The sequence below is a fragment of the Lontra canadensis genome, unplaced genomic scaffold (assembly GCF_010015895.1).
Source record: "Lontra canadensis isolate GAN:19392208 unplaced genomic scaffold, GSC_riverotter_1.0 scaffold2, whole genome shotgun sequence".
Taxonomy (NCBI): domain Eukaryota; kingdom Metazoa; phylum Chordata; class Mammalia; order Carnivora; family Mustelidae; genus Lontra; species Lontra canadensis.
This window is the reverse complement of record NW_022630996.1, coordinates 47,468,400-47,612,578: the sequence shown is the minus strand read 5'-3', so window position 1 is coordinate 47,612,578 and position 144,179 is coordinate 47,468,400. Positions and strand designations below refer to the sequence as shown.

General features: G+C 37.8%; 2 protein-coding genes and 2 long non-coding RNA genes across 7 annotated transcripts; 2 read left to right on the top strand and 2 right to left on the bottom strand.

Annotated features, from left to right (window-relative positions):
- Positions 1-50,143: 50,143 nt before the first annotated feature.
- TWISTNB (TWIST neighbor) lies at positions 50,144-68,124 on the bottom strand. Its single transcript, XM_032873645.1, has 4 exons — positions 67,827-68,124; positions 55,853-55,994; positions 51,969-52,177; positions 50,144-50,889 (listed from the first exon to the last, which is right to left on the bottom strand). The coding sequence occupies exons 1-4, from the start codon at positions 68,078-68,080 to the stop codon at positions 50,493-50,495; spliced, it is 1,002 nt and encodes a 333-aa protein (XP_032729536.1). The 5' UTR covers positions 68,081-68,124; the 3' UTR covers positions 50,144-50,492.
- Positions 68,125-74,263: 6,139 nt separating this feature from the next.
- On the top strand, positions 74,264-75,104 carry LOC116877132. Its single transcript, XR_004384552.1, has 3 exons — positions 74,264-74,287; positions 74,884-74,983; positions 75,085-75,104. It is a non-coding gene; the product is annotated as an uncharacterized LOC116877132 (long non-coding RNA).
- Positions 75,105-81,759: 6,655 nt separating this feature from the next.
- Positions 81,760-83,043, top strand: LOC116877129. Its single transcript, XR_004384551.1, has 2 exons — positions 81,760-81,817; positions 82,961-83,043. It is a non-coding gene; the product is annotated as an uncharacterized LOC116877129 (long non-coding RNA).
- A 14-nt stretch (positions 83,044-83,057) lies between these two features.
- Positions 83,058-131,587, bottom strand: TMEM196 (transmembrane protein 196). 4 transcript variants are annotated; one of them, XM_032873600.1, is made up of 5 exons: positions 130,899-131,587; positions 91,498-91,554; positions 87,172-87,426; positions 85,947-86,020; positions 83,058-83,266 (listed from the first exon to the last, which is right to left on the bottom strand). In XM_032873600.1, exons 1-5 carry the CDS (start codon positions 131,061-131,063, stop codon positions 83,260-83,262), a joined length of 558 nt encoding a protein of 185 aa, XP_032729491.1. In that variant the 5' UTR covers positions 131,064-131,587; the 3' UTR covers positions 83,058-83,259. The 4 variants fall into 4 exon arrangements, with proteins under 4 accessions (XP_032729491.1, XP_032729495.1, XP_032729502.1 ...); XM_032873604.1 differs by having other exon boundaries at positions 130,917-131,587; XM_032873611.1 differs by lacking the exon at positions 85,947-86,020.
- Positions 131,588-144,179: the final 12,592 nt, after the last annotated feature.

The window sequence follows — 144,179 nt, the reverse complement described above, 5'->3', positions numbered from 1 at the left end:
TCTTGAGCTCCCTCCTCTTTGTACACTCCCAATTGTTTGTGATTCTCATGGGTCCCCTGAGTGGTCCTTTTTATTTAAAAAAAAATGCAGCTTTAGTTTCCCTACTTGGCCAAGCATTCCTGAAAGTGTCTTCCTCCAAAGCCAAGTGATGAGAGGGTAGAGAGTGAAAATAAAACAATGGGCATCCTCTCCATGCTCTTGAGACCACAATTCTGGTCAAAGGAAAAAAAATCCCTTGCCACCATCAGCTTGCTTGGAAGTCAGCCAGAAGAAATTAAAAACAAAACAAAGCGAGACAAAACTATCTCACAGGGTACTCCTTTCCTACTCTTTGGACGAACCAGAAATAGAAATTTTCTCTTGAAACTCTCTGTTTGCCTGTAATACACAGTTCTTGCTTTCAGGACTCTTTTAAGTGTGGATCAGGAGATACCCAGGGAAAAAGAATGACCAAACTCACTACTGGTTCCACGGTACTTTACTTTCTGCATTCCTTCCCCAACACACCTGCTGCCACTACTCTCCAGAGTCCTCAAATAGTGCCCTATGTATTCCTTTCAGGGTTTTTTAATTAAATTTTAAATTCTAATTTAATTAAGTTAATTAATAGTTAATAATTAATTTACTTAAATTTGATTTAAATTAATTTTAATTAAATTCAGATAAGGTGGATCTTGCATATTCAATCTTTTTAAAATTAACATATAATGCGTTGTTTCAGGGGCATAGGTCTGTGATTTATCAGTCTTAGACAATTCACAGCACTCACCATAGCACATACTCTCCCCAAGGTCCATCACTGAGCCACCCTACCCCTTCCTACCCCTCTCCCCTCCAGCAACCCTCAGTTTATTTCCTGAGATTAAGAGTCTCTTATGGGAGTGCCTGGGTGGCTCAGTGGGTTAAGTCTGCCTTTGGCTGGGGTCATGGTCTCGGGGTCCTGGGATCGAGCCCCACATTGGACTCTGCGTGGTGGGGAGCCTGCTTTCCCCTCTCTCTCTGCCTGCTGCTCTGCCTACTTGTGATCTCTCTCTGTCAAATAAATAAATGAAATCTTAAAAAAAAAATGTATCTTATGGTTTGTCTCCTTCTCTTATTTCATCTTGTTTTATTTTTCCCTCCCTTCCCCTGTGATCCTCTGTCTTTTTCTCAAATTTCTCATATCAGTAAGATCATATGATAATTGTCTTTCTCTGATTGACTTATTTCGCTTAGCATAATACCCTCTCGTTCCATCCACTTTGTTGCAAATGGCAAGATTTCGGGGGTTTTGATGGCTGCATAGTATTCCATTGTATATATATATACCACATCTTCTTTATCCATTCCTCTGTTGATGGACATCTAGGCTCTTTCCATAATTTGGCTACTGTGGACATTGCTTGCATATTCAATCTTGACCGTAAGCAGAACCACCTCTAAATATTTAAAAATATAATTATTTTTAATTTAACAGCATTTTAGTTAGGATATATTCCTGAAGGCTTGAGGTACATTTCATGAGGAAGTTTCCTGCCTCACCCACATCCTTTCTGATAATTCTAAGGATAGAAGAGAATGAAGTGGACAAAGTGCAGGTGATAATTTCTCAGAATATATATATAAGAATATAAGAATATATTAAACTTTCTCATGTATTGAAGACTTAGTAATGAAACATGAGTAAATAAAATAGTGATAAGTTTATTGAGCTATGATTTGTGGTAGAAAGACTAATTCAAACAAAATAACATCAAATAAATGAAGAAACTAAGAAATAATTAGTACTTCAAGTCTCCAGGTGAGAAAAAGAGAGAAGGGGTAGAGAACTCTGATCAGATATATTTGCATTTGTGTTTCTTTTTTCCTCAGTAAGTATTTTTATTTTTAACTTTTTACTTAACTTTATTTTCCTAGATCAGTTTTAGGTTCATAGCAAAATTGAGGGGAAGGTATCGACATTTCCCATTTACTGCCTGCTTCCACATATGCATAGCCTCCCCCATTATCAGCATCCCCACTAAAGCGGTACACTTATTAAAAATTGATGAACACACATTAACACATCATTATCATCCAAAGTCCATGTTTACCTTAAGGAATAGTCTTGGTATTGTACATTCTGTGGGTTGAGACAAATGCATAATAACATGTATTCATCATTACAGTATCATACCAAGTATTTCCACTGGCCTAAAATTCCCTCATGCTCTGCCTAGTCATCCCTCTTTGTCTGCTCCTACCTTCGCAACCACTGATCTTATTACTATCTCCATAGTTTTAACTTTTCCAAAATGTCATATAGTTAGAAGCACACAATATGTAGCCTTTACATATTGGATTCTTTCATTTGGTAATATGCACTTAAATTTCTTCCATGTCTTTTCATGTCTTGATAACTCATTTCCTTTTAGCACTGGAAGTAAAGACATCTTGGTTTCTTCCAATTTTTGGCAATTATGAATAAGGCTACTATAAATATCCATGTGCAGGTTTTTGTGTGGATATAATTTTCAGTTCCTTTGGGTAAATACCAAAGAGCATGATTACTATACCATATTGTAGAAGTATGCTTGGTTTAATAAGAAATTTGCTTTTCTAATATATGTATTCCATGCTTTAAATTTCCCTTTAATTCCTTTTACTGCAGCCAACAAATTTTAGCAAGTTGTGTTTTTGTTTTCATTGAGTTCAGAATATTTTCCAGTGTTTCCTGAAATTTCTTCTGTGACCCTTGTGCTATTTAGAAGTGTTTATAATTTTATAAATTTATTTATAATTTTATAAATTTATTTATAATTTCCATATATTTGAGGATTTTCCAGTTATCTTTCTGTTACTGATTTATAGCTTAATTCTGTTGTGGTCTGAGAGCTGGCATTTTATGATTTCTATTCTTTTAAATTGTTAAGATGTATTTTATGACCCAAATTGAGGTCTGTCTTGGTGAATATTCTCATGTGATCCTGATAAAAATGTGTTCTTTGATGTTGTTGGATGAAGAAGTTTTATATATATATATATATATATATATATACACACATACACACACACACACACACACACATATAGTTGATTAATGACGTTGTTGAATTCGACTATGCCCTTGTTGATTTTCTGACTGCTGACTCTGTCCCTTTCTAATGAGGTATTTTGAAGTCTTCAACCATGATAGTGAATTCATCCATTTCTCCTTGGAGTTCTATCAGTTTTTGCTTCATGTATTTTATGTTCTGTTGTTAGGTACACACAAGTTGAGTTTTATCTTCTTGGAGGATTGACCCTTTTGTCTTGTAATGTCCTTTTTTATCCCTGATAACTTTCCTTGTTTGAAGTCTCCTGTGCCTGAAATTGATTTAGCCACTCCTGCTTTTTTTTCTTCTTCTTTTTTAAACTGAAGTGTAGCTGATGGACAGTGTTACACTGGTTTCAGGTATCTGACATACTGACTCAACAAGTCTGTGCATTATGCCCTGCTCACCACAAGTGTAGCTATTATCTGTCACTATACAAGGCTATTACAATACCATTAACTATATTCCCTATGGTGTGCCTTTTATTCCCGTGATTTATTCATTGCATAACTGGAAGCCTGTGTCTCCCACTTCCTTTCACCCATTTTGCCCGTCCCCTTACCACCCCAGCCATCCGTTTACATTTAATTAATATGTGTCTTTTTTAGCTAAAGTGGGTTTCTTATAGACAGTATATAGTTGGGTCTTGCCTTTTCATCCTCTCTGATAATCTTTCTCTCTTTTTTAAGATCTAGTTATTTATTTGAGAGAGAAAGAGAGAGAGCCCAGGGGCAGAAGGGCAGAAGGAGAAGGAAAGAGAAACCCGAGCATATCCTGTGCTGAGCACAGAGCCCAACTCAGGGCTTGATCTCATGACCCTGAGAAAATTACCTGAGCCAAAACTAAGAGTCAGATACTTAACCAACTGTACCAGCCAGGTGCCCCACTACTGAATTTTTTCATTAGTACATTTAGACTGTTGATGTTCAAAGTGATTAATGATATAGTTGGATTCATATTAACCATTTTGTTACTGGTTTCTTGTTCTTTGTCACTATTTTTGTCTTCTCTTCTTTTTCTGACTTTTGTGCTTATAACTGAGATTTTATGATTCCATTTTCTTTCCTTTCTGAGCCTATTAAACTTTTCTTGCCTTTTTTAGTGGTTACTCTAGAGTTTGCCATATACATTTACAACTAAACACAGTCTGCTTTCAAGTAACAGTTTATCATTGCATGAGTAGTATGAGTACCTTATAATATCAAAATAATTTTAAATTCCACTTTTTATTCTTTATACCACTGCTTTTATTCATTTTACCTATATATAAGGCGTACTTAAGTATATATGTATACATGAACAATAACAAAATAATAGCAACAATGTATTTGGTTAGGTATGCTTATGTATTATATATGGATAAAATACTTAAACATATGCTTGTAAGTAATATATATAAAACATAAGTATAGTTAATCAAATGCATTATTGCCATTATTACTTTGTAGGTTTTTTTTTTTTAAGTTTTTGTTTAAATTCCAGTTAACAAACAGTAAACTGTTGAGGCTGTCTGGTAATTCAACCTAAGTATTCCCTGGATGTAGCAGTATCCTCAATGCTCAAGGCTACTCCTTTTTAATATTCTAGGACCTAGGAATGTTCTAGGACCATTCCATAACATTCTTTTCACCCAGCGCTTGTCTTCCTCATATTTTCCTCACAAAGAATAAAACAGAAATACAAATAAACATGTGGTACAGTGTTATAAACAATAAATTATTAAAATATAAAATAAGCAAATAAATTCTAGTTAACATACAGCATACTATTAGTTTCAAGTGTAAAATATAATGATCCAACACTTCCTTACCTCACCCAGTGCTCATCACAAGTGCACTCCTTAATCCCTGTCATCTATTTCACCCATTCCCCTGCCCACCTCCCCCCATAACCATCATTTGTTCCTTATAGTTAAGAGTCTATTTCTTGGTTTTCCTTTCTCTCTCTCCTTTTGCCCATTGCTTGCTTGTTTTGTTTCTTAAATTCCACATATGAGTGAAAGCATATAGTATTTGTCTTTCTCTGACTGACTTATTTTGCTTAGTATAATAACTAAATACACTGTTGCTGTTGTTTTTTGAACTGTTGTCTGTTAGATCAATTAAGAATGAGTAGAATGAAAGTTTTCATTCTACTTTTCACTTATTTTCTTTTTTAAAAAATATTTTATTTATTTATTTGAAAGAGAGATCACAAGTAGGGAAACAGGCAAGCAGAGAGAGAGGGGGAACCAGGCTCCCTGCTGAGCAGAGAGCCCAATGCGGGACTCCATCCCAGGACCCTGAGATCATAACCTGAGCTGAAGGCAGTGACTTAAACCACTGAGCCACCCAGGGTCCCCACCAGTTGGGTATTTTTAACATCCTGGCTATGTCTGGTCCTTAATGCTTGCTTTGTTTCTTAAAACAGTTTTTTTTTTACCTTTTAGTATTCCTCCTTATTTGTTCTTGCTCTCTAGACATGATGTACCAAGTCAAAGAAGCTACTATTAATAGGTCTATAATGATGTGGTGATACAATACAGGGACAAGGGGAAGCATCTATAGTCTTATTGTTAGATCTCAGTTTTGATGAGCCTGTGCTACTGAACTGTGAATGCGCAAGTTTTGTAGGGAATTTTTCTTTTCTTCCTTTAGGTGAGACAGGATGGCTGGAGTGACCTGGAGTTAGGTTATTCCCTTCTTCTCCATGGAAGCCTAGAGCTGACAAGTGTTGGTTATTTTCCTTCCCACAAGTCAATTAGGCTCTGATTATATCCCAGCAGGTTGAGGTCTTGTTAACTAGTTTCCCCTGAGGGCAGGCCTTATTAAAAACAACGTGCTCTGGCCTCTTTCAAAATGGTTCCTTTCCCGTCCTAATGCCAGAAGCCCAGGAGGTCTTTTCCTGGATGTTTACTGTGGGAACGCTGTCAAGCTCTTAGAGGTAAGTCTTACAATATTGTGGAAACCTCCGTATGAGTACCTCCCACTGGAGTTTTTAATTTTCAGATTTGTCTACCCTGAGCCTCCAGAAATTTGTCAATTACAGTTTCTGTTTTCCCCCCTGAGCACTGGTTCTCCAGGGCGGTTTCCCTTATGAGTCTGCTCCCATAAGCTGTGACTCACTGATTTCTCTTGTCTGTCTTTATAATTTTGGGCCAGGAGTTTGCCCTGTATCCTCTCCTCTCCTACGGAGCCAAAGGTTTGTTAATGTTTTAGTTTTTTCAGCTTTTTACTTGTTGTTAGGATAGAGTGGTGACTTCTAAGCCCAATTTACTTAGACCCAGAAACTGGAAGTCTTCCTTTATTGATTTTTAAGATTCTATTGATTAAATTTCACATAACTTAAGTACACTTATGTATGAGGAGTAAATTGATTAGAAGGATATTATAAAAAATAATTATATTGTAGAACTATTAACTAGGATGGATTTCAAGGGGTCATCTGCCATAGGAATGATTATTCCTAATATATAAAAGACTCAAACATGGGTAGAGAAGAAGTTAATATGATGAAAGAGAGTATCAGTAGAAAGATATGAGAGAGTGAGAGGAGTTCAGAGACAAGAAGAAAGAAAGTTGTTATTTTTGTACCCTTGGAATGGTGAATTCAGAATGTTAATTTAAATTCTCTACAGAAGCACAAAATTAAAACAAAAATAATAGAATGCATTCTTTCAAATGTAAATATAATAAAGATCCCTATTAATGTTATCTCATCGTCACTGACTCATCGTTGGAGGGGCTTACACATGCTTCTCTTTCCTTGGCCCCATCCTATTCACGAAACTCTTGAGCTCTTAGGACTTGTTACCTCATTACCTTCAAGAAAAATTATATGATGTCTTACTAATTGTTATTTGCTTATTGTTTCAGATCTCAATAATAAAAACACAGTTGACTTTGCATGAATAAAATCACTTCTTCTAGATAATTATCAATCCAGTTAAATTTATCATTATTTTTACCTGATGTTTCACATAAGTTTGTTTTTATTAACATATAATGTATTATTTGCCCCAGGGGCACAGGTCTTTGAATCATCAGGTTAACATATTTAGTACATTATAAAACTTACTGAATCTTTTATAAAATGTTATAAAAATGTTACAGTAACTTTAGGATTTACCCTATAACTCTTGTGCATTTTGTGAGAAAGTTACTAAGATTTCTAAAGATGGGTCTCCACCATATGAAAATGTTAACTGATCTGCATTATTTGGCCATCATAGTGAACAAAATTTGACTTGTAGTCACACAATCCAGAACATGAGCCATTGCTTTTCAAAAGATTTTCTTTAACTCACAAGTTCCTCTGTAGGGAATGGAACAATGTGGATACCACCTGTTAATCACATTTGTAACCCTCTGTATACTTAACATAAAACCTGCAATTAGTAAGTTTTTAATACACTATTTTAAAAACAAAATATACAAAACCTTTTCTCTCATTGATTTTTTTCCATGTATTTCAGTTACTTTGTTGTAAAATGGGGGAATAAGGAGAAAAATTATATTTAGGAGTTGTATTTTCAAATCACTGAAGAAATAAGACCCATTCACATCGAGATGAAAGTATTTATAAGCCTAGATATTTCCCCCAATAATGCTACACTCTCATAAAAGTAACTAAGGTGCTCAACTGTTGTAGGTACTCACTAACCTCAACTTGTTTCAAATGAAGTAGGAGAAGGAAAAACTGATGGTCATATCAGTTGTGGATATCTATTAGAAATCTGAGCAACTTTTCGCCACACTTAAACATTATTTTCAAGGTTGCTTAAACAATGCAACAAGTTTGCTTAATTAACATAAGTCAAATCCTTATAATAGCCAGTCCCTAACAATAGTAAAGGGCTCTTTGGTTGCAGGAAACAGAACTGCCTCAAAAGGGTTCAAATGAAAAGGATGTTTATCATAAAGAGAAGAATTCTCTCATGGAAGCCAACAGCAGGAAATAAAGCCAGGCTTTACATGAAGTAGAAAATTGGCTGGCAGCCAGTCTCTCACATTCTGTCCTTCTGGGGATAATCCATCTTCTCCCAGAAAACCAGCTCTCTTTGTAAAGTCGTGATTTTTGTTTTTCAGTAATTGTAACTTGTACCAGAATCTACCTGATTATTTTTCTGACATTATTTCTAGTCTCCATGAATTTACAGCTCCAGTCCCCACTAAATATGCTGATTCAGTCTCTATTTCTATATTCCACATTATTCAGAAAGAGACATAGTTATTTCAGATTGGATCATTGTCCATCCCGATCAAATCAATATGGCTAGAAAACTGTAGTGGTATGATACCAAGGCTTACCCTTACTGCTCCTGTTGGCCAGACCTGACTGGGTTAAAAAGGGTGCATGTGGGAAGAGAAGAACTTTATTTCTAGTTATGCTTAAAGTACATTTCTTTTTTACTTATTTGTGATAGAATATTAAATTACATTCACACCTCATTCTATTTTCATATTGTTTCATTGCAAACTATCAGAGTAGGTATTTTTACTTTCTTTTTTTTTTTTTAAATATTTTATTCATTTATTTGACAGAGATCGCAAGTAGGCAGAGAGGCAGGCGGGGGGCGGGGGGAGCAGACTCCCTGCTGAGCAGAGAGCCCGATGCAGGGCTCGATACCAGGACTCTGGGATCATGACCTGAGCTGAAGACAGAGCCTTTATCCCACTGAGCCATTCAGGTGCCTCTATTTTTACTTACTTTTAAGTATTATAAATATCTGTGCATATAAAGGAAGCATACCTGAGTCAATCATTTAAACTCCCTCAAGGATACAGTACTGGAAATTGACACCTAGAAGCCACTACATCAATGTTAAACAGAAGAAATGCTATTTGATACACTTATGATATACAAGTTTAAAACCTATGAATATACTATTTTTTAATAATTTGAAACCAAAACAGATAAGGCATATTTCGTGTGACACTTAAGATTTTAAATATATTTTTCCAATTACAGGTCCTCTTTATCCTTGATATAATTGATACTCAAGTAATGATTAAACAAACACCATTAACTGCTTCAGAGTAAGTGCTTTAGGTTATTGGCCAAGGTTAGGTGATGTCAAAGATACAAAGATGTAAAAGGAAAAATTAACTCTCTCTGAACTCATCATGTCTCCCCTTGACCTTGCTGACTCTGCTGTAGCCACATAGGTATCCTGGCTCTGGAAATCTTTCAGAAATTGGAAACCCAGGACACTCTTCCCATGTTTAGACCTCTCATTGTCTATGCCCTAACTGTGACATTCTCTCCCTCTAGATTCCATCATCTTTGGTATTTGTTCTAATTTTACCTTCTAATGACACCTCACTGTCCTATTTAAAATTGTGACTGTAACCCTTACTACTCTGAAATGTCTTCTGCATTATTTTTCTTTTTATCATTTATTATTATTTCATCTACTACCTACTTAAATTTTTGTCTGTCTCCTACAACTAAATTACGCCCTTCATTGGCAGGCAGTTTTATCTGTTTTTTTCCTCTGATAAAATCCTACCTAAATCAGAGCGTGACCCATAGTAGGTATTCACTAAATATTTGTTGCATGAATGAATGGCTCAGAGGAAAAAGAAAAACCAAAAACTGTCTAAATATAATACAACAAATGACCTTTTAAGTTGAAGGTATGTTCACATTCAGACTCACGAACTTGGGGCCACTAGAGACTGAGTCTGGGCCTTATAATATAACATCATGTGATATCAAATAGGAAATGTAGCCTGAAGCCAAAATTAAAAGAAAATATGATTTTTAGTTTCAAATACATATATCTGTACATGATAAATGCAAAGCTCTTCAGTTTTATTGCGATTATAAATATGCTTCAAAAAATTGATGTAAACTCCATAGTTATGATTGGCAGAACCCCACTGATACCCATTAGTGATTGAAACTGTCACTTTTATGATTTGAGTTTTCTTGGTCTATAAACTTCCTTTGGAAAAAATTCTAAGTCCACTTTAGAATGCAAGTGGAGGGGTCTTAATACTCTAGTCTTCATGCTTCACTTTAAATCCGAGGTGTTCTTACAGCTAATAGAATTAACTGTAAAAGAAAATATCCATAGAAAATAGATTTTAAAATTTTAAGTCTTGCTGGTATATATAGTAATCACAGTATCTGTGATACATATCACATATGGTTATGTATAGAAACCCAGCAGAGGGTTATGTATAGAATTCAAATCACTATACATCTAAAATAATATAACTAAAATAGTAGGTCAGCTATACATCAGTTTAAAAAAATGGTTTTGCTACATAACCCCTCTCAAGACATTAAAAATAGTGTCTCAAAGCAAAATTGGTCAGTCTTTTTTTTTTTTTTTTTTTTACTTTCTTTGTGAGCTTTTCTCAAGTTTAATTCAAGTGTGTCTCTGAAATATTCATGTGGACATTTTGGATACCAAGGAGTTTCTCCATTTTTAATTTGTTTCTTACTTTATTTTTAATTCCAGTGTAGTTAACATACAGCGAATCTGTCTAGTCTTAGACTTTTTTTCATTGGGAGACTTTCATTACTAATTCAATTCCTTGCTGGTAATCCATATGTTCACATGTTCTATTTCTTCCTGCTTCAGTTTTGTAGATTGCCATTTGTTGGTAGATAAATTTTCATAATATTCTGTTATGATTATTTGCATTTCTATGGTGGTTGTTATTTCTCCTCTTATATTTGTGATTGTTTATTTGATTACTTTCTCTTTCTTTTGATGAGTCTGGCTAGAGTTTATATCAATTTTGTTGATCTTTTCAAAGAACTAGTTCCTGCTGTCATGGATCTGTTCTATTGATTTTTAGCATCTACATTTTTTACTTCTGCTCTAATTTTATTTTCTTCCTTCTGCTTGTTTTGGTTTTTGTTAGTTATTCTTTTTCTAGCACCTTTTAGGTGTAAAATTAGATAGAGATTTTTCTTGTTTTTTGAGGTAGGCCTGTGTTGCTGTAAACTTCACTCTTAGAACCATTCCTGCTGCATCCCAAAGGTTTTGGACCATTGTGTTTTCATTTTCGTTTGTTTCCACGTGTTGATTTCTTCCTTAATTTCTTGGTTGACCCATTCATTGTTCAGTAGCATGTTACTTAACTTCCACGTACTTGTGGTCTTTCCTGACTTTTTCTTGTGTTTGACTTCTAGTTTCTTAGTGTTGTGGTCAGAAAAGATGCATGGTATGGCTCTGATCTTTTTGAATTTGTTGAGACTTTTGTGGCCTAACATGGGGCTCATACTGGACAGTTTTCAATGTGCATTCATGAAGAATGTATATTCCTGGTTTCAGTATGGAATGTTCTGAATGTATCTGTTAAATCCATCATATCCAAAATGTCATTCAAAGTCATTGTTTCCTTGATTTTGTTTGAACTGTCCATTGATGTAGGTTGGGTGTTAAAGTCCCCTACTATTATTGTATTATTATCAGTTACTTCCTTTATGGTAGTTACTAGCTGCTTTATGCATTTGGGTTCTCCCATGTTGGGTGCATAAATATTTGCCGTTATTATGTCTTCTTGTTGGACTGTCCCCTTAGTGATTATATAGTGTTCTTTGTCTCATTACAGTCTCTGTTTTAAAGTCTTTTGTGTCCCATGGAAGTATTTCCACACCCACTTACTTTTCATAGCCATTTGCATGATAAATGCTTTTCCATCCCCTCTCTTTGAATCTGCATGTTTCTTTAGGTCTAATATTAGTTTCTTATATTCAGCATATAGAAGGGTCTTGCTTTTTTATCCATTCTGACACCCAATGTCTTTTGATTGGAGCATTTATTTCATTTACATTTAAAGTAATTATTGTAAGTATGTATTATTATCATTTTGTTTAATGGTTATTTTGTTTTATGGTTGTTTTTGTAGTTTTTCTCTGTTATTTGTTTTATGGTTGTTTTTATAGTTTTTCTCTGTTCCATTCTTCCCTTGCTCTCTTCTCTTAAAATAAGTTGGCTTTTTTTACATGCTTAGATTCCTTTCTCTTTATTTTTTGCATATCTATTAGTGGTTTTTGATTTGAGGTTACCATTTATTTTTATAGAACAACTTCTGCACTTAGCAGTCTATATTAATTTGGCCACTTAAGTTTGACCCCACTCTTTTACTCTATACTTTAAATTACTTTTATGAGTAGCTTAACTAATTTTTACAGATATACTTATTTTTACTGCTCTTTTGTGCTTTTTACTTAGTCCTGATTGTGATCTTTCTTTTCTGCTCACAGAGTCTCCTTTACAGTTTCTTGGGGCTGCATTAGCGGTCATAAATCCCTTTAACTTTTGTTTGACTGGGAAACTATCTCTCTTCCAATTCTGAATGATAGTCTTGATGGATATTCTTGGCTGCAGATATTCCTTTAAGTATTTCAAATATACCCTCCCTCTCCCTTCTAGCCTGCAAAGTTTCTGCTGAAAAATACACTGACAGTCTTATAGAATTGCCGTTGTATGTAACTCTTTTCTTGTCTCACTGCTTTTAACATTCTATTACTACTTTTTACCATTTGAATTACTATGTGTCTTGGCATGGACATCCTTGGTTAATTTGGGGGGAGGATTTCTGTGCGTTTTGGATCGAAATTCTATTTCCTTCACCAGATTCAGAAAGTTTTCAGTTATTATTTCTTCAGATACATTTTCATCCTCCTTTTCTCTTATCTTTCTGGAATCCCCATAATGTGAATGTTACTGCATTTTATGGAGTCACTGAGTTCCCTAAGTCTCTTCTCATTTTATATATATATTTTTTTTTCTCTCATCTGCTTGACTTGATTACTTTCCATTGCTCTGTCTTCCAGGTTGCTGATTAGTTCTTATCCTTTCTCTAGTCTATTTAATTCCATCCAGTGTTTAAGTTTCATTTATTGTGTTCCTTATTTCTGGTTCTTTCTTAACTCTTTGTTAAGGGATCTTACTAACTCATCTCACTAATACCCTCCACTCTTGGCTCAAGTCCAGTCAGTATATTTATGACCATTTCTTTAAATTTTCTATCAGGCATATTACCTATCTCCATTTCACTTGGGTCTCTTGATGTGGTTTTGTCCTATTCTTTCATTTGAGATGTATTCAACTGTCTCATTTTGTCTCATTCTCTGTTTCTCAGTGTTAGGAAAGTCTGCTCTATCTCCTGCTCTTGAAAGTAGTGACCTGGGGCACCTGGATGGTTCAGTGGGTTAAGCCTCTTGCCTTCAGCTCCGGTCATGATTTCAGGGTCCTGGGATCGAGTCCCACATTGGGCTCTCTGCCAGCAGGAAGTGTGCTTCCCCCCTCTCTCTCTGCCTGCCTCTCTGCCTACTTGTGATCTCTCTCTCTCTGTCAAATAAATAAAATCTTAAAAAAAAAATTAAGAAAATAGTGACCTTATGAAGAGGAGGTCTTACATTACCCTGCAATTCAATGTCCCCTGTTTACTGGAAACTGGTTCTTCAGAAGTGCCTCTTACATGTGTTGTGTGTGCCCTCATGTGGCTGAGCCATGTTTTCTTTCAGTCCAGTTATCTGCAGTGGCTCTCTTTTCCTGTCTTGGGCAGGATTTGGTCCCTGTTGTGTTAGTGGGCCAGTCTGGGGCTGCATTGGGCTTGAGGGAAGTCAGACCAAATATTTTCCAGAGAAGCAGTAGCACCAAACTGCATGGTACTTTACCTGTGTTGTCCCTTGAGAAGCTTCATCGGTGGGAGAGGCCTGCAATTACACCAGTTGTTTGTCCCCAGCCTACAGCTGGAGACAGTCTGACTGGTTTGTGTGATTATTTTTCCCTCTCCCCAGGTCAGGAGTCACTTTGGAGTAGTGACTCCATGCTGGTCCTCAGTGAGAAGAGACTTACTGCTGCCAGGACCCAGGCCCCATAAATCACAGGAAGGAGGGAGGGTAGGGTTGTGGTAAGGTTTGAGCTGTTCTCAAACAGCTAGAGGAGGGGGCCCATGGTGCTGAGACACACAGGCCTGGCTGAAGGGGGTGGATCCCCAAACCCCATGGGGCAGGGCACCATATAAGCAAGTGAATGTCCACAATGCTGGTTTCTGCAGGTGGCCATGTGTTTATGATAGGGAAGAGGGAAGAAAACATTGCCTTTTTGCTCCTTTATTTTTGGAGGAGTCTCCCAGAATCTCTGTCCTTCCAGAGCACACTCTGAGAGCAGTGATTCTCCCTCCAGTATGCCCCACATGTTTTTCAAACTGCTGTTTCTATGCTGTATGTCCCTAGGCCGTTTGTTCTGCTGTCTCTTTAAGGTCAGGGATTCCGCTTCCTCTAGCCTTCCAGGCTTTCCCAGAACGAAGCCCACTGATTTTTAAAATTCCAGGCTGTAAGTCCTGCCACTAGTAAAAACTCAAGAAATCTGTCCCCTGGTTTTCACAGTCAAATACTATGGGGATTCATCTTCCCTTTATAGGCTTCCTTGTGTGATAGTCTGTTTCTTTCCCTTCTTCATGCCTGTGGGTCCTTCCCTCCTATGGGCAGTTCTGTGGTCCTTTTTGCGCCCCCCCCCACTGTGTCTCCACCCTCCCTACCCTCTTCCTTGTGGCTTTTTGTCTGCATTTACTTGGGGAGTTCATTCTGCCAGACTTTGGGTCATTTTCTGCATTATTTATATGGATATGAATGTTACCTAGTTGTATCCCTGGGACAAGGTAAGTTTAGGGTCCTCTTACTTCGTCTTCCCAGCAATGACCTCATTTGTGTTTTTAATATGTCAGCATTACAGGTTTGCCATATTTTAAAGTAATTTGAACTCAAATGTGGAGACAGTTAACAAAGGAACCCAGATCTAGGCTGTGTGTTCTCATTACTTCTTCCTGTCACATGTGGGTTGGTAAAATATACAGAATCTCCAACATTTAGCTGGATGAAAACAATACCTCTCTTGGCTCATCTTTAATCTGGTGACTAGACCCACAAAGGCACTTTGGCAGCCCTCTTCATGTTTTCATTTGTTTTTCTTGCAAAAAGCAATAAACATTATGCCAGCCAGCACCACAAGCCACAGCCTAAAGGGCAATAAATAGAGAATCAAACAAATAAATGAGAAGAATAGAATAAACTGTGTTGCGCCAGAGATGGCTATAATTAATGAGTGATTTTTAAAAATAGGTGGATTCTTTCCCTTTTTTTAAAAAAAAAGTGATTTTTGAAAGGAGGAAATGGATGAACCATGTATTTCATAGATAAAATGGAAACTTGAAGTACTATAGCACCACTACTATGACCCTTGAGATGACACAGGCATATTACTTCTGAGTTATAAAAGTAGAACGTACCTATTCTTAAAGCTGTATGTTCCTACCTTGACTGATTGATTTAAAAGTAGCCTGAGTGGGGTGCCTGGGTGGTTCAGTGGGTTAAGCCTCTGCCTTCAGCTCAGGTCATGATCTCAGGGTCCTGGGATGGAGCCCCGCATAGGGCTCTTTGCTCAGCAGGGAGCCTGCTTCCCCCTCTCTCTGCCTGCCTCTCTGCCTACTTGTGATCTCTCTCTCTCTCTCTGTCAAATAAATAAATAAAATCTTTTAAAAATAAAAATAAAAAAAAAATAAAAGTAGCCTGAGTAATCTGCTAGTAGATTCAGATAATACTAACACATTGACTAGGATCATTATCCATGACACTCTAATATTGCTATTTCAATCTCATGCTTTTTTAACTGAATCGAAGATGCCATTTAGTCACAAATTCTATGGGGATAGAAACAATACAAAAGAAAATTTTGCCATTTCAAAATGCTTATTAAGACAAAAACATTATGGTTATTAGGTACCAGGTATAGAAGTGACCTTTTGGAATATCTGCCAGATAATAGTGATTCCCTGTTTTTGGGTGACTTGTTTATACAAGTCTTCACGAGTTCTAGTAAGTTCTCACAAGTTAGAGTGCCAGACAACCATGTCATTACTATCAGATGTGGACACCATCACCAAACTGGGCTGGATTCTTTCTCCTGAGAATTTGTTATTGGGACTGAGGGCCAAGGAATTACTCTCTGTATGGTTGGGACTGCAATGTTTGAAGGGAATGTCCATGAGTGATCAAGAGAAACTCAGTAGTTTGCAGTAACTTCTATTCTTTCTGGAGGTCCAATTTCATTCTTGTTTTCAAGTGCCTATGGCAATGCTGAATTTGTGTAACAACTCTCATTCCCACCTTTTAAGTTTAAGTAAATTCTAGCAAGCTTCATTTACTTGGGAAAAAATGAATTCTAAACTACGGGATTATGGGGAGAGAAATCAATATACTGCTTATGAAATTCTTGTGAGTTCTTTGCTCCAACAGAGCCTGTCAGAGTGGAAAATGTTAATTTGATGGGACAAGACAACGTGGCTCTGAAAAACAAAGCAAAAGAAAAAATGTTGTTAATGGCATTGAGCTCTACAGGGAGTAAAGGCTGAATTACATCATATTAAGGTAGGCTTAAGTACTTTTCTCTCCTAAGGGTAGATTTACTCAGACCTTTTGCCTGCATTAAAAAAACAGAACAAAGATTCTGCCCATTGGGTCTTCTGCACTAAAAGAGTACCCTTGGCTCCATGGCTATCTTTTATAATTCCGTAATCTAGCCTTAAAGTAGTTAGAGGTTACAAGGAGAAGAATTAAGTGTGTAATTTATTCATTCATTCAACAAATCTGTATTTACTGCCTACTATGTGACCAGCAATGTACTAAGTACTTAGGATTTAGAGGCAATCTGGATCAACCGTGTTTTTGTAAATTGGAAGGAGATAGGCAATATTCCTGCTCTCCTGGAAGAGGAGAGGATTTCTTGGTTCATAGGCTACAGTTGTTCAAGAAGATGGTTCTGACTTCAGTTTGACTGATTGTAAGAATTGGATTATTATCAGTTCTCTCCATCTCTATGGCTCTATTGTCCTGTGTGTTTTCCTGATGATAGGCTCATTCCATATGACAGTAAAAATAGTTACCATCACCTTTGATCACAGTTAGTGATCTGTATTAGATCTTTCAGGGCACCTAAGCACAATTGAATATGCAAGAATTTTGTTAGAGAAAGTGCCTGAGAGAGAATTGGGAGGGAACTGGGGAAGACAGGGTAAGCTATAAGACCACAATGTAAGTCTGACGTGGAAGGAAAGTTAAGTAGAAGTGTTCTAGGTTACTGTGTATTCTAAAAAATGTTCATAGAAGGGCCATCAGGGAGTCCTCAAGTCAAAGCTGGTTGTTAGAGAACACTGTGCTGCCCAGGCATGAGTCTGCTTTACATTCATGCTGCATGCCATCACAGCATGCCAGTAGTAGAGAGTATGGCCTTGATGGAGATGTAGTTAGAGATTTCAGAGGGCCACAGCTAGGGCAGTTAGCTAATTAAGTTCTTTGTTTGGGAGGTTTGTGAGGCTTATTCCCAAGGAGGTTTAATGATCTCTAAGATAATAAAAACACAAGCTTCTCTAGTACAGTATAAAAATTGGTACTCCAAAACTCCCCCTGCCATTTGCTTAATCATAATTAACTTAATTTTCTTAAAACATAATTAGCATAATTAACATTAATCAAAATAACTAATCACTTAGTTATTTTAGAAATCATAATTCCTGAGATGGGGTCACATGGGGCCCCCATATTAGGTACCATGATTTCATAACCACATGTTAATCCATGGAATAGAGGAGAGGTGGTTTCTAAAAGGAATATTACACAGAAAACTTAGTAGATATGCACTAATACGTATGAGTTTATATATGTATTAATGTATGCGTGTGTACCTGTGATGCACCAAGACGTTAGTGCTTTATTTGACCTTTAGTTTTAAAATAAGACAAATGAAATAAATAGTAAACAACTTGAAGATAAGTTTTCTAAAGATAAATCCATAAAATAAAAAGTGTTAGTTAAATTTAATATTGAAGTTCAGATAATGGATTCTCTAATATGATTATATTAGTATACATTTGCATATATTGTATCAATCTGTAGTTACATATAGTATATGTATAAATTATATAGAGATTATAAATTGACCTTATCTTTTGAGAAGAGGTGATTTCATGAGACAGTTTTCCGCAAGTCTCTTTCATTTTTGCACATCTTGTGGATAAGAGGCATTCAGAGCTTTTGCTCCAGCCTAACTTTTCAAGGATGTTTATATAGCTAACGTCATAGAAAATAAAAATCATGTCTTCCTCCATAATGGAGGGCATGTTGGTTTGCTTTGTTGTGTAATAATGATAACATCCTCCTCTGGAGCAAAGGTTGGGCAGTTTGCTTACAGCCATTATAAATGAATAGACTCCCTAAGCATAGGGTTTCTTAGCTGTACCGCAAGCGCTCTTCATGCACAGTGTCTACCTGGGACCCACAGCATTATCCTCAGGGAACTTGCGGGGGAAAAGGAACTGACACAGCAAGAAGCTCGAGCTGCCTGGTGTGCCATGAATAATTACAGTGCTGTGTTCCTCACCCAGGAGTCTCACGTTACACAAGCATTCCATGAAACTGTGAGAGACTAACTCATTAGCTTGCAAGTAGGTTGAAATGTCATTCTTTACAATTTTTTTATTAATATATAATGTATTATTTGCTTCAAGGGTACAGGTCTGTGAATCATCAGTCTTACACAATGCACAGCACTCTCCATAGCACATATCCTCCCCAATGTCCATAACCCAGCCACCCTATCCCTACCCCGCCGCCCAGCAGCCCTCAGTTTGTTTCCTGAGATTAAGAGTCTCTTATGGTTTGTCTCCCTCCCAATCCCATCTTGTGTCATTTTTTCCCCTCCCTTCCCTCCCTTTCCTCCTTCCCTACCCACCATAACCCCTGGCCCTTCCTCTCAAATTCCTCCTATCAAAGAGATCATATGATAATTGTCTTTCTCCGATTGACTTATTTCCCTTAGCACAACACCCTCTTGTTCCATCCACATTGTTGCAAATGCTAAGATTTCATTTCTTTTGATGGCTGCATAGTATTCCATTGTATATATGTACCACATCTTCTTTATCCTTTCATCTGTTGATGGACATCTAGGCTCTTTCCATACTTTGACTATTGTGGACATTGCTGCACCCAAATGTTTATAGCAAGTGCCCTTTTGGATCACTACATTTGTATCTTTAGGGTATATACCCAGTAGTGCAATTGCTGGGTTGTAGGGTAGCTCTATTTTCAACTTTCTGAGGAACCTCCATGCTGTTTTCCAGAGTAGCTGTACCAGCTTGCATTCCCACCAACAGTGTAGGAGGGTTCCCCTTTCCTGCATCCTCACCAACATCTGTCGTTTCCTGACTTGTTAATTTTAGCCATTCTGACTGGTGAGGTGGTATCTCATTGTGCTTTTGATTTGTATTTCCCTGACGCCAAGTGATGTGGAGCACTTTTGCATGTGTCTGTTAGCCATCTGGATGTCTTCTTTGCAGAAACGTCTGTTCACGCCTTCTGCCCATTTCTTGATTGGATTATTTTTTCTTTGGGTATTGAGTTGGATACGTTCTTTATAGATTTTGGATACTAGCCCTTTATCTGATAGATCATTTGCAAATATCTTCTCCCATTTTGTCGGTTGACTTTTGGTTTTGTTTATGTTTCCTTTGTTGTGCAAAAGCTTTTGATCTTGATGAAGTCCCAGTATTTTATTTTTGCCCTTGCTTCCCTTGCCTTTGGTGATGTTTCTCTGAAGAAGTTGCTGCAGCTGAGGTCGAGGAGGTTCCTGCCTGTGTTTTCCTCAAGGGTTTTATTGGATTGCTATCTCACATTGAGGTCTTTCATCCATTTTTTGTGTGTGGTGTAAGGAAATGGTCGTTTCATTCTTCTGCCTGTGGCTATTCAGTGTTCCCAACACCATTTGTTGAGGAATCTGTTTTTTTTCCATTGGACATTCTTTCCTGCTTTGTCAAAGATTAGTTGACCATAGAGTTGAGGGTCCATTTCTGGGCTCTCTATTCTGTTCCATTGATCCATGTGTCTGTTTTCGTGCCAGTACCATACTGTCTTGATGATTACAGCTTTGTAATAGAGCTTGAAGTCTGGAATTGTGATGCCACCAGCTTTGGTTTTCTTTTTCAACATTCCTCTGGCTATTTGGGGTCTTTTCTTGTTCTATATAAATTTTAGGATTATTTGTTCCATTTCTTTGCAAAAAACTGATGGTATTTTGATAAGGATTGCATTAAATGTATAGATTGCTTTAGGTAGAACAGACATTTCACAATATTTGTTCTTCCAATCCACAAGCATGGAACGTTTTCCTATTTGTGTCTTCCTCAATTTCCTTCATGACTACTTCATAGTTTTCTGAGTACAGATTCCTTTCCTCTTTTGTTAGGTTTATTCCTCGGTATCTTATGGTTTTGGGTGCAATTGTAAATGGGAACGACTCCTTAATTTCCCTTTCTTCTCTCTTGCTGTTGGTGTATAGAAATGCAGCTGATTTCTATGCACTGATTTTATATCCTGCTACTTTAATGAATTCCTGTATGAGTTCTAGCAGTTTTGGAGTAGAGTCTTCTGGGTTTTCCTCTTAAAGTATCATATCATCTCCAAAGATTGAAAGTTTGACTTCTTTGCCAATTCAGATGCCTTTTATTTCTTTTTGTTTGATTGTTCTTTTTGTTGTCTGATTGCTGAGGCTAGGACTTCTAGTATCATGCTGAATAGCAGTGGTGATAGTAGACAGCCCTGATATGTTCCTGACCTAGGGGAAAAGCTCTCAGTTTTTCCCCACTGAAAATGATATTTGCTGTGGGTTTTTCATAGTTGGCTTTGATGATATTATGGTATGTATCCTCTATGCCTACACTGTGAAGAGTTTTGATCAAGAAAGGATGCTGTACTTTGTGAAATGCTTTTTCAGCATCTATCAAGAGTATCATATGGTTGTTGTTCTTTCTTTTATTAATGTATTGTATCACATTGATTGATTTGCAAATGTTGAACCAACCTTGCAGTCCTGGAATATATCTATGCAGATAGGTCATGTGAATAATCCTTTTAATGTACTGTTGGATCCTATTGGCTAGCATTTTGGTGAGAATTTTTGTATCCATGTTCATCAAGGACATTGGTCTGTAATTCTCCTTTTTGATGGGTCTTCGTCTGGTTTCAGAATCAAGGTAATGCTGTTCTCATAAAACGAGTTTGGAAGTTTTCCTTCCATTTCTATTTTTTGGAACAGTTTCAGGAGAATTAGTATTAATTCTTCTTTATTATTTTTTTAAAGATTTTATTTACTTGATAGACAGAGATCACAAGTAGACAGAGAGGCAGGCAGAGAGAGAGGAAAGGAAGAGGCTTCCCCGCTGAGTGGAGATCCCAATGCGGGGCTCAATCCCAGGAACCTGGGATCATGACCTGAGCCGAAGGCAGTGGATTTAACCCACTGAGCCACCCAGGTGCCCCTTAATTCATCTTTAAATGATTGGTAGAATTCCCCTGGAAACTGTCTGGCCCTGGGCTCTGGTTTTTTGGGAGATTTTTGTTGACTGCTTCATTCTCCTTGCTAGTTATGGGTCTGTTCAGGTTTTCTATTTCTTCCTGGTTCAGTTTTGGTAGTATATATGCCTCTAGGAATGCATCCATTTCTTCCAGATTGTCAAATTTGCTGGCATATAGTTGCTCATAATATGTTCTTATAATTGTTTGTATTTCTTTGGTGTTGGTTGTGATCTCTCCTATTTCATTCATGATTTAATTAATATGGGTCCTTTGTCCTTTCTTTTTGATAAGTCTGGCCAGGGGTTTATCAATATTATTAATTCTTTCAAAGAACCATCTCCTAGATTCGTTGATTTGTTCTACTGTTCTTTTGGTTTCTATTTCATTGTTTTCTGCTTTGATCTTTATTATTTCTCTTTTCCTGCTGGGTTTAGGCTTTCTTTGCTGTACTTTCTCCAGCTCCTTTAGGTGTAGGTTTAGATTGTCTACTTGAGACCATTCTTGTATCTTGAGAAAAGCTTATATTGCTATATACTTTCAGGACCGCCTTTGCTGTGTCCCAAGGATTTTGAACAGTTGTGCTTTCATTTTCATTTGTTTCCATGAATTTTTAAAATTATTCTTTAATTTCCTTGTTGGCCCATTCATTCTTTAGTAGGATGTTCTTTAGCCTCCATGTATTTGAGTTCTTTGCAACTTTCCTCTTGTGGTTGACTTCTAGTTTCAAAGCATTGTGGTCTGAAAATATGCAGGGAATGATCCCAGTCTTTTGGTGCTGGGTGAGACCTGATTTGTGGTCCATGATGTGATCTATCTTGGAGAATGTTCCATGTGCACTAGAATGTGTATTCTGTTGTTTTGGGATGGAATGTTCTGAATGTATCTATGATATCCATCTGGTCCAGTGTGTCATTTAAGGCCTTTATTTCCTTGTTGATCCATTGCTACAGTGATCTGTCCATTTCAGTGAGGGGGATCTTATTGTATTATTGTTGATGTGTTTCTTTGATTTTTGTTATTGTTTTATATAATTGGCTGCTCCCATATTAGGAACATATATATTTAAAATTGTTAGATCTTCTTGTTGGACAGACCCTTTAAATAGGATATAGTGTCCTTCCTCATCTCTTAGTATAGTCTTTGGCTTAAAATCTAATTTATCTGATATAAGGATTGCCATCCCAGGTTTTTTTAAATTTCCATTAGCATGGTTAATTGTTTTGCACCCCCTCACTTTAAATGAGGTGTCTGGAGGTGTCTTTGGGTCTAAAATGAGTTTGTTGTAGACAGCATATCAATGGGTCTTGGCTTTTTTTTCTTCTTCTTCTTCTTTTTTTTAAATCCATTCTGATATCCTCTTTTGATTGCAGCATTTAGCCCATTTACGTTCAGAGTAACTATTGAAAGATATGAATTTAGTGCCATTGTATTGCCTGTAAGCTGACTGTTACTGTATATTGTCTCTGTTCCTTTCTGGTCCGTTACTTTTAAGCTCTCTCTGCTTAGAGGACCCCTTTCAATATTTCAGTATGGGTGGTTTGGTGCTTGCAAATTCTTTTAGTTTTTGTTTGTCCTGGAAGCTATTTATCTCTCCTGTTTCAATGAGAGCCTAGCTGGATATAGTATTCTGGGCTGCATATTTTTCTCATTTAGTGCTGTGAATACATCATGCTAGTCCTTCCTGGCCTGCCAGGTCTCTGTGGATAGGTCTGCTGCCAATCTAATATTTCTACCATTGTATGTTATACACTTCTTTCTCGAGCTGCTTTCAAGTTATTCTCTTTGTCACTGAGACTTGCAAGGTTTACAGTTTGATGAAGGGGTGTGGACCTATTTCTATTGATTTTGAGGGAGGGTTCTCTGTGCCTCCTGGATTTGGATGCTTGTTCCAGTCACCAAATTAGGGAAATTCTTTGCTGTAATTTGCTCCAATATACTTTCTGCCCCTCTCTCTTTCTTCTTCTTCTGGGATCCCAATTATCCTAATATTGTTTCATTTTATGGTATCACTTATCTCTCAAATTCTCCTCTTGTGGTACAGTAGTTGTTTTTCTCTCTTTTTCCCAGCTTCCTTATTCTCCATCATTTGGTGTTCTATATCACTAATTCTCTCTTCTGCCTCATTTATCCTAGCAGTGAGAGCCTCCATTTTTTATTGTACCTCACTAATAGCTTTTTTGTTTTCAGCTTGGTTAGATTTAAGTTCTTTTATTTCCCAGGAAGGTATTTTATTTCTCCAGAAAGGGATTCTCTATTATCTTCCATGTTTTTTTTGAGCCCAACTAGCGTGTTGATAATCGTCATTCTGAACTCTAGTTCTGACATATTACTAATGTCCATTTTGATTAGGTCCCTAGCCATTGGTACTGCCTCTTATTTTTTTTTTTTGTGAGTTTTTCCACCTTGTCATTTTATCCAGACAAGAATAGATGAATGAAAGAACAAAATACTAAAAAGGTAGCAACGACCCCAGAAAAATATCCACTAACCAAATAAGAAGGGACCCAAAACTTGGGGGAGAAGAAAGGGGGAAAAAAGAAAAAAGAAAAAATACACACACACACACACACACACACACACACACACACATATATATATTAGACTGGTGAATAGAACAGAGCCACACATTTGATTTTGGGTGTATTTTGGTCTGTTAGAAGAAACTACCTCCAAAAATTTTAAAGAAAGAAAAACTTATATATAAGCAAAAATAAGGGTAAACACGATGAAGGGATGGAATATTACTATAAAGATAAAAACTTAAAAAGAGTCTAAAAAAGGAATTGATAAGATAAAAAGTTGGTTGAAAAAATAAAAAGGAAAAAATGTGATCAGGCTGAGATTGGAACAAAGCCATGTGCTAAATTTAGGGTATGTTTTGATTAGAAGATACTGTATTCCCAAATTTTAAAGAATGAAAAACCTATATGTATACAAAAAATAAGGCTAAATACAAAGAAGGGATAGACTATGACTATAACAATGAAAATTTAAAAAAAATTTAAAGACATTGATGAGATAAAATAGTTAAAAATGTTAAAATAGGGGCTCCTGGGTGGCTCAGTTGGTTAAGCAACAGTCTTCTGCTCAGGTCATGAAACCAGAGTCCTGGGATCAAGTCCCACATTGGGCTCCCAGCTCCATGGGGAGTCTGCTTCTCCCTCTGACCTCTCTCATGCTCTCTCAAATAAATAAAATCTTTAAAAAATGTTAAAATAGGAAAGAGGAAATTTTTTTAAAAAATAAAAAAGTAAAGAAATTTAAAAATTTTAACTTTGAAAGACTAAGAAATCATGGGGGAAAAGCCATGATTTCTATGTGTAGCTTTCCCCTAGCTCTGGATTTCTGCAGTTCTCATTGATAGTGAACTTGGTCTTGGCTGGATGTTCTTGCTGATCTAGGGTAAGGTCCTGTTGCCATGATTCTCAAATGTCTTTGCCCAAGGCAGAATTGCACCACCATTGCAGGGGCCAAGCTAAGTAATCTGCTCAATTTTGGTCTCAGGAGCTTTTGTTCCCTGAGTGCTTTTCATACAGCTTTGGAGGACGAGAGTGAAAATGGCAGCGTCCCAATATCTGGCCCTGTAGGAGTCAAGAGCTCAGGGCCCCCCTCCTCCGTGCACCCACAGAGAAAAGCAGTCAGTCACTTCAATCTCCGTGGTCTTTGGCCACACTCCACGCTCATCCAGCCTGTGACTGAACATTTTTATCTCTGGTTCATGACTCCTTTTGGAGTCTCCAAACCCAGCTGATTCCTACAGTGTGATCCCATGTCACTTCTCTGTGAGGAGGAGGGATGGGGTCTCCCTGTATCTGCCACTTATGGGGTTCCTGCTCAAAGAGCAGCAGCCCAACTGTGCCTTGGATCATGGTTTAAGGTAACCCCGAGCTGGGAGCCCACTCCTTGGCTCTGTCTCTGCAGCCGGCTTTCCCACTCTGATACCTGGGAACTCTGCCACACTCAGGCACCCCTGATCTTTTTGTGACCCCGCAGGTCCTGAGACCACACTGTCCCCGTGAGGGCTCCCCCACCCCCACCCTGCGCTTAGCCTCTGGAGCAACGTTCCTTAGTGGAGTAGACTTATAAAAGTTCCAATTTTGTGCTCTGTTCTTCTACCACTTGCCGGGAGCTGGCCCCTCCCCCCACAGTCTCTCTTCCTGTTTATCACCTCAGATTCATTTCTCCACACGTCCTACTTGCCAGAAAGTTGTCGATTTTCTGTTTCTAGAATTGCTGATCATCTTCTCTTCAATCTCCTGTTGAGTTTGTAGGTGTTCAGAATGCTTTGGTAACTACTTAGTTGAACTCTTGGGACCTGATGATATTTAGGTCTCCTATTCCTCTGCCATCTTGCTTCTCCCCCACTCATTCTTCACAGTTCTTAATAGATGCAAGTAAATGAATGAGATTCTAAATATATAATATACTATTTGTGATAGACAGCAGTATGCATGACATTCAGGATTTTATAACTGAAGGAAACCTTTAGATCATCTAGTTCCCAACTGAATGTTCTCCTTTTACAGTTAAAAGAACACACACTAGAGAGATTAACAAAATTGTTCAAAGTAACAAATTGATAAGAATCCGTTAAATTCACTGTCAAGTTTGCTTTATTCTACCTGCATTGAGTTAACCCCTGTCATTTAATATGTCAAAGTTAAAAGCAATGAATAAAAAATTTGGTACCAATGTTGGAGAACACTGAGCACTGAGGACTAGTATTCTTTCAGGATTCATATGAATGAGAGCAAATAATTACACAAAGTATGTTTTTTGATGCCTATAAGAATCTTCTTTAACTGGTTATCTGTTCTATAGGCACCCAAATTAGAAAGATATTAAACTGTAACAAAATATGGTAGGATGCAGAATTTCTTTCATGTATTAGACACACTGTGTTTATATTTCTTTCCTATCTTGTTCATAATCTCATAAATCTCTAGGTCATTTTATTTACTAACACACTAATTTTAAATTCTATATCATGGTCCTTTTTCATGGATCTACTACCTTATATTTTCAACTGTTTACTAAGACAAGAGTTGGCAATGTATTTGATTTGTCCTGGTTTTCCCTTGGTCATTATGTACCAGATCACTTTCTATTTATGTCCAATGAATGTGGAACTGGTTACCTACAACTACACAGACTGCAGCTTGTTTGCTGTTGAAATCTTATTTGCAAACTTCTATTTGGTGATTCAGCTTCTATTCTTAATTACTCCAATTTTACAACTTACTAAATATTTGCCTTACTAAAAACTTTCAAATTCAAGACAAGTGACCAAAATCATGTAATTAGCAAGTGGAAACAGGTTTATCAGCCTAATGTCAGACAAAAGGGATCTGGACTTTAAGATAACCCAATGTACTAAATATTTATGTGAAGGAAGACAAAACAATAACCTGAAGTTATTTACTGCTGCCAGGTCAGAGGTTTGAGAGAGAAAACAGTTTAGACTAAATAGTTGAACATCTTTGTTTTTAGTAGGGAGAAGCAGTGACATACTGAGTCCAACGTTTATTACATTTTCCATGAATTACCCAAAGGAAATGCAAAAAAAAAGTCTGATCCCATTCAGAGTTCTCCATTATATTTCAATTTCGTTCCTACTGGACTGTACATTAAAACTATTTTTAAAGTGATTTGTATTACTTTTAAAAAGATAAATTTTCCTTGCAAGTGCCTAAAGAATATTTCTAAAAACTGATCATGAACTGGGATCCAAAGAAAATCTCAATTTCCAAAAGTAGAAATCAACAGCTTACCTTTGAAAACCACAATGCAAAAAAAAAAAAAAAAAAAAAGCTAAAACATTTTTAAAAGCTAGCAGTAAACATCGTCAACAACAGAAACTTATAAATTTTAACAATACCCTTCTAAATAAATTTTAGATCAAGTAGCTCAGAAATATCTAGATGTTAAGAACAGTAAGAATAATACATAGGCATCCTCTTGGATACAAATAAGAGTAAAAATCATAAGAAGATTTTAGGTTCAGATGCTTCCATTAAGACATGAGAAAGCTTGAAATTAAGTGGGAACTAAGAGTCTAAGAATTTAAGACAACAAAGTAGACCAAAATACAGACTTAGTGAAGACAAAACAGAAATTGGCAAACCTGGTAAATAAAACTAGTAATAATTTAAGAAGGCAAATATCATACATAATACTGGGGCACTTGAGGGTGGCTCAGTCGGTTAATGTCTGCCTTCAGCTCAGGTCATGATCCTGGAGTCCTGGGATCAAGTCCCCAGATCGGGTTCCCTGCTCAGTGGGGAGAACCTGCTTTTCCCTCTTCCCTGCCACTCCCCCTGCTTGTGCTCACTCGCTCACTCAATTTCTGACAAATAAGTAAATTCTTTAAAAAAAAATACACACAATTTTGGCCCATCTGGTCTCACTGAAGGTTAGCATGTACAATTATTTTGTATTTTAAATCTTCCGCCAACGTTTTATTTTCCTCAATGTCTGGTGAAGTTTTGGTATCATTAGGATTTTTTAAATTGAAGTATGAATAACATACAGTGTTATACTAGAATGTATTGCTTTAACAATTCTATACATTACTCAGTGCTCATCATGCTAGGTGTATTCTTAATCCCCTTTATCTATTTTACCCATCCTCTCAACTACCTCCTCTCTGACAAACACCAGTGTGTTCCCTGTATTAAAGAGTCTTTTTTTTTCCTGTTTGTCTTTTTGTTTGCTAAATTCTACATGTGAGCAAAATCATACACCTTTTTTCTTACTCTTATTTCTTTCACTTAGCATCACACCCTCTAGGTCCAACCATGTTGTTGGAAATGGCAAGATTTCATTGTTTTTTTATGGGTGAGTAATAATCTGTTGCATGTACATACTACTTCTTTATCCATTCATCTATTAGTGGGTACTTGGGTTGCTTCTGTATCTTGGCTACTGTAAATAATACTGCAGTAAACACAGGGGTACGTATATCTTTTCAAATTAGTGTTTTCTTTGGTTAAATACATAGTAATAGAATTACTGGATCATATGATAATTGTGTTTTTAATTTTAGAAATTTCCATACTGTTTCCACAGTGGATGAGCTAGTTTGCATTCCCACAGCAGTGCACCAGGGTTCTTTTTTTTCTCCACATCCTCACCAACATTTGTTTCTTCTGTTTTTGACTGTAACCATTATGACCAGCATGTTACCTCATTGTGATTTGGATTTGCAATACCCTGATGACTAGTGATGTTGAGCATCTTTTCATGTGCCTCTTGCCCAGCCATCTTTATATCTTCTTTGGAAAAATGTTTCTTTATGTCCTCTGCCCAATTTTTAAAATTAAAATTCAGTTTAGTTAACAAATAGTGTATTAGCAGTTTCAGGGGTAGAGTTTAGTTATTCATCAGTTGCATATAATATCCAGTGCTCATTACATCAGGTGCCCTCCTTAATGCCCATCACCCAATTAACCCAATCACCTCGCCCTCCCCTCCAGCAACCTTCAGTTTGTTCCATATAGTTAAGATCCTCTTAATGTTTGCCTGCCTGTTTTTATCTTATTTTATCTTTTCCTTCCCTTCCCTTTGTTCATCTGTTCTGTTTCTTAAATTCCACTTATGAGTGAAATCATATATTTGTCTTTGACTGACTTACTTTGCTTAGCATAATACCCTCTAGATTGCATCCACATTGTTGTAAATGGCTAGAGTTCATTCTTTTGGATGATTGAGTAATATTCCATTATATATACACACATTCCATTTTATGCACACACACATACTACTTTATCCAGTCATCTGTTGATGGACATCTGGGCTCTTTCCATATTTTGACTATTGCTGTTATAAACACTGGGATACATACACCCCTTTGAATCCCTGGCTTTTGTATCCTTTGGGTAAATACCTAGTATTGCAATCCCTGGGTCATAGGGTAGCTCTATTTTTAACTTTTTGAAGAAATGCCATACTGTTTTCCGGAGTGGCTGTACCACCTTGCATTCCCACCAACAGTGTAAGAGGGTTCCCATTCTCCCTGTCCTCACCAACATCTGCTATTTCTTGATTTGTTAATTTTAGCCATTCTGACTTGTGTGAGGTGGTATCTCATTGTGGTTTTGATTGGTATTTCTGTGATGCCGAGTGATGTGGAGCATTTTTTCATGTGTCTGTTGGCCATTTGTATGTCTCCTTTGGAGAAATGTCTATTTGTGTCTTCTGCCCATTTCTTGACTGGATTATTTGGGGGTTTTGGGGGGTGTTGATTCTGGTAAGTTCTTTATAGATTTTGGATATGAGCCCTTTACCTGATATGTTATTTGCAAATATCTGTTCCCATTCTGTAGATTGCCTTTTTGTTTTTTTGTGAATGTTTCCTTCACTGTGTAGAAGTTGTTTTTATTTGTTTGTTTTATCTTATTGTAATGCCAGCGGTTCATTTTTGCTCTTGTTTCCCTTGCTATTGAAGGCCTGTCTAGCGAGAAGTTGCTGTGGCTGGGGTCAAAGAGGTTGCTGCCTATGTTCTCCTCTAGGATTTTGATGGATTCCTGTCTCACATTTAAGTCTTTCATCCATTTTGAGTTTATTTTTCTGTATGGTGTAAGAAAGTGGTCCAGTTTCATTCTTCTTTGTGTGGCAGTCCAATTTTTCCAACACCATTTGAAGAAACTGTCTTTTTTCCATTGGATATTATTCTCTGCTTTGTCAAAGATTAGTTGACCATAGAGTTGAGGGTCCATTTCTGAGTTCTCTGTTGTGTTCCATTGATCTGTGTGTCTGTTTTTGTGCCAGTGCCATATTGTGTTGGTGATTATAGCTTTTTAATAGAGCTTAAAGTCTGGAATTGTGATGCCACCAGCTTTGGTTTTCTTTTTCAACATTTCTTTCACTATTTGGGGTCTTTTATAGTTCAATACAAAGTTTAGGATTATTTGTTCCAGTTCTGTGGGAAAAAAAGTTGATGGTATTTTAATAGGGACTGAACTGAATGTGTAGATTGCTCCAGGTATCATAGACATTTTCACAACTTTTGTCCTTCCGATCCATGAGCATGGGACATTTTTACATTTCTTCGTGTCTTCCTCAATTTCTTTCATGAGTATTCTATACTTTTCTGAGTAGAGATCCTTTCCCTCTTTGGTTAGATTTATTCCGTGGTATTTTATGCTCTTGGGTACAATTGTAAATGGGATCAGCTCCTTAATTTCTCTTTCTACTGCTTCATTGTTAGTGAATAGAAATGCAACAGACCTCTGTGCATTGATTTTATGTCCTGCAACTTTGATGAGCTCCTGTATCTGTTCTAGCAATTTCTGGGTGGAGTTTTTCAGGTATTATATATAGAATATCATGTCTATGAAGAGTGAAGTTTGACTTCTTCTTTGGTGATTTTGTTACCTTTTATTTCTGTTGTTTAGTTGCTGATGCTAGGACTTCTAGTACTATGTTGAATAACAGTTGTGATAGTGAACATTCCTGCTGTGTTCCTGATGTTGGGGGACGGGAACTCTCCATTGGGGTTGATACTTGCTCTTCCCCGTTGAGGATGATATTTGCTGTGTCTTTCATATATAGCTTTTATGATGTTGAGGTGTGTTCCCTCTATCCCTATATCATGGAGAGTTTTTATCAAGACAGCCTGCTGTATTTTGTCAGATGCTTCTGCATCTATTGAGAAAATCATACAGTTCTTACTTTCTTTTATTAGTATGATATATCAAGTTGATGGATTTGTGATGTTGAACCAGCCCTGCAGCCCAGGAATACATCCCAATTGGTCATGGTGAATAATCCTTTCAATGTACTGTTGGATCCTATCAACTAGTATCTTGTCGAGGATTTTTGTATCCAAAAATCAGAGATACTGGTCTGTAATTCTCCCTTTCAGTGGGGTCTTTGTCTCATTTTAGGATCAAGGTAATGCTGGGTTCATAGAATGAGTTTGTAGGTTTTCCTTCCATTTTTATTTTTTGGAACAGTTTCAGAACAACAGGTGTTAATTCTTCTTCAGATGTTTGGTAGAATTCCCCCTGGGAAGCCATTTGGCCCTAGATTTCTGTTTGTTGGGAGATTTTTGATTAATGATTCAATTTATTTGCAGATTATGGGTCTGTTCAGATTTTCTATTTTTGTTTCAGTTTTGGTACTTTACATGTTTCTAGGAATTTATCCATTTCTTCTAGATTACCTAATTTGTTGGCATATAATTGCTCATAATATGGTCTTATAATTGTATGTATTTCTACGGTTTGGGTTGTGATCTCTCCTCTTTCATCCATGATCTTATTTATTTGGGTCCTTTATCTTTTCTTTTTGATAAGTCTGGGCTATGAGTTTATCAATCTTGCTAATTCAAAGAACTAACAGCTAGTTTCATTGATCTGTTTTTTTAAATTTCTATATCATTGATTTGTGCTGTGATCTTTATTACTTCCTTTCTCCTGCTGGATATATAAAGCCTCTAGGCTTTATTTGCTGTTCTTTTCCCAGTTTCTTTAGGTATAAGTTTAGGTTGTGTATTTGAGACTTGCTTCTTGATGAAGGCCTGTACTGCAAAATACGTCTCTCTTAGGACCACCTTTGCTGTAACCCAAAGATTTTGAACTGTCATATTTTCATTTTCCTTTGTTTCCATGTATTTTTAAAATTCTTCTTTAATTTCCTGGTTGATCCATTTATTCTTTAGTAGAATACTCTTTAACCTCCATGTATTTGTGGTCATCCCAATTTTTTTCTTATGGTTGACTTCAAGTTTCACAACACTGTGGTCTGAAAATATGCAAGATATGATCTCAGCCTTGGATTGTTTGAGTTCTGTTTTGTGACCCAGTATATTATCTATTCTGGAGAATATTCCATGTGCACCCAAAAAGTATGTGTATTCTGCTGCATTAGGATGAAATGTTCTCAATATATTTGTTAAGTCCATCTGGTAAAGTGTGTAATTCAAAGCCCTTCTTTCCTTGTTGATCTGCTTAGATGATGTATCCATTGCTGTGAGTTGGGGGGTTAAAGTCCCCTACTGTTATTTTATTATTAGCAATGAGTTTCTTTACTCTTGTTATTGATTTATATATTTGACTGCTCACAGGTTAGGAGCATAAGTATTTACAGTTTTTAGATCTTGTTGGATAGACCATTTTATTATGCTATAGTGTCCTTCTTCATCTTTTATCACAGTCTTTCATTTAAAATCTAGTTTGTTTGATAAAAGGATGGCTATGTAGCTTTCTTTCAATGTCCATTATTAGCATGATAAGTGGTTCTCCATCCCCACACTTTAAGGCTGGAGGTATCTTTGGATCTAAAGTGAATCTCTTATAACCTGGGTCTTTGTTTGTTTGTTTGTTTTTTATCCATTCTGATACCCTTTGTCTTTTGATTTAAGCATTGAATCCATTTACATTCAGAGTAATTATTGAAAGATATGAATTTAGTGCCACTGTGTTACCTGTAAAGTCACTATTCCTGTAGATGGTCTCTGTTCCTTTCTGGTATTAATTACTTTTGGTCTCCTTTTTAATGTTTCTTGCAGAGCTGGCTTAGTGTTCATTAATTCCTTTATTTTTTGTTTGTCTTGGAAACTCTTTATCTCTCTTGCTATTCTGAATGACAGCCTTGGTGGATAAAGTATTCCTGGCTGCATAGTTTTCCCATTTAGCATGTTGAATATATCATGCCAGTCCTTTCTGGCCTGCCAGATCTCTGTGAACAGTTCTGCTGCTAGCCTTATGTGCCTACCCTTGTTAAGGACCTCTTGTCCCAAGCTGCTCTCAGGATTTTCTCTTAATTTTTGTAATTTGCAGGTTACACTATAATATGTCATGGTGTTGACCTATTTTTGTCGATTTTTGAGGGGAGTTCTCTGTGCCTCTTGGACTTAAGTGCCTCTTTCCTTCCCCAGATTAAGGAAGTTCTCAGCTATAATTTATTCAAATAAACTTTTTGCCCTCCTCCCACTCTTCTGGGATTCCTGTAATACAGATATTATTTCTCTTTATGGAATCAGAGAGCTCCTTAAGTCTACCTTCATGATCTAATAGTTTTCTTTCCCTATTCTTTTCAGCTTCAGTATTTTCCATAATTTTCTCTTGTGTATCAATTGATTCACTCTTCTTCATTCATCCTTATTTTTATGGCCTCCATTTAAGACTGCATCTTGATTATAGCATTTTTAATTCCAGCCCGATGAGGTTTTTAGTTCTTTTGTCTCTATAGTAAGAGATTCACTAGTGTCTTCTATGCTTTTTTTCAAGCCCAGCTAATATCTTTATTACTGTTGTTTTAAATTCTAGTTAAGCATCTTATATCCATTTTGATTAAGTCCCTGGCTATGAGTACTACCTCCTCTTCTTTTCAGGTGACTTTTTCCTTCTTGCCATTTTGTCTAGAAAAGAAAGGAAGAAAAAGAAAACAACAACAAAACTTAAGTGTTTCTGGTATATGCTAGAACCCTCTGCTCTTGGGTTTTGCTGCTCTTTCCCATGGGTCCATCCTGTACAGAGTTGGTTCCTCCTTGCTTATAGTGGGGAGTCCTTAGACCTTTAACTAGGTCTGTTTTGTTTTGTTTGTTAAGGTAAGCCTGATCCAACACAAGAAAAAAGGAAAAGGAACAAAAATGCAAACAAATAGGCAAATAAAAAACTATAAGCCTAATTCCAAAGAACAAGAAAGAAGGAAAAAAGTAAAGAAGGAGGAGAAGAAAAAAAAAATAAGCCTGATATGAAAAATAAGAGAAGGAAACAAACAAATCAATACATGGACAAAAAATTAAAAGCCTGATACCAAAAAAAGATGAAGAAAAAAATATATATAAAATACTAAAAAAAAATTTTTAATTAAAAAAAAAAAAGTAAACCTGGTCCTCTTTCCCCCAGAAGCTGCCATTTTGGAGCATTGTTTAACCAGTAGACTTGTTACATGCAGGGGGCCTGTGTTGGTCTTCTGAAGGAGAGACCTGCTGGGCTGGCTTACAGGCTGACTTGCCCTTGTAAAGATGCCCCTGCCAGGCACAGGGGGATGGGCTTTAGTATAAGGGACTGCGGCCTCAACTGGAGGCATTGTGTTTCTGAAATCCAGCTGTGCTGGTGGGCAGGGTGTGGAGGGCTGGTGGAGGAGGAAGACAACATCACCTGTTCTCTCTTCCCGGGCTTTCATCAATTCCCTACCCTTAACCTGTCTGTGTCTGGGCTTCTGGCATGCCAAGAGCCACAGATCTCCTGTATTTTATCTCTGGCCAGTGGCTGCGATTCAAAACTCCGAGTTTTAAAGGGCCTGACAAGATGCAGACCCACTCCTCTCCCCTGAAGGAGAGACTCACAGTGCGCCCACCACCGTCTTGTCCCCACAAAGCAGTCACACAGTACGCACATAGAGGCTAGAACTTAACGCGATGCACAGTAAAAACCTGGAACCAGGTTATCTGCTCTGCATGCAACTCCGCTCTGTCCCAGAAAAGCAGTCGCACAGAGGCTTGAGTCAATTAATGAAGACCGTGAAAAGCAGCAACCAGGTTATCTACAGTCTGCCCATGTCTCTCCCCTCTCCTCAGTTCTGTCCTAGAAAAGCAGTTGCTTTGTGTGCATGTGGTGGTTTAAATCTATTGTGGCTCACAGCAAATTGCTACAAGGTTATCTGCCCTCTTTGCCCACCTCTGTCCCTGCCGTTGAGTGCTGCTCAATGGCTCCCAGCTGGCCTTTTGTCCTTAGAGAGGCAAAATATGCTCTTCCAAATATACTCCAGGTAGGAGAGCAGTTTCTCCTAGTGCTACCCAGAGATCTCCTCACCTCGGCTGATTGTGCAATCCCTACCCACTGCTCTCTTTGCCACTCTCCCTCTCTCTCTCCCTCTCCCTAACTTTGTTCTGCAGCTTTTCTCTCCCCCAGTTCATGGCTCCAAACCTCGCATCTGCCACATTCTCTCCCTCCAGCTGTGCAGATTGTTTTCTTAAGCCATATTGTATTCCTAGTCGTTCAAATAGATGTTGATCTAACTGTATTAGAGGAATGAGGCAAGCTCAGGGTTACCTGCTTCCCCCTGCTACTCCACCATCTTCCTCTGTTCGTTTTTAAACCAGATTATTTGGTGGGTTTTCTTTGTATTGAGTTGTGGAAGTTCTTTATATATTTTGGATATTACCCCTTATTGGATATATCATTTGCAAATATCTTTTTCCATACAGTAGCTTGCCTTTTTGTTTTGTTGGCTTCCTTTGCTGTGTGAAAGCCTTTCATTTTCATGTAGTCCCACTAGTTTAATTTTGCTTTTGTTTCCCTTGCTTTAGGAGACATCCCTAGAAAAATATTGCTACGGTCAATGTCAAAAATTAATGATTATGTTTTCTTCCAGAAGTTTCCTGGTTTTAGCTCTTCTATTTAGGTCTTTAATCCATCTTGAGTTCATTCTTGTGTATGGTGTAGGAAAGTGGTCTGGTTTCATTCTTTTGTATGTAGTTCTCCAGTTTTCCCAGCACTATTTGTTGAAGAGACTGTTTCCCCCCCCCCCCCCGCATTATACACTCTGGTCTCCTTGAACATAGATTATTGACTCATGTAAGCATGAGGTTACTTCTGGGCTCCCTGCTCTGTTCCGTTGGTATATATATCTAGTTTTATGCCAGTATTATACTGTTGTGATTACTACAGCTTTGTGTATCTTGAAATATGGAATTTTGAGAACTCCAAGTTCTTTCCCGGGATTTCTTTGGCTATACAGAGTCTTCTGTTGTTTGATAGAAGGTTGAGGATTATTTTTTTCTAACTATGGAAAAATGTTGGTGTTTTGGTAGGGAGTGCAATTTGTGGATTACTTTGGGTCGGATGGACATTCTAACCATGCTGGTTCTTCCAATCAGTCCATGAGCATGGAAAATCTTATGTCATTTCCATTTCTTTTAGCAAAATTTTAGTTTTTGAAGTAAGCTCTTTTGCCTCCTTGGTTAAGTTTATTTCTAGGTATTAGATTATTTTTGGTGCAACTATAAATGGGATTTTCTTAATTTCTCATGATGCTACTTCATTATTGGTGTATAGATCTGCAAATGATTTCTGTATATTAATTTCATATCCTGTGAGTTTACTGAATTCATTTATCAATTCTGGTAGCTTTTTGTTGGAGTATTTATATCATTTTCTATATAAAGTATCATGTGACTTGCAAGTAGTCAAAGTTTTACTTCTTCCTTACCAACCTGGATGTGTTTTCTTCTTACCAGAAGCTATGGCTAGGACTTGCAGTACTGTGTTGTACAGAAGTGGTGAAAGTGGACCTTCTTGCCTTGTTCCTGATCTTAGAGAAAAAGCTATCAGTTTTTCACCATTGTATGTGATGTTAGCTGTAGGGTTGTTTTTTTTTTTTAAGATTTTTTTTTTTTTAATTTATTTGACAGACCACAAGGAGGCAGAGAGGCAGGCAGAGAGAGAGAGAGGAGGAAGCAGGCTCCCCGCTGAGCAGAGAGCCCTATGCGGGGCTCGATCCCAGGACCCTGGGATCATGACCCGAGCCGAAGGCAGAGGCTTTAACCCACTGAGCCACCCAGGCGCCCCAGCTATAGGGTTTTCATATGTGAGCTTTATTACACTTAGTTCATAATGATCATAATGGTTTTTATCCTTTCTCTTCATAATGTGACTTATACATTAACCAATTTGCATTTCTCAAATAAATCCCTCTTGATTGTGGTGAATGATTTTTTTTTTTTTTTTTGGTAAATGTACTGTTGGATTTGGTTTGATAATATTTTGTTGAGTACTTTTGCATTTATGTTTATCAAAGATAATAGCCTGTATTTGTTTTGAGGTGTCTTTATCCAGTTTTGGTATCAAGGGATTGTTGGCTTCATAGAATGAATTTGGATGCTTTCCTTACTCCTTTATTTTTTGGTAGAGTTTGAGAATAAGTATTAACTGTTTGGTACATTTCACCTGAGAAGCCATCTGGTCCTAGACTTTGTTTTTTGGGGAGTTTTTAGATTACTGATTCAATTCCATTCGGTGGTAATCAGTCTGTTTACATTTTCTATCTCTCATAGTTTCTTAGATATTTCTAAGAATGTACCCATTTCTTCTAGGTTATCCAGTTTGTTGGCATGTAATTTTTCATAATAATCTATTGCAATCTGTTGTATTTCTTTGCTGTCAGTTATTATTTCTTCTCCTTCATTTCTGAATTTGTGTCCTCTCTCCTTTTTCTTGGAGTCTGGCTACAGTGTAACTAATTTTATCTTTTCAAAAACTTTGCTTTCTTTTGGCATCCATGTGTATGACAGAACAGTCTATATTAAGTTAATGGGCATTTAAGTTTAAACTCATTCTTTACTCCTCTCCTCCCCACATTTTAGGTATATGCTCTATTTTGTATCCTTTTATTTTGTGAGCTCCTTTACTGATTAAAGAAATACTCATTTTTACTGCTCTTGTGTTTCCTACCTTCATACTATCACTTTTGAACTTTCCTTTCCACTCACAGTACTCTTTATTATTTCTTGCAGGGCTGGTTTAGTGGTCATGAACTCCTTTAGTTTTTGTTTGTCTGGAAAAGTCTGTCTCTCCTATTCTGAATGATAACCCTGCTGGTTAGAGAGTATTCTTGTCTTCAGATTTTTTTGCTTTCAGCCCTTGAATATATCCTGTCAGTCCTTCCTGGATTGAAACTTCTGCTAAAAAAAAAAAAAAAAAAAAAATCTGCTGAAAGCCTTATGGGGGTTTAAAAATTTTTTATCATTTGATTTTGTTATTTTAAGTATGGGTTGGTATAGGTCTCCTTTTATTGATTTTGCTGGGGGTTCTCTGTGCCTCCTGCATCTGGATATTTGTTTTCTTCCCCCATTATAGCAATTTTCAGCTATTATCTCTTCAAAAAAATTTCTCTCTTCTTCTGGGACTCCTATAATGCAGATGTGACTATGTTTGATGGAGTCACTGAGTTCCCTAAGTCTACTTACATTTAGCCTTTCTTTTCTCTCTTTTGGTCAGCTTAATTACTTTATATTACTGTCTTCTAGGCCATTAACTCATTTATCTGCCTCTTTGATCTTGCTGTTTATTGCATCAAGCATGTTTCTGATTTCCTTTATTGCTCTTTGTTTCTGATTGGTCCTTTTTTTATCTTTATGCTAAGGGTTTCACTGATGTCTTACATTCTTTCCTCCAGTCCAGTGAGTATCCTTATGATCCTTGCTTAAGTACACCCTCATGCATATTACTTACCTGTGTTTCACTTAGGTCTCTGGCTGTGGCCTTGTCCTATTCTTTAATTTGGGACAAATTTCTCTATCTTAACATTTTGTCCAAGTCTCTATGTCTGTTTGTGTTAGGAAAGTCAACTATGTCTCCTGTTCTTGAAGATAATGGCCTTCTGAAGAAGAGGTCCTATAGGGTCCTGCTATGCAGGGACTCCTGTTCTCTTGGGCCTGGTGCTTCTGGCATCATCTCAAATATCTGTGGCATGTGCTCTGCTGTTTTGTCTTGGCTGGCTTATCCCTTAAGCCTGTCCTCTGCAGAGGCTGTGCTGTCTTCTTGTGGGTTGTGTTTGGTCCCTGGCCTAATTTGGCACATTGTAACTAGGTATTCTCTGGTCTTTGTATGAAGTAAGACCTCTAACCACTGCCCAGATCCAAGGCCCTGCAGAGCTCACAGCTGGGAAATGTGGTGTTAGCAGAGATTTACATTCATCCTCTGGTGGGGGCAGGGGACCCCCCCCACACCCAACTGGGACTGAGGCATGTATGACCGAGAAGGCCAGTTTCACTAAAGAATGGGAGACTGGGACTTGGTGTAACCAAGTTTGGTAGCAAGGGATGCAACGGGCCCCGAGAGGCCTATACTGCTGCTAAGTGGCAGGAAGGGAAAATGGCACTGACCAGTCCCTTTTTCCCTAGAAGATTCTCTCCATGAACATGGGGATGGCATCAGGTGGGCATGGGCGATTTCAAATGCTCTGCATCCTTTGCAGAGTTCCAAGTGGCATCGTTTCCATCTGGGTGGCCAGCGGAGTCCTCTGGTATGTCTCAGGTGTCCATAATCTATAGAACTTGGGTACCAAGCCTTCGGGGACAGAAGTCTGAAAACCCAGCCTAGGGTTAGAGTTGGGACCTAGGGGCACGACATGCCCAATCTGCTGTCACTGAGGTGAGCTGCTCTCGGGGCAGAGTTGAGGGTCAGAGGGACAGGATCTGGGTTTGTGTCTAGGGGGCTGCTTAACTTGGGGATTTCTTCAGGGGGGACAGAGCCGATTTGCCATGCTCTGAATCAGTTGTGGACTTCCAAATGGCACGGTTTCTTTCTGGGTGGCAGGGGGAGTCCTCTGGTGTGGCTCAGGTGTCCACAATCTGTAAAACTTAGGGGCTAAGCCTCTGGATACAAAAGCCTGAAAACCCAGCCTAGGATTAGGGTCAGAGTTTAGGGTCATGGCAAGCCCAATCTTCTGTTGCTGGGGTGAGATCCATGGGGAGCGTGGCAGACTTGAGGGCGTGGGTCAGGGTGAGTGTCAGTCTCTGGGTTTGGGTCCAGGGGCCACTGAACATGGGGGTGGCCTCAGGTGGGCTTTGCAGATTTCTTGGCTCTAAATCCTTTCTGGACTTGCAAGTGGTACAGTTTACTTTGGAGTGGGAGGCTGAATCCCTGGTACAGCTCAGGTATCCCAAATCTGTAGGACTTTGGTGCCAGGCCCCTGGAGACAGAATCCTGAAAACCCAACCTAGGGTTAAGGATAGGGTCTTAGGGGCACAACAGGCCCAATCTGCCAGGATGAGATGAGCTACCCAGTGGGGCTGAGTTGAGGGCATGGGTCAGGGTGCATGTCAGGCTTCCAGTTTGTGTCTCTGGGGCCACTGAAGATGGTAGTGGCCTCAGTTGGGCACTACAGTTTTTCCTGTTATGAATCATTTGCGGACTTCCAAATGGCATGGTTTCTTTCTGGGTGGCAGGCAGAATGCACTAGTATAGCTTAAGGGTCCCCAGTCTGTGGCACTTGGGTGCTGGGGCTCTGGGGACAGAGGCCGGTAAACCCAATCTGGTCAGGGTTAAGGTTTAAGAGCATGGCATGCCCGATCTGCAGACACTGAAGGCAGTTACCCTGGGTGCTGCATTGAGGGGGTGGTTCAGAGTGTGTATTTCTTTCCCTGGGACCTCTGAACGTGGGGGTGGCCTTAGGTGGGCATAGCAGATTTCTCCTGTTATGAATCATTTGTGTACTTCCAAATGGCATGGGTGTTGGGGCTCTGGGGAGAGAAGCCTGAAAACCCAACCTAGGGTTATGGTTAGGGCTTAGGTACATGGCAGGCCCAATCTGTGGGCTGAGGTGAGCTCTCCTGGAGCCTGAGTTGAAGGGGTAGGTCAAGGGTGAGTGTCAAGCTCTGGGTTTGTGTCCAGGGTGCCACTAAACATGGGGGCATAGCCGATCTCTTCTGCTCTGAATCTATTGCAGAGTTCCAATGGGAAAGGTCTTTTGGTATGGCTCAAGTGTCCCTAGTCTATAGGGCTTGGGTACTAGGCCTGTGGGGACAGAAGCCTGAATATCCAACCTAGGGTTACAGTTAGGGCCTAGGGGCATGGCAGGTCCAATCTGCGGATGCTGAAGTGAGCTCCCCTGGGGCCTGCGTTAAGGGGATAGGTCAGGGTGGGTGTAAGACTGGGGGTTTGTGTTCCTGGGGCCACTGAACATGGGGGTGGCCTTAGGTGGGCATAGCAAATTTCTCCTGCTCTGAATCCTATCCAGAGTTTCAAGTGGCACAGTTTCCTTCTGGATGGCAGTCAGAGTCCTTTGCTATGGCTCTGGTGTCCCATCCGTGGGGCTTGGGTGCCAGGCCTCTGGGGACAGAACCCTGTATCCCCAACCTAGGGTTAGGGTTAGGGCTTAGGGGCACGGCATTCCGGAACTGCTGGTGTGGAGGCCAAGTCCCCTGGCAGGTGAGCTGAGGGCATGAATCACTGTGTCAGGTTCCAGTTTCTTGTCCAGGGGTCCGCTGAATGGGGTGTGGCCTCCGGTGGGCATCACAGATTGCTCCTGGTCTCATTCCTTTGTGGAGATCCCAGTGGCACAGTTTCATTCTAGGTGGCAGACAGTGTCCCCTGGTATGGCGCAGGTGTCCCCAATCTATAGGGCTTGGGGGGACAGAAACCTCAATGCCGATCCTAGGATTAGGGCCTAGGGGAATGGCAGGCCCGATCTGGTGTCATTGAAGCAAGGTCCCCTGGGACCTGAGTTGAGGACGTGGGTCAGGGTGAGCGTCAAGCTCTGGATTTGTGTCCAGGGGACCGCTAAACATGGAGGTGGCCTCGGGGGGATAGTAAATTTCTCCTGCTCTGAATCTATTGCAGGGTCCCGATGGCACAGTTTCCTTGTGGGTGGCAGGCAAAGTCTTTTGGTATTGCTCGCGTGTCACACCAGTCTATAGGTCTTGGGTGCCAAGCCTCTGAGCACAGAAGCCTGTATACCCAACCCAGGTGTACACGGTTAGGGGTAGGTCATAGTGGCATGGCAGGCCCGATCTGCAGGTGCTGAGTCTAGCTTCCCAGGAGGTTGAGTTCAGGGCATGGGTCAGCATGAGTGTCAGGCTTTGGGTTTGCTTCCCTGGGGCCACCAAACGTGGGAATGGCCTCAGGTGGACATCACAGTTTTCTCATTATGAATCATTGGTGGACTTCCAAATAGCACGGTTTCTTTCTGGGTAGCCAGTGGAATGCACTGGTGTATAACTCATGGGTCCCCAATCTATAGCACTTGGGGGCCGGAGCTCTGGGGATAGAAGCCTATAAACCCAACATAGGATTGGTTAGGGTTTAGGAGCATGGCAGGCCCAATATGCGGACACTGAAGTGAGCTCTCCTGGGGGCTGAGTTGCGGGTATGGGTCAGGGTATGTGTCAGACTGGGTATTTCTTTCCCTGTGGACTCCGAACATGGGGGTGGCCTTAGGAGGGCATAGGAGATTTTTCCTGTTATGAATCATTTGTCGAGTTTCAAGTGGCATGGTTTCCTTCTGGGTGAGAGTTGGAGTCCTCTGGTTTGGCTCTGGTGTCCCCAGTCTGTAGGGCTTAGGTACTAGGCCTCTGGGACAGAAGCCAGAAACCCCAGCCTAGGGTTATGGTTAGGGCTTAGGGGCACATGGGGTTCCTGGGTGGCTCAGTGGGTTAAAGCCTCTGCCTTCAGCTCAGGTCATGATCTGAGGGTCCTGAGATCAAGCCCCGAATTGTGTTCTCTGCTTGGCAGGGAGCCTGCATCCCACCCCCCTTCTGCCTGCCTCCGTCTCTCTCTCTCTCCCTACCGAACTCAGGGAGCTGATGTGAGCTCCCCCTGGGACTGTTGAGGGCATGGGTCAGTGTTTGTGTCAAGATCCAGGTTTTTGTCCAGGGGTCTACCGAACATGGGGGTGGCCTTCAAGGGGACATTGCAGATTGCTCCTGCTCTCAATCCTTTCCTGAGATCCAAATGGCATGGTTTCATTCTGGGTGGCAGGCTCAGTCCTCTGGTATGGCTCAGGTGTCCCCAGTCTGTGTGGCTGGGGTACTAGGCCTGTGGGGGTGGAAGCCTGAATACCCAACTTAGGGTTACAGTTAGGGCCTAGGGTCATGGTAGGTCTGATCTGGTGGCACTGAGGTGAGCTCCCAGAGCCCTAAGTTGAGGACTTGGGTCAGCGTGAGTTCAAGCTTCAGGTTTGTGTCTTGGGGGTGCCCTCTGGTGGGCAGAACAGATTTCTCCTCCTCTGAATCTATTGCAGAGCCTTAAATGGCACGGTTTCCTTGTGGGTTGTGGGTGATGTCTTCTGGTATGGTTCAGGTGTACCCAAACTGTAGGGCTTAGGTACCAGGCCTCTGGGCACAGAAGTCTGTATACCCAACTTAGGGTTAGTGTTAGGGACTAGGGGTGTGGCATGCCCGATCTGTGGGCACTGACGTGAGCTTCCCGGGAGGCTGAGTTGAGGGTCAGAGTGAGTGTAAATCTCCAGGTTTGTGTCCCTGGGGCCACTGAACATGGGAGTCACCTCAGGTGTGCATCACAGTATTCCCCTGCTAAAATTGTTTGTGGACTTCCAAATGGCATAGTCTCTTTCTAGGTGGCAGGCTGAATGCACTGGTATCACTCATGTGTCTCCAATTTGTAGCACTTGGGTGCCAGGGCTCTGGGGACAGAAGCTTGAAAATCCAACCTAAGGTTAGGGTTAGGGTTTGGAGCATGGCATGCCCAATCTGCGGGTGCTGAAGTGAGCTCCCTGGGGGCTGAGTTGAGGGCATAGGTCAGAGTGTGTGTCAGGCTGGGCATTTCTGTCCCTGAGGCCACTGAGCATGGGGTTCGCCTTTGGTGGGTGTAGCTGATTTCTCCTGCTCTCAATCCTTTGCGAAGTTCCAGTTGGCATTGCTTCCTTCTTGGTGGCAGTTGGGAGTCTTCTGCTATGGCTCTGGTGTCCCTAGTCTGTAGGGCTTGTGCTTCAGGTGTCTGGGGACAAAACCCTGAAAACCCAACCTAGGGTTAGTGTTAGAACTTAGGGGCACATGGGGTGCCTGGGTGGCTCAGTGGGTTAAAGTCTCTGCCTTCAGCTCAGGTCATGATCCCAGGATCCTGGGATGGAGCCCCGCGTCGTGGTCTCTGCTCCGCAGGGAGCCTACTTCCCCCATTCTCTCTGCCTGCCTCTCTGCCTACTTGTGATCTCTTAGGGGCACAGCATTCCCAAACTCCTCGCATTGAGGCAAACTCTCCGGGGGGCTGAGATAAGGGCTTGGTTCAGCATGTGGGTCAGTGTCCAGGTTTTTGTCTATGGGGCCACAAAATGTGTGGGTGTTCAAGTAGTCATGGCAGGTATCTCTTGCTCTCAGTCCTTCGTAGAGATCCAAATGGCACGATTTCGTTCTGATTGGCTGGTGGAGTCTTCTGGTATGGCTCAGGTGTCCCCAATCTATAGGGCTTTGATGACAGGCCTCCGGGAAGAGAAGCCTGAAAACGCAACTTAGGGCCTAAGGACACGGCTGCCCCAATCTGCTGGCTCTGGGCTTAGCTCCCCAGGGGGCTGAGTTGAAGGCATGGGTCAGAGTGAGTGTCATGGCATCCGCTGGATGTCCAGGCGTCCTCTGGATATGGGGGTGGCCTCAGGTGGGCATAAGATTTCTCCTGCTCTGAGTCCTTCTTGGAATTCCAAGTGTCACGTTTCCTTCTGGATGGCAGGCAAAGTCTTCTGGTATGGCTCAGGCGTCCCCAATCTATAGGGCTTGGATACCAGGCCTCTGCAGGCAGAAGCCTGAATACCCTGCTTAGGGTTAGGGTTAGAACCTAGGGGTGTGGTAGGCCCGCTGTGTGTGCCCTGAGGTGAGCTTCCCTGAAAGCTGAGTTTAGGATATGGGTCAGGGTGAGTATCAGGCTCCGGGTTTGTGTCCAGGGAGTCACTAATTGTAGGGGTGCCCTCAGGTGAATGCCCGTCAGGGACCCACAGTGATGGAATCAAAAACCTCCCACTGTGTCCCAGGCTCACTCTTCAGATCACTGTTTCCACATATATGTGTGTGGGCTGTGTGCCATGTCTTTTCTCCAAGAGCAGTGCAGTGACTTTTAGGGTCTATGGGAGCAAGTGTACTGAACTTTAGAACTCAAAGCTTTAAACCCTGCTACTTGCAGGAACTCCAGAAATTCAGCCCCTATCAGAGGCTTTCCAAGCTAGTTGCTGTGGGGATTAGTTTTCCCCTGCACTTGCTTTCGTGTTATTCTGTCTCTCCCTTTTCTGTGACAGTGATTCCCTCCCCCCCTGTAGCAGCCAGGATCCCAAGCCACATCTCTGTAGTAGCTACCTTCTTTGTTATGGCCTCTTGTCTCCCTTTAGTTGTGGATTTTGTTGTCAGGCTTCAGGTCAGTTTCTGGGGTATTTGGGATGATTTTGTAGTTAATGATATTTGTGGGTTGAGGTGAGCCTTGCTCTGCTGCCATCTTACCCTGTCCTGGATTCCCTTTTCTTTTTTACTACAGGTTTTCAATTTGTTGTTCATAAACAACTTAGGTTTATAGCAGTCCCTTTTAAGTTGATGCTTAAGTTTAAACCCTTTCTCATGGGTTGCATTTTTTACTCATTCCTCACATTTTATGTATATGCCTTACTTGACATCCTCTTATTTTGTGAAACTCTTGACTGATTTACATAGATAAAATTTATTGTCCTGCATATGTGCTCTAACCTCCATACCAGTTTTGTTAAGAGAATAATCTACTTTTATTTGCATTTAGCTGTGAAATTTTTTAATTTCATAATTTTCTTACTTCTGGTTATGGCTTTGCCTCCCCAAGAATTCTCTTTAACTTTCGTTGGTCTGGGGAACCATTTCTACATATATTCTATGTATATATATGTAGTGTGTTCTTGGTTGCATTTTTTCTTTTCAGTACTTTGAATGTATCATGGCACTCCTTCTGGTCTGTAGATTTTGTACTAAAAACTTATCTGCTAGCTTTACGGGGTTTTGCTTGTATGTAACTTTTCTCTTGTAACTTTAAAATTCTCTTTATCAGTACTTTCTGCCATTGTAATTACTATACGCTTTGGTGTAGATCTCCTTGGGTTAGGTTGGTTGAGGCTCTCCATGCCTCCTGGATCTGGATGTCTGCTACCTTCCCCGGGTTAGTAAAGTTTTCAGCTATTACTTCTTCAAATTTTATTGCTTGTATCTCTCTATTCTCTTTCTGAGATCCCTACAATGCAATTATTGTTATGCTTGATGATGTTGCTGAGATTCCTTAATCAGTTTTTATTACTCTTTTTCTCTTTAGCTTGGCTGATGTCTGTTATTCTCTCTTCTACATCACTGATCCTCTTGCTTCGTCCAGTCGACTAATTCCCTCTAGTGTATTTTTAACTTTAGTTATTGAGTTCTTCATGTTTATTTTTTATATTTTCTCTCTCTTTGCTGAACATAGCACTGAGATCTTACTTCTCTCAAGTCCACTGAGTAGCTTTGTGACCATTACTTTAAATTCTCTCAGGTGTATTGCCTGTCTCCGTTTCATTTAGCTCTTTTACCGTGGTTTTGTGCTGGTCTTTTTTTTTTTTTTTTTTTTCTATCTTTAAAGATTTTATTTATTTGTCAGAGAGAGAGGGAAAGAAAGCGAGCACAGGCAGACAGAATGGCAGGCAGAGGCAGAGAGAGAAGCAGGCTCCCCGCCGAGCAAGGAGCCCGATGTGGGACTCGATCCCAGGACGCTGGGATCGTGACCTGAGCTGAAGGCAGCCGCTTAACCAACTGAGCCACCCAGGCGTCCCATGTGCTGGTCTTTCATTTGGTTTATTCCTTTATTCAGTCTGTTTGTTTCTATGTATTGGGGAAGTCAGGTACCTCTCCTCTTGAAGTGGCCTTTGGAAGAAGAGTTCCTCGGGTGCCCTATAGCACAACCCCCCTGTTCAGCAGGACCAGGTGCTTCAGAGCTGTCTCCTATGTGGGTTGTTTGTGCCCTACTGTTGTGAGTGACCCACGTTTGCTTTCAGTTGCAGTCAGTTGCAATAGGCTACTAAGCCTATTGTGGGTACACTGGTTTGGTCCCTGTGCTGTTAAGGGGCCAGTGCAGGGGCCACAATGGTCCTAGAGTTGGATGCTGTCAGCAGTCAGACCCATGCCTACCCCCACCTGTCTGCCAGGGTTGTAGTCTCATGGACCTGCAAAGCATTCTGACCTCCTTGTCCCAGGGGACTTCTGCTGATAGGCCAGGGCCTACAGTCAGGCCCAATGCCTGCTCCCAGGCCCAATGCCGCTCCCAGCCTGTCTGCCGGGACTGTGGGTACAAAGGGGTGTGTGTGTGTGTGTGTGTTATCTTCCCCTCTCCTCGAGGTAGGAGTCACTTTGGAGTGGTGTCAGTTCCTGCTGCTGCTTGTAGGGTATGTTGAGACAGAAGCTACATTGCAGACACCTGCCAAATGGGGTGAGTTGGATGGGTCAGATATGCAGAACATGGGGGTGGAGCATAAAGTCTTAGGCAAGATAGATGGAGTATGCTTGTTCTACCAAGTGTCTACCTATCTAGCCTGTGGATGGAGGGAAAGGTACCTGTCAAATATTTTGTTCTTGGAGAACTCTTCTGTCCCTTCCCCTTTAGCACAAATAGGTATTAGTCAATATTCATGTATACCCCAGGCACTTTTCAAATTGCTACTTCTATGCTATAACTCAGGCAGGTTATGGGCCTTTAAGGCCAGAGAATCAGTTTCCTATGGCCCTCAGCTCTCCTGAAGCTAAGTATGTGAATTTTAAATACTCAGTGTTAGGCCCTGATGATTGCAAAACTAACAAAGTTAAGCGCCTTTGGTTTTCAAAGACAAATGTTAAGGGGACTTGTCTTCCTGGTGCAGGTCCCCTGTGTCTCAATGAGGGTTTAATTCCTAACCATGTCTCCACCCCACTCCTACCCTTTTAGCTGTGGCCTCTTATCCACCATGAATTGTGGGAACTCTGTTCTGCTGGTCATTTTCTGAGCTCACTCATGTGACTTATCTCAGTGTGTTCCTTGGAAGAGGTGAGTTCAGGATCTTCCTAACTCTTACCATCTTCCCTGAAGTCTTCTGCTGTCCCCCCCTCCACCACCCCAGAAATTAGTTTCCATATAGTTTCTACAGTGGCTTCACTAGTTTATATTCCCACCAACAGTGCAAGAAATTTCTTTTTGCCACATCCTCATCAACACTTGTTCCTTGTCTTTTTGATTCTAACCACTCTGACCTGTGTATAGTGATATCTCATTGTGGTTTTGATTTGCATATTCCTGATCATTAGTGATGGTGACCATCTTTCCATGTCTGTTGGCCAGCCATCTGTATGTCTTCTTTGGAAAAAGTGTCTATTTGGGTCCTCTACCCATTTTTAAAAATCAGATTATTTGGGATTTGCTTTTGGTGTTGAGATGTGTAAGTACTTTATATATAGTGTATATGTTAACCCTTTATTGGATATATCGTTTGCAAAAACCTTCTCCTATGCAGTAGCCTGCCTTTTTGTTTGTTGGCTTCCTTTGCTGTGCAAAAACCATTCATTTCCCTGAAGTCCCACTAGCTTAATTTGTTACCTTGCCTGAGAAGATACCCCTAGAAAAATGGTGTTAGAGCCAATGTCAAAAAATTAATGCCTGTTTTCTTCCAGGAGTTTTAGTCTTAGTTCTCACTTTTCGGTCTTCATTTGGTCTTCTGCTTTTGTATGGTGTAAGAACATGAGGCCCAATTCAGTGCTATGTAGAATGTAAGTGGTAAAAGTGGACATCCTTGTCCTGTTCCTGATGTCAGAGGAAAAATTCAGCCTTTCACTATTGAGTATGAGATTAGCTTTGTGTTTTCTCATACAGTTTTTATTATGTTGAGGTATGTTGCCTCTAAACCTGTATTGTTGAGTTTTTATTACAAATGGACGTTGTATTTGCCAAGTGATTTTTCTGAATCTATTGAGATCATGTGGTTTTTATCCTTTCTCTCAATGTGATATAGCCTGTGATTGACACATTTGCAAATACTGAGCCACAACTGCAACCCTGGAGTAAATCCCTTGATTGTGATGAATGATTTTAACGTATTGCTGTATTTAATGTATTGTATGTATTGTTGGATACCGTTTGCTAATGTTTTGTTGAGAATCTGATACCAAAAAACATATACAAATACTACCAAACCCCCCCCCAAAAGCATAGAGGCCATTATCTCTGATGAACCTAAATACAGAAATCCTCAACAATATACTAATGAGCCTCACATACCATTTTAAATCTTTTACCCACAAAAAGACAAAAACAGAAAAAACTTTATAAATTTTATTTAACATACTATATACCAAAAATAGAATTTCACCAATATACAAAATTGAGATATTTTACATTATTTGTACATCTTCAGAATCTTGGACTTTATACTGATAGCACATGTTAATGTGTATTAGCCATATTTTAAGGGCTCAATACCCACATTAAATGGTAGGAAAAGAAATTGGTCTGTATCTTTGCATTGTTTGGTCTTAGTGACTACTACTCCCCAAATTCTATATTCTATCATTAAAGATTTGGATCAAGATATACTACTAGCAGAATTTAAATATTAAAATTAAACCATGTGAAACCAGTGTAATATCGGATACTAGAAAAAGGCAACAGAATAGTTGCCATGTGAAGTTCATTTCATCTACCCATCCTCTTAGAGATATTAACACAGCTAACAGTGTAGACAGTCTTGTTGTTAGTATTTATCAGAATTACTAACTCTCTGTATTTACTCACGTATGTGTGCGCATCTGTATCTCCTGTGACACTCCATAATGGAAGGAACCACATCTTTCCTTAGATGTGTTTACACACAGCCATATGGTCAGGTACTGTTAATTCAATGAATGTGGCCAAGCTTTGATTATTAGCTTGAAACAGCTTGTCATTTCATTACTCAGTGTTTCCTAGTAGTTAAAAAGTCCACATTTTCTCAATGAAATTGTCTTAATCATTAAGTAGTTGAGAAATTCCCACTAGGACAAATAGCATTTATCATGTCTTAATCAGACTTTACTGCTCCAAACACAGCAAAAGCAGAATAGTATAAGGAAACAGCCTTCTCTATCAACCTCCCTCCATCTGGAAGGCAAGAATAGTCAACTGTTAATAGTGGCATGGTTCTTAACAGCTCTGGAGACTTCAGGAACTCCTTTGGCAAACCATTCTAACTTGAGCCCAGAAACACGGTGGCAGCCATGACCCGCCCCCCCCCCCCCCCATAAAAAAAACAAGAAAAAAAATCACACCCATTAAAAAAAAAAAAAAAAAAAAAAAAGCTCCAACTCATTCTTAAATGATATGAATAACACTATATTACAAAGTCCTTTTGCCAGTCTTCAGAGTATAGAAATAATTTTATTTGAAATGTAAAAACTGGGAAAATGTTAAGACTTGAAAGAGTAACTCTTACCTTTTTATTTTGTATACAATAAAATGGCTGTTTAATAATATTGGTGTTTCCCACGGTAATGATCACATTAATAATTTAAGCACCAAAAACTCCTAATCAAATGTTTCCTGTTTTGTAGACTACAGGAATACACGAGCATTTCATACCATTCCCACATTTATCCATCTTTTATCTAAATCTTTAAAAAGCTGAATATTTAAAATGCATTAAAGAAAATTACTTTTCCCTTTTCTTTTTAGGTGAGTGTTCCAAAAGTGGGGTGAATTCAGCTTCCTCACTGTGTTTTCTTTTCTTTTTTTTCTTTTTATGGTCACTCTGGTAACCGCTGGAGTCACTGCCTTGGAAAACAGGATCCTGGTCCTGATCTTCCTGGTGCTTTTTCTTCTTCTTCTTCTTTGGTTCATCCTTCCAGAGGTCATTATCAATCTGCAGGTCTGTCTCTTTGTTCATTGTGGCATCTGCATAATCTGCTAGCTCTCTATTACCACTTTCCACTTCATATGACTCTGGGTCTTTCTTCTTTTTCTTTTTCTTTTTGAGAGGTTTTTCAATAATTTCTTCAGGGCCAGCTTCTGTTATTTCTTCAGAAACTCCAGAGCACTTGGTCTGTAAACTGAATTAACAGTTGAAAAAATTTACAGAGGACTAAACAAAAGGAGTAAGATGAGATCAAGAATATACCAAGTGTTTTTTTTCTAAATGACAGCAGGACAAGATAAAGTATGGCATAAATTTCTAATATTCTGTTATCCCTTAGCCCATTAAAATGTCTGAGAAAGGTTACAATTTTTTCTAAAGTACTTCTTCCAGACTGTTTTCATACACAGAAATGGCAAATTTTATCAAAAGTAGCTTCTAAATTTAGGTTTGGTTTAGAAAAAAATTGGTTACAATAAACCTCACCCTACCATGTGTGGCTATTAGCCACACATCTGACTAGTGATAAAATACAGTTCCATTATCCATGAAATTAATGGAGTTTATCTACTCTATCAATCCTCATTTCATTTTTTTCTCGTAACAGTGCTTGAAGCGATTATTACTTTCAAAGTTATGAGTTAACACTAAAATAAAAACAAGGATCAATGCAGTAGCCCTCTGGAACTGCAGAGTCCTATGTAGTGATATTAGCTACAAATGACTAAGATACTACACAAATACACCAGACATTTCTATCATCACAGAAAGTTCTATTGGACAACAGTTCTAAAATGTTAACCCATACTTTTAATAATCAAGGCAAAATCTAAAAAAAAAATTAACACCAGCAATACTCCCAAAGCTGTTTTTTCTTCTTCACTCCATTCTCAAGATGACAATAGTTCTTACAAGAATTTCAATACCAGAAAATTAAATTATCTACCTGGCATAATGACAATCAAATTTTTTCTTTCAGCTGTGTAAAAATAGAAGCCTAAGAGCTATGCAATATGATCAAGCTTTTGGTTAACAAATTAAACTAGAAAATAGTAAGACCGAGTTAGTAAAATACAGAAGAGTTAGGTAGATGTGTAGAGCTTCAGAATATTCAATGCTTTGCCACAGCACTTAAGATTCCTATTTACATTGATTTTATGGTTTAGAAGCATGGAAATTCTAATAAAACTTATTTTAAATGAGGGGCTTATGTTATTCAGAATTAAACAGAAATGACTAAGTATCAAAATTAAAATAATCTGATTAGGAACTGACCTAGTGATATTTAATTTTCCCCGAATGCAGAATACTCCAGCAGCATCTGAGTCCAAACGAAATACTTCAAATTCTAGTTCATCACCCACGTTTATCTCCAGATTCTGCCACTGTTCAGCAGGCATATGCTCAGGTTTAGGGATGGAGGCATTGAAACACCCATGTACTAAACAGCCAATGTGGCTGGAGGACACTTTATTAACCGTACCCTGGGAAGAAAGGAGGGAAAAAAAAAAAATCAAGAAATCCAAAGACTTTAAAAAGTAAGTGAAACTTAAGCTTCAAACTGATCTTCAAAGAGAAAACATCCACAATATGGTGTAATTTGATATAGGAAAAGTTTTTAAAATTTACGTTATACTAAACCATTATTTTAGAATACTAGCTTTTAGAAAGCCCAAACTTAGTAAGTAATTGCATATCAACTGCCTAACTGGATAAACAACTACTCTTCCTACCCCTAAAGAAGCAAAAACAAAACAAACTCCTTAGCTCCCACTACAGGATTCCCTGGGGAATAGATTATAACCATACTGAAACCAAGCAGAAAATACTCTTTGATATAACCTAAATGTGGAAAGACCTCAAAGCAGGAAGCATATGCTTTCTATAACTGGGAGCCATATTATATTTCTATAAACAGTCTGAGCCCTCTTTAGCTTCTTCCTTAACTTCAGCAATGTATCAGAAGACCGTTTACCCTTCCTATGTAGATCCTGAACAGGGCTACTTTGAATCACAATAACATTTTTAGGAGCTTTAAAATACATGCTATATGATTTTAAGCTCAAAGTTTTTTAAAAAGCCTTAGTTTTCTTCCCCTAAGAATCAACATATGTAACATACATAAATGAACATCTGAAACACTTTTTTAAAATCATCTGTTTTAAACTTTGACATTAACATGTATGCAGCCTTGTTTAATGTTAGCAACATAGAAAATTCTTTGGCTGTCATTATCAAAAGGCTGGTGTTCCCAATGGCACATGCTGGATGGTATGGACAAACTGCAGTGCAGCTATACACTGGAGTACTTATTCAACAGTAAAACAAAACAAAACAAACCTATCAAGCCATGAAAAGAAATGCATACTGCTAAGTCAGAGGCAGCAAGCTGAAAAGGCTACATACAATAGGATTCCAACTATATGAAATTCCAGAGAAGGTAAACTCTGGAGACAGTAAAGAAGATCAGTAGTTGCCAGGTTTCAAGAGGATGGAAGGAGGGAGAGGGATAAACAGATAAAATACACAGAATTTAGAGCAGTGCCCAATTATTCTATAAACTACAGTAACAGGGGACACATGTCATTGTGTTGTACATTCCATGGGTTTTAGGAGGTACAACAGAGAAAACTATTTTTTTAAAAAGTCTAGAATTAATGTATTGCTATCAGCTTAATCATAACCAATGTATCCTACTAACGTAAGATGTCACTGATAGGAGTAACTGTGTGCTGGAGTGAGAGAGCGAAGAGAGGTATTATTTTCAACTCACTTTTTCTGTAAATCTAAAACTGCTGTAAAAGAATAAAGCCTATCAATTTAAGAAATAACACAAAAGTAAACTCTTCAATATAGAATTCTGGAACAACTAAATAACCATATGAATAAGAAAATGGATTTCAAGGGCCTATTCACACTACACACAAAAATTAAAGATGGGTCATAGATCTAAATGGAAAACCTAAAACTAAAAAATCCTACAAGGCTTACAGAAACTATCTTCACAATCTAGGAGTAGGCAAGTTTCTTACATAGGATCCAGAAAGCAGTAACCAAAAAAATAGGACAAATTGGACCTCATCAATATTAAAAACTTCTGTTTATGAAATGATACCATTACAAGTTAAAAGACAAGTCACAGACTGGGGGAAAATATTCACAATACATTTATCTGACGAGGATTTGTAGAAAGACTATGAACAGAACTACTCAACCTCAATAATACAAAAACCCAATTAAAAATGGGCAAATTACCTGAATAGGCCCCTTATTGAAACACATGAAAAAGAGCTCAAAGGAGAAATGCAAATTAAAATCATAATGAGAAACTAGTATATGCCCCTAAGTAATATTAAAAGACTGACAAAACCAAATGCTGTCAAGGATGCAGAACAACTATTAGTGCTAAATGGTAAATTAGCCTGTTTTTTGTAAAGGTAAAAAAATACCTACCCTCTGACTTAGGAGAAATGAAAATGTACATTCACAGCTTTATTCATAATAGCTTTGTACTGGAAACAACCCAAATGTCAATCAATAAAGACAGGCAATTAAATTACGATACAATCATACAACCAAATACCATAAATAACAAAAAGAAATGAACTACCAATACACCAAACAGCATGGATGAAATGCAAAAACATGTTGAGCAAAAGAGGTCAGATTTTCAAACACTGTGTAATGAAAATTCCATTAACATGAAATTCAAGAATGAGTAAAACTAATTTTATAATAAATGCATTCAGAACAATGATTGTATCTAGAAGAGAGAAGACTGAACTGGAAAGGGCATGAGGCTCTTTCCAAAATAGAATGGTATATATGCTCTTAACAGAAATGATTGAACTGCACACTCTGATCTGTGCATTTTGTTGTATGTAAATTATACCTCATATTTAAAAAAAATGAACTGTCCAAATTTATTTAAAGACTGGAACTTGTAGGAAATAAAGTAAAAGGACTGATTTCTTTTTATTTCATACTTCCTGTATAGTATTTCCATGTGTACATTTACAGTAACTTACACAAAGCAGATACGTGTGGGAATTTTTAAGTACAAATCTACTGCCAATTTTATTAGAGAAGAAAAGCTATACTATAGCCATATTACTGTTATGGAGGCTGGTTGTAGGATCCCAGCTGGGCAGGCCCACAATACTCTACCACTTTAATTAATAATGAAAAACTTTTTTTTTTTTTTTAAAGATTTTATTCATTTCACAGAGATCACTAGTAGGCAGAGAGGCAGGCAGAGAAAGAGAGGGGAGGAAGCAGGCTCCCTGCTGAGCAGAGAGCCCGATGCGGGGCTCGATCCCAGGACCCCGAGATCATGACCTGAGCCGAAGGCAGAGGCTTTAACCCAATGAGCCACCCAGGCGCCCATGAAAAACTTTTTAAAATTAAAAATGTCTTGTAGATTCTGACAGTAAAATTTGACCTGTATTTTAGTAGCAATAAAGGGTTAGTTAATATTTCTTAAATGATTAAGCAATTCCTGTAACATTTTTCATTAAAAAAAAAAAAAGTATGTGTATGTAAAAGTGCAAACACACGGAAGTGCTGGTAGACGAGAAAGACAAGTGCAGAGCATAATGGGGTATAGTTCAGTCAACTTGCCATCAATCTATATATTTCCTGCTTCTCCTGAAAAACTAAAAGACCTACCCCACAGGGCCATGGCACATTATAAGTGCCCTGACCTCATCCTTCATTCACTTTCATTACCTGCCTGCTCCCACAACACTCTGAATTTTCAACTCCTCTGATACACTACTATATGATTTGAATCCTTTATAAAGAAACTATTTGTGTATAATTAAATAATAAACTTCACTGTTATTTTTTTTCCCACTGCTTAAGATCATTCTGGTGCTATCCAAAGAAGAGAATAAATTCTGAGACACATTCTCTGCACATTCAAGGAGGTTTAGAAAAATGGAGTTTAAAAACTTATCAATGTTGAATTGATGGTAAATTTTTTTAGGAACCAACAACAGCAATCCATTTGCTTCCCAAGTCTCTTAAAATTTTTCATATTACACTATTATACAACTATACAAAGAAAACTTAGTGAGAAACAAAGAAAATATATATATATATATATATATATATATATATATATATATATATATATATATATAAAAATACATACATACCATAAGCTTTTGTCCCGGTTCAGGACAGAAAATAACAAAATCTGCTTCGATGTTAAGATGAATGTGTCCTTGATCATCATAAATATCTCCCAGTTCACCCACTACTTTGATGTTGTCATATGCAATGGGGACACCTAAAAGGCTATTAAAAAAGAAAAAAAAAATTTAATCTTCTCTTAAACTAGGCCATTATCATACTGATTAAATATACTGAGTCTAAAAATTATATACCTCTTAAACATAACCTCACATGCCAAAACACAACAGCATATGATTAATCCCTAACAACTTGAGTAACTCACTTTCACCAAAGGGTTTCAAATATACTGATGAAGTTAAAAATGATTATTCAAGATAGGTACCCAGAAACAAAATGTCCAATTCTACATGAGCAGCAGGTTGATTAGCTATGCATTTGAATTCCAGTCATGCGAGAATGAGAGGAAAAAAAAAGACCTGCAAGAAAAATTTCTCTATTTCTGAGTATAACCGAATCAAGGCAATTTTGGTATTATCTACCATAAATGAAAATCTGCACTAGATGACCCGCAGTAAGAGAAGTATTAGAGTCAAAGCTGAAGCCCCTGAATTTTTTTTTTTAAGATTTTATTTATTTATTTGACAGACCGAGATCGCGAGTAGGCAGAGAGGCAGGCAGAGAGAGAGAGGAGGAAGCAGGCTCCCCACTGAGCAGAGAGCCCTATGCGGAGCTTGATCCCAGGACTCTGGGATCACGACCTGAGCCAAAGGCAGAGGCTTTAACCCACTGAGCCACCCAGGCACCCCAAGCCCCTGAATATTAAAGCCAATGACTTAAGGGAGAAAAATCCTCAAACTACAACTGTTAATAATAAATAGAGATGCTAATAAATGAAATACATAGTTTTACTTATTAAGACCTGATTTTGCACTTTAGTCTACACAGTACGACAGGATTGGGGGCAACTACGATTTCTAAATGTAATTTCCAAGTACTTAAGAAATTTTAACTACTAAGGAGGAACACCTGGTGGCTTCACTACCATACCCAATACTTTGTTCAAGAAAACTTCCCAGACTCTCCAAGGCAAGGCTGAAATCACTCCTCCTCTAAAAGACACAATGGCGGGGTGCCTGGGTGGCTCAGTCATTAGGCATCTGCCTTCAGCTCAGGTCATGGTCCCAGGGTCCTGGGATGGAGCCCCGCTTCGGGCTCCTTGCTTGGCAGGAAGCCTGCTTCTCCCTCTTCCATTCCCTGTTTGTGTTCCCTCTCTCCTTGTCTCTCTCTCTGTCGAACAAATAAAATCTTTAAAAGACACAGTTACACAGCATCATCACTGAACTTAATCTCATTTTATTGACTATTTGTGTATATTTGCATTCCACACACTACCCTAAGATCCTTGAGAGCACAGAACGTTTTTGTCGAACTCTACTAAATTTCTAAAACTACTCACATAGCATAAGAGAAAGAATTTATCCCTAACAGCTGTTGCTTAAATAAAATAGCCAGAAACCACTGGAAAGGAACTTTAATAACTATCAACTCAAGACCAAAAACTCAAAAGACTTACTCCAGAAAGCATTTTTTTTCAACTGTTAATTTCAGCATGTGTTTTCCCAAGCAGAAACTACATCACTAGGACAGTCGTCAAGGCACAAAAAACGCAGAAGTCTACATGACCTCTGGAAGAGGTAATAAATGGACTTATAAATAGGTGGACACTGAATCTCATTCTAAATACTATGTATATCTATATATATATATGTGTGTGTATATACATATATATGCATATACACACTTCTTTATATCTATACATATATCTAAAATTTGTATGCGTGTAAATACATATATACTTTATATATTTATATATACACACATGGACACACACATATATAACATATCAACATCAAGTCATGTTTGCATCATTTCAATGTACATTAAAATTTCCAGGAAAGAAGTAGCAAATTCAAGGGTAGATTAAATAGGAAACTCTACTGAGAACTACTCACTACTTCAGAAAAGCATTTCACCAATGGAGAGACTGTATTTTTTCTCTGAGTTGTCAACTCAAAACCCCTGCTACATCAATCCACCTTTGTAACAGAGCTTTGGACATACAAATTTGTTTTCCAAATAAAATACTAAAAATATTGATTGCTAAACATAGGTTTGTCTACTTTTGTTTTATTACAGAAAAAATAAGGATAAATTTGGATCTGTTCATAAACATGTTTTATGCTTATTGAAAGATTGCACTAGAGAGGGGGGCTGACCCTGGGTGGGAGGGACTCCTTGAGGGCAGAGAGGGGAAAGAAGACCTCACCCCAGGTTGGGGGGCTGCACTGACAAGACAAATCCCTGTAACATTTGGCTTTGAAAACCAGAGGGGCCTGGCTTCTCCGTGTTATTTTGTTTTTTGTTTTGTTTTTAAATAATCAACATGTTATTTTGTTTTTAAATAAATATTGATTTACAAATCAATAGCCTCAATACCTTAAGAGGTAGGAGGGGGATAGAAAACGGAGTCCCTGCCCTTGAAGAGACAGCACAACAAACAGCCCAGCTGAGATACAGCACAGAAGCAGCAGTTTGAAAAATACCTAGGGTACACAGGAAGGAGATTTATTTAATAATCTCAGAGCATGGGCTGGAGAGGCAGGGAACTTTGGGAGATTTCTTCAAGAACAAAAGAGCGGGTGGGCACCACTTCCCTCCCCAGTACCCACCCCATCCTGAATACAGGGACAGCTGTAGGACTCAACACAACACTAAAACCTCCACCTAGCTTGCTTTTTAAAGCATGCCCCAACCACCATTTGTGTGGATCCACTCCCTCCAGTCCTCTGAAGGAGTTTTCTCAGTCTGCTTCATCTCCTCTCCTACAGCAGACCAATGTAGTTGATCTTTCTCACACTTTGTGTAGCACACCCAGCTCCCCTGTTCTCCTTGTAGATCTTGTCTGAAGCCCATCCACAGTAGTGCTGCAAGCCTTGCACTGTGCATGCAGCCCCAACACGGGTTGGGAGACAGACATCTGGTCTAACTGCAGACCCAGCCCATCAACAGAAACTTCAGGTGACCGCACAGGGAAAGCACTCTTGACTTTGGTGCTAACACAGCTCTGGCAAAAGACTGCTCTGGCTCCATCCAAGCCCAAGGTGGCCCCAGACCAGCCTACTAACAACACAAGGATCAAACCCTGCCCACCCAGGCAGAGAGAGCCATTGTAGGTGACTAGCCTGAAGGAAAACATGGCTCAGCCACAAAAGCAGGGCATACACAACACACATAAGAGACACCCCTGAAATGCCAGGTTCTGGTGAATAGGAAACATTGCACTGCAGGGCATTACACGACCTCTTGTTTATTAGGGCATTACTTTCAAGAGCAGATGAGTTTCCTAACAAAGAATTAGACAAAATGAGAAGGAATAAGTAATATACCTAATAGAGAAAGTAGTGATCATAAAGATGATCATTGTATTTGAGAAAAGAGTGGAGGATATCAGTGAGGCCCTCAACAAAGAAATACAAAACATAAAAGAAACAATTTAGATATGAAGAACTCAATAAGTGAAATTAAAAATATACTAGAGGGAATAAATCATAGCTGGAGGATGCAGAAGAATGGATCAGCGACCTCAAGGACAGTGTAATGGAAAGCAATCATGATGAACAGAAGAAAGAAACAGATCATAAAAAATGAAAATGGATTGAAGGAACTCAGGACACTATCAAGTTTATTAACATTTGCATTATGAGGATCCCAGAAGGAAAAGAGACAAATGGGAGCAGAAAATTTATTTGAAGAAATAACAGCTAAAAACTTCCTTAGTCTGGGGAAGGAACTAGACATGTAGATCTAGGAAGCACAGAGGGCTCCAGACAAAAGCAACCCAAAGATGTCCACACCAAGACACATAGTAATTAAAATAGCAAAAAATAATGATAAAAAGAAAATTTTTAAAAGCATCAGGAGAAAAGAAAACAGTTACATAAAGAAAACTCCTTAAGGCTTCAGTGGAGTTTTCAGCAGAAAGGAGTGGCTTGATATATTCAAAGGAAAAAAAAAACATAAGGATACTCTATCCAGCAAGGCTATTATTCAGAATAGGAGAGATAAAGGATTTCTCAGACAAACAAAGTTAAAGGAACTCATCACCATTAAACATAATAACAAACAAGGAAGTAATCAACAGTAATGTAATAGTAGAGACTTTAATACCCCACCTCCATCAATAGAGAGATCATCCAAACAGAAAAATCAACAGAACAGTGACTCTGAATGACACATCGGAACAGATGGATCTAACAGATATACACAGAACATACCATTCTAAAGCATAAAATACATTCTTTTCAAATGCACAAAGATTATTCTCCAAATAGATCACAGATTAACAAAATTGATAAATCTTAGCCATACTCATCGAGAGAAAACTCAAACAAAATCAGAATTGAAAGAGAAGAAATAACCATCAGAGAAATACAAAACATTTTAAGACATTATTAAAAATTATATACCAACAAATTAGACAACCTAGAAGAATTGGATAATTGCCTAGAAACTTAGAACCACCCAAAACCAAATAAAAAAGAAACAGAAAATTTGAACAGACTGATTACCAGCAATGAAATTGAATAAATAACCTAAAAACACCCAAAAAATAACAGTCCATGGCCAAATGACTTCAGAGGTAAATTCTACCACATGTTTAAATACTTAATACTTATTTTCAAAGTGTCCTAAAAAACAGAAGAGTTAAAAAAAAAAAAAACCTTCCATATTCATTCCGAAGCCAGCATTATTCTGATACCAAAAGAGACACCACAATAAAGAACCACAGGCCAATATTTCTGATGAACATAGATATGAAATTCCTCAACAAAATAAATCCATCAATATGTTAAATAAATTATCCCCATGAACAAGTGGGATTTCTTTCTGTGAAGCAAGAAAAGTTCAATACTTGCAAATCAATCAATGTGATATACCACATCAAAAACAGACTAAAAACTGTGTAATTTCAGGGCACCTTGGTGGCTCAGTTGGTTAGGCATATCTGCTTTGGCTCAGGTCATGATCTCAGGGTCCTGGGATGGACCCCCAAGTTGGGATCCCTACACAGTGGAGTCTGCTTCTCCCTCGCCCTTTGCCCCTTGCCCTGGCTTGTGTACATGTGCATGGTCTCTCTCAATGGATAAATAAAATCTTTTTTTAAAGTAATTAATTAATTAATTAATTTTTGAGAGAGAGAGAGAGAAAGAGCATAAGCAGCAGGCAGACAAAAAGGGAGAAGCAGACTCCCTGCTGAGAAGGGAGCCCCATGCAGGACTCAATTCTAGGACCTGGGATCATGACCTGAGCTGAAGGCAGATGTTTAACTGATTGAGCCACTCAGGCTCCCTGGATAAATAAAATCTTAAAAAAAAAAAAAAAAAAATCCCAACAACAACAACAACAACAAAAAAACCCTAATTTCAAATGAGGTAGAAGAGGCATTTAATAAAGTGCTACAGCCATTCAGGATGAAAACCCTCAACAATCTAGGTTAGAGGGAACATACCTTAACATAATAAAGGTCATATATGAAAAACCCACAGTTAACATACTTGATAGTGAAAAACTGGGAGCTTTTCTCCAAAGAACAGGAACAAAAACAAAGATGTCCACTCTCACCACTTTTATTCAACAGAGTTCTGGAAGTGCCAGCCACAGCAATCATACAATGAAAAGAAACAAAAGGCATCCAAATTGGTAAGGAAGAAACAAAAATTTCATTCACTGTACATAACATGATACTATACATAAAAAACCTGAAAGACTTGGGGAGACTGGGCGGCTCAGTTAGTTAAGCATCTGCCTTTGGTTCAGGTCATGATCCCAGGGATCTGTGATCTAGCCCCAAGTCTGGCTCCCTGCTCAGCAGGGAGTATGCTTCTTCCCCTCCCCTCTCCTGGTGCTCTCTCTCCTACTCTCTCTCTTTCAAATAAATAAAATCTTAAAAAAAAAAAAAAAAAAAAAGAAAAGAAAAGCCAAAAAGACTCCACCAAATAACTACTAGAACTGATACATGAATTTGGTAAGGTCACAGAATACAAAATCAACATACAGAAATCCATTGCACTTTTATACACTAATAATGTAGCAGAAAAAAATTAAGAAAACAATCCCACTTACAAATGCACCAAAAATAGTAAAATGCTAAAGAATGAACTTAACTGGGGGCGCCTGGGTGGCTCAGTTGGTTGGGTGACTGCCTTTGGCTCAGTCATGATCCTGGAGTCCCACATCAGGCTCCCTGCTCAACAGGGAGCCTGCTTCTTCCTCTGACCTTTCCCCTTTCATGTTCTCACTCTCATTCTCTCTCTCCCTCAAATAAACAAAATATAATCTTAAAAAAAAAAAAAAAAAAGAAAGAATGAACTGAAGTAAGGAGGTGAAAAACCCATACTCTGAAGACTATAAAACACTGATGATAAATTGCAGAGTGGTATTAAAGTGGTATGTCTACATACAATAGGGTGCCTGGGTGGCACAGTTGGTTAAGCATCTGAGTCTTGGTTTCAGTTTAAGTTGTGATCTCAGGGTCATGAGATTGAGCCCCACATCGCACTCCACACTCACTCAGCATGGAGTCTGCTTCAGTTTCTCTCCCCTTCTTCCTCTGGCCCCCACCACCATGTCTCTCTAAAATTTTAAAGAAACTTAAGACAATGCAAACAGATGGAACGATATTCCATGTTCATGGACTGGAAGAACAAATACTGTTAAAATACCCACAGTATCCAAAGCAATCTAGAAATTTAATGCAATCCCTATCAAAATCCTAACAGAATTTTTCATAAAACCTGAACAAATAATCCTAAAATTTCTAAGGAACCACAAAACACCCCGAATAGCCAAAACAATCTTGAAAAAGAACAAAACCGGAAGTGTGACAATCCCAGATTTCAAGTTATACTATAAAGTTATAATAATAAAAACAATATGGTAGGGGCACAAAATAGACACATAAGATCAATGGAACATAACAGCCCATGAAACAAACCCATGAATACCAGCTCAATTAGTGTGCAACAAAGGAGCCAAGAATGTCCAATGGGAAAAAGACAGTCTCTTCAACAAATGGTGTTGGGAAAACTGAACAACTACATGTGAAATAATGAAACTAGACAGACCACTTTCATACCATACACAAAAATAAACTCAAAATGGACTGAAGACCTAACTGTGAGACTTGAAACCATAAAAATCCTAGAAAAGAGCATAGGCAGTAATTTCTCTGACATCAACCCTAGCAACACTTTTTCTAGCTATGTCTCCCGAGGCAAGAGAAACTAAGAATAAACTACCATAACTACATCAATATCGAAAGCTTCTGTATAGCAAAGGAAACAATCATCAAAACTAAAAAACAACCTACCGAATGGGAGACAATATTTGCAAATGACATATCTGGTAAAGAATTTATATCCAAAAGATATAAAGAACTTACATAAGCCAACACCAAAAAACCCCCAAATAATCCAATTAAAAAATGGGGGAAAAGCATGAACGTTTTTCCAAAGACATACTGATGGCCCACAGATACATGAAAAGATACTCATCACTCATCATTAGTGAAATGCAAATCAAAACAATGGGCTATCATCTCACACCTGTCATAATGGTCAAAATAAAAAATACAAGCAACAAGTGTTGGCAAACGTGGAGAAAAGGGAACCCTTTTGCACTTTTGTTGGAAATCAAACAGGTGCAGCAATTGTGAAAACCAGTATGGAGGTTCTACCAAAAATTAAAATAAAATTAGCATATGACCTAGTAATTCCACTCTCAGGTGTTTACCCAAAGAATACAAAAACACTAATTTAAAAAGATATGTGCATCCTTATGTTTATTACAGCATTATTTACAACAGCCAAATTATGCAATTAGCCTAAGTGTCCATTAACAGATGAAATGATAAAGTGGTATGTCTACATACAATAGAATATTACTTAGCCATAAAAAAGAATGAAATCTTGCCATTTGCAACAACATGGATAAATGCAGGGTACAACACTAAGTGAAAAGAGCCACTCACAGAAACACAAATACCATATGATTTGGTCAGATGTGGAATTTAGGAAACAACACAAATGAACAAAGAAAAAAGACACAAGCCAAGAAACAGACTCTTAATGAAGAAGAACAAGCTGATAGTTACCAGAAGGGAAGTGGGTGAGGAGATGGGTGAAACAGGTAAAGGGGATTAAGAGTGCACTTATTATCATGAGCACTGAGGAACGTATAGAAATGTTAAATCATTATATTGTACACCTGTAAACAATACTACTTACTACTTAGTTTTCTCTAGAAAGTTTCTAAACATTAAGAATTCTAACAAATGTTGGGTGCCTGGGTGGCTCAGGTCAGGATCCCAGGGTCCTTGGATAGAGTCCCTCACTGCTCTCCTTGCATAGTGGGGAGCCTGCTTCTCCCTCTCCCTCTGCCACCACCCCCACCACTTGTGCTGTCAAATAAGTAAATAAAATCTTAAAAAAAGAAAAGAATTCTAAAAATGTCACTAAGACTACTAGAGGGGCAGCTGGGTGGCTCAGTCAATTTAGCATCCAACTCATGATTTCAGCTCAGGTTGTGATCTCAGGGTCATGGGATTGAGCCCTGAGTTGGGCTCTGCGCTCAGAGCTTGGGATTGCTTGGGATTCTCTCTCCCCCTCTCCCTCTGCCCCTCTTTCCCGCACAGGCCTGCTCTCTCTCAAAATAAATTATTTAAAAAGACTAGTGGAAATAATGAGGGAAGCAACTGTGTATGTAAAGAAAATAAGATATGTATTTTGGGTAAGAAAGTATGAGAAATGGGAATACATTTTTGTTGAGGGGGGAAATAGTAATTTTTCCTAAAGTAAGACTCATTTAAAGAGGGGAAAACAGGAGAAAATCTTAATGTAAAAAAAATAAATTTTTAAAAGTTGCAGGAATAATGTGAAAAAAGAATAATGTGCAAAAGAACGTGTAGTTACGACAAAGATTGGAATTAACAGTCGGGGGCACCATTTATGCTAAAATAACAGTTGCTTTGATGGCTGGGTTTGTGGAAAGGATCACTTTTGCTGATGCCTTCAGTTGATGACTCACCTCTGTACCACGTCATTGAGAAATTATACTATATTTTCTTTTGTCTTATAGGTATATTAACCTCATGGTGCTGTTTATATCACTGCCACAGGTATGCAGCCCAACTCCCAGTATCTGGCTCTAGGGTCATCACAGAAGAATGGCACATAAACTGTACATGCCATACACACCACACAGGCCATAAAGACGTCGGAGGTAGAGTGCACGAATACTGACCCCATGTTTGGCGCTCCATCTTGTTCATTTCCAAGTGATGACCTCCCTCAGGGGTACATGTTCCAGGTTCCCTGGAGGTTAAAGTGTCCTGACCAGAATATGGGAAGGCTCCTTCTGATCTTCCCTGAAGTTATTTAGATAACTAGTAGGGGTAACATACTTTCCTCCCCCCTCTTCTGGAGGACATGTGGCCCCATGAAGTCTGTTAAGTGTTAGACCTCTGACCTCACTACAATGCCCTCTGCACATCCCTTCCCACTCTATAAATGTGAACTAGGGTCCAGCACTGTGGAGCATAGTTATGTGGCTGCCTGGATCATCACCTGCCCAATCTCCCCCCACCTGCTGTAAATTACCCAGAATGAAACTCAGTGTCAACTGTATGGAGTCCCCCACTTCGATTTCCAATTTCAAAGTGCCTTCTCATTTTCAGGGATACTTTATTGTCCCTCCTCACCTCCCAACACTCCCTTTTCCTCATTTCTTAAAGTGAAGTAAGTCCTCCTGATCCTACAGGATGGCCCCAAAGTCTGTAAACCTACCTATACAGGATAAATGGTTGACTGACATTACATATCTTAATAATGTTCAATGAGCGGTCCCTAATTAGAAATGCATAGTTCGATGTGTGCTGCTTTATTTGCACTGAGTAAGTCAGAGTCTTTACCCCACAGGGTTAGTGGGATGCCCCAATGTGGTAACAGGAGTCAGGGGAAAGGAGGGTGCAGAGTGGGCAGTCCTCATCTGTTCATAGTGCAGCCTGCTCCACATGGCCACACTGTCCCATTCAGTTACAGAAATTATCATTCAATCAGTTCCTTATATCTCTGGTGTAATGGCTCTGACGAGACACTCCAAGTGGCTTCCCCCTAGCCTGTCAAGCAGAGGCTGACTGGTTCCAAAGAGGTAAAATACTTCAAACACTGCTTCTTTCCAGATTTTACGACCATTTTTATGTCCTTAAATCTCTCAAATCCATACTCTAGTCATCTTCTCTTGGACAACCATAACAATCCTTAACTGGTCTCCACGTCTCCAGTCTCACTCTCCTTAAGCCACCCGCTAATGCTACCAAGTGTGGTTTCTTAAACCGTGTATCTGATTGTTCCAGAGACCACATATGTACTACTCTCTCCAGAGCGCACCAAATTTCAGAGTTGGAGGGCACCAAGAGGATGAAGTGCTAAGCCTGCTTAAGCAAACAGAAAAAGAAAAACAAAAAAACAAAAAACAAAAAACTGGCGGACAGGAAGAAGAAGAAAAATGTCCATCCTGAGTTGCCACTGCCTCCACCCTCCACCTCTGTTTTGCCCTCCTCTCCAACTGCATGCAATATCTTTCCCCTAACATAAACCTTGCTCCAGATACATAGTACTTACAATCCTCTGGCCAAAGCAGTCTATTTTATATCTGCTATCCATTTGTTTATGCCACATTTTTTTGCTTAAATACTACCATCTCAAAGAACCCTTCTCCTGTTAAGTTGTTCTCAAAGGTCTAATATCAAATTCACTACTCTTCCTCTTAATGTAGTTTACCTTAGATATCTGTCATATTTTAACACTTCATTGGATTTATCTGGCTTACATTTCTATCTTTATTAGAGCTTACAGTTTGTTTGTTCTTAATCCCAAGATCCTGGTATCCAAAATAGGCACACAACCAGTGTGTTGGTGCTTGGAGTAAGCTGTACATTCTAGACTTGTTTGATTCTTAACCTTCTCAGGATCCCTTGAGAAAGTGAACACTTTGGATACTTCGCCCAAGAAAACAGACTGCAAATTTCCCAGAGGGGAGGGAAGGGGAAGTCATGAAATTCCTGAAGAGCAGTAAGAAATCGGTAGAGATTCCACTCGTCCTGGTTTTAGAACCCTTGCTTTTGAGGCAAAGCAGTCTACTGCAGTATTAAAGTACACGTGCTCCCTGCCTCTGACCCTCCACTTTTGTAACTCCAAGTTTTTATCTGAATATATTAATTTAAATGGACCACAAAGTTTTTTTCACCCTCAAACCCAACAGACAGGCCAGTTAGACTGATTAAACTGTTTTTTTTTAAAACCAAACCAAAACAAAATGTGTACTTTCCTCATCCATGATCAGGTCCAAGACAAAAGAACCCAGCGGAAGTAGCAGAGCCAAAATAAACAACAGAAACTCTTTCACGGCTTACAAATAAACGACCGTACTAATGCTTTATAAGCAATTTTCTACAGAATGAGAGACTATTTAAGTACTGTATCCGAAACTTCCAATGTCAAATGGGAAAACACACAGAACGGGGCCTACCGGGTCTCTAGACCCCTGGTCTATTCTTACCCCTACACGCCAGTTCTACAAGCTTCTCCACCGGCTCCACCGACACAATCCACGTCACCTTTGCGCTTCCCTTCTTGCCTGCGAAATGGACCCCGTACAGATCCCAACTAGGGAGATATGGGCCTTTTGGGCCGGACGAAGACTCCAGAACGCCTCCAGCCTAAGCTCCAGGTGGCCGGCGCTTTCTTTCCCATTCACCCCTTTTCTGCTACGCCATCAGCACCTCTTCCCGCCGCCCCCTCCTGGGCCTGAAAGAAGGGGTGGCAGGCTGCTTTACGGCGTTGTGCGCTCGGCGGAGGAAAAGACTGAGACTGGTACCTCTCGGAATAGCGCAGGAGCTCCGCATCTAGCTGTTCCCGGATACCGGTGCGTTTCCGGTTAAGGTAGCGCGGCGACAGGGCGATGTGTCTTCGGTGCGGGCCCGCCACCAGGCAAGAGTACCGGCTACTCACCAGCGCACAGGCGGCAGCATAAGTCGGCAGCTCCAGGCAAGGCAAGACGCCGGCCTGTCCCACCACCGGCCCCTCAGAGGCCGCCTTTGGCGGCGGAGCCTCTGAACAACCCGCAGCCATGCGGCTTGTCAGGTTTCCCGCGGCGAGCACAGCTGACGCAGGTATAACTGGCTATCTTAGGACGCCGGCTTTCTGCGTCATCCACCAGCTGGCACGCCCTTAGGACGTTTCTCTCCTTAAGTTGCATTACGTACATCTGACCAGCAGAGGGCAGCAACTTTTTCGCACTTGAGACGACTGGAGGAGCTAGGAGCCTGTGCTGGAAGGAGCATGCTGGAAGGAAGACCAGCCACCACGTCCTCTCTTTAAGGCAGGCAAGCTTTTATTTTCGCTAACGTCCTCTTTGGATTTAGTACGTGGGTTTAATAGGGGTTTACACTTTGATAATTTCCAGTAGTAAGATGATCTGGTAAGTTTTACAAGTGTGGAAAATACAATAATAAACTTTAAAATTTTAGGGAATATATTTTCTGCAGGGAATCCAATCCTAAAAAGCAGCTCAGATGCCTCAAATGCAACACATCCTACAATAAACCCTCTCTCCCGTCTGGACTCTCTGCTCATTCTGTAACAACTCATTCAGTAAATCTTACCACCACTTCCCAAATGGCTCAGTTCAGCTGTTACCCTTGGAGCCTCTCTTGTACTGTTAAATATCAAATCAGCCCCAAGGCTTGCGGGCTCCAAAGCGGAAATATTAGTCTATTCAGATACTTACATCTGTCCTCGCTTCCGAAACTACAGAAGTGCCTGTGGGAGTTTAACCCTGTGGTCAAGAGGATCCTCTGGAGCACCTTCTCTGAAATACGAATATAACTATGACTTGTCCACATAGGAACCCCGGTTTCCTCAGGATAGCACGAACTCCTTAATATGGCTCTTAAGTTACTTACAAGACCATATTAAGGTCTGCTGCCAGCCCAGCAGTAGTTTCATTCATCACACTCCCCACTTTACATTATCTGTTAGCCACCCCCCCAACTTTGATTTACTTTCATCTTGTTCCCTTTTTCACCAGCTCCTGCTACCTGGGAATATAGTGACTTTTCTCAAATGGGAACACTGTACTCATATGTCAAATTTTAGCTTAGATTTTTGCATTCTCTTCTTCTGCAGTGTACTACCATCCTATCCCTCTTCCCCCATCCCCATCTAATTAAGATAGGGGATTGTTTCCCCACTTTTGTAAATTACCACCATCAAGCACTTCTTTTTATGGTAATGTTATGTCAGTTGCCTACTTGTCTGACTGTTCCTTCCTAGACTCCAAAGCTCCCTTAGGGCAGGGACTTGTCTTTTTCACCTCTGCAACCCTTTATGACTCAAAATAAAACAGCCAAATGCATAGGAATGGATGAATTAATGAATGAAAGAATGAAAGAAATAGCAGGCGACAAAAAGCTCAGAGTCTAATGAGGAAATAGGATCTAAACATAAATATACAACAGGATTACACTGTGTAAGTGCCAAGAGAAATGCATAGCATTTAGTGGTGTGACTTCTAACACATCTCCACCTCCCCTGGGTACTGCAAAAGGTTCTAAACCTCTCAATTCACAATTATGCCTGTAAAATGGGGTTAAAAATAATGTACCTATTCTGCTCACTAAAGAAGTGGTAGGAAGTTCAAATAAGATAATTGAAAAACACTCTCTCTAGTATTCTTTGATTTCAAATTCAGCATGAGATATTACTGCAATGAAACTGCTCCCAAAGCCCAGTGATAAACATAAACCCATGAATAGGAAATTTAATAGCCTTTACCTGGATTTAATTGGAAAGTTCTGCAAGAGCCCTAGGCAGGACCCCTTTGTTTAGTGTTTTCAGCTTTGGCTACTCATTAAGATCACCTGAGGAGCTTTAAAATCTGATGATGCCTTTCATGTGGTGAAGAGCACTGGGTGTTATACACAACTAATGAATCCTTGAACACTACATCAAAAACTAGTGACATACTACTATATGCTGGCTAATTGAAGATAATAATAAAAAAATAACCAACCAACCAACCAAACAAACAAACCAGAATTTGATGCCTTAACAACATCCCCAGACCAGTTAAATCAAAACTTCTCCTTGAAGCCAAGATGCCTGTAAATTCTCTGCGGTGAATTGAATGAAAACAATTTGTCCAAAGCAGTGTAGTAAAAACAATAAGCTGGACATCCGGACAATAGAGCCAAAACAAAACTTACTTAAAATAAACTACCCCAGCAATGATTTTGCACTAATTTTAAATAATACATAGTTTTATAACCCTTTGTGTGCTCTTAAGAAATTGGCTTGTTTGGTTTTGAAAATTGTTTTCTACTTTTTAGTTTTTTAAAATTCTGGCTTGACTGTTAGCTGCTATCCACAATCTGTAAGATTTAAAAGAATAAAAGAATACATATAAATGTTCACCATTATGGAGTTAATTTACCAAAGTAACCTGTTTCATCTACTACCCAGAGAAGAAAAAGAAGTACAATGAGATTCCTCCCACCTATTTCCTATCCCACACAAATTCACAAGGTTTATTTGACCAAGGGACTATAGTTGGACTGTACTTTTTTTGACTAAAATTTGATCAAAATGGCCCAGGAAGTCAGGCTTTGCTGGTCTCTGTCTCATGAAAAGCCCTGTCAAGTCAAAGTCAAGCATGCGCGAAGATAAGCCCTTTTCTATAAGAGAGAAGATTGGATGTGACTTAGTATCCATGTCCACTGACACCCCCCCACCCCACCAAAAAAGAGAGATATCAATATTCCTGCAACTCTCTGGATTTTTTTTCTTTTTACCATCGACCTCCCCCCACTCCAACATGCACACATATACACTTTATGACGTTAGTGCGTTTCTATTTCTCACAATCAACGAATCCCTGGAGCAATATAAATGTGCAATCATCTGTAGTTTGCTGGAATAAGTTATAAAGTAACTTGTTGCATGTGTTCTGATTTTTATGGAAAATATGCACACTTAGGTGATTAGAAGAGAATCTGGATGTATAAACACTATGTGTTAATATTAGTTATCTCTTAAGGGTGAGTTAATGACTTTTTTTTAAAGTGTGAATTTTCATTGTAATGCGTGTGCATTGTTTTATATTTCATAAAGGAGAAACTTAATGAGGGAACGGATTCCTATTGTTGGCAATTTGGTTTGTTACAAGATATCGTCAATTCTTAGACAGTTTAATATAGTGTGAGGTGAGGAGCCTGGGGCTAAAACTACATTGTGTGAGCCTGAATCCTGGCTCTGCCACTTACTAGGTGTGTAACATTATTAGGCAACTTCTTTCTTTTTACAGAAAAAAAAAATCTGAAATTATTAGAAGAGACTTAACTGAAAAAAATGGAATTAGAAAGGTTAATGTAGAAAGGTTTACACAAAATAGTTTTAGATGAAGGACAGTGCAGGTAAAATGGCATTGCATCAGTTGGGTTTTGCTTCATGACAAACCATCCTCAAATCTGGTGGCTTTAAGAGCAATCACTAATTCAATTTGTGATTCTATGAATACAAATCTGGCCTGGGCTTAGCGGGACTCACTCAAGCATCTGAAGTCAGGTGTGGGCAACTCCATGGGTCTCATTCTCTAGCAGGCTAGAGTAGGTTTGCTTTCCTCGCATCTGTGCATGTTTTTGATCAAGACTTTAAGGAGTCCATGGTCAACTCATCAGTTATAATATGCCTGTTTTAGCCTGATGAAGCCTGTAAAGCTGAACTTGGGAGCAGGAGCTTGGAACTTCCTTGAATGAAGAGCAAAGCAGAGTCCTGGACCTACGAGGAACATTCATATAAAAGTTTGAATAAACGTTGGAGAATAACTTGGCCCCATCTCTGGGAATGAATTTTTTTTTAAAGATTTTATTTATTTGACAGACAGAGATCACAAGTAGGCAGAGAGAGAGAGGGGGAAGCAGGCTCCCCGCTGAGCAGAGAGCCTGACGTGGGGCTTGATCCCAGGACCCCAGGATCACAACTCGAGCCAAAGGCAGAGTCTTTAACCTACTGAGCCACCCAGGCGCCCCATCTGGGAACGAATTTTTTGTTTTGTTCTGGTGTTACTAATATGATTAATTTCAGCTCCTCTTCAAAGTACTACCCATACAAGCAATTCATATACATAAACATTTGATTCAGCTTAAAACAAAGATTTCAATATAGTGTTCTCTTAAAATATTTTATTGATAAAATTCACTCTAGCTATGAACTATATTTACTGAGATAAAAATGTGCAATTTTGATAGTTTTTTTAAAAAAGATTTATGTATTTATTTTAGAAAGAACAGGCTGGGGTGGGGTAGAGGGTGAGGAAGAAGAGAATCTCAAACAGATTCCAGCTGAGTGTGGACCCCTATGGGAGGTTTGATACCACCACCCTGAGATCATGACCTGAGCCACAATCAAGAGTCTGATGCTTAACTGACTGAGCCATCTATGCACCCCTGAAATTTTGTCAGTAGGAATAAAGTATCTTCAGTACAAACTAGTTGTTTGAAATAAATATGCTTAGTTTGAGAATAGTTTTGGGGGTGCAGGAAATGCATGTTTAAAATTTGCCTAAAGAGGGGCGCCTGGGTGGCTCTGTGGGTCCTGGGATCGAGCCCTGTGTCGAGCTCTCTGCTCAACAGGGAGCCTGCTTCCTCCCCTCTCTCTCTCTGCCTACTTGTGATCTGTCAAATAAATAAATAAATAAAATATTTTTTAAAAATAAAATTTGCTAATGAGTTTTGGAAATTACACCAAAAAAAGTCTGAACAGGATACTAATGTACCAAGCAGCTACTGGTTGATGCTAACTACATGTAATTCACAAATATGGCAGCAGATGGCAACTGTGAGCTTTAAGTTTCTAAAGTTTAGCTTTAGCCCAAAGTACTTCAGAGTGGCAAGAATCAAAGCACCTGTATATCGACAGTTTGTTTTTAACCTACGATCCTTCAAAGAAAGGACCTGGCATCAATTTTTAACTCTGAATGTTCTTCTTACATGCTTATTATATTGCTGAACTAACAGATGTGCACCGTGCTTACACTAAGGAAAAACAATGAGAGTACATTATATTTTAGTGGATATACAAGATTTTACATTTTGCGAGCTGTAGCTGTTGCTGAAAATCCATAGAAATGGAGTCATTCAGATGTATCTGTCCGTAAGTTAAAACCCAGCTGCTTTATTTAATAAGGTAATGTTTTATTGGTAGTGAAATCATGCCCCATAGGATTAATGAGGTTGAAACCAGCAGTAGAAAGCTTGTTTTCCAGAGAACGGTTTCCTCCCATTAAGCTATTGTGTCTTTTCAGACTCCACTAACAAACTCAGTAACTATCTCTGCAGAAGCCTGGACTCCAGGTCAACCGATCTAGCTCTAGCCTGTGAACATGCAGCACCCTGCATTCCTTACCAGAGATAAGGAGCCCAAGACCCCATTTTATACTGGCTCTCGGAGCATACCCACAGTCCCTTCTCCTTGTCCTAACATAATTTTCTGACCTCAGGGGCTAAATTTCGCTTCACCGGTGTTAAGTCTCCAGCCCAAAGTGAATGTGGGATGTCTCTTACATACACTTTTGCTCAATGCACATGCTCCATCTTTCTTCATGAATAGTCATCTGTTTTCCTGCCCTTTTCATCAACATGTATATAATCTCAACCCCCATGATTATAAAAAAACTTGTTTTCAGGGGTCCCTGGGTGGCTCAGTGGGTTAAAGCCTCTGCCTTCAGCTCAGGTCATGATCCTGGGGTCGAGCCCTGTGTCGGGCTCTCTGCTCAGCAGGGAGCCTGCTTCCCCCTCTCTCTGTCCTCTGCCTGCCTCTCGGCCTACTTTCGATCTATGTCTGTCCAATAAATAAATAAAATCTTAAAAAAAAAAAAAAAAAAAAAACTTGTTCTCTTCCCCTTCAGGCAAGTGGATTTGAGACTTGTCCTCTGGTTTCCTGGTTTACTCCCTCTCAAACAGACCTTTTCCTTGCTACATACCTGATGTCCCAGTGACTGGCTTTACTATGTGTCCATCAGGAAGACGGATTTGGGTTTGGTTGCACTCATCCTTAACGGTCAGGTCCCTGGTTGTCATCAGCACCACCTGAAATGTGGTTAGAAACGCAAATCCTCAGGCCCCACCCTAGGCTTCCTGAATCAGAACTCTGGGAATGGAGCTCAGCAATCTGTTTACCAAGCCCTCCAGGTGATTATAATACCTGCAAACTCTGGGAACCAATGCCTCAAAGCATCTTGAAATGCAGGAGAGAGGTTCTGAACTGATCATTTTTATTCAGGTATAATTGACATAAATGCAGTAGTAATTAACAATGTAGCTGATTATTTCTTTCGTGTGATTTAGCAAACACAGTAGAGTTTGCAAAATAAGTAGCATAAAATAGTATACAATTTACATAGACTCAGAGAGGTAGAATGCCAGTGGTTAATTTCCACACATTTCATAAACTGAATGAAAAGCTTCAGTTTATGTACCCTTCTAGATGGTACTGGAAGGGATAACATTATGGTAAGTTGTACATTGGAACTAACAAAATTAAGTCAAAAGATGATTTATTTCCAAGGAGTATAGAACAATCTTCAGGAAGGAAGGAAAACAATTCCCTATATAACAGGTGTTGTTCTGGGACGCCTGGGTGGCTCAGTCGGCTGGGCTGCTGCCTTTGGCTCGGGTCATGATCCCCAGGTCCTGGGATCGAGTTCCGCATTGGGCTCCTTGTTCAGTGGGGAGCCTGCTTCTCTTTCTCTGCCTCTGCCTGCTTGTGCTCTCTCTCTCTCTCTCTCTCTGACAGATAAATGAAGTCTTTAAAAAAAAAAAAAAACAGGTGTTGTTCTTATTTGTATTAACATGTGTGCGTATTCCATTCTCTCTCAGGCATTGTTAGATCCTCCTTCAATTCCATTGCTGAAATAGGAGGCACAACCATTTAAATTAACAACAAATAAGCCACATTTTCTTCTGTAAATAAGAGAAGGTAGGCAAAAATTCTTTATCACTGTCATCATTTTATCTTAAACATTGCTTTGCGTCAATTACCTTCCTACCTGAAAAATGTTTTATTAATTTTTGTTTTAGTTCAGAATTTCTCCAAAAACACATATAAAGCACTGGTTCCCATGAAAAGGCAGTGTTTGTTCAACTTCTTCAGTCTAGAGGCAACCTCTTTTATTTGTAATGTATACATAGTTTTTACAGTGTTAATTATTTGTAAATCATAGTAGGTACTTACGGGGGAAATAACAAGAGCAAAAGACCACAAATAGTCATTGTATTCTCACTCTCTAACAATGGAATTGTGTCTTTCTCACTTTTGTGGTAACGAAATATAATAATGTTTAAACACCTTAATCTGTATGCGTGGATTTTATCTCTTGGCTATAGTTTAGATGCTCTGATTATTACCTAGAACATAAAATCATATTAATTTTCAACTCCACTTACCTGAGGTTGCAAGTATCTATCTAGGTATCAATTATTAACAGAAAGGCAACGACAGAGACCATATACCACATCTTCTTTATCTATTCATCTATTGATGGACCCTTGGGTTACTTCCCTAATTTGGCTATTGTAAATAATACTGCTGTAAACATAGGAGGGCATGTATGCCTTTGAATTCGTGTTTTTGTACTTTGGGATAAATACCCAGTAGCACAATTAGTGAAATAAGTCAGTCAGAGAAAGACAAATGCCATATCATTTCACTCACACGTGGAATCTAAGAAACAAAACAAATGAGCAAGGGAGAAAGAGAGAGAGATTTGAGAAAGAGAGAAAGAGAAAACAAGAAACAGACTCAACTATAGAGAACAAACTGATGGTTACCAGATGGGAGGTGGGTGGGGGGATGGGGGGTATAGGTGATGGGGTTAGAGAGTGCGCTTATGAGGGTGAGCACTGGGTGATGTCTGTGATGTACGCAGTTGTTGAATCACTCGGTTGTAAACCCGGAAATACTTTAACACTGTGTCTTAACTGTACTGGAATGAAATTTTTTTTTTAAAGAAAGAAAAAATAGTCAACGTGTGTGTGTGTGTGGGGGGGGGGGTTCTTGAGAACCACTGTTGGTTGGGAAGGAGTAAAGGAGGTATAAGATGGGTGGTGGGGCTCCTTTCTGAAGCTATGATGTCATCTTCATATAATTTACTGTCCTTTTATGAAGCCTACGGTTGGTATTTCTTCTAAGGCCCTAGTTCCTTTCCAAATGGACTTTTTAAAAAAAGGGATTTTATTTATAAATAGACACATAGAGAGAGTTAGTGAAAGAGAGAGCACAAGCAGGGGGCGCTGCAGACAGAGGGAGAGGGAGAAGCAGACTCTCCATTGAGCAGGGAGCCTAATGCTGGGCTCTATCTAGGACCCTGGGATCCTGATCTGAGCTGAAGGCAGAGGCTTAACCAAATGAGCCACCCAGGTGCCCCCCAACTAGATTTTATTGCAACAAAGTTTCAACATCTTTTGAAAGGTTTTCAAATCCAAGGAATTAGCCAGTAATATTAACCATGGCGCTTTCAAGAATACCTTTGGACATTCTCATTTAGTTCCATCTGCCTTTAGCTCACTGCAGAACAAAAATAGAAAACCATTTCCTTTTTTTTTTTTTTTTTTTTTACCATTACCTTAAAGCTGTAGTTTAATAAACCACCTGCTGCCTGCAGAGTCTGTGTGAGCATGAATTCACAGATCCTTGACACTAAATGGATTCCGAAGAATATGATATGGAAAGTTTGAGGGTGGAAAGTAGATAAAAATGAAAATTAGACACGATGTATTTTGATACACAATTTACTCTCAAGTCATTAAACAAAATGCATATTAATGGATCATATCCAGACTCCCTCTTATGGCCACAGGGGGCTCTTAATAATTCTGCACTTTGGAAATTATTACAATAATGAATTCATCTTTATCCCGTGGCAAAGGGGACTTTCCCAGTTGTGAAAGAATGCAACAGTGAGCAGAACTTTACAAGGGAAGATATTACATAAAAACCACAATTTTTCAATAAAATGAAAATCTAGACCTCTAATATTCACACTGAAAGGAGTGTTCCTCATTGAGAAGGATCAATGACTAATGAAAGCTTCCCTTGTGTCTCACTTTCCCTTGATGTTTCTTGTGTTACCTGCTGTCATGCACATATTGGCTTTAGACAAACACTGTATAAAGTGTCAGCTCCCTTGAACAAAACCTCTTCCTCCTATGTTCTTGGCACAGATGAGTAGGCTAAGCTAGAGATTTAAAAGAAGAAAATGACAGATACTACAAGCAATGAACTTACCTGGTAAATAAAGGCAAAATTTTGTTCATGACAAAATTGTTTTTTTCTACAGCTTGCTGATCCCATCCCCTCAAGAAACCCAGGGGGGAAATAATCTTGCCTCAGTTTCTCACTTACGGCTTCCTGCCTGTCTCCAATGACCTCATAGATTTTCCATCCTCTTTACATTCAAGATATGGAGAGCTCCTGTTTTCTCTTTAGTTGTCCTTTAGGATACTTCTTTTGCATTCCTATTTCCAGTTGGAGCACACGCCTGTCTGCTGGTAACTAACATTTTTGTTGAAGCTGCTTTTGTCACTAGCTGCTGCCCGCTTGGTGACCAAGGCTGGATTTCACCAGCTGGTTCAGGGGTGGGAGACCCGTGAAACCAATCCGAGTGCCTAGAGCGAGGTGAGAAGCTGTAGCGGTCAAAACTTGACAACTACAGAGGTTAAAGTCTCAGGTTCAGATGCAGGACCCAGAAACTGAAATCAAAGCACTGCCACAGAACCAGAAATTTGGATCTGAAATCAGAAGAAGCTGAACAAATAAAGGGCTGTGGTTCCAAGGGGATGGAGTTATGGTTTTATGGACTTGAGGGTATATAAGTTACATGACATGATTGAATGGCTCTAAGATTCATGGGTACAGCAAGAAATGACCTTACCTTTCAGTTGAAATATTAATAATGTCTTACCACGTTATCCACATTTCATGTTAAATAAATTATATTAATATGATTGAGGAATATTCACATTTATAGTTGCACATTATCATAACCCTTGATAAATGGTTCTCACCAGCTGCACTACTGTCCTTTTTGTTGGTAGATAGCACTAGGCTAGTATTATCACTATTTACTCTGTTGTGTCTTGGAAACAACATTCTTTCCAGCAATTTGTTTTATCTTAGAAGACCTAGAACCTTCTTAATAAGCTTAAAATTTTCTTCTCAAAGATCAATGTCAAAGTATTGATATAATTAGAAGATAAAAAAGACACAGAAGTCCAGATCTCAAAAGATATTTTAGATATTAAGGAGTGAAGTGCACATCTAGACAGTATTTGTACACTTCAAGGACTTAGTATGAGTAAGACTGAATATCACCTCTTTCCTTGGCTGATTGACAATGAGGGACAGAGTGAGGGATGGTAGAGCCCCCCACAATGGGAACTGTAGCTTTTCTTTCCTGAGCAATGATCTTGGAGAGCCCAAGGGATATCTTCCAGTCCTCCATCAGGATGTTGTGAAATGACATTGGAGGACCCCTGTCTTAGTGAGGAAGGGAGGACAAATATCCTGATTGATTAGTAACAAGGAGCAGTCATGAGTCCTGATTCTTTGAGGTTAGCTAAACACTTGATGCAAATTTGACAAAATTTTAGAATTTTCTGTGAAGCTCTTAAGGATTTCTTAAGGATCTTCTTAAGGATTTCTAGTTAAATGAAGGCTACGTCCTTATAACTAGTTAATATAGACAATGTTGAACTATTAAAATATTGAAATCAATTTGTTTAGATCTAGAGTTTGACTTTTTATAATACATTTCCTGGGAAATACATTCCTAGTAAAAGACCCTTATATTCAGTAAATATTTTTCCTGGCATAAAGAATAATAAAAAAACACTTTTGTATAATTTTACTAGGCATCCACATTTCAAGCAATTTCTGAATTGGTTTCCTCTGCTCTGAGTAACTCACAACCTGTGATTTATGGTTTTGGAATAATTGAATTTCTTGGCTGTCACATACTTTGAGTAAGAAGGATTACATATGTTTCCAGGAAAACGATTTAAGGAAGGCAAGAATGAAGTGAGGCCAAGTTCTGAAACTTTATTTGGAAACTGTGTTCTAACCAAATGGTACTTAAGATGCTCTATCTAAATTTCTTAAACATGTTTGCTAAATAATCTTTGAAAATGCAGCTTTGGACATACGGTTTCTAAACATGCCACTTTTGAGCTTAAGTCAATGAAAAGAGTAGAGGACCACAGACTGTCATTCTCACCTTCCCAAGCATAAGAAATGCAGAATTTTTCATTGACGTATGGTAATAGGCTGAGTAAATTTCTTCAAAAATAGAAGTTACACAACATCTCATTTTACCTGTCAAACACAAAATATTTAGTTATTTACTGGAATATTTCTATGACCAGAATTTTTTTTTTTTAAACATGAAAATTCTAGCAACTTTTAGACTTTATTATGGATTTGGCCTACACTGTATTTTTCCTTGTTCTTCTTGGTCTATGGACTTAACTGGTCCATCAACTTCAAATTTCATGGAGAGTCCAATTTCTTTACATTTTATTTTAATGATAAGGACTGTGGTTTTGACTAGCATTGACCGATAAGACTTTCTGAGGTGATGTTTACCCTGTGTGGTTATCGAGTACCCGGAATGTGGCTAGCTCTATTCAGCCGAGAAACTGAATACTTAATTTTGGTTTGATTAATTTATGTATACATTTAATCACACATGGTTAGGTTAGTGGCTACACTATCAGAGAATATAGGTAGACCTTAGAAAAGTGAGTTTATGACCCGGAGCAATTCACGTCTACATTTCACGTAGCATTAACATGGGCTGCTTTGGATTGTGTTCTAGGGTTTTCCTCAGTGGCTCTCAAGTAGGAGGCAATACTTACCTGCTAAAGAGAGAAGTGAAAATTTGTTAGGACATTTTTGTTTGTCCTGGGGTATCCTCCTGACATTTACTAGATGGGGGACCAGAGATGCTTAATGGCTTAAAATGTAAAAGGCAGTTTGCACAATTACTGTCTACCCCAAAAGCCAGTAGCAACAATTTGACAAGCACCAGGTCAGCAGAATTCTCTGAATATTGTGATTTCATCTGTGAGATCCCCTGCGACTTCAGTACTATCTATAGCTAAATCTGTTTCCTACAATGTCTATCTGATCAATGCCTGCCTCTGGGGGACCTCACTTTCTTATGGTCATTTTGTTCTGTATCTTCAACCACTCCTTCTCTACATTTCCTGTCTCAGAAAATACCCTGTCTGAATTCCATATCCATGAGCCGGGACTCTCTCTCCTCTTCATTCACAGCACCCTGACCTCTGCCTATCTAGGGGACAATTCTGTCCCCCAGAACCTAGTGGGGGAAACTATTTTTTCTATTATGATGAAAAGAGAGTTCACACCATATGCAGTTTCAAAACACACCATTTTATTACATAGACACATCAATAGAGTCATCATACCATGTTCCACTTCTAAACAACTGTGTGTGTGTGTGTGTGTTTAAACACACACACACACACACACACGTTTAAGTTTCCAAGCAGAATCCACTTTTATTCTTTTATGCTTACAATAACTTCACCTTTTTGTAGCTAGTTTCTACAGCACACCACCACACTATTTTGTCACATATTTTGTTTCTGCATTTACTTTCCCCCAAGGGTAGGCACATACTAAAACTATAATGTAGTCACTTAAAGTATTCTAGTTTATAGATCAATTTATTGTGAAAGTTGAATTTTCAAGTACTTGAACAATGTCTTCCAAACGTCCCCTACTTATCTCAGAAAGAATCACTCTACATCCCAAATAAATCCCTTCTAAATAACCGAGCCCTGAAAATATTGGGTTAAAAGAACTACATTTAAAGACGTATCTATGTCTGGTTATATACACAGTAGCCTATTTGGGTAGCTGTCATGATTGCATCTCTTCTTAACTCTATATTGAAGCAGTGATATGCCTACTTTGTCCTTTGATGGGTGATTTCATAAATTATTTCAAAAGGCATTAAAACATCTTACTGATGTATTAGAACTCTGTATTATACAAATATGTCTACAAAGAAATGCCACCTAGAGTCAGTGGTTATTCCTTCAGTACAAAACTACATCTTTGAGTAAATTCAGTAGAGCCACATATATATAAAATATCTGCATCTATAGTTTAGATTTTCAGTGATAAAGATTATGCCTGTTGATGGCATCAAAAGAACAGTGATAATGTTAATTCACTATTTGAGGTTGTATTTATGGGCAACTTCTGTAATCTACTGGATACTGAAGTTATTCATATGAGTTAGGAGCCTTCAAGCACTACAGCAAACAATCATAGCCCAGCTATTTCTTTTGACTATCTACAGCCAGAATTTTTTTTATGAGTCAACTTAAATAGGGTAGGTGATGATCACGATACTCTAAAACTAGAAGACCTTCAGATTTCCATTAACTGGAGTTATTATTTTGTTATAATTAAAACCCATATTTTGTTTCTAAATGATAACATGTTCTCGTCCTGAGTATTAATGGTTGAATTTACCTGTGGTTCAATAAGTAACTCATACAAATGACCTGAAAATTGATTAGCTTTGGGGAAAAATTAAAGTATCCAATACAATGAAAACCACATATTTTAAAATATTAGATTTCTTTATCTGTTATCAGAGGTTGCGTTCTCATAAATATTTTCAAAGACCATGCTATTTTCTTGCTTACTCATATTGTCACAGGTGGCTATTTTAACATTTCCCTGTGGAAAAGAAGGACTGAATTTAACTACATAAATGTAAGCCTATCGTTTTATTTCCTTCTACAAAGACCTCTTTCAGGTTCTTTGGATATACATATTCTTAAAAATGGTCTGTTTATATTATTTTCATAAATTATAAAATTTTGAAAAGATCTAAATTAAATTCTAGCAAAGCAAATTATAACTTTACCTTTTGGGCATACATCATCTGTCCTTTTATATAATTTAATTGGGCTGTAAAGTGTTTGAAATGTAAGTATCATGAAAATCACAATTCATTATGTCTATATTAATAAATGTGGAAATATGTGATTTAAAGTTATGTTTATAAATCAGTATTAATCATCGTTATTACAGAAATGCCATTAATAGTAAAATAGCCAGATAAGTAATTTATCTTTATACTACACTATTCAGATCACTCAACTCCATAAATATCAGTCACAATGATATTTACACACAGCAGACATAATAAAAAGAATAAAAATGAACAAATTTAGTAGAAATCAAACATGTGATTTTGTGGGCATAGAAAAGCCTTGAAAAATTGCTTTCCCATCTCTTTGGGAATAGAATCCTGATAATACCCCAACAGCATTACAATCTCTTTTTGATTATCTATTTACATTCATGTATGCTATAAATATATGCTGTATATATTTTCTATATTTACAGTATATATACACACACATACACACATGTGTTATTTTATTCTTAGGCTCATTCATGAACATGCAGATCAATCTGCACAGTATAATCAAAACATATTTATTTTCCTTAAATGATATTCATTTATAACTTTTCACCCTTGTGCAAAAATGCAAAAATATCATACAGATTAGTATGGTCTCTCTCTAAAAAAATTTTCTTCTTTATGCTTTAGGGTTTTTTTGTCATTTACAAATAAATTATGAAATATAGTTCATTCACAAATTGGAAATAATTTTAATGTTTTTACAACAAGGCATTACTGAGGTTTTGAATTGTGGTATTCTTGAAGCCACTGTCTTTCAAAACAAAGACATAAATAATTTATTGTTATTTCTTGATATTTGTACTTTGATTATTTATATGAAATATGTCATTACAAATTTAATACTCATGCTAGTCAAATAGTGTTTTTGTAGAATATGAATTTTTCTTTCTGTTTATTCCTTTTTTTTTTTTTTTCCTGAAAAGTCTTTAGAACAGTCTGGAATGTCTGTTCAAATTACTGCACCAGAACATTTCTGGAAGGTTCTCACCCAAAAAGAAAAAAAAAAAAAAAGCTGAAGAAGTGAGGCAAACTGAGGGAGAATGATTATACTGGGTGCCCATCAGGGAAAACAGCAAATATAAGAACTGCTTTAATTTTATCCCCTACTCCTTTGGTATTTCCTTTCCTCATGAAAATCCTAAAAAATGTTCAGTTCTTTAAAACATTGATTATACTCTTCCGTTAAATATCAGTTGTGGTCCTCCATTGCTCATGTTGTCTGTCATTTCCTGTTAGGAAAATAAGATGAATTAGTTAAAATTTACTTTCAGAGTAAGATATTGATTTGGCTAATGGGTTTGCAAAACAGAAATTTCAAGCCACTGAAAAACTTCCTGAGTTTTGGGGAAGGGCAAGGATTGATACTGTTGTTGCATTTGAGAAAATGAAATTTCATGGCATCTTGGAGCACATGAAAATGCTGAAATGATAGTCTGTTAGACCAAAGTCTTCTATGCACAAAAACACTTCAGTCTGTCCCCAGTGCCCTGAGTCTCTTCTTTTCTTTCTCAACTTTACTTTGGAAAGACCTCACCTAGAAAGAAGATGGTTAAATACCTACACTTACCCCTTGCATTGGCTTCTCTGCTGAGCGTGTCAGCGAAGTGCCCACATAGCCTAGGGGTTACCTCATTCTATAGAAAAATGTGTGGCATTTTTGCAAAGAACGGAAATAGGTCCACAAGGGGATTATTGCTTATATGCAATGGTGGATCACAGTGGGGAAGATTGGTTTTCATGACACTATCATTCATACAGTAAAAAAAAAAAAGCCCAACCAAACAAATAGTAAAACCTCTTAATATGTTTCTTAAGGGATCAATTACAAGGACGCTAATAAGGAAAACTACATGGAAGGCAAATGAAAACTTAGAAAGGATGAACTAATGTTAAGTTCCATTTGCAATTTGAGAAAATGTTAATTTAAGAAAAATTTAGATGTTTTGAATTCATACTTATCATTGAACATTAAACTCCTCCCTAAATATGAGAAGGTAATGAGATGTGAAGCCCATTCACATTTATAATGGCTAGTGTGCCATATTATAAAGAATATTTAAGCAAAAATATCTAAAAATCTTTCCACATGTGAACAAGCCTATTTGCAAAAGTGTAGTAAGGAAAATTCAAATCCAAATTCTTGTTCATTTACTTTAAGCCTATCAGTTTATATTTGATTGACATTTGGGGGAGAATTAGAAATGTGTCCTTTTGTAAACTTTATAAATTCTTCCCAATATTTATTTGAAAAATGAAAAGGTATCCATGCCCTATTTTGACTCTCTTCTCTTAGAAAATTCAATATAGGAGATGAAATAGAATAAAGATACTTGCTTCTTGCTTTGGCTGGTTTGGAAAGTTGCTCAGGGAGAGGATCTGTGAGGGATGGGAAGGTAGAAATTGGCCTGGCTTTTGAACTTTGCTTTGAAAACTTTGTTGTTTTGAAAGATGTGGTGGAACTTCTTCCAAGAAAATTGGGAGAAAGGAGACAAGAGGCACTGGGGACGTGTCATCCTATCACATCAAGCTCTGTCTCTCCAGGCAAAGTGCCTGGCCTCTTCCAGGTCCTAAGGAGTAATCTCATACCTGGCTGGCTATCCACTATATCTCCCTGGTAAGGTGCCAAGAAAATACAAGAAAAAAGCCGAGAAACTCAAACTCTTTTAGGATGAAGACTCTGACAGAAAGTGAAGAAGGTTCTTTGGCGCCAACAGCCTGTTTCTGTGGCCTGGTGATGGTTCAGTGACTGGCTCACTGGGCGTGCAGATGGTAAAAGTAGGCGTGGAAACACCGTGGGGTTGTTGGGCTGAGATTAAGTTCATCAGCAGGAAACCTGATTTGAGGCTTCATTCAAAAACTCACTGTGGGTGGCAAGTTAAATAGAAGCGATTCTTCAAAAATGATCTTTAACAAAATTTACTCATATGCCTTTTTCTATTCCGCATACGAGTACAAAAACAATTTCCTAATGAACTAATAAAAGTAAAATTCTTAGGTGCTTCTTCTCTCTAAATGAATTTGCATTCAGAACAGTAGCTTAGAAACCATAAAAAGTAATCTAATGTAGAATACTTAATTGCAGCATTAAGAAAAAAAATCCAGTTTTCAAAAAGCTTAAAAATGAAAAGCATTTTCCTAACTAAATTCATACTAATGTGGACACTGTAAAATCAAGGGTAGGAGAAAAGAGCAAAAATTGGGTTTTAAACGCATTAGCATTTTTAGTTTATTTGCAAATAGGCATGTCCAATTTGATAAGAAGAATATGTTCTAAATTTGGGCAGGACCAAATGTGACTATTTGCAAGTGGATATACTCTCCACCATTGGGCCAGAGTATCAATGAGACTTTCTGGATTTCCGATTATATCATTTAACCAAAGTGAGAATGACATTTATTTTTAGCAACCGAAAGTATAGGAAATAAATGTGAAATGTATCACATCAGATAATTTTGTCAAAAGACAGGTCTCACACAGCATTTTTACTGTATTAGTGTCAAACTTATGTCATTTGCTCATGCAACTTTGGCATGAAGGAGATACTGTTTGTCATTATAAGATACGCCTATTATTAAAAACAGAACTCGGGTCTGTGAATGATGGTATTGAGTCAGAATCATGATGTAGCAGAAAATAAAGGAGTCATGAATCATCCAAACAGGAGTGTGTTTGGATGCTTATAGGAGGCTGAATATTTTAAATACTCTACCAACTTTCAAGCTGCAAGACTCTGCCATGTAGGTTTCTGTTGGGTCCTCAAAGTAGTTCTCGTGACAGTGATACTTTGAGGAGCAACAAATATCGCAGCATCAGTCCAGACTGATCTGCTGACATCATGGCTTCCTAGAAAGAGGCATCGCTTCCTGAGGTGACATTACAACATGGTAACTCCCTAGAAATCAGCGTACCTTGTAGGTAACTCTGGTGTCGGGGGCACCACCGGGCAGCTGGGCAAGTCGGTTATTTCAATAGCCCTCAATCTCTAATGTAAATATAACAATCATACAATAAATATTGTACAAACATACACACACACAAAAACTAAATCACAGTAGTATAAAAATAGAGCAAATGAGCTACTATCCAAATACTTAACGGTAATCTATTTTTAACAACCCATTTCTTTAAATTATCACTCCCGTTAATTATACCATAGTTTTTTTTAAGAACATGTGTACATCAGTTCCAAATCGCTTTTTTCATGGAGCAATTTAAGAATATCTACTCTCTTTATTTGAATGTATTGATTGCATACAAAATAGAAACACTTAAAACTATGTAATACATATTTTTTTCTTCAGAATCACATTACGAAGGAATATGAGGTAGTAACTCTTGCTTACTCTGTCTTCTATTCTGTGGTTTTATTTCCATGATATCAAGTGAAATATTATCTTAGCCAGTTTAGTTTACAGATGTTTTATCTTTTCCTTCGTAGATCCAATAACAGGAACTGAATTAAGAAATACGTGCAAAATGCAACAAAACACAGACAGCTCACTATATCATCTGTCCTTTAAAGCAATAAATGTTACTTCCTGTTTGAATGAGTTTTATGAAACAATTAGGCAAGAATATTATTTAAAATATAGGCAAAGCTACCCAAATATGCACGAAGTTTAGATGAGAATTTAATGAAGCTTTATGTGGACTGTACTATCTGCACTGGCAGGCAAGGCTTTTTGTTGCCTTATTAAAAGGTCCTTTTATGCTTCAAAATCTAATTTACATAATCAGATGCATCTACTTACAAGCACAAGAGGTGAGCTAGAAAGGGGAATTCATCAGATTTCTAAAACTGGCATTGTTGAGAGGGTATTTAGTTTTATGTGTTTTTCCTCAGTATAATACATAAAAATCCATATTTATAAGGCATTCACTATTTTATGAAATGCTATTTTAGGAACTGTGTTTTGGTATAGATAGAGAGCTATGAAACTGTTGAAAATAGGTGTGCCCAAAATAACAGAGAAAAAAAATAATACAAAATTTCTATTCTTAGCCCAATAGGGCCAAAGTTGTAGAAAATCCCAATTCCTCAAATTCTCGTCTAAAGCTGCCAGTTGACTGACCAAGATTTGACTGCAGTCTTCGTCACATGCTAGCGGTGAGCAGAAAAGGTACAAAACTTACTTTCTCAGCCATTTCATGAGAGTGGTGCAGCGAGTGCTCCCTCTCCGAAAACATCCTCCTCTGTTCGTAGCTGGCTAGTCGACAAGTTAGCCAGGAAGAGAGGGTGCAGCCGCCGATCCCGATGCATGCGAGGGACATGGAGGCAAGATGCAGAGAATAGAGGGAAGAGTTTTTCTTTGTCACTGCCCGAAGGAACTGAACATTCAGGATGCCCCCAATGAGTCCACAGATGCAGCAAGCAGAGAAAAGGATCATCTGGGAAGAAAAAAGAAAGGGAGTGTCAAAGTTGAGGGAGCCAGGCTGACCCAGAACACAGTGCCTTGTCCTGCTGCACCTCAAGGATGTCTGAGCTACGGTAAAGGGAAGGGGCTTTGGTGCTTCTCAGAGGGCAGGCGCTCTCCTTTCACCAAGTTTCTGTGCAAGCAGACTCAGTGGAGAGAGCATAGACCGCAGGGTTTCTGGACAGCTGACTGTATAAAGGCTAAGGATACATCTTTTGAAAACCCTGAAGTAAGCAAAATTTGTCTTCAAGGTAGATTCAGACTTAAATCATATTTAGTTACTATGTGCTTACTATGCTAGGAACCTGCACAGATACGATCTCATCCAGCAAACCTCTGAGAGAAATTGTGATATACATTTTGGACCATGAATGGTGAGCAGGTAACACTCAAGTTTAGGGACTGAATCCAGATTTTCTGACTCTAAACACAGTTTCACTATGTTAATCCCCCTAAAATATATAAATATCTTCTCATTGAACTGTCATGAGTCCCACCAAACTTCAGATCTTGATACTTCTCTAGCTATATGGGTGTGGGGAGTTTGCTTCCTTCTCTTTTTCATTCCTGGGAGTTTTATTGTGTGTCTGTCTCCCCAAATGATAGTTTAGGGACTCCCTGTGAACTGGCCTTTAATATTACAATTTTTTTGTTACTCTGTGGCACCACAGTGAAGAATACACAATAGACATTCCAAGAATACCCTCTGGTTGTTTTGGGGGAAACACAGGATGGGGCTTTGCTTTTGATCCTATTACTGGTTTGATCAGGGTCTCTGTTAAGAGACCTTGGGGGTTTTATTCTACCTAAATATCATAAATTTAACTGAATATTCCAAAAGCTTTAATGATTTTATTTTATATTTGCATTTAGTTCAAATTCCCCCATGGGCTCTCCTTATACTTTATAGTGTGATACTAATTTAATTATCCACACTTATTTTCATTTTTCTCCAGAACATGGTCTTCAGTCCAGTCCTCTGTCTTGCCAATCCTACAGCTTGTTCATTCCCACCTCAATGACATTTTCCATTTCCTGGAAATGATGTCGCTTCTTTCTTGGACTCCTAGATGGAAGACTCAAAGGCAGTCCTAACTTCTTTGGAAAGCCTTCCTGGATTTGCTGCTCTCCTCCTTTGGCAAAATTCCATTGGGCAAACAGGTATGTAACATAATATAGCATTTAATTTTATAGTATCAGGAATTATTTGCTGTTGATGTGAGCTGAGTTTAAAATGCATTTATTGAGCACCTAGCATCTTTTAGGCCCTGAGTGAGGCAGCTGCTGGCATTATTAAAAAAAGAGTAACTCATAGTTATTGCCCTTGAGTATGTTGGGGTCTTACGTGAGAGAGACCTAACATTTCAACCTGGCATGGCAAATATTAAGAAAGAGGGATGAATTGGTTGCCGTTGGAATAAGGAGGAGGAGAATGTAGCCCAACCAGGAGCTTCAGACAAAGCTTCCCTGATAACATGTCATCTAAACTAAGGGCATGCAGTTCCCAGAAAAGGGTAAGACCCCAGATATCTGAAATAGCTTAGTGAAATAGCATGATGGGCAGAAAGAATTATAAGCACTTTGCAACTTGTAACTCTAACTTAATTCAGCATCCTTATTGTGTCTGTTTCACAGTATCTATCTCCAAGACTGCAAATCCAATGATGGATGAGTATATTTTTACGGTGGATTAAATATAATACTGAGTATCAATGACCAAATAATTGAATCATCCCAAGTGGGGACCTGTTGCTCCCAGTTTCATATAGAATCAGTATACTATCTTTAAAGTATATTCAGACAGTATGCAGTTTCTTGGGAAATACTTGGGTGTTGGCTCATTCTCAGAAAATACGGGAAGATGTTACATTCTAGCCTTCAAATAATGAATACTGTTAATTAAGAAAGTAAATGACAAATTATTTGACTATTATAAGAAAATATGTAATCTCTCCTGCTATTAGTCTCATTCAGTCTTGAAAGTCATGACATTTCATTAACACGTGCCAACAGAACATTCTCACCTAGGAATTAAAATGTTAAAATCTATACCTACATTTATAACCACACATGATTTTCAAATCTCACCAGACTAGAGAATTTAGACTCCAGAGATATTTGGAGTGGAGAAATTATCATGCAATTTGATTGAAGGGTAGAGAACCCTTGATAGCTAAATGTCATCTATGGGAATATCAAAGAGTAAAAGAGGTTAAAGTGAATGGTAGTTTATAAAAAGTTCAGCTCTAATGAATTTTTTATAACTCTTAAGAGAATTTAGAAAGACAGAAAAAAGACTTTCTTTTCCCTTATCCTATGAACTGAATATTTGTGTCCCTCTAAGTTCAACTGTTGAAGCCTAATCCCTAATACTATAGTATTTGAAGGTGGGAAGATAATTTGGTCAGGAAGATAATCTCGCAAGATAATTAGGTCAGGAAGGTGGAGTCCTCCTAATTAAGGTCAGTGTCTTTATAAAAGAGATTCTAAGAGTTCTCTTTCCCCTTTTGCCAAATGAGGACACAGTCAAACATCTGCAACCTGGAAGAGAAGCTTACCAGAACCCAACTACACTAACTGGGTCCAGCCTCCAGCCCCGTGAGAAAGAGATTTGTGTTGTTCATAAGCCACCCAGGCTACAGTTCTTTGTTATAACAGCCCAAATAGATGAAGACATCTCTCCTCCCTTTCCTTCCCCTGTTCCTTCTCCTCTGCCTCGCCCTATTTTTCCTCTCCCTTCCTCATTCTGTCTTTGCCCTTTTCTTCCTTTCTCTTCCTCTCTCTCTCCCCCTTTCTTTTATTCCTTCCTTCCTTCCTCTCTCTCTCCCTCTCTCTTCATTCCTTCCTTCCACCATTTCTCCCTCTCTCCTTCCCTTCCTTCTCTCTTTCCTCTCCTTCTCTCTCTCCCTTTCTCTCTTTCTTTCTTCCAAATCCCAAGATATTGTTATTATATAGCCATAAAGACTCCGGTAAAATAAAAGTAGGGAGAGAATGAAGGTCATGTTTAAAAAGTAATGGGAGATTGATAGATGCAAACTACAAGCCTCCAAAAATTTGTATCTAAAACTTTCCATTTAGGTAATTTTTAAAAATTACATCTCACATGGCTAAAGCAATAAGTGCTTCAATTTTTTTTGGTCACAAGAGGTATCCTCATACACACACAAAATATGTGATTTGAAAAAGTAGTTAAACAAAAACAACTAATACTCCCATCCCTGCCCTCCTGAGATAACTGGCCTCCCCCTGGAAACCTCCTTTTAGGATCAAAGACTGCTTTCTAGGGTCCAAGTGTAATATTAATTTTGCTAACTTACAATGGTCTCTGATCTTTCCTATCACACACAAAAAAATAAAAAATGCTTTTTCCCTCTTTTGAACTCTCCAAAAAAACATCATGGAGGGAAGTGGGGAATCCCCACTTCAGCATACAGAAGTTCTCCTCCAGCCATTATCAGAGTTAACTGGGAGCAAGTTCCATACCCCAGGAACCCATGATAGTACTGTAAAACATCTGAAAACACTTATGTTTGCATTCACAGTAATAAAATAAAATTAAATAAAAAAAATCATTGGGAAGTAACTGTAACTATAACAACACAGCTGTTTTGCTGCATTGCAAAATTGACTTCACAGTCAAAGCCAGTAATCCGTAGGCCCAGTTCCACATTTAAACAGTTAAATTTCCCATGAACTCAAGCCATGTCTTTTTTAGCTTATTCAAAGATTCATGTATCTGAGTGTCTAGGCGTCTATAAACTGGAAAAGTGGAGACTGTCAACCACAGCAGTCATTATGGGTTCCATATTCATGCATTTAAAGAGTATCTCAAAGCTTTTCTTTCTTTTTCTTTTGTCACAGTCTCTAATATTCTTGATGGGCTTTTTTTTTTTTTTTTAAATGAAAAAGCCACTATTTGTCAGTCCTCTTTTCATTCTAAATGAGTAATATTCAGTACGTGAAAGTTGGCTTGTCATCATTTCCATTTTCGGGTTCCTATATTTCAAATACTTCAATGCAAAATACAAACAAGGCAGAAACTTACGACAAGTCCAGATTTTTTTTTGGCGCACAATATTCCACATATGCCACAAAGAAGGAACTGGAAGGGAAAAGAACAAAAATTATTCTATATTCAAAGATAAGAAAACCTCTTTTTTTTTTTTTTTTTTTTTTTTTTAGCTTATAGCTCACTCATGACACTTGCTCCAGGGAAGAATGAAAATTTTACATTCCCATCAAAAGCTGGAAAGGAAAATACCTCATTCTAGAAGAGTAAGAGATAAAAAAGCTAACTTTAGTGAAAATTTGTTCTTTGCCAAGTTGATATAGGTAATCCTGGTACTTAAGCAAAACCAGAGTCAGTTTTATATCAGGCAAAATTATGAAATAAATAAATTTAGAGTTTTGTTCCTCCTATTTTCTTTCATTGTCTTCTTATCCCTTTCTACTTTCTTAGGGAGAAAAAGCAGTGTGATATATTCATTCATAATTGATTTCTAAGCAATTAGAAATCAATGGGCTCTACTACAGGTAGTGAATCTCACACAAACAAAAAGAGAAGGCATCAGAAAGGGAGATGTCCTTTAGGGACATTCTTTGTACCTCTCAAACTATGTCAGATAAAATGGTGACCTCATTCTACCAGAAATATGGTACTTGTGCATACGTTGGAAGAACTCAAGGAGATGAAGCTGTTGATGGCATGTCATTTCTTGTAAATAAGCACATTAGTGACATAATTGCTTTGCAAAGAAGAAGCATCAAATAGTCTACCAATGACACACTATTAGATACTTTGGTTATCGGAAAATGGTAAATCATTTAACTTGGTTAGAAATATTTAGAGTCATTTAAATGTGCATTTATATATACATCTGGCTGGAAGCAAACCATATAAATAAAATAATACAGTCATTAATAAATAATAAGCTCACTAAGGGCTTTCAGACTAGCAAATAAAGCTTGCAGTGCAGTTAAGTTTTTCCTTTTGATCTTCTTTTTAAAATTGTGCTATCTCAAGTCAGAACTAATAAGGTAAGTGGTTTTAACTGGGTTTCACACATCGGTAGACTTTATAAATATATACATAAAAATATCCTAAGAATTATCTAAAATAAATAAAATGCTTGTGAGAAACATCACCAAAATTGGAAAAAGAAATAACAAGTTACTGAAGTTTCCCTTTGCAGGGATCTTTCCATGTAAGGGAACAAAATAATTATAAAGCAGGCAATGATGCAGCAAGACAGATCAGAGCACAAGGATATATAAGGATTTGCTTAAAACATAGATGATCTTTCAAACTAATGGCAAAAAGATCAAGATCCAATGGAATTAGGGCAGTTTACAAACTTTCCCTAACATAATACACCAAAACATCTATGAAACAGTTTGAATATGTAAATGTATATAAAAAAACAAGTATAGTAAAAAATAACACACCTCTCAAAAGCAAAAAATAAATTGGGATCATATTTAGAAAGCCTATGACAAACAAGGGTTAACTTATTATTAATCTAATAAAGTTATTTTAATACCTTAAACCATGAGAACATAAAAATTCAGAACTTTATAAAACTTGAATACTCGTATAGTTTTCAGAAGTTTTAAAAAGCTACTTCTGAGTAACCATTGGTCACCCCCCACCTTTGTGTCTTGGGTCCAAATGAACTTGTCCTTAAGAGTCCTTAGGACTCTTCCTTACCGATCCTGTCTCATGTCTATTAAGGCTGTGCTCAAGCCATTCCACTTTGTACCCCTTGGTGCTTCCAAGCTTCCGATCAGCATGCCCTTGTCCTTGCTTGCCTGACTAACCCATTACGCACCCTGAAAGTCCACTCACCCAGAACTCATTCCTGAAGTAATTTGAAAGCAATGTAGTTTTGCGTTCCTTGGACCTCTTCTGAAATCTGTAAACATTGCCATTATTTATTCACAGCCAAGCTCGAGGGGACTTCAGGAGCTTAGGCCCAGTTCTCCTTCCCAGCCACTTGATTAGAACATCTAAGTGGAAATAAAATTACTTCCTTCTATGGTCCACTAAGGAAGGAAGGTCTGGGCTTGGGGGTGTGGGGGGAGGTAGAATACAAGGGGAATCAAACAGTATGTTTCTACTCTCAATCAGGCCTGGAGAATAAATACTTCCTGATAGTTACTTCTGTCAGGGTATCCAAAATCCTCATTCCCTGGAGGAAACTTGTAATTTGAGAAAACATCTACACATGTAATGGGCGGTATATAAAATCATGAAATTTATGAGGAAGCTTTAAGGGGTGTTAGCAGAAATTTAGCCATCACAGTTTATAGAGAAGTATAAAAACAGCACAAGAAAGCAGTAAACGATCTTTCAATTTCACGGGCAGTCTGTAACCCCAAATCACAATGCTGGAATGGATTTTTTTTTTTTTAAAGGTTTTATTTATTTATTTGACAGAGAGAGATCACAAGTAGACAGAGAAGCAGGCAGAGAGAGAGAGGGAAGCAGGCTCCCTGCTAGGCAGAGAGCCTGATGTGGGACTCGATCCCAGGACCCTGAGATCATAACCTGAGCCAAAGGCAACGGCTTAACCCACTGAGCCACCCAGGCACCCAACGCTGGAATGGATCTTAAAAGATGACTTAACTTAGTCCTTGCAGTTTGCACGTGGGGAAGTACAGGTCCACACAGTCTTGGTGACTTGCTCAAGGTCACTCATCAAGGTCACAAATCACCCATGTAATCTAAGGCTTTTTTAAGTGAGTTAATTTATTTCTAATAATGTAATGAAATGCTCTTCAAAAGGATTTTTCAGTGCTAGTACAGGGCATCATATTAGCAAATCCAACCAGAAGTGTTCAATGAACACCTGGTCATCTATAATTGCTCTCTTTGCCCTTCCTGTTGTTAATTTTTGTTGTAATAAGAATGATTATAAGATCAATCATAAAACAGTCTACAATTAAGTGAACCTTATTATATAGGGAATTTGTTATATTTCAAAATACTTTTTTTTTCTCAATATAACTTTATCAAGGGTGCAAAGCACTCACACCACGTTATGAAACAAGTGAAAAATAGATCTGTTTAAAAAAATAAAATTGACAGCTGGAAACATGTATATCTGAATTAGAGACACACTTTTACATGAGACAAATAATTGTATTTCGGAGAAAATGGGCTATGTAAACCCAGGGAGAGTTATTTGCTTTGCTTTTACTATAAAGTTATATAAATGAAATGATCTAATGACAGGGAGTGCAACTATGTAATGAAGCTAGTTAGCCCTCTGAGTGGAATTCATCTGATTCTAACTTAGATTAAATTCAATAGATGACTAAGGTTGTGATTCATTGTAGGATGAAATGGAGCTGTAATGGAAATAGCATTCTGTATTTTGAGTGGATGCTGTTCATGCACAGAGCCTTCTGCTTCTGCTTAAGATGGAAAAAGAACAAAGATGTCGTTCCCACGTAAACAATAAGAAAAAGCCAAAAAAACGAAGACAGGGAGGGGTAACTTTGAGAGCCCATCAGAATGCTGAAGTCCAAGGCAATGAAATACCTGCAATTCAAAGAAGAATAAGGCCCTGTAAGGAAATTCTGGACACACGCTGTGTCTTTTGTTGCAGAGACAGGAGAAGGGGATGTGGGTTGTCGCGAAAGTGGGTGTGGGTGAGGGAGGGGTAGGCGGAGCAAAGCTCTGCTCTGTCCTCAGTCTTTCTTTGTTATGAAGCCAATGCTTTAAGCCCCTGGCAAAGCGGTAGCAAAGCTTATCATTTCCAGGATTTATGCAAATACAGATTGCAACTCTAGAGGAATTATAGAAAAAGATAAATGCACCAAAGATAATCACTGTACTAGCACAATCAGTTCCTAACTAGAATGACTGCCTTTTGCACTAACAGCCTAGGAGAATATATGAAGAAAAAGTACAGACAAGATTCTGGAAAAAAAAAAAAAAAAAAGTACATTTGAACTTTTGACATCCAATCAAATTCTCATTCACACAAGAGATTACAAAAAAGACAGGATCATTTGGGCAAAAGCACAGTGGTGGGCTAAATTATGGCTCTTCCAAGAGATGTATGTCCTAATCCCCCAGAATCCATGAATGTTACCTTATACAAGAACAACAACAAAGCCTTTGCAGATATGATTAAGCATCTCAAAATGAGATTTTTGTGGATTGTCCAGGTAGGCCCTAAATATCATCACAAGGGTCCTTTAAGAGGAAGAGAAGAAGGCGGAAAGAGACAGAAGGTTCCAAGAAGACACAGAGAGACACAGGGAAGGAGATGTGAAGAGTCCACACTGCTGGTTGTGAGGGGGAGGAGGACTGTGAGGCCCAGGATGTAGGCAGTCTCTGTGAGCTGGAAATGGATTCCTTCCTGCGGCCTCCAGAAGGAATCTAGCCCCACAGACCTATTTTAGATTTCTGGCCCCCAGAACTGCGAGAGAATAAATTTCTGTTGTTTTAAGCCACTAAGTTTGTGGCAGTTTGTTCCAGCAGGAATAGGCTAATACAGGCTCCAAAACGTTGTACATGACACACTCTACAAGAATTACTAGAAGTTGCTAAGGAAAACAAGCAGGGAAAACCATGAGATAAGAAAGAAATGTAGGAGAAAAACACAAAAGAAAACAAAACGATAAATCTTTTACATTCAAAAGTATTGATTGGAAAAATTAGTATCTGTTTAGAATGGATATTGCAAGCGACTCTGGCCTGAGACAGGGTGAGGTGGGGGTAAAGAGGATGTAAAGAGAGTTGGAAGACTCTTATCATTTAGCAGAATAACATAATAATTATAATACGTAATAATAACTAGAATAGCTAACTAGTTCTAGATATTGACGGAAAGTACAACTTTAAATCTGTGCCTTAAAATACAGACTGAGAAAATAAAAATAAAGAGAAAAATACAATTTGATAGTAAAGACTGAACCGACAGATGTCAGGGAAGTTTAAAAAAGTGAAAGGAAATAAAGTGAAACTATAAAATAAGCTGGAATAAGTAATTCAGTAGTGTAAGCAATCAGACTAAATGTGAATGCATTCAGTTTTCCTCGTAAGAGGGAAAATAGAAGGGAAAAAACAGTCCACTAGGTAAAGAACGAAAGGGATTTGCTAAAAGATCCCTAAAATGAACAAATGAATGAAAACCTCTTCTTTCCTTCTGCCTTTCTGTCTCTGTCTGCCTCTCTGTTTCGTTTCTCTCTGACCTAGATGCTCGTTAATGAATACTTTATGGAGTATTTCTTTCTGTCCAAGAAAAGCTTATTCTGGGAAAAGACTATGAGTAAAAAAAGGGATCTTGTAGAATTTCTCAATTTTAAATTATATAATGGAAAATGTTGAAACCGTGGTTGTAATGGAAGCAGATAAAAACAGGGACCAGAAGAACAAGGAAGTGTTAGGTGAAGGGATTATGAAAGATAGTGGGCCAATCTTGTTTTAAGAGAGCTATTAAAATTTTTGCCACATCACATTGAACCATCTCAGATGAAACAATCTTCACTGAAATTCACTGCCCATTACACAAGATACACATACTAGAAAGTAGAAACAATGCTACTTGCCCCCCTCAACATAATGAGCTGAACCACAAACTGAGCTTAATACTTTGGTAAGCTTTGGGACACCTGGGTGGCTCAGTGGGTTAAAGCCTCTGCTTCGGCTCAGGTCATGATCTCAGGGTCCTGGGATCGAGCCCCACATCAGGCTCTCTGCTCAGTGGGGAGTTTGCTTCCCCCACCCCCACCTCTGCCTGCCTCTCTGCCTGCTTGTGATCTGTCTGTCAAATAAATAAATAAAATCTTTAAAAAAAAAAACTTTGATAAGCTTTAATGATTTATATAATTTTGTCAAAATTAATGGTTTCTTTAAAAGATAGAGAAAAATGATCAAGAAAACAAATATTAAATTTTGGGAGACCGACTGGAAAGAAATCTATTTCTGGTTAAACTGTGTATCTCTCCTTGTACATGGATTGAAAGTTTGATGATTTGCTTTGCTATCACCCGTTCTTGTATATTTTTATTCTACTTCAATCACCTGTTCAAGTATGATAACTGGAGTCTCTTAAAGAATTATTTTGTAGCTTAGCACACAAAACGCTACTGTGCTAATGTAGTTCATATTTTCCCTGATATTGTTGCTGATGTGATAGTGATTTTCTGGCTGTCCTTATCAGGATGAGTAGTTTTATTATCAGTTAAATATAATGAATCATAAGCCACTGCATAAAGTAGATGTACCTTCCATGACCACCACATTTCAGTTTTACTTGGAAAGTTTTTTTCAGTTCAACAAAGTCATAGTAGTGGCTGAAATACAGTATTTATGTTGCAAAGCATTTTGATTGTCTCTCAGTTCTCTAGGGAAAAAAATGTATTGAAAAAGGGAATTTTCTTTCACGATGGGCGAGCGAGTGAAGAAAAGAAATTATGGAGCAAAGAAACAGTTTTGAACCTCATGCTACATAAAAGTGCAATTGAATGTGTTATTTCATTTGCCATTACTGGTACTGTTAGGGTGAGAGATCATCTATTTTTATATCCAACTTTGCCACAGCTATGCTGTTGAAAAGAAGTTTCTAGATAACAAGATGGAATTTCAAACTGAATGAATGAATTGGTAGATGGGTGGAAGAATGTATCACAGGATGCATGGGGAGGGGCAGAAACTAATCAGATTTGGCCAATTACAGATACAAAATTGGGTGCAATTATTCTTTTCATTTAATTAAATCCCATTAACTTTTTTGTTTTCCTGAAACACTCATGATTGGTCAGATTAGGTTAATTCTCTTCTAAATGGTGGCATTTGAAAATAATTTGGATGGTTTTAACCTTTTAAATGTCACAATCCTAGCTTTGTGGGTTTCAAAAGTTTCCTTCCCAAACCTCAGGTGTCCTTGAGATGTTAGCATGAGTAGAACTTTCTATTAAAAAAAATTGCTGAAAAAAATATTACCTTGACACTGAATGGTAACTTCCAGAAGATCTTTTTTAAATGTGAGTAACTTCCCAAACTAAAAAAAGTTGTAATCTTTTAAAAATCTTTATTGATGTATAATTGACATATAACATTATATTAGTTTGTATTCTTAATTATGTGAGACAGAAAATGGCTTGGGAAAGGGCCCTATGATTATATATCCCAGCTGTTGATTTATTTTCTCTCAATAGACAAAGCATAGGTATTTCCCCTTGGTGTAACCAGAAATTGGGCAGTGTCTCAACACTCTCAACTGAATGCTGTTACTTACTATCACCTACTCTGCTCTATAAACAGCTCTGACTGATTATAATTCAATCTCCCCTTTAAATGTCCTTTATACAGACACTGTCCCTTGATGCACACACTATCCCAGTCACATTCAGAAACTTGCTCCTGGAAGAAATCAGATACTTGTCATTTAGTCAAGATCAAATAATGTAAAAAACAGTCAACAGGTATCACCAAAAGCTTCAGGACATTAATAAAATCAGAATAAAATTTGTTAAAACGTGAGATCAATTGGTCTGTTACTCTGGGGTTCTTTCAAGCTCTTGGATACTATGGCTGGCAAGCCTTTCTGTCTGAAAGCAGAGATTCTAAAGGAAAAAGAAGAGTTCCTCATTTTATAATTATAAGCCATGGCCTGTTCCTGGATGGACCATAACTAAAGGCAGGTAACTACCATCTATACATGTTCCCTCTGAGGAAAAAGAGAATACTATGGTAGGCAGAGTAGGGTCCCTAAAATCAACTTCATCAAACTTTAGAGCTTATGTCACAATTGTAGCAATCCAGACCACATGAATCCTCCTTGAAATCTTTTGTAAGATCTCAAAGTGAAGGGATCTCTTCCCAGTTGAGGGCAGATGTCTCATACAGTAATTCCATCTGAATATTTATCCAGTTCCAATTACCAAGATTTCCCTCAACAACCAGATAATCCGAGAAAACACTTTTGGCTGCCTTCATGATTAGACCCAATTCAGATTATGTGACCTCAGTTACGAAGCCTTGACAAGACTTTTTCAAGTAATTGCCTCTGTGAACCATTTTTATCAGAATGACATGGGGATATCTGTTATAAATGCACAGTCATGGGCCCCCACTGAATCAAATTTTGGTGGGGTGGGGGTCCCAGAATCTGCATCTTGGATAAATTCCGCAGTAACTGTGATGCTCCTTAGAGCAGGAGAACCTTAGGTATAGAATCGCAGGACTGATTTATTTCTCCCGTTTGGCTTAGGTGAGCTGGTGCCACCGGAGCTGTCCACATGTGGGACCCACCATGGGAGTAGAAGGCCTGAAGGGGGCAGCGATGGATGGATGTCTAATACCAGACTCCAGAGACTCCCTAGGCTTATATAATGAAGGAAGTTTCTTCTCTTTCCTGAAGGATTTAATGGAGAGTATTTGTCTCTTCATTCCCAGGGGCAAAGACAGTTATCAGAAGCACCCCAGGAGAAGTAAGGGTGTTTTGCTCATTCATATTTCTATCAACCATGATTCAGAGGGTAGGGAAGGAAACTGATGTTGTCTTCTCTGGATCCTACTGTCGACATTTTATGCACTTGCATGGCAAGTTTTATGTGGCTTCTCTTTGACAGGTTCACTTCCCCCATCAAAGAATAGTGACTTTTAAGGTCTTTTTGCTTTTTTCTCCTCCCCTACCCAATTTCCCCGATGATAAATCACTTCTGGTGATCAGAACACCTAGACTGAAGCAAAAGTGGAGCTCTCCATGCTCCACAGAGAGCCTCTAAGGAAGAGAACTGGTTCTTTAAAGGACATTAACAAAGGGAAGTTTTCTTGCCCAACTTTTTCTCTTTATTGTTGTCTGTCTCCCTCTCTCTTTTAAGAGAGTCTGGAACAGGTGATTAGAGTCTTGCAAAAGTTAACACAGAGAAGAATTTTACTCCCACTCTGTGGTTCAGCATTATAGTTTATATGACTTAGCCAAGTTTCTATGTCTGCTACAGTTCTCATAATGAATATTTTGGATCAGGTAAGAAATAATAGTTTTCTTCCTGAATGTATTTATGCCAGAGACTGTCAGCATACATAATTGGACTGTGAAAACCATTAGGTTGGAAAGAGTAAGCTAGTATGTTTCCAAACTCCATGGGTAATCACAGTTGCAGAGCACTATTTTTAACACACCTGAAATTTACTAGCGGTGCAAGTGTCCTTTCTCTCCACTTCCCTATTTAGTTAACTTCAAACTGATTTTAAATACTGACAAACATGCATGACATCTTTCCTGTAACCTCAATCTGACTGCCAGAGAGCCTTCAAGCAAGGTAAATAGGGAAACTTGTAAATTAATCCTCAAAAGAGGTCAGTGGAAAATTTATAAAACTGAGAGCTGATTAAAAATTCCTCATTGCCTTAAAAGATCTAAAATAATATCTCTTAACACAAATTAGGCTGTTAACACTAACAGATTCTGGGAAGCGACTCTGGAAAGTGAGGCTTTTGAGGAGCAAATTTTGGAAGGAATCATTTAATTGAAGTACAATAATGGTGCAGAAGATTTATAAACTTAATAAAGGACCCAGGGAACATGCTGAGTTTCTGAATTGCTTCAGAACAGTTCTGAATGGTGGTTTCTGAGCCTTAGTGATTTATGTTATTGATGTGATGGCTTTCAGCTTTCTCTGGATAAAGAGGACCATCATAAAATAATTTTGAGCCCTTCTTCCAACCTCCCACTGATTCATTTCTTTATTATTCAGCAACTGTATTATCCCAGTGAAGTTGCATGGACAGTCTTCATAGTATTAAAAGGTGATACTACAGTGAATAAGAAAATGTTACGTCAGAGAGCCAGACATTAGGTACTGGCTCTTAAAGGGGCAAAAAGATTAAGCCTGACAGATTTTCTATTTCCTAGAGTTAAGGTGTGCTTTTACCGAAAAACCCACAAAGATTATAGGAAAAAATAATAAAGTAGAAAAAAAATAATTTTGGAGCATTAAAAAACAGACTTGGGTAATGGGCTCTGGAGAAAATATTAAATGCTGCACTCTCCAGCAAGATCCTTCAGCACAAAGATTATTTGCCTTACTGGAATAAAGTTTACAAGATATCTTAGCAGAGGGACCTTTACCCTCATCTTCCAGTTCTTTTAGTTTGATTCCTGTTAAAGGACCCCAAATGGAAATACTTTCTCAAGTATTCTGTTGGGATAAATTCTCAAATTTCCAAAGTTTACTTTTTCAGAAGTTCACAACACTTACTATTTGGGTTCTCTCTCCCAGTATTTCTGGGAAGGCTAAAACAACCACTCTACTATTTCCACTTTGTGGGGAGAGGAATTAAGAAGCCAAAAAAATCATACAGTAAGTCAGTGGCAGAAGTTCAATGAGAGCAGAACATGGGGGTTCCCAAATTATTACTTATTGTGCATTATACCCCATTTCATGTTAGCTCTAAGTAAATTAGAAACACCTTGTCAAAAAATATGTTTTTTAATAGACAAATCATAAAACATTCCTAATGAAAAGCTTATAAGAGAAATCTCTCTGGTGGGAAGGACGGCTATACAAGAATGACTATCACCGTGCTGTGAAGTGTGTAAACCTGATGATTCACAGACCTGTATCCTTTGGGGCGAACAATACATTATATATTAATAAAAAAATTAAAAATTAAAAAAAAAAACGAATGACCATCACCTTAGTTTTAAACTTCGTCTGGAATTTGTGTTTTCTTTTTCCTCACAGTCACTATCATTTTTTTTTTTTAAAGATTTTATTTATTTATTTGACAGACAGAGATCACAAGTAGGCAGAGAGATAGGCAGAGCGAGAGGGGGAAGCAGGCTCCCCGCCCAGCAGAGAGCCCGATGTGGGGCTTGATCCCAGGACCCTGGGATCATGACCTGAGCTGAAGGCAGAGGCTTTAACCCGCTGAGCCACCCAGGCGCCCTGTCACTATCATTCTTGGCCTCAGCTGTGGATAAAACTTAAAGTAAGATAAATCCCTATCACCTTACCATTACTAAAATAAGCCGATAGTTTCAAAAGAGCTTGACAAAAAAATCAAAGAAGGTACAAGAGCAACATTAAGGAAGGAATTGTTTGACGCACAGCAGTGGTCCCCTTCCTGATGCATAGCTTATCAGCTCTGAAGGCCCTGGGCCATTCCACATCCCATCTGAAGGACCCAGGACCGATGATTCCAAGAGGATACCAAACTTCTGGAGACAAAGTGTCAGGGGCCACTTTCAGGTTCAACTCCACCCAATTAAAATTATTCTTTTGAGGATTCTATGAGTTAATTTGATAAAAATGCTGATTTTTTTTTTTTTACATTTCATTCTGATTTCTTTCTTTTTTTTTTAAGATTTTATTTATTTATTTGACAGAGAGAGATCACAAGTAGGCAAAGAGGCAGGCAGAGAGAGAGGAGGAAGCAGGCTCCCCGCTGAGCAGAGAGCCCGATGCGGGGCTCGATCCCAGGACCCTGAGATCATGACCTGAGCCAAAGGCAGAGGCTTTACCCACTGAGCCACCCAGGTGCCCTTCATTCTGATTTCTATCCAGATTTCATGAAATAACTCTGAGGACCTTTATTTTTATTCATTTTAAAGTACCAAGACCATAAAAATGCCTATCTATGGGATTACCTGATTGAGGAAAGATACATCATAAAGAATAGGTACATTTGGTCCTGCAGGACATGCATATTCACAGGTTGGAACAGGACTATCAAAAATTCTGTTCATTGGAGTATCTGGGAAATGGTGTTGGTTTATAGTGTTGCCTATAGTTTCCGGATTTAAATGTTGTAATCAAGAATAATGGCTAGGAGTTAGACAGAGGGAGATTTCCACTCATTACCAGGAGCATTTTTCTTATGAACAGACCTGTCCACAATGTAGCCTGGGCTTCCTCAGAACAGGAATGAGGTCCCTCTGGGAATGTTTGGAGAGTGACTGAATGGCCACCTCTTAGGGTGCAGAGTACAGTTCTGACAAGAGATTGAAGTAGGATTCTATGAAATATACTGACATTCTGATTGAGATTTACCACATGGCTACAAGATCCATTTTCAAAGAAGTAGAGTGTAGTGACCAGAAGTGGCACTGCAATCTACCTCTGATGCAACAGAAGACATTTCAGGCTCCTCAGCGTCTTGGGCTGTTTGCTGTTGTGACCATAAATTAGCGAGGACAATGTATACAGGTATGGTTAATTGCCACTACCGAATATAGAAAGCCAGGTAACAATTTACTGTAAGTGCAGAAACAGCCGTGCTATTTTTACCTTTCTTTTTATTTAAGGTTAATAATAGATGACTCTTTATGGTTCCTAGTGTATAAAATTATAACTGGCATCCACAGACAGATTTTATAGTTTAGGCCACTTGCCAAAACATTAGTTAATTTATATTCTTTATAGTGCTGTGGGAGTTGGGGGACTTTAATACTTTGCCTAGAACCTCAGCAGGAAGGAACTACAGCCAGATCTAGATTTAGAACTTAGGGTGACGTGATCAAGATGGTGATATAGATTGTTCCTGACTTCGTTCCCCCTCATGAGAAGTAACAGCTATTCAAGAAGACCCCACTGAAAGAACCCTGGAACACGGGTGTGAGACTGAAGCACCCCACGGCCCCACAGAGACCAAGACAGACTGTATTTGTAGGGTAAGAAAGGCAACGACATAATGACCACATTGCCCCTCCCCCAGACCATGCGTCACCATGCAGCAAAGTCTTGCATGAGCCTCTGGTTCCTCCAGCGAGAAAAAAGAGAACCCAGGAGGGATAACCAATCCTACCGGCACTGTGGGTCATTTTATGGGAGCCCCTACTCTGACCTCATACCATGGGGATTAAAGGGGAATCTATGGGATTTAACCATCAGGAATGTGACTGTGATAGAGAAGCAGGGGAGAGGTTTGCAACCCCCAGCACATGGATCTCAGTAGACTGAGTTTGTACCTGAGCTGGTATTGCCCAAGGGAACCCCAACCATCATCTCTGTCCACCTGTAGAACCAGGTCAGGGGCACACACAAACTAACCAGGGAACTCAACAAGGTGCAGATATGCCCGATTCAGATACCCAGTGAGGAGTTCTGTGGGCCCTAGAGCCTGATTTGCCCATGCCCAGGCAGAGAGCTGACTCACAGCCTTCCCTGCTGTGGGGAGTGTTTTCTGGGCCCATCTGACCAGAATGGCTGGCAACAAGCCCTGAAGCTGTACGGCCCAGTGGCACTCGAGCAGAGAGCAGGAAGGCAGAGCTGAACGCCCCCAGAGCAAAGCTAGTACCAGATGTGTAGCCCAAAGTCAGCAGAAGAAAGGATATAATAGAGATCAGAGCAGAAACAAATATAGGAGAGAATGGAAAAGCAATAGAAAAGATGAACCAAACTAAGAATTTGTTCTTTGAAAAGATAAACAAAATAGATAAACCCTTACTTAGACTAATCAAGGAAAAAAGAGAAAGGACCCAATAAACAAATTATAAATGAAAAAAAAGAGACATTATAACTGATACCTAAAAAGACTCCAAATAGCCAAACAAATCCTGAGATAAAAAGGACAAAGCAGGAGGCATCACACTTCCTAAATTCTGCGTGTACTATAAAGTGATAGTCATCAAAACAGTATGGTACTAGCATTAAAGCAGAAAAACAGAACAATAGAATAGACTCATGAGCCCAGAAATAAGCTGAAGCATATACGCTCAACTAATATTTGACAAGGGAACCAAGATGTTCAACAGAGAAATACATGGTGCTGAGATAATTGGATATTCACATGTAAAAGAATGAAATTATCTTACACCACTCACAAATATTAACTCAAAATGCATTAAAGACTTCAATGTAAAACCTAAAACCATGAAACTCCTAGAATAAAGTATAGGAAGAAAGCTGTTTAACATGGATCTTGATAATGATTTTTTGAGTACGACACTTAAAGCACCTACAACAAAATAAAAAATAAACACGTGGGACTAGATCAAACTAAAAAGGCATCTGCACAGCAAAAGAAACTGTCAACAAAGTGAAAAGACAACCTACAGAATGGGAAAAAAATATTTGCAATCATATATCTGATAAGGGATTAATATCCAGAATATCTAAATATATATCCAAAATATATTAAAAAACATACAATTCAATATATTAAAAAGTTAAAAAAAAATTAAAAAACAGGCAAAGGACCTGAATCGACATTTCTATAAGGACAACATGTACGTGAAAAGATGCTCATCATCAATAGTCATTAAGGAAATGCAAATTAAAACCATAATGAGATATTACCTCAAGCTCATTAGGATGGCCATTATCAAAAAGATAAGAGATAACATTTGTTGAGCACTTGCTAGATATCAGGCTCTGGGCTAAACATTTTAAACACATCACCTAATTTAAGTCACATATTCAGTTGAGAAAATTGAGTTCTCAGACAAATTTTTCATACCATACCGCTGGCATTTGGTACAAGTGGTATTCAAACACTGACCTTTCTAACTCTAGCGGCTAAACTAATTTAGGATTTTTTAATAATAATTTTACCCCAACTCTTTGTTAGGGTAGTGATGCAATGGGAACAGATGAAGGAAGTTCAGGTCCACAGATAAATTACTAAATTGTGGTAAGGGAACTTTTCCCCCTAAAGGCTACTGGATCCTAGTGTTTAAGGAAGTATTCTCCTACCACTTGGTGGCAGTAGCTACCAATTAATTCACAGCACTGTTTTTCAATTTAACTTAAGTAGCGGTCTTACTTCTATATGGGAGCAGTTCTTTAAAAAAAATTTCTCCTTTCAATTAATTAACCTTTTCATGTAATACATTTATTTCCAATAAATAAATATATTTATTATTACTATTATTAATTATTGTCTTGGACATCAGTTCTGTGGATTTCCCTTTAGAATAAAGGTCATAGGTAAAGACAATAGAAAAGTTTCCAGTTTCCTCCATTCAACCTTACAGCTTCAGAGGTGTTCGCTGAGTGGCTGACCAAAATTGGATAATGACAGAGCTTGGAAAGAAGAGACAGGACGGCTTATCAAACCGTAAATAGAAGGGAACTTATAATCAATAAGTATTAGCATGGGATTATAATAATCAAGAAACTTCAAGCATGTTTTCTCAATCCACATGTACAGTCCATTTCACAGAAGAATAAGCGAAGGTCCAGAGAAATCTAAGTGATCTTACAAAAGAGATTGGGAGTATACAGCTAAGAAATGGCAGAAGCAGAATTCAAATCCTGATCACTCTGATGCCCAAGTGTGTGCACTCTTCCCTGTCTCATCCTACCTTTCTGACAATGGTATTATTATTCTAAGGAAGAAAGAAGTCACAAAAGATTTCTAATTTTCAGGATCGAAAGGGAATATTAAAATTCTAAGGATGTTTAACTCTCCAATATAGAGACAAGAAAAAGAAATGAGTTTATGGTCATAAAGAATATATTTAGTTTAGCTTTAAAGTCAGGTAGAAAGTTAGAGTAGTCTACCAAAATGAGCTAAGGCAAACCTGTTTTGGGGAGGTGCAGGTAATAGTAGTCTTAAATAGTTGTATGGAACTATGTGAAAGCAGAAGACTGAACTAAGGTACTAAAATTTAGGACTTGAAATCATGGTATTTTTCTTTTTTTAGAATATGTTGGGCCATGATGAAATGCTATAACACCATTTTAACAAAACAGCAGACTACAAAACTAGGCACATTTTGTTCTAATTTGCAAAAATTATTATTTTCATACATGCAAAGCCAGGGCAATAATATCACAATGCAAACAGTGACTTTGTCTGAGTGGTGGGATCACTGGTCATTTTAATGTCATTTTAGCTCTTTTATATATTCCCAATTCTCTAATATAAAGTTTTAAAAAATAATAGGACGTTTCATTTAATCTTTCCAGAACTTTGTTCTGATCATATGATGCCATGTTGATCTATGGTGTTAGCATTTAGGAATTAATGAACATAACAAGACAGGAAAAAAGCCAACAGAGGCAACTTTCTTAAAAGTGAGAGAGAACCTCCTCATAAAGTATGCTTTGGAAAGAGCTCATCAAAATATTTTCCTTGATGGTTTTTAAGTTCCCACCATGTGAATGATTTATCTGAATTAAGTCACAGAATCCCCAAAGGGCATCCATTTAAAATCCATCCTATAACTTGGGTGGGTTTTACACACAAAAAATTAGTATCCATGTGGGAAAAACACCATTTTCCTGCTTTATGTGTATGTGAGAATCCTCTATAATAATCCAGAGCAGTGCTAAATGTCCTTGAGAGTCCTGGTTTCAGGGAAAGTAAAGGTCAAGGCTTTTTGTGAGTTTGCCTTGTATTCCTTAACAGCTCCTCCAGATTCCCCTCCTCCCTTAATCCTCTTTCTTCCAAATAAACAACTTTCACAAACAATTCTGCTTACTGAGGCTAAGCTCCATCTGTTGCTTTGGAAACTAGAATGCCAGTGAATCTTAAGGTGTCCAACATCAATATTATTTGAAATTCTGACTCGACAAGAGTCTTTTCAGTTTAGGATTGATCTCTTTCACTAAGGGAGGCGGGATTTTTCAACTTAAAGTCATTCTGATTGTCAGAAAGTTTTTTCTTTCATTAAGCCTGAAGGCTTTATGCCTGTGATACCTACCCATTGCCCCCAGAGTATGACAAATACACCATTTAACCTTGTGTTTTCTCTAGGGCAAGCATGCCTCTGTTTCTCAGCCATCTTCATGACCATTCTTTCTTAAACCTTCTGTTGACTCTCTCTCTATTGCTTTTATTTTTTTAAGTAGGTTCCATACCCAGCATGGAGCCCAGTGTGGGCCTTAAACTCACAACCCTGAGATAAGACCTGAGCTGCAATCAAAAGTCGGACACTTAACTGACTTGAGCCACCCCAGTACCCCCACTGTCTCTGTGTTTCTTTAAGAAAAAAATGCCAGCCATGGAATTGCCTGGTAAGCAAATCAATAAATTGGCAGACCTTTTAGCCAGGAGATTTCTTTCTAACAAATTTCCAGCTCTTTGATGTTCCTAATCATTATTACTTCTGGCCCATAACATTTGCCCTCCCTGCTGGTATCTTTATCTCACGAGATACAACATGCATCAGCCTTTACCTACCGAGATTGGCTGTCGAGTGGGAGACACTTTTAAGCGCTGGCCCTCTGGTGTTCTATACCAGTTGCCCGCCATTTTGTACTCTCGGAAAGCACAACACAGATTAAAATATACTGGGTCTACAGCGTTTATAAGTCTAAAAACAAACACTATCCACTATCCATTTCCTTTCCTTTATGAGTAGTTCTATAATTTACAGAACCCAAAAGAAATGATATCATTCCCTCAGAAATAAAGAGAGGTTTGCACAATTTGTAACCAAAATACAACTTCAGGATCTGTGAAGGAGGAACAATCATGTACTATGTCTTTTCAAATATTTGTTTTAAAGATTACAATTTCATAATGCTCGTTTCCGTGAATAGTGTTTTGTTCCCGAAGGTGTCTGTGAGGAGTAACTACAGTGGCTGGAACAAGCTGAAGGGACTGGTTAAAATGTAACGTGATTATAAGATTTACTCTGATTTCAGAGGGAAAGAGTAAGAAGAACATCCGATTAGATAAAAGGGGTATCACGGTTATTTTGGGTTTTAGTGCAGAAGTAGCAAGAAGGGGGTTGGCATGATTTTTCTGCTAAATAGCATGAAGAGGAAACACCTATATTGGGAGAGAAAATAACCCCTTTGCCCTGACAAGATAGATAGTGTGATGGTTATGCATCAGCTGGCAGAATGAGATTACAAGTAGGAAAAAGGCATTTGTGATGGCTTTTCATATTGTATTTGCTGGGTACTCTGGAGCAGTACAGGAGTCATAGGTAGGCCCCAGGACATTTCTCAATCTGGGGATAGGTTAGTTGGTGGGTGCTGTCAACTAGGGTCTGGGATTTAGAATCAGTACTGTTCTTTATGGGCAGAGCTTAAAAGATACTGCATATCTTTATGTACATAGCACAATGGTTAGGAGTACAGACTTTGGAGTAAGGAAAACATGGGCTTTAAATTTGGCTGTGCCACACAAATTAGTGGGACTTCTAGCATCTATTTAAACTCTCTGAATCTCAACTTCCCCATCTGTAAAATAGGCACACTACTACAAGTATCTTAAAACTTACCTTGCAGTGCTATTAAAAGGATTAATGAGATAAAGTTTATGATGTTTATGATACACTTGGTATAATTTCTACTACCCAATAAACCACAAATATGTGAAGTTATTAATAAAATTATTAAAATTATATATATATATATATATATATATATATTTAGTTTCTGATAAGTACAGACCAGTATCTGAATTCCTGACAGGAATTATAAAAAAATACTTTAGATATTCATTCTTTGTTTTGTTTTGTTTTTTTCTCATTCACAGAATCTTGCCATGGGCTAAAAACTGTATGTAACTTTGCTCTTGTTCCCTCCCTCATGGAGATGGTTTGTTCCATATCAAATCAGTATGTACCCACTGATGTATGCACTATTATTTTCTCTAATTTCCAGCAGTGATATGATGAGCAGCAATTAACAAGACTTTAAGGCTTACTAGTGGAGTATCTTTTAGAAAGTAATTTTCAGATGTATTAATTTCTATTTGATGTAGAGAAAGTCTTCTAAGTGTTCCCAATAATGTTTGCCACTGAACGTGGTATTTCAAAGCAAAATGTCACGTCTAAAGTGGGTCCCTGTTCCAAGAGACCAGAGAATAACACAGGATGTTGGTCACCATGAAAGCTTCATCTATTTTTAGCTCAGCCTACAATCATTCTACAGCTCAGTGTGCTCACAGCCAGATGCATGGGAGTCAACAAAAGAGATCCAGCAGGGAGATTACGCTCACAAAATAGGAGTTTCAAATCTGCTTCCCCTCGTTCCTCTCTTGTTTCTATCACTCTAACCACTATTTTCACAAAACTCAGAGGTACTTTTGATTCCCTCCCTTTCCATATCATTTCTACCAATCCATTGCTGTGTGCCATGAATTACACACCCACAGTGGACCTCTTATTTCATTCAGGCCCTCGCCAGCCAGATAATCCCCTAGATTTTTTAGAGTTTTCTGGAGAGCCTCTCTGCCTCTCTTTCTGGAACATCATCTGAAGTCCATTCTAAGCATGATTTTTAGTACCTCACTCCTTCATACAATTTTTTTTAATGACTCATCAAATGTCTTGGCTTGTTATCAGAGCCTAGATGGATAGTTCCAATCCAGTTTGCAAACTGGTCCCCTGCTGATAGCCTACAGCCAAACTGGACTTAATAATCCTTGTATATATTCACTGTATCATCTTTGCTTATATCTACTTTTCCACTTACAAAATTTTGTTCTTATTCTTACCTATTCTCCAGGGCCCATCTCAAATTTTCTGACCAGATGTGATTCCATCTTTTTTTCTGATTTCTCATAGTATCTTGTGTGCATCTTTTTGGACCTTGTTACATTTTGACTCAGTTATTTTCATGTTTATTACATTTATCACTAGACATTAAGCTCCTTGAGAGATGTTTTTCATATTTATAACTACCACCAAGACCCTGCTCCCAAACAGAATACTTAGAATGGTCTCTGGTGTACAGTACACACTTAGGAAATTGTTGGAATGGAAGAGGAAGGTCTTTGGTCATGGTGCTTATCAAGCAGTAGGTTCTCAATAATTGTTTGTTGAATAAAGTAATACATATAGTTTTTATTCCTACCTTCAGTAAAATTGCTCATTCCAAGAGTATCAATGATACTCTACTGACTATTCTTTTATTTTTGGAATAGTCTCTGCACAGGATTCCATTCCACACCCCTGACTGCCCTCCTTCTTTTCTGTCCTTCACTCATCAGTCCCACTGTTGGGTTCATTTTCTCCTATCCTTACTCTCTGCTGGTATTGCTGAAGGGTCAGTTCTCACTCTGTACTCTTCGCGGCTTTCACTACTACTTCTCTGCCAAAAACTCACATCTATACATTGAGTACTGGCCTCCATCTGAACTCAGAAACAGAGTTCTAACTGTATTTTTCACAAAGATGCCCTCCCCCAATGTCAAACTACACATTTTTATCTTTCTTTATTCACTTCTACTGCTTCAGTTATTATATTTGGTGGCAGAAAGCCATTATTTTGGTCTTTATAATTTATTTACCCATTTTCTGGCAATCCTACCTCTTTTTTCTGCTGAGGAAGTCACTGTCCCTCACTTTCAGTCATGTGTTTCCTACCTCCCACAGCCCTGTGAACCAACTTTAATGAACTGGATGTTCTGTCCTCCTCGTCACAGTGATTGCTTCAGAGATGACCACAAGATACAAGTAAGGCCAACCAGAGGGAATGAGAATAAATTCTAGAAATTTTATTTCATCATTCAGGGAGGCAGACTATCTTTTCCACTGGCTTAGGCATGGTGATGGTGTGATCCAAGAACTGCTAGTCAACCAGAAAAAATCAGGCACTGAGGTGCCTCACAAAAATACTTGGCACTCAGAACGTCCTAATCATTTCTTGAAGATACTGAGAAATATTCTCCTGAAAATACTGTCATCATCCCCCTGAAGATATTATCCTCCTCCAAAACTTCTCAATTCTGGAAATAGCATAGCCATCCACTGAGTTTTCTCACTCCTGACATTTGGGACTCCTTACTGACACCTCATTCAAACTCTCATGTATGTCAGTGAACCACACAGTATTCTTTTTGTCTTCAGAATATAGCTGAAATATACTGCTTCTGTTCACTCCCATTGCTTCCACTCTGTTCCAAACCACTATCATCTCTCAACCGTATTATAGCAAAAGCTTCCAAATTTGTTTTTTTCCATCCTTGCCTTCATCAAACCCACTTTTCTCTGAACTTACTTCCACATTTCAAATATTTCAATTTTATTCCATTGCCTTTAAGAAAAAACTCAAAATCTTTACATGGTCTATGAAGTGTTTCATAATCTGCTTTCTTCTACAGCCTCAGTCTTCATTGATTTCTCTCTTAACTTCTTGGAACTCATCAAATTCCTTCTCCCTCAAAGACTTGACATCTGATGTTTTCATAGCCTGAAATACTACTATTCATCTCTGACTGGCTAACTATTATTCCAATTTAAATATTACCTAAATATTACTTCTTCATAGAAGACCCCCTCTTAACTGTCTGAACTGAGTTCCCATTTTAAGCTCTTACAGCACTCTGACTTTTTCCCTTTGTAGCATCATGATTAAATACTTGCTTGTATATTTATTTGTTTAATGTTTGCATCCCTACCACAGACTGTGTCTTGAAGGCAGGAACATTATCTTCTTGTTCTTTACAGTAACTCTAGAATATAACATAAGGTCTATTATAAATTGATGGATGAATATTTCATGAATAAATGAATCAAAGAGGCACAACTTGTCTAAACTTAATTTGTTTTCTTGCCCTACAAACCTGCCTCTGTTTTTGTTTTTCTGAGCACAGTATACTCTCATTCTCTTTAACCAGGGCAGAGAGTCAGCCTTAATTTCCAATCTCTTCAACTCTCATTTTTCATAGCTGTTTCCCACCAAGTCTTCTTGAATCTGCCTCCATAAAACTTCTCATGTATGCCCTTTTTATTTCCATTCCCACTAAAGTAAGCTTCCTTCTGATTCTAAATTTTAACCTGAAAGATGTACATAATCCCCCTGGCTCTAATTCTTCACACTGCTGCCTAGGTGATTATTCCTAAAATACATGTTGACTCATGTTACTCCTATCCTCAGAACCTTTAAGAGATCCATCCATTTCTTAAAAAGTATGCAATTCAAATTCCATAGTATACTCTATATTCCTCAAGTTCCTCACAGTTAGTCAAGCCTACCTCTCTATACTCTCTTCTTTCTGCACATTGTATGTTCTGAAACCAACATGCTCTTTACCATTCTCAAGCTCTCTGTGCATCATGTCTCTGCCAGTCTGGAATGTGTTTCCTTCTTCCCTTCCCAATAAGCCCTCACTACTTGATTTTTTCAGACGTGCCACCAAAGGCACATCCTCCATGAAGTCTTCTGTCTCTCTTTACTTTCCTTTGTGTATCCACAGGATGTTCCTACACTGCATTCTGTATTTAACCGTATTTATTTGGATTTAGTAGGAGACAATATAGTTTAGGAATAAGAATGGCTTCTCTACAGTCAAATGGGCTGAGTTTGAATCATGGTTTCATCATTTTCAATCTGTGTGACTTTGAGGAATTTTCTTAAATTATGTGCCACAGTTTTCTCTTTAATTGAATGCATAAGAGAACATACTTCATAGAACTGCTGTAAATAATTAGATAAAACAATTGGGGCAAAGCACTTAGAAAAATTTAAGTGTTCAATATCTGTTTCTTTGTTTTGTTTTGTTTTGTTTTGTTTGCTTACATCTGTGCTACCGGCTATAAAGCTCCTGGATCCAGAGTACAAATAATTATCTCTATCTACCTCCAAATTATCAACAAAGTGCTTCATTTAAAGTAAGACCAGTAATTGTCAAATTGATTAATTGGGAAGCTCTAGGGTCCTGTATATCTTGAAGCTTTGTATTACCACAACTGCCTCAAGAAGATCCTGTTAAAGGTCTTGTTAAAGGAGCAACTATTTAGGAAAGCAAGGAAAGATGAGGGAGAATTATTAGAATTCTTAAAAAGGGGGATGATGTGAAAACATTATCACAAACATTGTAATTGCAACTCTAAACAGGAGAATACACAAAGGAATCTTATATAAAGAAGCTGAAGACTTAGAGTAAATGATAGTATGGCTTGGTAAATGTTGTTACCAAAGTGCATCTTTTGATGGAACTCTTCTTTGTAATCCCTGGGCTGAGAGGCTATGATCAGGCACTCTTGAGAAAAATCTGTACTTTAGAACAGAACCCTATGCTCCCATTCAGTCTTCCTTTGTCATTTTAACTGCATTAGGCAACTCAACTGAATTCTCCTGGCCTTAACCTTTAAAGTGAGGGAGTTGGATTAGATGGGATTCCTGCATTCCTTCTTGCTCTGACACTCTCTGATCACTAATCTAAGTGGCCCTGTTTTCTCCCCCCACTCATTTTTAGCAGACATTTCCTAGTATTTATGAGGTATTTCTTAAGTATCTACCATGACACTATCACAGCTCTCTGACACAGAATATGCCATTTGTAATGAAATGATATTCTCCATTCCCTTTACAGAAATGAGGAGACTAATACTAATATATGGTTATGGATTAAAAGAAACAATCCAGGTGAAAGTGCTCTTCCTATGGTACATGGTGGGTGCCGATAAAAGCTCATATTCTCCCTCTAATTGGAAATTTTTTTCTTAAACATCAAGATCCTGTAAATATATTAAGTTGGTCTGTGAAGCCTTTTCAACCCCTCCATGCACTCCTAGTCAGAACCTAACAAAATATATTGTTGTAATACTGATGTACTGATCATATTCTGTGGTAATTATTCACTACCAATCTGTCATTCCAAAAGGTTCTGAACTGTTAGTCAGGTGTTACATATTTGTAATCTTTAAAACTTTAGCACTAACACAGAACCTCACACGTACAAAAAGTTCCATGAATACTTGCTGATGAATGGATGAATGAATGATTGAATTTCCAGTTAGCAGGAGAAGTGAGAAAAGCCTCTCTTCTCTCAAAACACTTTTGGTACTTGGCAAATGATACCTGTAATCCTCTTAATGAGAAGTCACCCGCAGACTTGGATTTCACCGTTTCAACAAGAAAGACTGAAACACTTTGTCATGGGGGCAAGTAACTTGGGTGTTCATTTTGGGAAATGCCAATGGAAAACTTAGTAGTTTCTGCTGTCTCTACCAGTCAACTAAGCCAATTTAGCCTTTCAGTTCACTAATAACTCAAATTGTCTTGAAGGCTTTCCTCATCCATCTTAGATAAACAAAGCATGAAGATGTTCTGACTAGATAATTACTTCTCTTCATAGGAAAAATGTATCTAGATGAGAGAAATTAGAAATCTAACATATGCCAAAGATTTGAGTCTCTTATACAACTTTGCAGTTTCTTATAGTTACCTTAAAAAAGAAAAAGATGAAAAATAATATATTTTATTCAACTCAATATATTCAAGTTATTACCATTTCTCCATGGACTCAACATTAAACAACTGAAATATTTAATAGTTCTTTTTTCCATACTCAATCCTTGAAATCCAAGTGTGTACTTTATACTTACAGGACATCTCAACTTAGATCAGCTACATTTAAAGTAGTTAACAGATATATGTGGCTAATGGCTACTCTATTTGTGCAAATCTAGATGATACCTAATTCTAGTTATGGTTACAAGTTGAAGAAGACAGTTTCCACCCCAAGTATCTTTTTTCTCTCTCTTTCTTTCTTTCTTTCTTCTTTCTTTCTTTCTTTCTTTCTTTCTTTCTTTCTTTCTCTTTTTTTTTTTTAAGAGAGAGAGAGAGGGAGAGAGTGAGCGAGTAAGCGAGCCTGTGAACAGAGGAATTCGGGCAGAGGGAGATAGAGAACCTTCAAGCAAAATCTTCATTCACTGAGTATGGAGGCCGATATGGGGCTTGATCCCGGGCCTTGAAATCATGACCTGAACCAAAATCAAGAGTCTGAGGCTTAACCAACCGAGCTACTTAGGCACCCCTCCCTCCCAAATATCTAATCACCCAGAAGACAGGAAGCCTTCCTAAATTAGTTAATTTCAGTTATGTGTGAGCTCCAGAGGCAACTTAATTTCAAGGGCCTGGCTTTCCTGATAACCCATTGGGGGATGTCTGCCAAACTTCTATCTTTAACTCATCTAATACTTTTACCTTGAAACTTCCTCAACTCCTCATATATCCCTCTAAGACTTTTTTGCATATCTGGGTCCCTAAGATGTTTGGTGATACCCCCCAGCTACAGCTGAAAAGACATTAGCAAAATCATGAGTTAAATTTATATTTCTTCCTCAAAAACACTGTCCCTTTGAGAAAATCATTTACTTTTTAAGTGATTAGGGTTTAAAGGTGGTGAATACTGATTTTCTTTCATAAGAAAGAAAATGTCTTAATGTCACAATAGAAAATTCAGCTTACCCTATCACTAGTAAATACACTCTGCTATAACTGTAGTCAAGGATGCATTTATGGAAAAGTGTACCTTTTTAATATGGCCTTTTTTACATATAATGTATTATTTGCTTCGGGGGTACAGGTTAATACAGCCTTTTAAAAGTCATCTATTTTTATAAAATATTTTGACAATTTTTTAAAACAGTATTGGATGAAGGCATACTACACACACACACGTTTGTTCCTACTTGCTTCAGGCAAATTATGTACTAAATTCGATTGTTAATTAGGATTTCTATATGTTTGAATTAAAAAGAAAACCCTCAGACAGAAAGTATTCAGAACAACAGGACCTTGACATTCTCTGTCCAAGCTCTCCAAATGTGTATAGTTCGATAAATGAGCCTTGGAATCTCTTTTTTAAAGGCTTCTTGAGCACAGTTTGCTTGCTTACCTAATTGACGACTAGCTCTTGTGGGTTTAGAAATACTAGCTAACCTTTAAAAATTACCTTCAATTTCCCTGTTGCTTTGGAAAAGCACCATGGAGAACATGCCAACGTTTCTGAAGAAAACTGTTTCCTTGAAACTCCCAACTGGGAGGAGTCCCTTAAAATTTGTTAAAATCCTTATATCCTCATGATAGTTGAACAGTGCCAATAATTTGAGATCATTCCTGTTCAGTGTGAGGCAGTGACCGAATAACTGCATTTCCCTTTTGGTTGAGCATTTATCTTAGGGATTACTTAATATTTTGAGGCATCTGTGAGAACTGTGTTGGACTAAGAATTAGATGACTTGCCCTATTGTCCTGGTTCTACAGTCAGACAGCAGGGCTAACTCTCTGAACTTTAGTTTACTTATCTGTAAAAGGATGAATTATTTCTATGTTTCCATCCAGTTTATACTGTGTGACTTAATTATTTATTTATTATTTTATAACTGAATTTTTTTTTAAACATTTTATTTATTTATTTGACAGAGAGAGAGATCACAAGTAGGCAGAGGCAGGCAGAGAGAGAGGAGGAAGCAGGCTCCCTGCCGAGCAGAGAGCCTGATGTGGGGCTCGATCCCAGGACCCTGAGATCATGACCTGAGCCGAAGGCAGAGGCTTTAACCCACTGAGCCACCCAGGCGCCCCTGTGTGACTTAATTATAATTCTCAACTGAATGAGGAAACATTTTAATGGTGTTGTCTTCTTTACCCTCAGCTATGCTTAACCTCAGATCAGATAGAAAACACAAGAGCCATCAGACACTCCACTCACTGTTTGCCATTAAGTGTGACAAACTGTATCTTCAGTCATACTCCTCTTGCTTTCTTTTCTTAATATACAAAAATAAAATTTATCAACACAAAACCTGCGCTTCATCTCTAAATTCAATCATCCTTCATCTACTCAGATTTTCTCCTCCATTATTGACCTCAGCAAGGAAAAGTGTTCCAAAATCTCCCTTCAAAACAAAAACCTTCCTTGACTCTAAATCCTTTTACATCAATTGCTCTGTTTACACAGACCCTTCACGACCTTACTTACTGTTACCATATTCTTACTTCTCATTCTTTCTTTAGCAGACTTCGCACTGGAGTATATGTCCAATTACTTCAACTGCTTTCGCTAAGATCTGCAATGACTTCCACGTTACAGCCCTCATCTTACACGGAAGCTCTCTCCTTTGGACTTCTCTGACACCACGGTCTCCTGGTTTTCCACACATTTCTCTGATCACAACTTCTCAGTCTCTCTTTTCTACCTCTTCATCAAGATCCAGCTTCTGAATTTTATATTAATTGAAGGTTTTGTTTTGGGTGGTTTCAACCAGTAACATGGCTTTAAAAATATCTTTAAATGTGCTTAACGTATTAACAGACTACTCCCTTGTTTAGCTTTCTAGCACAGTCTTGTGTTCTGGACTGTAGACCCATCTGATAGTTCACAGCATGTCTCCAATCTCACAGGTGACTCTAACTTAACAGATCACAAGTAGATTCTTGATCTCTTCCCACCCTTCTACCCTACACAACTGTATCCTACACAGACACACAGATGCATCAACACACACACACACACACACACACACACACAGGTTTTCCTTTTCTAATCATCTAATTCTCCAAAGAATACATGGGATCCTATCAGTTGCTTAGTTCCCAAATCTGAGACTCATTCTTTTTTTATTTTTTATTTTTCCTAAAGATTTTATTTATTTGTCAGGAAGAGAGAGAGCGAGCATGCACAAGCAGGGAGAGTGGCACGCAGGGGGAGAAGCATCCTGATGTGGGATTTGATCCCAGGATCCCAGGATCATGACCTGATCCGAAGGCAGATGCTTAATTGATTGAGCCGCCCAGGCAGCTGAGACTTATGCAGCCCCAAGTGAGCTTCTTTAAGTGCCAATATAATCTTGTCACTTTTCTGCCTATATTGTATTAGTTTTAATAGGCTCCTTTTATAATTAAGGGGGGATCAAAACACTGTAGTTTGTATATAAAGCCTTAAGTGATTTCTCCCCCTATTTGTCTCTTCACCTCAGTGAGGACCTTCTGTCTCCTCCTGTTCATTTGCCATAAACCAGTCACCCTGGCCTTCTTTCAGATTTTCAAACACATCAAACCTTTCTTGTCTGAGGGTCTCTACCCATGCTATTCCCTCCAGTTTGAACAATATTTCCCCCCAGCTTCATCTGGGTAGTGCCTCAATATCCTTTATAAGATTTTGCTTCTTCAGCGATGTTTTTGCTGATTCACCCATTATTTTTTTTTTATTCTCCCATTAAGTTATATTCTTCACAAGCCTACACTTCTCCTGTTTAACATGTCACAACCTGTAATTGTTAATCTGTGCATTATTTGTTCATTGTCTATATATTTTTCAAGATTAAGCTTCAGAAGTTCAGGGATCATGATTATTTTATTCCTAGCTAGAATCCTTAAAACCTTACTCAGACTGTAAAATGCTGTAGCTGTAGAATCAGTATTTGTTGACTAAATCTTATAGGAAAGAGAACTAAGGAGAATGAGAATCTGACTCATGAGAATTGAATTAGGAACCCGACTCTTCTGATTTACTGTGGCACTTTCTTCACACTACATTGTCATTCCTCTTCTTGACTCATCCCAACCCAGCGCAGACCATGTTGCTCAGGCCCATTAAGTGTCTTTACCACCGATCTCAACAACATCTCCATAAGCCTAACCCCTAGGGATCCCAGGCCCTGAGCTATGCTCTCCCACCATACAGCTCCCTGAGATTTCTCTTCCTTTTTTAGATTTACAGATCTCAATGGCCTTGGCGTTCCCCTCTCCCAATTCTTTTGCATTTTTAGCATAGTGCTCATCTTTTAAAGAAGTCACTTTTCCACTTTCCTATTTATATTTCTTTCTTTTCTTAGTCCATGGAAAACCCTGCTAATTATGCAGTGTTATTTTTTCCCTTAAGCTAGAACTAATTTCTTATTTGCCACCCCAAAACGGAGTACTGAAAAAAGCAAGGCACATAGATCTATATACTATACTTCCTCCACTGCAGAAAATGTTGAAATGTTCAATATTTCAAAAATTCAACTGGAAAAGGGTAAATGTACATTTTTATCAATAAAGCCATGACCTCTCACAAATACGATTACCTTCTCAATAAAAAAAAAAATACCAAGAGGTTAAGATGTACAACAGATATACTGTTGTGATAAGCATCAGGCCATCTTGGTGGCTTAACAGATAGCATGGGATAAGAGGCAACCATAGTGAATAAAGAAATCAAACCAAAAGCACTCAGGGGAGAGATTGAAAGAAAAACCCCACAGTGGTAAATGGGAATGCATAGCAGGTAGTGAGACAAACCTTTTTCAGAGACTGTAAAGCAACTGAATGAAACCAACAATCCCAAGAATGAATCCCAGAAGATATCATCAAACATAGTATGTAGCTGATTGGCATGTCAAACTCTTCTACATGAATCCAAGTTCAAAAACCTAAGAAACTTCCCACAGCCCCAGTACCCAATTCTTTCAGTGTACAGAAAAAAAAAAAAAAAAAAAAAAAGCATTGATTCTCAGAATGCCATTCTTTCACATCTCTCTTTCAGTGTTTGTGAAATGCAGTCTCTCTTGTATTTAATGCATTATACATTGTGTTCTATTCACCTCTGCTTTGTGATAGTCTTTCCTTAAAAAAAAAAATTTGTTGACTATTTTGAGTATGCTGAGTAAATAAGGCTTTTTAATGTTAGAGCTGTTTCTGCTCCAAAAATAGGAGGAAATTTTAACTAAAGGAGAATTTTAACTAAACTTGTGAATTTTGGGTAAGAAGGACTTTGAATCTGCAGTACATTTAAGTGTCAATTGTCCAAATAATTTTTATGTATAGTCATTACTCATGCTAATCTTTAAAATGAGACAAAATAAAACCATCTCATAGATTTCAGTAACAAAATCAGAAGAGTTTGTTTCCTGAGCTCAGATTTCTGTTATTTTAGCCAATTATGATAAATAAATGAATTTTAAAATTAAAAACTAATAAAAAATTAAAGAAATGATTATTTCTGGAGGGAAGCAAAAGAAGATGCAATCAATATTGAACACCCAACTATGGAAATATTGTCAATAACATTCTGTTTATTAAGACAACTTTATATATACATATATATATAAAATATGTATATAATATATATTATACACATATACTTTATATATATATATACACACACATTTAGTTTATATATATTATACAGGACCTCTGTATGATCTATTTCATGGTAATAATGTAATAAGTACTTGTATATGGCTTAAGGTAATTTAACCTAATGTGGGTTATACCGATTTGCATTATTTCTGTTTATATGTTTAAGAATTCTTATCTCTTTTAAGTAAAATTAATGTAGATGCTGTATTATATTTGGACAATACTCCAAATATAACACCCACAACTTGATACATGTGGAAAACACAACAAAGATTATAATGTAGGAGATGAATTTGGTGAGGATGAAACCAAAATAAGTATTCCCTTGGGTATGTGCCAGCTTTGAGTCTATGATTTGTGACCTGTTCTCACAGAATTGAAAACAGCCAGGGACTCCAGGGGACTAGAGGGTAGAAGTTATGCTCTTCCCAAGAATTGTCAACACCACAGAAAAATGTCCATCCAACATGCCTGGCAGTTTCTGAAAGCCAGCCAGTAATGGAAATAAGTTGTAACTCACAGAGGATCACAACATTGTGAACTTGTGCCCAAATCAGGAAACAACAGCCTACATGCAGCATACGTTGCATATCAGTGACTATTACCAACTTCCTTGTATGAGTTTCTTATCTCTTCATCTCCCCTGCACACACATAAGAGCACATGCATGTGCACACACACACACAAACACATGAGTACACTCTCTGCAGGTGATTTTGACCGCTAAATTCTAAATCCTTTAGGTTTTCATCCCTTAAGTGAAGAAACTCATCTGCTGAGATAAATGATACAACAAAGCAGTTGGAATTTTTAGGTGATGTAGTATATTATAAATATAAACTGCCATTGTTATTATTAATATCATTATTATCATTGTTATTTTAATTCCTCAGTGTAAACAATATACAAAAATAGTTGGTGGGAAACAAGTAGAAAGAACTAGGAATTCCAACAGCCCAGCCAAAAATAATGATAAAATCAAATACACATCTCCATTTGGTAGAACAAAAAAAAGTGTACCTCTTTATCCCAATATTGACCTAGAAAATATTCCTAGGACCCTGGGACATGCACACTAAATCACAACTATTAATGTTCAAAATTGGTTATGAAAAGTACATATTTTCTAAGACAGGGTATATGACTTAACTGTTACCAAGCCTTAAGTCCAAGATCAATCTCATCAATGGCCTTACAAGAAACTCTCCCTCAGAAATGTATAAAAATAAAATGTCTATTAATATACAAATAGAAACCACATACAGAAAATTGATTTTCCAGAAATACAGCACTAGCATGTAGTCACTGCTGTGGGCTAGTCATGGTTATTAAACACTTGATATGTATAAAGCCTTTTATATAAATATTACTTTTTAAATTTTTGAACTCTGTGAGATAGATAGTAGTATGGCTATTTTACAGATAAGTTAGCTGATTGCTCAGGGAGGTAATGTAACTCACTCAAACTTAAAACAACTATCAAATGCTAGAGTTAGAATTTGAACCCAAGTCTTAATACCTTCAAAATCTATTTTCATTTTTTAATGTCATGCTGATGTCTCCAATTAAATAAATACATTATTATTTTTATATGTCAGGCAGCCGTAAGAATAATTCAACACAAGGAAATTATGATCTTACAAATGCACCATCAACAAGAAAGTCACTTGAAATGGTGTTAGGATTGTGATGGTAGATTTACACTTCCCTCAAGTCCCAAGATTTCCAAGTCTTTCTTTCCTTTGAAAGAAGACACACATTGTGGAATCATGGGCTGGTGTTTTGCCTTGAATTTGAGCAGCAATGCCTAGCCCAACCGCATTGGCCTCCTGATCACCAAGTTCTACCCTGCAGAGTTCACCAAGTTTAGTTAGGAATCAAGGGCAGAAGAGTCTTACTCTTTTAGGACATTTTAAAAACTGGTCCCATTGCATTTAGATGAATTAGATCTTCACTCGCCAGTTATTATGTGAACGTATCTCTGCTTTAACAAGTCCAGTCTCCTCAATACTCCACAAATTCTCCATTTTATTATTCCTTCCATGACTTTACACATGTTAATAGCTCTGATTAGTACATCTTCTCTCCTCTGCCCACTGGAAAGCTGCCCAATCTCCAAGGCCTGGATAAAGATCTCCCTTCATATGGGAGTCAACCCTGGTCCCTCACGGATAACTCTCATTTTGAACTATGTTTAAATATGTTGTTTTATGTCTTCCTGACTTGCTCTCATAATATTTAATGATCATTTGAGATGCATAATTTTGTTTTACTTTTTAAGGTTAAAGCCTAAGCTCTAAAGGTAGGAACAATTTAGTCTAATATTTCACACTCTTCGGGAATATGGAGGTTGTTCTTGTTGATCAGTTGACTGTGCCATTCTCTTCTGGGAAACAGAGACAAACAGTGATGGGGGTTGGTCTTTATGCCATTTTGCCTGATTCATATATCCAGGGGTGAAAGCAAATAATGAGGTCAGACTTCAGTGAATGAATTTTTCATGACAATTTCCCTTGTTCCACACAATGCAATAGAAAAAGTACAGATTTAAAATAAGACTGTCAGCTTTAAATACTAACTCAGCTGATTAAACAATAGTGGGTTCTAGGTAAATCACTTTCCCTTCATAAATTTTATAAAATACTACATTCTTCACAGAGTTATTAAGACTGGAAAAAATAATTATATAAAAGCATCTGGAACACAGTTAACTAATAATAAATCACATTTTGTATTATTTCTACAGGAGAAATAGCTCAAGGCACTCTGTCTCCCATGGTGGTCTTCTTAACCACTAATATTTTCTTACGTCTTGACCACATAATTTTGTTCAATATTTAAAAACAGATCAGGAACTAATAGAACTGATAATTTCTGATACTGATGCTAAAAACCATGGGCACTAACTAATGTTATAAGAACTATTGTTGAAATCTAGATATTTCATTGATTCATCTATTAATAATACAACATGTAATAAACATTGCTTCAAAAGTACTTGGATAGGTTAAGCAAAACTTAGAAGTCTCCAAGATATTAAGTATCTTTATTAAAAGTATTAATTTGTACTTTTATTTTGACTAATGACAAGAGCTCCTATAGTTTAAATATTTTCAAGGACTTTGTTTGTGGCATAAATAGTGGTTCCTATATCCCCACTTTTTGACTTGCCTAACTTAGATAATTGTCTAATTTATCTCATTATTGAATATTTTTATGTGTCTTATAGCAGCAACTGTTTCCCCATTCAGTTTTAAGCTGAATATTTTACATGACTTCTCCAGTGTAGATATTTTGGTGCATTTTTGTAGTTGCTAACATATATACGTGAATTAAACCAAAAGCAAATGACACATACTTTGAGGAGTTAAAAAGATGAGTTAGAGTAGAGTTGATTGAAGGTGCTAGAGAAATGTTTAGAACCAGTACTAGTGTGGTCTAGGTCCCAGGCAGTCATAGGACAGCATGAGGACAGTAGAGAGAAGCAACAAATGCTCACTGAACACTCTATGCCAGGCTTGGTACTGAGAGTAACCCATGAAACTGGTACTTGTGTTTCTCTCCTTGACTTCATGAAGAAACATAAGTGATCCAGTAGCACAGTTATATGGAGTGAGATATATGAATCCAATCTGTCATTCAATTTGAATAAAGTATATATAGACTAGATCTGCATTCATGAGAAGAACTGCATAGTATCCTATATCCCAGAGGAAAGCAGTCATACAATTTCCTTTCTCTCTCTCCTAGAAATACGCTGAATGAGAGTCTTTATATACTATCATCCATTTATTCTGGAATTGTCCACTTGGCATGTTGAAATAAACATCTATCTGCAGAGTGACCACCTGGTAATTTTACCAAATTACTGAAACAGTAAAATCAAATATATTTGAAGACTCTGACCTTAGTTATTCATACATCAAAATGCCATTTAAATGAATAAGATTATATAAAGATATATATAGTACAGTAGTAGAATGAAATTTTGTTTAATTCACAAGTAAATGATCCAACATCATTTGGACATAAAATTATTGAGGTTTTCTCCCCTTCAGTGGGTATATACACACATATTCACCAAACTCTATTCTAGTTTTTATGGAATTTTGAAGACAAACATTTCCGTTTGGACAGCTGGGCTATGCTTCCCATCTACCCACAGAATTAAATATTATCTGAGGGCTAAGTGAATATACAAAAAGTTAAATTTCTTGGCCATATTTGAAACACGCATTGGATGATCTGGTTAATAATCATGTCAATATTTAAAGCCAACATGAGTGTTTTAAGCAAAATCATACAAATAAGGGATTTGACTCTTCAGATCATGTTTCTATCAAGCAAATTGACAACAACTGGGTGACCAAGCAATTATTATCAATTATTCCCTAATAGTTCTACGCCAAAGTCTTTAAGATCAGTTATACCCTTGAATACCAGCCAAAATCCTGAGACAGAATTTGTCATAGGCTGTAGACAGAAATTCAAACACATGTCACTTATATGTGGATGAAATACAGACTAAAATAAAACATCTTATCAGATAATGGCAAAAGTGACCATTTTTCTTCTTTTATAGCATTACCAATCAATACCAGATATAGACATTTTACGTGTATTTCTTTGGCACACAATATAGTTCCTTGAATAATAACTACACTTCCTAGTAGTTTGGCTTGTCTAACTGATTTAATTGCCAAGTATCTAATAGCCTTAACCCCAGTAGATAAAAGTGGCACTTAAGAATAACAGTATGAATCAGATAAGGAAGATTCTTTATCTGGAGTCTACAGAGTCCACAAATGGGCTTTAATATATCCAAGAACTTAAAATTGATCTGTATGTTCAAATGATACTATTTCTATGTGGGGAAGTATCTGTGCAATTACACACTAAATTTATAAGGGTGACTAATTTTGATGAGGTGGTAGAGAACTTTAGTTTTGATTCTTTTTAGTTTTGATTCTTATTTATCCTTTGAAATGAGTATTTGTGCATGAATAACATATGACTAAAACTAACTCCAAAATTGGTTGTAAATGTATATTTGTAATATTTTATGAAGATGGGGCAATGATTTCATCTTATGCTAGGAAATATGAATCTTTTATGTTATATAGTTTGAATCTGGAAAAAAGTGATACATCATCTGGTTAGAGACATATTAACTTCAAATTTTATATATTTGAAGTAATGTCAAATGTTTGAGAAGCTTCTTTGACCTTGTTGTGTTTGTTATTCCTTAAATGAATTGGACTAGATTTACTCATTAAAATTAATACTTTGAGGCAGCTCTCATTTATGTATAGCACCTCTCTTATATTGCTATAGTATGGATCAGAATGTACAGTAGATGGCTTTCAACACAAACCTACAAATGGCTGAGTTGTTGCCATGGTGAACCAGGAGTCCACATAACAGGTGGCCTTGATTATGCTATAAATTTCACTCACCTAAAGTATCAGATTTATTAAGTGGAGAAAGCTATAATATACAAATAAAGTATTGTCTAGAAAAATAAGCAATAAGAATCATTCAAACTTTGTATGATTTAGGTATATATTTTTTTATTACTATTTAAGAAGACTGTGTTTACATGTGGGGTAAACTAGGCTTAGAAAAGTTCCTTTGAGGGGCACCTGGGTGGCTCAGTCGGTTAAGTGTCTGCCTTCAGCTCAGGTCATGATCTCAGAGTCCTGGGATTGAGTTCTGTATTGGGCAACTTGCTCATCAAGGAGCCTGTTTCTCCCTCTGCCTGTTGCTCCCCCTGCTTGTGCTCTCCCTCTCTCTCTCTCTGACAAGTAAATAAATAAAATCTTTAAGAGAACACTTCCTTTTAACACATTTAATTTATAGAATAATTATTAGGTATAGATGGATAGAATTTGGGATGGTAGAAATCAAATACAACTTAGCACCAGATGTTGTTCTGGACACAACAATCTGAATCTCTATATTTCTAAGTGCCAATCTAGAACAACAACAAAAAAATAAATCCTCTTGGAACCATTAATCTGTGTACCACTAAATAGAGTCCATTTCCATTAGAGATGATGCACTGGAGACAGAGAAAAGTGACTATTGCATAGCAACTTGGAAACAGCCCTGTCTGGTTAACTCTGGTCAATAAATCTTACACAATCAGTTATATTTTACATGACTGTCTTTTCCAAAGCAGTTGACCCAATGGTTCCCTCATTGTTATCTGAAAGTATTGTCTTCCTTTAGGCTTTCAACAGGTGACTCTATTAGCTATAACAGGTAACTAAGAAGAAGCTAAAACCCTGTAAGGAATTCACGGCTTTCTTTCTCTATAAAATTTCAGTGAAATAATTTTTTTCCTAATTGTCCACACCTTTAACTGATCACAGGGAGCACCCTTGCCTGACTATGAAATAGTGACTGGAAATATAAGCACCCATCTCATGAATTTTTAAGCTCTTTATTTTATTTTACTATTTTATTTTTAAGCCACATTTAAAAAAATGTGTGTATTTGGGTTCAAAGATCAAAATAGTTGCCTGAATTCTTAGTGCACTTGACCTAGATAGAAAGCTTATGATGTCAGAATACATACATAAAAAGTAATACCTTCATAGTACACTTTTATTTGACTTCAAAAATTTAATTCAAAGATCTTGTAATAATGACAATAATGTGTTGAAAAAGACTTCATGACACCAATCAAAACTCACTGATTATAGACTGTGGTTATCATGACAGGTTAATTATTATAAAATCCCATCTAGTGTTCATAAATAATACAGATTTTTAAATTCCTAAAATACCAAAGAGATCAATAATGTTGATCTAGTTTTCCTTTGCATTTCCTTGAATCTTTTCGGGAAGTGAGAATTGGCATTATTATTATTATTATTATTAAAAGTTTGAGGAAATAAATCTGTTGCCTCCAACTGGCACATAGCCTCTCGTGCTCTGGCCCCAACCATTCTTTCCATCCTTATCTTCCCCTCACACATAAGCACCAGAAAAATAGAGGAGCCTATTCCATCTGGAATATAACCCATACCATCCCAGTTCGTGCTTTCATCCAGGCTACTTGAAAGGCTCTCATTTCTCATGCCCTTCACTGTCAGTCTGTTGCACCCAGTATTAGTGGCTTGCATTCATTCAATGCTTACTACGGACAATGCTTTTACTAAGAGCATTATTTCATTTGTGCCTTTTAACAACCCTATTTTACAGAATATGAGAAACTTTGGTAGTCATCCAGATAGTAAATGACAGATCTGGGATCTGCACCCAGGTAGACTTTACATTTCACCTGTGATGCATTAACTTAACACCGTGATACAAGTCCCAGTAAACTGTCAAGGTCTAGAGAAAACAATTGTTCTCCCATGGATATTTCATTGACTTCCCCAACTTCTCTCCATTATATCTGCCCCTGTATCTCTCTGAGTCAAACCTTAATTTCTCACCACTGATAAAGTTAGTAATGTACTCCTCTCATTTCCTCCGCTAGGTATTCTGATTCATCTTAATAGTCTTTGTGTCAGAGAGTGCAATGGGAAGCCCTCTATTGATAATGGTTAAGTGAATTCATCATTGACAGATATGAGATAATTCAAACTATATCACAAATGACCTCTGAAAAACAATTTAAAAAATCAATTTAGCATGTCTATAATGTAATAAGTAATGATCAAGACTGAGTATTTCTTCACAAATTTGATTTTTAACTTAAGTTTATAAGAATGATCAAAGAAGTGATCCATTTGGGCATCCTAGTTTCAAAATTCATTCATTCAATTACTTACATTTAAAAATTTTTTTTAAACAGAATTCAAAACATTGTTCAAGGATCCTAGGGGAATTTTGGTTACTCTAAAGAACCAGTTGAAAATGGAACTAATTCTTCATGATAATGACTATATATACAGTCATTATCACGACTTGCTTTTATTTGCTTTTTATTGAGCTGATTCAAAAATTTATTTTTTTTACTTCCTTTTTATTGAGCTGATTCAAAAATTTATTTTTTTTACTTGCTTTTTATAGAGCTGATTCAAAAATTTATTTATTTTTTGTACAAATACGTATGTTGACTCATTTAGATAATGGTAAATTGTCTGGGAAGAAAAAAAATAATTGTTTTTCTTAAATATGCCAAGCAAATATAACCATTTTTTTAATTCTTGAAGATAAAATGGATACTTTAATATCATTTACAGACAACCTTCATTTATTCACCCAATTTCTCACATTTAAGAGGGGAAGTGATTTGAAGAGTTATTTGTGTCTCCTCTCTTGCAAGCCATCAAAAGGTCACTTTTTCTCACCTTTGTTTTAAATTTTGGTATTATATTTTTTTTTGACAATTGTCTCACAGAAGTTTTGAAGTCTATTTCTGTTTAAATAATAATAATAACACATAAGATATAGAATGACCAAATTTAAGGTTTGCCTTTTAGCCTTTCATATTTAAATTTGAAGTGTATGTTGCTAAAAATTACATAATAAAGAAAAGAGTAATTATTTGCAGGTTATAGTAATTTACTGAATTCAGAACAAGGATTCTTAGGAAAAACTCAGCGTTAAAAATGAGTACCACCTTTACTTTTCCTTTTAACTTTTGCAATTTAAAAACATTTGCCTCATTTTGAAAAATTAAAATTAAAAAAAACCTATTTTTCCACAGCACAATTGTGCCAGTTTTTAAAATGCTAGAACTTCCTTCAGGAATGAATTACTTCAAAAGGATTTTCTTAAACTTAGTCATTTTTTCCCCCTCAGTGACTCAAAGCACAAATAACCAAACCATGATTGTTAATTACACCTATTGATCATCAGTGACAGAACAGCATCCTATTAAATTATCTTGGAAACTGGAAACAAGCTAGAAACCAAGAAACCAGCTATAGAACTTAAAGGAGAAGAAAAAATTATTTTCACTATTAGGCCCACACTAGGAATAGTGCAGTTATTTTATTGATTGTTGGTGGAAGAAGTGGCTCTCTGAGTCTTTCCTGGAGATTAACCCAAAGCAAACAAGAAGGTCATTGGGTCTGACATCTGACCTAGAGGAAATTAATGACCTTTTCTCTGAGCATTAGGTACTCTTTAAGCTGAGTTATTCTCCAATGAGAATGTTGTTACCTATCATAGCATTCATTGTTCAACTTATTGCCTAGAACTTACAAAAGAGTTTTTAGATGTGAAGTATCAGAAAGCTAGCAAAGAGAGATTAAGGGCAATGTTTTCTGGGATAAAATACTCCTTTTACACTCACACATTTTTGTTCTATCAGTGTTGCCTTTAGTGTACCTTGGACACTGTTGCCCAGAAATAAATGCATAAATCTACTCTTGCTTGTTTCTGATACAAGAAAATGATGTAACACATTCATTTTGGTTTTTCCTTGTAAAAGAAACAGGCTAAGTGAGTCTGCCCTTGACAGGTGTGACTCCCTAATCAGCACCACTAGGCAGCCTTATGCAGCTTCAGCTAGTGGAAACTCCCATCCCCCACCCCCAACTTTAAACAAAGCCATTTAATTTGGTCTTAAGCCAAGGTAAGAGAAAAAAATAATACCAATTAGTAAGTAAAAGGACAACATTAAGAGGCAGAGTCTGCCAACAAGAACCCACATGCAAGCCAGAGGAGATTTATGATTTTCTTCCCCAGGGAGGGAGTGACTAACGCACGCACACTGACCATCACCGTAAAGAGGTAAAGAGAGAGTGAAATGGCTCAACGTACACACACCCCGCTCCATACCGGGGACGAGTCTCCGAGCTGCGGCTTGTGCTCTCGGAGGGCCAGGCTGAAGCTGACCGCCCCCACGGCCACGCTGGATACCCCCAGCCCTATCTCCAGCACAGAGAGCACCAAGAGGCTCCCAATAATCTGGCCGCTGGTGCACATCCTTCCTCGGTCATCATTCCTTCCAGATCAGAGAGGGAAACCAACCATCCACCTTCTTCCTTCCACTATCCTCCTTACCCCTTCCGCCCCCTACCAGACCCCAAAACTTTTCTTTCTTCACCAGCGAAGCATTATCCACAAGGACTAGATTTCCAGAACCGGAGACCCTCTTCCCGGACTGGGCCAGAGCAAAAGAGTCGTTCCACCCCCTGGTACGTTCAGGCAGGAATCGTAGAATTTTCCTGGGTTCGGTGGTCTGAGTCCAGGAGAAGAGAGTGCACCGGTAGAAGGGCTTTCTTTCAAGAGGCAGCCAGAAACCTGGAGGAACCAGGAGCAAGGAGCCCCGCTCGCGAGGCGCTGTCCAGAGTTCTGCCGCTTCCCAAGTCTCTGCAGGAAACCTGCTCGCTTCTAACCTCCCAGACCCTCAGGCTCCCCTTTCTTTCCTGGCGGAGGAGATGAACCTTGCTTCCCGGAGATCCAAAGCGGAACTGCTCAGAGCCTCTCTCTCTCTCTCTCTCTCCCTCTCCCTCTCCCTCTCCCTCTCTCTCTCCTTCTCGTCTCCTCTCCTTTGTTTTCGTGGTAACACAAAGTGCTCCTGCGAGTCCTTCGGTCCCCAGGCTGAGCGGGCGGATATATTCAGTACCACGCTCCTCGCTGTTGCTGTGTCGCCAGAAAAAGCGACCTTGTCTGATGGCCTTTCCCCGTCTGGGTTTCTTCTCCCTCGTCGTCGTCCTCTTCCTCCCCCTCTCTCTTGGTCTGATTCTCTTTCATTTCAGTGACCTCATTGGGATTTGAGAGGTTGATGGAGGAAGGAAAAGCTGATGTGGGTCTACTCTTGGCTGGCTCCTGACCAGCCCCGCCTCGGGACCCTGACCACAGTGATCCAAAGGATCCCTACCTCTTCATCTCCCCTACTCGCTCCCTTCCGGGCTTTTATCCATATGGAAGGGGAGGGATGCCTACGTCAACGTGGGGCTCATTCTGTGTGAAACTTTCTTCTGCGTGCGCACGGGGTAGGGTGGGGGCGCACTGGGCAAAGAAAGGCAGAAAGAGCAGAGTGGTGGAGAAAGGCCAGACTCCTAAATTCCCTAGGACTCCTAAGGACTCTCATCCAGGAACGCCTCTTTCTAAAGAGCGAGACTCAAGCCTGTTCATAAGGAGCGCCTACTCTCCGTTGTCACGACCTGTCCCTGTGTGTCAGTGGCAGAATGGTGTGGAGACGCAACTGGAGGGACAGTCTTCTGTGGGGATATTGGTCGCTGTTCCTCTCCAAAGGGCAGACCCTTACTCTTACCCAGCAGCAATGCTACTGGGTAAGAGTAATACATTGTAATACATTGTATACATTTAAGTATTTCATTGGAAAAGGCATTAGTAAAAACAAAAATCTGGCTCGTGGAACAACTGACAGTCATTCAGAATCATTAAGGCAGGAGCCAACACTAGCTTGGGTGTTTTGTATTGTAGTCTGATGCATATGGGACTCTGGGAGTCTAGGAATTGCTGTGTCTGGACCCCATTTTCATGTCCCTGGTTTTACCTCATGAAAAATCACAAGGTAGTTCATCAGGGAGACTCAGGGAGCAGGGAGATGAGAAGGTGTTTTGGGGGTATGAGCCATCTTTCTCAAAAACTGGGTTTCACAGTTGGAGATAAAATGAAGGAAAATAGAAGGAAGGACCATTGAGTTAAGAAACATTATACAAAACCAGGACACCTTGACCTCTGAATACATGCAAACCAGTGAAACGCAGGCATCTCTCTGATTCGAAGTTTCTTTTTTTAGAGCCTCAATGCTGAGGTCACTAAAGCTGAGTGACATACAAACTATACAGCATAAGCGCCAATTTCAGTTTTCTTAAATTTGGTTCAGGGCTTGTTCAATAGTGTAAATTCAATTCTACACTATAATATACTTTCTTTATATTTATACTCTATATTTTAAAAAACTTGAGTCCTCTCTTCTCCTAAAAATATAAAAGCAGGAAGAATGATAACTTATTAGGCCTTCAAGGGTCTTCAGTTTTTGTGAAATTTGGGGAACAACTTAAACATTTATGCTCATTTGTGAATTCATTTTCCATATCTTGAAAACTCAGTCTGCCAGACAGCCAATTGTTAGAATCCTTCAAATATTTTTTGGGTTTTAATGAAGCACAGTTGATTTTATTTAAATCTTGTAGAAGTCATCTAAATGGTCCAATTTATATGTAGAAATAATGAAGTATCTAGGTTGCCTAATTTTGGTCTGTCTTTAGTTACATCTTTTCCTTTTTTTTTTTAATTCTTCTCCATTTGAAAGAGAATAACAAGCTACAGTAATTACTAAAACAGATTGGTTAATACAGACATTTGGGAGGAGTGTAACTTATAGGAAGGGAAATTAATTTTATAGGAACATACAGGTAGTGTTAACAATAGGTGGATTTCAAAGAGAGAAAGAAATGAGTAAGTCACATATTATGTTTGAATTATCCCTGAATGTGATGGCTAGAAATATGTTTACTTAAATACCCCAAAGCCTAATCATATGCCTGAATATAACAAACCTTGAGAGATCCTGGGTCATTAAAACAAAGCCCAAACCTTACGAAAATAAAAAATATATGGAAGAAACTATAGCCATCTTCACTTACCAATAATTACAAGTGAGTCACACTTAAACAGAAACATTGATAGGAATAAAATGAAAAATAATAATTATCCATAGGAAATTATGTTTTGTGTTTAAAAACATGGGGATCGATACTATTAGTCTTTCAAGAGAATATTACCTGTTCTGGGAAAAAAAGTCTATTTTGCATACCCTTTCAAATGATATAAAAGTAAACAAAAGGATCACTAAAATTTACTCATAATCATGGAAACCATAACAAAAATGGATTCAAACTGGCATTTTATATCTTGCAAAACTATTTGTTAGAGAAAGAATTATAGGATAAAATAGCAAATCAAATTAAAACTAAATAAATATATGCATAAGTAGGGCACATTGTTATGCAAATACCAAAGGCTCTACAATAAAAAGGTTTCATTTTTTTTATGTCATGTTACACCATAAGAGCTATTCATGAGATCCAGCAATACAAGGCTCAATACTTGCACATTTTCAATAAAAGCCATAGTTTGAAAAATCTCAAGTTTGCCACCTGCTGGCTTGTTTATGATACAGTGAACATGAATGTGTAGGTAACTTAAAATAATTCTTATTAAACTTATTAGCTAATCAGAAAAAAAATCCTTCATAATCACCCTCTTTAAGGACCTATGTTCTGCCAATAAGTATTTAAGAGTTCTGAGAAACTCGTGCCTTCATCTTCCCAAATAAGACCTATAGAAATTTTAATATATGGGTAACAGAAATTATAAGAGTTGGTAAAAAAAAATACCACCTGTCTTAATATAATGAATCAAGTGGATGAAATAAGCAACTCAATCACTGATACAGATTTAGTAACTGAAAGGTCAAAATTTTAAACTGATCAGTTTTGGAATCTGATATAAAGTGTTCAAGCTTTTATTTTATTTATTTATTTATTTATTTATTTGACAGACAGAGATCACAAGTAGGCAGAGAAGCAGTCAGAGAGAGAGAGAGAGGAGGAAGCCGACTCCCTGCTGAGCAGAGAGCCCAATGTGGGGCTCGATCCCAGGACCCTGGGACCATGACCTGAGCTGAAGGCAGAGGCTTTAACCCACTGAGCCACCCAGGCGCCCCATGTTAAAGCTTCTATAAACTAAATTTATATGGTGACCCAAGCACTAGACGGAATGACTAATGAAGTCTAAAGATTAAGGAAAAGAAAAAAAAATCACAAAATCATTACAGACAATGTAGCAATTTTTAAGCGTTATAAGTCTATATCTTAATACTCTTGAGTCAACGTGGTTAGAAATGATTTTATCTAAACACCTAGGATTTGATAAAGAGACTGCTAAAAAAGGGAAATATTAAGAAGCAGAGATAATTAAAAGTGAATTTGTCTTTTCTTTTTTTTCCTACTATCTACTAAGATAGTAGATCCTAGAAGTCATTATCTAATAGTATTGTCAGTGCTTACAAAAATTAGAGAAAGCACAGTGTACTTAGTACTGTATTTATCATAATTTCCCATTTATGCCTGAAATATTCTTTGATTACTAACAACTGTTATCATGAAAAAAAACCCCAAATGATGTATTTTACAGTATTTCTACTCTTAATAAAGTATGGGTGGGTATTTCTTCTCCTGGCCATTATAGGGTAAATGGATTGGACTACTTCCCTACTATATACAATGTATTCAAATAAACTGTTCGGATACTATATGACAAGCAGCGCAGCACTGTAATCTCCAGGAAAGGAGAAATAAGCAAGGTTTTCTATTCTGGTCTTTCTATGAGAAAAGGAGTACCAAGCAGAACATGGTGGTCTTACTGAATTTCTGGGATATATAGCAGAGTTTCTGGAGGCTATTTCCAGGACAAAGTATTAGAAAGGAGGGTATTTCATGGAGAAATAGATCTCCATGGGATCACTTGAGTCCGCTGTTAAATTCTTAGCTACACAGTCACGGGATATAACTCCATAAGCCCTCAAGCAGAATGATTAGAAAACTAAAATCTGAAGCTTACAAGATGTCACAGAACGTTAAGATTCATAGCAGCCAACAAGACTCTTCGTTGAACACTCAGCCTTTAGTGGAACTCAGGTGGGGCACACATAGGTAATAGGGCTAACCTACACCTGGAGGAAAGGCAACTCTATCTCTGACCTGAAAATACTTCAAAACAGGCCTCTAAAGTATCAGTCTATTCTGTAAGTAACTTAATAAAGTTTAACACATCTTAAAGAAAATGATAAACCGTCACTCAACAGTGTAAAAGTCAGAGTATACACTATCCAGTTATCTGAAATACAAAAAAAGTTGGAAAATGTGATCGATAACTGAGATATCAGAGATGATGAAATTAGATAACACTTTAAAATTTCTATTATAAGTATTAGAAATATGTTCAAAAATGAAGAGGAAAACATTAATGTGATACTATATAAATTGAAGATATAACAACAAAGTACAACTTCTACAGATGAAAAATTGTGTATCTGAAATTTAAAAAAGTACATTTGAAAGTAAAAGCAGATTAGACACTAAAGAAGAAAAGATCAGTGAACATTAAGATATAACAACAGAAATTAGAATTACAGCCAAAAAAAAAACCCCAAAACAACAAAAAACCCCAAGCCCACAATATAAATTAATCACCAAAAAACTATAAGTGAAAGACACAGAGAGAGAGAGAGTCATTAACATGTAGGGGAATTCAAGAAGTGAGGCATAGATGTAATATAAATTCTAGAAGAAGAGGCAAGCAAAAATACTTGAAGTAATACTGGCTTATTATTTTCCAAATGTGGTGAAAACTACAAACTCACATATCCAAGAAGTTCAATAAACCACAAGTAGGATAACACAACAAGGCATATTACAATCAAATTGCTGGAAATCAGTGATAAGGATTAAAAATTAGAAGCAGTCAGAGGAAAAAGGACAAATATGTACAGAGTAAAAGATGCAGGAATTCCAGACTTCTCATCTAAAATTATTCAATCCAGAGGACAAATGAATGACACTTTAAAGTACCGAAATTTAAAAACAAACAAAAACCTTCTATTAACCCAGAATTATATACACAGAAAAATTCTTTAAAAATGAAAGGAAAACAGATTCATTCAGACCAAATGCTGAAAGAATTTACTTAGTAAATGTATTTAATAAAGACATAAGATATTCACCATAAGAAATACTAAAAGAAATATTCTTCAAGTAGAATTATAAGATATGCCAGAAGGAAACTTGGGTCTATACAAAGGAATACTGCGCATCATAATGGTAGATATGTTGGTAACCAGAAGCAATGTTTTTGCATTGTTTCTGTAATCAAGACCAGAGATGCCATGCAAGATACAGTTTCCAATTCTAGCACAGCCAGGAAAATTAACAGCTAAAACAAAGAAGGCCCAAATTCTTGCAGCCAGAAAAGATGCAGTTTTCACACCACGTCCTTTCTTTTTTATTTTTATTTTGTTAAGTTTTCATTTAAATTCCAGTTAGTTACAATATAGGGTAATATTAGTTTCATGTGTACAATATAGTGATTCAACACACAACACCTGGTGCTTATGATAACAAGTACCCTCTTTAATTCTCATTACCTATTTTACCCATCCCTCCACCCTCTTCCCCTCTGGTAACCAGCAGTTTGTTCTCTACAGTTAAAAATCTGTTTTTTGGTTTGTTTCTCTCCTTTCCCCCACCCTTTGCTCATTTGTTTTCTTAAATTCTACATATGATGAAATGATATGAAATTTGTCTTTCCCTGACTTATTCCACTTAGCATAATACTCTCTAGCTCCATTCTTGTCATTGAAAATGGCAAAATTTCATTCTTTTTTATTGGCTCAGTAATATTATATTTTCTCTAAATATACCACTTCTTCTTTATCTGTTCATCTATTGATGGAACTTGGGCTGTTTCCATACTTTGGCTATTGCTGACAATGCTGCTATAAATATTGGGATGCATGTATCCCTTTTTATTAGTATTTTTGTATTCGTTGGGTAAATACCTACTAGTACAATTGGCTGGATTATAGGGTATTTCTATTCTTGACTTTTTAAGGGAATGCCATATTGTTTTCCAGAGTGGCTGCACCAATTGGCATTCCTACCAACAATGCAAGAGGTTTCGCCTTTCTCCACATCCTTGCCAATACTTGTTGTTTTCTGTGTTGTTAATTTTAGCCAGTCTGACAGGTGTGAGGTGACATTTCATGTAGATTTGATTTGTATTTCCCTGATGATGAGTGATGTTGAGCATCTTTTCATCTGTCTATTGTCCATCTGGATGTCTTTGGAGAAATGTGTATTCATGTCCTCTGCCCATTTTTTAATTGGGTTATTTGATTTTGGGGTGTTGAGCTTTATTAGTTCTTTATAAGTAAACCACCTAACCTTATACCTAAAGAAGATAGAAAAAGAACAAATAGAACCTAAAGCCAGCAGAAGGAAGGAAATAATAAAGATCAGAGTGGAATTAAATGATACAGAAGCTAAAAACAATAGAACAAATCAATGAAACCAAGAGCTGGTTTTTTGAAAAAATTAATACAATTGATAAACCTTTAGCCAGACTTATTATTTTTTTAAGATTTTATTTTTATTTATTTGACAGAGATGACAAGCAGGCAGAAAGGCAGGCAGAGAGAGAGGAGGAAGCAGGCTCCCCACTGAGCAGAGAGCCCGATGTGGGGGATCGATCCCAGGAACCTGGGATCATAACCTGAGCCAAAGGCAGAGGCTTTAACCCACTGAGCCACCCAGGCGCCCCCATTAGCCAGACTTATTAAAAAGAAAGGAGAAAGGACCCAAATAAATAATATCACAAATGAGAGAGGAGAAATCATAACTCACACTATAGACATACAATTACAAGAGAATATTATGAAACACTACTATGTATGTCAGCAAATCAGAAAACCTGGAAGAAATGGATGAATTCCTATAAACATATAAACCACCAAAACTAAAACAGGAAGACTAGAAAACTTGAACAGACTGATAATCAGTAATGAAACTGAATCAGTACACAAGAAACTTACAGCAAATGAAAGTTCAAGACTGGATGGCTTCACAGGAGAATTCTACCAAACATTGAAAGAAGAGTTAATATCGATTCTTCTCAACCTACACCCATTTCTAATTTCTGATACCCTTATATTTTTAAAAAATGAGTGCTAAGATATAATACTTCTGTTATATATATCTCAACTGGGGGCCATTTATATAATTACTCCAGGGGCAAAGAAATTGATAAGAACAAGCTCTTAGGTTGCATTAATAAACACAAAAGTAGATTAGCACAGAATGGTAGAAGTGATAGAACCCTGAGAAACCCTCTTGTTTCACTTCATTCTATATTTAGATCCTTTCTACCACATTCTTGACTTCTTCCTCAACTCTTCCAGTCACCAGGAACAGATTACATTTTAAAAATTCTGCATATTAAACCAACATTTACATTTTTGTGAATTCCCATCCACTGCACTCAATTCTATCTTCTGGAATAACAAAAAACAAGTAAACACTATTTTTATTGTCATAATCATGCAAATATCTTGCAATTTTCATGACTATGTCACATCCAGTGTTTACAGGAGAAATTTCCAAGTCCCTTCAAGATCATTAAAAAATGACCCAGACCACTGCTAATAGGGAGTTTTAATTTGTCCCTGTTTCTCTAAAGTAAAAATACATATTTGAAGTATAACGTGTGCATACCATCCAATAAGAACCAAGTAGTGGAGGATAATTTTCTCAGTAGTTCTATATTTTTGTAAATGTGCCCTGTGTACCACTGATTCAGGCCAAATTTTCAACCAATTAAAACTCCACATTATTTTTCCAGTGGACTGTCCTGTTTCCCCAATCTTGTACTCAGACAGTTGATTTTTTTTTTTTTTAACCTAAGGGCAGGTTCATTCATTTATCACTATCTAATTTCATCTTGTTGGCTTTGGCCCATAAATTTTTCCTGCTGGAATCTTTTTGAATGCTCTTTCTGTCATGGCATGCACTAGCTTGTCCTTCCAGAATTATATGTCATATGCCCCCAAGCAGTGGGCCTCTTCTGGTCTCATTCTTCTTGTTCTGAACATTTCTAAAAATGTCATTTTTGTTGTCTTTGGCATTTTTAACAAGCTTCTGCTCATTTACGCTTTGCTTTGCTCTTTATTTCCAGATTTCGGCTACTCTAGGGTTTAATCATCATGTATACATCCCAACTTTCAGCTTTTCATATTTCCCTCAAATATATGCTTATCTAAATAGTTCTTGGACAGGTTCAAGATTTAATGATTTTTACCCTTTTCTTGTCCCTTAAATGGGGAGTTATAGTTATAATCAAATTGGTTTTAAGAGATTCCTGTCCAGTTCAGCTATCAGATAGCTGAAGTATCTGGCTAGGGGCTTTTCTTGCAAACTGTAGAAATTTGGGTATATATCTTACTAGGTCAATATTTGTTTCCCCTATCTTGAGTTGAAACTAGCTTATAAACTCACTGAATAAATACTTAACAAATATCTGTTGAATACATGAAAAATAAAAATAAAAAAAGAATGACTGAAAACAGAGAGATGTTATTTTTCCAGGACTTTATCCACAACTTCAACTACTTATATTTATTACGAAAAATCCAATCAACATGGTAATCCCTCTACTTGCTTCCTTCACAACTCATTTAAAAATAAAATGTAAAAGGCAAATAATGACCTGGAAAAAAGTGAGAAACAATTATGACAGTTTCATTCTTCACATATACATAGCTATTTCCAGCCAAAAAGAAAGCAATTTGATTGAAAATGTCACAATGTATGAACAAGCCCAGTGTATGAACAAACCACGTTCATACCCAAACAAATATAACAAATGGCTAGTTTTTTATTTTAAAATGATAATTAGTATCGCTGGGGTGAAGTTAAATGGCTATTTTCATAAATACTGTAGAGATCTAAATAGGTACAATATTTTTAAAAGGTATTTAGTAATATATTTAATATATTTATACATTTTATCTATTTTAAAAGATATTTAGTAATATAAATCAGGACTTGGTAATTTGACTTATGCATTTTTATTCTAGTAAAGTATTGATAATCAAAAGGATTACATATAAAAATGTTTATAACAGTATCATTTGAAGAAAAAAGTTAAAACCAGCTTAATTTTCCAGTTAAAGACTAAAACTAAAGAACTGTAAAGTTATAAAATAGGATAATTTACAGTCATTAAAATTATATTTTAAAATCATATATTATCTAGCAATAAATGACTTGAAACTGTACTTTAAAAGTCATGTAAGTAAACAAAACAATCCTAATTTTCTTAACAAGTATGAATATAAAGAACACTGCAAGGAATTACACATTTTATTAGTGCTCTAGGTGGTGATTATAGATGTTTTTATTCTCTCCTTTATACTTTCTGTACTTTTCAATTTGTGAACAAAAAAGTATTAATTTTTAATCAGAAAAAGTTATACAATGAGAAACAGAAACTAAAAAGCACAGCAGTCTGGGGTTGTTTAATGTGGGTGGGAAAATATATATGAATCTCAATACCTCCACAGAATGTCATTATATGTAAATTTAGTTTAAAGTTCTAAGGTAATGATAATGTTTGAAAATTAAAGTTATATTAAATATTCCCAGCTTAAGAAGCTAGGGTAAGAAATCAGAAGTTTAAAAATAATTTTTTTAATCAGAAATCTTAAAATTAAAATAAATATACATTCTTCTGCCCTTAAGGAATAATAAGGGAATAGGGAAATTACAGTGAGAAGAAGAGTTTATTCTTCCAGTGATAGGCCATAACTGTGGTAGATCATATGCCACAAGGACTGAGTAAGCATAAGGTTTCTGAGATTTCAAAGCAAACACTTTTTGTTCAGCTGACGCTCTATCCTCTCAGCTTGTATGCCAGTTGCTGGGAATAAGTAAGAAACATCATTTAGTTCGGTTCACTTTCTGAGGTCACTGAGACACAAATAACATTAGTATTTTATTTTACTTCCTGCTTCTTCAATTAGTAAGATCTTGAAGAATAAAAGCAGCTTTTACATTTCATTGATAACTTAGGAGTGTTCTTTGTTCAGAACTCTGTACATAGCAAATGGCAGTTAAAAATTTTAGGTTTACCAATTAACTGGACAGTTGCATTGCCCATTACAGTAGAAGATTTAAAGAAGTAGGTCAACCTCTCTTCTGAAGGGCTTCAGAAGTTAGGAAGAACACAATTATGTAATATCAAAAACAAGTTAGATTAAATTAATTTTTCTTCTCAATTATTGTAATTAGTTTACCCACACCCCCACACACAGATCTTGACTGTGTATGGGCTCAGATCCTGGAAACATTTTTCTGAGCAGGATAAGGCAATACTGATTCATGAGAAAATACTGACGATGAATAATAGTTAACATCATGGAATGCCTACTGTGCACCAGAAACTGTTCTAGCTACTGGGTATAGACCATAAATATGACAGAATATCTGCCCTAAAGAGTTTACACTCTGTGGGAGATTCATACAACGAACAAGTCAGTAAGTGATTATATGACATAATTGGTGAAGTAAATTGTTAAGGTATGGGAAGGAAGTGATAGGTGGGTATTTTTGATAGTGTCCAGTAGGTGACACATGATCAGAGAAACTTGAATGCAGTGAGTGTGACAACCTGATGAAGAGCTGGAGAAAAAGCAAAGCAGGCAAAGGGCAGAAATGGGCACTGAATGTTTCTGTAATTGCTGAAGCCTAGTGAGTTAGGCAGAAAATAGCTGGAAATGAGGTTAAAGAGGTAGCCAGGGATTAGATTACTTAAGGCAGCTCTACCATGGTAATATTTGGTATTTAATTCTAAGATGATAAATTAGAAGGTTTTGAGAAGGTGAGTGACATAAGATGATTTATATTTTAATAAAATTCTATTTCTGAATCTGTTAACTCCAGATACCATCCACTGAGGGATGGGGTGGAATAGAAGAATTATGAATCTACTATATTATAAATGAAGGGTGGAACTAGGGAGGTAGTGCTGTAGGTGGTGAAAAGGACATTTTGACAATATTATGGAAGGGAGAAAATATGAATTAAAAAAATAAATAGAGCATTCAAGGGGGCACCTGGTTGGCTCAGCTGGTGGAGCATGTAACTCTTGTTCTTAGTGTTGAGTTCAAGCCCCATGTTGGGTGTAGAGATTATTTTTAAGTAAAATCTTAAAAAAAAAAGAGCATTCAACTGTAATCTTATTTTACAGTGCCCTTTCTCCTTACCTTCATTGGTGACATGCCCACCAACGGATTTGTCTCACAGCTAGATGAATTTGCAATCACTATAGGCAGAAGAGTATTCAGTATCTTTCAGTACTTGCGGGTATGATATGTGATACTGAACATTGCCAAGGAGATACTCTCTCTTTGGGGCACCTACTTCAGTAGTCAGGTGGCAAACATTTTCCATGGATTAAGTGGCTAAAGAGATGACCCAAAGGATTACTGGTGCCTAAGGATCACTGAAGCAGCACAAGGTGACAGAGTCAGGGGAAGGGGGATAGGTGGCCAGATGAAAGCTTCTAGAGGGCACAGCCTTAGGTAGTGTGTCTTTATTTTATATTGGAAAAAATTATTTTTGTGAAGATTTTTAAATTTATTTATTTGAGACAGAGAGAGCATGGGCATGGGGAAGGACAGAGGGAGACAGAACAGCAGACACCCCACTGAGCAGGGAGCCTGAAGGCGGCTCTATCCCAGGACCCTGGTATCATGACCTGAGCCAAAGGCAGATGCCTAACTGATTAAGCCACTGAGGTGCTCTGAAAAATTTTTTTTAAAAAGATTTATTTATTTATTTGAGAGACAGAGGGAACAGAGGGGAGGGCCAGAGGGAGAGAACCTCCAGCAGACTCCCAACTGAGAACAGAGCCCAAAGTGGGGCTCCATGTGAGTTTCCATGAGGGACTCCACATGGGGGTTGATGAAGGGCTTGATCCCAGACTCTAAGATCATGACTCTGAAATCATGACCTGAGCTGAAATCAAAAGTTGGGTGCTTAACCAACTAAGACACCCAAGTGCCCCATTGGAAAAAAAGTTTTAAGACTCTTGTGCCCTTTTAATTCCATGTAGGCCAGTTGCAAGCAGTCTTGCAATTATAGATGATTATTAGGAAGCACTTGATATAAAAATATCTTCTTGAATTTGAGGAATATTCATGTTACTATAACAAATTTCACAAGTATATGTGTAAATTACAGAAAAAAAATAGTGTTATAATTTTTACATTTCAAATATTACTTATGATGATTTATAGTAATGACTTAAAATTATTATCAACTACTGATCCAAATATAGATTCTTGTGAAGAATTTGAAAAGACCATTTTGACAAAGTTTTGATTAGGGATGATGTGTGGGGGAAAAAACTTGATATAATCTTATTTTCATAATGTTATGACATTATATTTGTAAATTTTATACAAATTCAAAATGTAATATTTTCTCTAATACTTTATATGATTTTAAT

Bases quoted from the DNA above. Each gene is read 5' to 3' on its own strand.
- TMEM196 (XM_032873600.1), bottom strand. From the start codon at position 131,063: ATGTGCACCAGCGGCCAGATTATTGGGAGCCTCTTGGTGCTCTCTGTG. The intron at 91,555-130,898 runs GTACGTTGAGCC...TTTCCCTTCCAG, and splicing joins CGGTATGGAGCGGGGTGTGT to TTCCTTCTTTGTGGCATATG. The intron at 86,021-87,171 runs GTAAGTTTTGTA...TATTTACATTAG, and splicing joins CTCATGAAATGGCTGAGAAA to AGATTGAGGGCTATTGAAAT.
- TWISTNB (XM_032873645.1), bottom strand. From the start codon at position 68,080: ATGGCTGCGGGTTGTTCAGAGGCTCCGCCGCCAAAGGCGGCCTCTGAG. The intron at 55,995-67,826 runs GTACCAGTCTCA...CTTTTTTAATAG, and splicing joins CTCCTGCGCTATTCCGAGAG to CCTTTTAGGTGTCCCCATTG. The intron at 52,178-55,852 runs GTATGTATGTAT...CTTTCTTCCCAG, and splicing joins AACCGGGACAAAAGCTTATG to GGTACGGTTAATAAAGTGTC.